Consider the following 144,179-nt stretch of genomic DNA (forward strand, 5'->3'; position numbering starts at 1 on the left):
GCTAAAAGTGAAAGTATCTGTCCTGGCTCCATAGTCTCAAAGCACAGGGAACAAATACTGCTCCTTCTGACATGAACAACTCAGAAACACCTTAGAAACAAGAAAAGAAAATGCACTCACCGTGTTCTTTAGAAACTCCAGACTACTTTTTACAGTAAGGAAGAAAATAATGGCTCCCAGGTGAACAGTCTTGACTTTAGGCTCTGTTGTGACATCTTGATAATTACTGACTCACAAAGGGCTTATGGCTTAGGGCTTTGCAGGCTTTTTTTGGAGTTAACCTAGGCTATTTGGTTTTACAAAAATACAATGATGTGAATCCCCCTTCCTGATTTTTTATTTGTCCCACTGATTCAGATCATCAAACAAATTTTATTACACAAAACGTTCAATCGTTCATGATTTATCAAGCAGGGACAATTATTTTTTGACATGGAGCCAGGTGTTTGGACACCTTTAATAAATCATCATTTTGTATTTACTCAGGTTATCTCTGGGTCATATTAAAATTTGTTTGATGATCTGAATAATTAAAGTGCGACACATATAAAAAAAATAAAGAGGCAAATACTTTTTCACAGCACTGTAGCTAAAGTTCATAATAAGGTGAGTTGCCATAGTAACTAATGCTATAGGCAAAGCCTTCAAGTAGCAATTTTTGTAAATGATGGATGCTGAAGAGACAAAAACAGCTGAGCCCAGAGTGATGTCCTTATAAAGCAGCAAGCACTTTGCAATTATTGTAAATAATAGCTTTTCACAGTAAATGTTTCCTATAGCTGGCATAAAAAAGAAAAACACTGACTCAGAGGTCATTCTCCATGTTAAATGTTTTAGGCTTATATATAATTTTTTTTTATGTTTAAATGTGTTTAAAACACATTTGCATTATCTGCAGTGGTGTTGTGTGATAATGTAGTAACAGGTTGAATTGAATTCATGTTTCATATAGGCTATTACTTTCCCATTTCATGTTGCTACACATTATCACCTGTAGAGTGTAAAACAGGTGTTTTTGCCAGCAGACTGAATTGTATCTCCTCACATTTGTACTCTGGATCTGTTGATGGCTGTGACTGTGAAAGTGACATGGGACAGCCTCTGATTCTGTGAAACTTGATGTGTTTATTTTAGTTTTGAGAGAATGATATCAAAGTGTTTTTCAGGCTCCCAAAGCCTTTCACCTGCTTATTGCTGCCAGGCAGGAGATTTACAGAGCATACTAATACAATTTTAAGTGACAGTAGACTTCTGGGGAAAAAAAATCATCACACGTTGATGGAATGGTGGAAGTGATGGTTATCTATTACCTGCTTACCTATGAGATGAATTCTTCTGATTGTATATATTCCTCGGTTTTATTGTAGCACCAAGACCAGTTACATTTTAGTCTGATGTCTACTTTAAGCCCCTGCACTTATTGCAGCTTTATAAATGAGTTGGCACTCCATATTCTGATGAACTGTATGCCATCAAGATCCATGTCACTTTAAATAAGGCTTCTGTTTATATGTTATACTACACGCACACATATTTTAAAATAAATATATTTTATTACTTTGCCAGGACAGTTCATGGTAAAGTTAAACAGTATATGAACATGAATCATGTTAATATACAAACAAAGACAATATTTAAAATGGAGAGCAGAAACAGATTGAAGCACTAACTCCAGAGCAGTTCCTGAAGTCCACTTCGCCCTACAGGCTGGCAGCAGGGGCTGATGGGATAAATCCACACCAGTCCCTGTCCCCTCCACCCTCATGCTCAGTAACATGTCTCATATTAACACAACTATACAACACTGCATGTGATTGGTGGTGAGGTTCTCTGATATCCATGGAAAAATGGTGACTATGGACAGTTTGTGAACACTTTCAGGAGAGATGCCAACAGAGCTATTGTTAATTGGTTCTGAGGTTCACAGTCATGTTTTCTGGCTTGTGGTCTATGTGTTCCATCGAGGTTTGGACCAACATGTGTGGCTGATATAGGTTCATTTGTATCCTGCTGCTGTTTTCCGGGGTTTTTATTAGCTGAATAGCCAGCTTGAAGTAACTCTGTGTCAATGTCATATTGGTTAGACCATAATTATGAGTATACATTGTTCACATCAGCCTTCTGCCTGTAAACTGAGTTAAATGGAGTTTCTGATGGTGTCAAATTAATCTGAATATATTTCCAGTGGAGGGCAGCTGTCTATTGTTCGACTCTGAGGATCAAATTTCTTTGGATTTATTATTGGCACATATTACCTACAGCTGATTAAATCTAAAACTCACTGTTGGTTCTCAAAGCCCTGTATCACTCAGTCATTACCTAGTTGACCTGTTAACCAAACAGTACTCAGTAGATTGGCTCTAACTGATTGATGACAGCTTATTGGCTAAATCGGGGTGGGGGTGCAGCTCTGTTGTTACATATGGAACAGGAACAGAACATATCAATGATGTCAGTGCTGAGGTGACTGGGTCATCCATTTCTCCCACTCATGGGCTTCTCTTTCTCGTTGTAACATGTGTGTGCTGTGTGAAGTACAACCAGCTAAGCCCACCAGCTTCCAGTTCCTCCTCCTTTTTCTTTACACTTGTGAGTCGATGTTTTCAAGGACAAATAACAGAGCGTCTTTTCTACTGAGCTGCCAATTAGAATGCAAAGCACACACCATTTATATAACATCTCTGCAGTGAGCTAGATAGTAGAGTATTACAGTTACGTCGGTACAACATTCAACAGAAACGAACAACAGTAATTCAGCATTGTGAAGTTGTTTCCTAAAGGAACAGGTAACAGTCCCTGTTGTGTCCAGGTGCTGGAGGGCTGGCTGGACGCTTCAGGGGTGGATTTGGACATTCTTCGGCTGTGAACGTTTTCCAGCTTAAAAAAAGGAAAAGAAAGAAAGAAAACCCCAAAGATGCCTCCCACCATCTCTCACCAGGAGAATAAGACAGGGAGAGAACCAAGGGAGAGCATATATGTTACACTGATAGAAATAAGTATTCCTTAACACTGCATATCATTCTTCTGACAGACTCCATGACATTATTCACATTCAAACACATGAAAACAAAAAACTGATACAGCTCTAGTTTCCCTTATGATATGTATTTCTAAGCAGGGATGGAAAGCAGATGTGCTGCTGAGACCCAGAACCCTTCACTGCCCTATATGTATGTATGTATATGGGAATGTATTTGTGCCAAAAACAGGTACCATTGTTTGAGTTAGATTTGAATCAGGTTTTGAATTTGTATTTGTATTTAAGGAACTCGATTTATCCTGCTGTTTCCAAGGTTAGGCATGAATGATATTCAGAGGGCAGTATTATTGAGAACATCGTTTACTCTCCAATAAAATGGTAAAAGTAAATGTAGTGCACTATGGGACTGATTTCAGACTCAGTTCACGGGTTAAAGACAATATGATACGGTGCAAAGGGCCAGAAATAAGGTGTAAATGGATCTTGAGTTGGGATACTGTTTTAGGATTAGAAATTGTGATTACACAACTTCTCAACTCCATTTCCACAGTAAAGTTATGAACAGGTTTTTCAACAGTTAGCCTAGTTTGGAAATCTGTAGTTCCATGACAACCAAGGAAAATAAAAGCTGCTGATGAAGACACTGTTTTGTCAAGGTTACGCCCAGACTGTTTCACACTCACTTCCAATTCAAATCTACAGAGCACGGACTGTTCACCAAACTCAAAATGTTGGCACAAACCAGTTGGCCAACTTCATTTTGGTGCCTGAACTTTGTGAACAATGCAGATTAATTTTCAAATTCAAAACTTGATACAGAGACTGAAACAACAAAAACAAATTCAAATTCACAAAATGGAATACCTGCTGGCAAACGTGAACTAGTGCTAAAAACCTGTCCAATTAGATCCATTAGATCCAGGCCTACTTACTGCATCATCTCTCAATAGAAGACATGTATTTTTTTTAAAGCTGAGTGAAAACATATCTATAGCTGATGAGCTGACTTTGTCATGAATAACTTACTGTATGTGCTTTGTTAGTTTAACGTTGAACTTTGGCTGCTGTGGTAGAGCAATTGCTGCTGCTAGGCTTCATACTGTTAAGTATCAGATAGGTACAGCCATGGTTCAACATGATAAGTGCTACAGTTAGGTGGTCCCCTATGCTGTAAGTGAAAAACCTTTGGCTATTAGAGTGGATGGAGCTATTATTCAGCCAGTAGGGACAGTAGGGTCCTGTAAGAGGATATAATGGAGTTAATTTCATGTTTTAATTTCAGTAGGACTACCTCATCCGCTGTAAGATGCACTGCATCCTTGCCCACCATTGAGATAAAGAGCTCAATTGGATCTACTATCCAAAGAAAAGCTTCAGTCCCCTGCACTTCTCAGGGCAGCAAAGGGTCGCTGGAATCTCTTTTTGCATCATTAAATGTAGCTTACACTGTCAAGTCTGAAGAGCAAGGCGAACGTTTGGAGTGGATTCACAGATCCCACCCCATGGTGTGCTTTCTACATTAGTGTACAATCATCCTGACCTACATGGCTCGGTCATCAGTGTGTTATAAGGATTGCATCGCCCCTGTGTTTCACCGGTTCAAACAAGACACTTTTGAAAAGACAGAGGAAAGCAGGTTGAGGACCTCTGCTCATAAGGCCATAACAGAGCCCATGTGTGTTTGTAGAGCCCGGTTGGTAGTACATGCTGTTAGTGGTAGATACACACTCAGTAGACTGACATTCAGGCTATTTTTGAAAAAATCTGCCATAGGCTGTGATCACAGTGGAGGTCTAAGCACAAAACCTATTACTGCTAGTTAGCCGAGGAACCAGGAATTTTGAGGCACAAGACAACAAAGGGCCAAAAGGAAAACTAGCATTTATTATGATTTGATTTGTATTTTTGTTGTTTTTGGATATGATTCTGATCATTTATCATGACATCAATGTAATCACTAAGGTAATTGCTGAGATTTTAGAAATCCACATCACTGAAAAGAGGTTCAATGTCGCAAGAAACTCAGGTAGTGATAAGTTGAGATGAATTCTCACTTTATTTGGGGGTAAAGTGAACACACCTCTAATGTGACTACGAGAGCCATGATGACACTCTGTAAACTGTGGTGGGTATTTGCAATGGACAGTCTAGGTAATAGTTTACACAACTAAGTCTGACTAACCTAGGGTTTTGTGTAAAACCTGTGTGATGAGCTGCTGTGCTTGTCCTCTCTGAATAAAGCAATGCTGCCTAACCCTAACCCTACTCTAAATAACAAGTCTGCACTACTGAAACAAAGCCTGACAGAGCAAGAACAAGCAGTCAGCTGATCATACAGATTTCAAACAAAAACTTAGGATAGCCAGACTTATTAACCTCCAAATGAAGTAGTTAGATAATTTGGCTTGTTTATAGCCTGGATGATCATCTGACTGCTTGTGGTTCTTACTCTGTCCTACTTCATCAAAGTGATTTTCTGTTTTCTCATCTCTCAACATTTACTCTGGTGAGCATGTTATGAAAACCAACATAAAGGATGGTCCAAACTACTGAGATAAGAACTAAATTGTAATAAAGTTATTAAGAAAGAATTATTCTTCTTATTTGTATTATAGGGGATTTTGTTGCTACAGTCTTACTTGTTCTTGTATGGCCTGTAGATAATAATGGCTAGTGCAAGCTAATATTAGATAACATTGCATGATTTTTGTGTTAAACAGAAATGACTGAGCTGATTAATTTGATGATAGCGAGTCAGAAACCAGACATCTTCATCAGAAAATGAGTGGACACTTTGGTTTGGTGCCAGTACAAATATTCGCGATAGCTTTTTTGAGGGACAAATTTTGGCACAACATAGGCCTGACAAATGTGTGAAACCTCTTAACTGACATATGATTTTAATAAGGTGTGGCACAGTTAGAGATGACTCACAGTCCAGCAGAAGTATTGGCTAACAGGGCATGGACACAACGTGATCACAGCCTGTTGCAGAAAGACCAATATGTTATGACACTGAGGTAAACTGATTTGCTGATGAGACACAGCAACCTAATGATCTGAAATCTAATCTGGTATGTTGAGTCTTGGTGGTTCATGCTGGAACTGAAAAGATGCAGTCAGTCTGATGAGTGTGTATCAAAGGCTTCTGCTGTTGTGCTTCCCTCCTTTGAGGAAATGGTTGAACAGACTCGGCTGTCGATATGGAGAGAAGCTTTGCATTCTGACGGTGTGGATGTACACTCATTCATGTAGAGACATGAACCAATAAGTGTTATAAAAGCCAAAATGGTTTTAAATATAGGAACCGATATAAAACATTAGACTTCCATAATGTCTATATGCAATAACATTCTAGATAACTTTTTAAAGGACTTAGAATCAGTCCCGCTTTAAACTGTGATGTATCGCGCAAAGAAAATGTTTAAGACAATGAAAAAAGCACCACAAACTTCATCATTGAAACAGAGATCTAACCATATAATGGTATGTACAATGTACATATGCCAACAATACAAGAGATGAAAAGAGATGAGGGGATTAAAACCACTTATCAAACTCCCATCATGCAGATTAGAAGTTACACAGGAGACCTGAGGAGTATCATCTCTGGTGGTGTGCAAGGGCCACGCCCTTCATGTTACAACTAGTAAGAGCTCAATTCAGAATTATACACAAAGCACTGATCCTTTGAGGCCTCCGTGTTGATGTTTTCTTTTTAAGGAGGGAATTTGAGAGAATGGGAGTAAAAGAGAAAAGTAATACCAAGCGTCATAGAGTGTAGAGGGATTATGGGGGGCCGGTGTATTGCCCGGCTATTCGTTTTTCTTTGTGCAAAGAAATGTCAGAATAAGTCTTGGAGGCACCCATGGGTACCCTTTTAGGGCTTGTCACTGTGCGGCGTGGCCGTAGCTTCCTCAGTATCCAAGGACTCCAGTGATTCTGGAGCATGGGTGTCCTCATTGGGGCTGCCCTTGCTGCTAGGGCTGGCCCCGCCCTCAGCTGAGGTGCTGCTGCCACTGCTGCTGCCGCTGCTTCCACTGCTGCCACTGCTGCCACTGTTGCCACTGCTGCCACTTGTCTGGACGTCTTGGCCCTCTGAGTTTTCCAGCATCTCCTGGATGAGCGGTGGCATGGAACCTGGGATCTCCATCTTCAAAGAGATGACTCGCTCTGCTCCTGTAGGACACCGATGAGGACAAAAAATAAAACTGGAACATGAGTTCTTTCTTGATCTTGGAAAAGTAGTTTAAAAAAAATCTTTTAAGTTTTCAATGACATCTCACAGGTTTCCATAATTAATAACATCTTAACACTATGGGATGATAACTGAACTGTCTTCATTCAAAAATGAAAACCATAAGATGTGAAAAAAAAAGTGGACATTAAGTGCTACGTGACGTCAACAAGATTTGTTGGACCAGACATCTTATGTAAAATAAGACTAAAAAAACCTCCAAATGCAGGAAGATTTACTGACAAGCCATACTAAGCTGTTTAAAGGACACCAAGCATGGAAGAGAAAAAAACCAATGACTAAAATCAAGAATGAATGATACTTAAAGATGAAAACATCACACTATGCAATGAAACACTGCAATGAGATAAACCTATGCAAAATTACAATTAAGTATAAGAGAAGGGCCTTAACAGTGAAAGCTACAACAGTGATGAAGTAAGGGGAATCCACATAACGTCTTCAGGCAGGTGATTTCAAAGTCATAGGGCTGAGGTCTGCAGGAAGTTCTAGAGAGACATTTGCAGATCTCAGAGTACAGTCAGGATTGAACTGGGTTAAATAGGGGTTAAATTACCCCGGTACCAGGCATGGGACCAAATTTGTATTTCCAGATGTATTACCAAAGATCCTCGGACATATTTGAATAAAGTCCGACAAACTATATATCATATGAAATGAGAAAGTCAAATTGTATAAATTCAAATGGTATAAAGCAATTTGGGACTGAATTATCACAGCGACTACAGTTTCTTAATGTTTAACAAGAGTACAAATATTGGAAAAACGCTAGTTCTTACCTTTGCTGTTGTGTTACTTCATACATATACTGAAACATTGTTTGTCAATGATGACTGACGTATTTTGTAGCCAATAAAAAGCCCTTTCCAGCAACGTATCACACTGTATGGCGGGTAAAGGGGATTTAAACGGCCCCCACCACTACAGTAAGTTGCCTTGACAACGGTGGGCACGCAGCGGACGAAGCTAGAGGGGGGAGGGGAGTCATATTTCATATTTTACAGCGTGAAATAATAAACTGGAAAGCTTTTCCTTCAAACGACACCAAGGTCATCAATATAACCCTTAAAATGTAAAGACAACAGCTAGTTTAATTTGGGTATGTGTTGTTCGGCCGTGTGCCGAGAAAGGGGGGGGGGGTAGCTCACAGGTTTAAAAGCTCAGCACTATGAGCCAGTCCAGAACGTGCTTTAAATGTTAATAACAGGCAGCAAGTATAAAGAAGGTAAAGTCAAGGTAACTGTTTTTGGACTGTAGTCCAACACAAATCTTAAGTTTAGCTTTTGGGAAGTGTTCTGCATTGGAGGCCACTGCAGCTAAACTGGACAGCTCTTGCTCTCTACATGCAAGCAGACCTAGATGTCTCTGTTTCAAAATCATCCTGGAATTTGTAACTGCGTTTAACCTAATGTAAGGTGATGATGAGTCATCCTTTTCACCTTTAGCGCTGATGCTGCGCAGGTCTGTGATCTTCATCAGCGTTTTGGGGAACATGTGAGGTTTACTGGGCCGACGCTTCCTCACATAAATCTTCAGAGCTTCTAGGAGAGGCTCCTGAAGCTGGTCCACCTTGGAAGGCTCCTCTAGGTCTTGACGGTCTGTGCACACACACACACACACACACATATGCAAATCAAGTCAATCGTGAGGCTCAGGAATGACAAATTCATGTCTTTATCTGATGTAGACAAGCTAGAGGCTAATACATGTATCACAGTGTAAAGCCTGGTTTGATTAAGCAGGAAAGTTTATCTCATTGTGTCAACTCATTTGCTGAGGAGAAGGGATTGCTATGATGGTTCTAATTAGATAACTTGAGCAGAAAACTCATTTGAATCCTTTATTTGACTAGTAGTGTTCAGCTCTGATAACTGTGAGATAAGTACTGGGATAAATACTAAACAGCAGGGAAGCAAAAACTGAGCACATTAAACTCAACCAGCAGACATGGCATTCCAAACCACGTCCAGAGTCTGACCTTGTTTCTGCACACAGTGATAATAAGGACGACTCAGTGGTGAAATACATCAGCACCCCTGCGTTCTGAATAGAGACACTGGCTCGAAATGTTTGGGGCTTTTTATGTGGCAGTTTCTTTTGTCTCCAGGTTTCTCCTTGATATTCATCATCATGTTAGTGGCATTTATTTGGCTTTATTGTAGTTCACCCACTGATACTGTGAAGAACTACCTTGATTTTATTTTCATCACATCATAATTTCTCTATTATTTGCATATTTGCATGTTGCATGCCCTAGCTAAGTATTTAAGGTGTAGGTGAAAGGACTGAACACACTGGTGATTCTCCCCTTTATATTTCTATATCAGGGCTTTTTAAGGACAACTATACTTTTTTGCAAACTAGGTTAGTGATAAAGGACAGCAGATCCTCGTTCTGTGTACAATATAGGCAGACATTCAACTGAGAGGGATATCTGGACCAACTTGCTTAGCCTGCTGCCATCATCACCTGACACCACAGGAAATGACTTCAGGAGTCTGACCAAAGGTACACTTTTCAGTGTCAAATTCCTTTGTTTTGTTATGTCCCCTCTCAGTTTCACACAGAACCATGGTCGGAAATTTGAACTACTTTAACTGGAACTTCAGAAGGTATCACCTGATTGATCAGATTCTGAAAAAATGTGGTTTGAACAGAATTTGTAATGACAGACTTAGTGGTCAATTGAACAAAGAATTGATCTATTATATAAGTCACTCATTTAGCAAATAGTTGCTTGTTCAACCATCTCAAATGTGAAGAATTGCTGCTTTTCTGTTTCATGTGATTGTAGCTGGGATGTTTTTGGCACTTGTCAAAATTTACACCTGCTAATTTCTCCTGCATCCTGCACACCGACTACAATACAATACAGTACAATTAACTACAATACAATACTACAGTACATTGTTCATTTACTCTGGACTATATCCCACAATGTGAGTTGACATGCATTATTACAAAATAACCAATATTTCATCAGCGTGTACTCCATAATCAGTTATATGAAAAATGAATCAGCAGATAATAAAACTAACTGTTAGCTACAACCCTACTTTAAACTAAATCAACCATGGTAAATGGGTTGCTGAGGTTTTACATGTGATAATCTGTAATAAAGCTTCATAGTAATGCGACACCAGAATGGTGTCTTTTGAAAAAGTCACATGTGACCCTCTGACCATTACATTTCACAAGCAGCAGGCCTTAGGGTGGCAGTGTGTGCACTGAAATCAGCAGTTGTTGAACCTGCAGTCAAGGTGTTTGATTAAAGATCCAATCAGAGGCATCTGGCACTTTTCATGGATTATGCAAGACCATGCAATATCTGCAGGCTCTGGGGATTGAGTACATAAATATATACTGCTGAATGAGGCCCCGGTAGCGATGAAGCCTGAGCACCGATGAAAATAAAGGGTAGATGAGACTGATAATTAGCCCTGAAGCTGTGTAACTTTCTGTGGACACACACTAAAACTTTGTGGAAGTGGGAACAGAGTGCTATCGTAAGTGTACCCTGACATGAAGTAGTTAGCCATGCTTTGGTTTCCTAGTGGAAAACAAGCAGGACAGGCACATTTCCTCTGGGAAGGTGCAGGGGCGTTGCTGTGGCATACATGTACACTCATCCTCGCTCCTCTGTCCTTCCCATGTTTGGCAGGAAAGTAGTGCTGCCTCACTCATGGCAACCTGTGCTTGACCTGGTGTCTGACTATTGTGGATGCTTGCTTACTTTCTTTCCTAACTGGACTGCAGCTACACTCAATATTTAACTCTGGGAATCAATATGGCCTGACTATGTTGAATGGAGACCAGTCAAGCATGGTTTAAATATGTAGTGGATCAGTTTATTCATTCCACTTGATGTACTCCTTTCCAAGACTACACTATCAACTCTGTTGATATCTTTATCAGAATCTGAATTTTATTACATATATGATGTAACCAATCTGCAAAAGGTTTTAATTTAATGTATTCTTCTTACAGAGTGAAGGAGCAATCCGATAAGTGACTTTCTGGAGTTTCTGGAGCTGAAACTTCAAGACCAAATAAACCAGAGGTTTTTTCAAATTAAAAGCTGGGAGCAGATTGGTCTAAGTCATTATGGAATGATTAACAAGATACTAAAGAGAGAAAAAATATTAGATCTGCTTGGAATAGTTGTTCATCTAGCAGCAGTAACTGAACAGAGGAGCAGCAGCAGCCGAGTGGACTCAGAACCAGTGAGTCCGGTATAAACACCAGTCAAGTTTTACAGCATAAGTAGCAGTCAGAAGACCCAGGAAAGCCAGTTAGAGTTTATATAGCAGGGTAGTGTTGCACAGCTCTGTGTTCTTCTCTGGTTTAATCAGAAATATAATATTTATCATAGTCAGAGTCTGTGTGATTAGAAAATCAGATGCCAGGAGTTTTATTACAGAACGATTCAAGAAACTATGTCTGGTGTTGCATTTACTGCTGCAGCTGTACTGTATAAACTGTACTTATACAAATTTTAAAACAAAAAGTAGAAAACAAAGATGCAAAGCAAACCGAACAGCTAAAAAAAATAGATGCTGCTATACTTATTAATAATCTGTTTTTGTCATTGTCTGTGTGTCTAACTATTTAAAGTGGAGCTACTTTGTTGTAGTAGTTGTGGAGTATAATATGTGAAGGTGTTTCTGATACAGTTTTTCTCCAGAAACTACATGAATAAAATATTCAAAGGATTAGACATTCACATGCGTTGTGCTGCGTCTCGGTTTGTGGAAGAAGCCACCAAACTTCACACTGCAGGCTCGATATCTCACTGGCCAGTGAACTATAATGTTACCACTCTAAAAACGTATGAGGTCATTTAGAAACATCGTCCCCATTGCATAGTTTTTTCCATCAGAGAGCACTGGCACTGGCCTCACTCCATTCTTATCTCAGCCACAGTTCTTTAATAACCAAATTGTAGTATTGTCCTTTTTCCCCGCTGTGCCCTCCCATCCCCTCACTAAATATTCGGCGCTCTGCCCTGGCTCTCCCACCTCCCGAGATGAGACAGATGGCGCTGAGAAGGCCTGTCTCTGTGTCGTCCATCTCGATGGGCAGCAGCTGGTTGGCAAAAGTGAACACCAAGTCAGTGAGTGGGCCGAAGCCAGCGTTGTGCATCTGCGTGCGGTTGAGGGTCAGCCCGTCTGAAAAGGTCATGGTGTCCTGGTCAGGCGTGTACCTTGTACAGATACGCAGAATCTGACAGGGAGGGAAGGAAGGCAGAGGGACACTGAGTCAGCAGAGATATCATGGACAGGAAACTCTGAGTGACTTTAAGTTAGAGGACTCATCTGTGGAGAGGAAGCTGCAGATAGTTTGATTTGAATTTAACCATTAAAACAGATCAAGGGCCAAACCTATGACTAATTCTCCAGTTTTCTTCCATTTTAGTGTTCATTTTATTGTTTTTGAGAGGTCACTGTTTCAGTCAAAAAATATTGTAAAGAGCTTTCAGGAGACAGACAAGCCCAAAATGGGGCAAAAAGGAGCTAATAGTGAATTTGTCATGTAACCACTGACATGACTCCAAATGAGAAAATGTCTGTTTTGTGTATATGTGGGCTCAAGCCTTTGATGAGAACACAATAATGATATAAAATATACACTGAAAATCAAACTGTCCTGCAGGTTTGCCCAGATTGAACCTGTTATCCATAACACAGGGTGTCATTTTTACTTGCAGACCTTTATTTACCTGATACATCAGACTGACCACACACATAAACTTCCACAGTGAGAGTACTATGTTTCAGAAGTCTAACAAGTTTCCAACCACAAGCACAACCAAATCAATGACCTTCCACACACTTAGAGAAAATAACCTTTGTGTCTCTCTGCTGCACTGCATGTGTGTGTTTGAGTGTGTACACCTAATGAAGCAACTGACAGTGGATGTGAAGCTTACAGTCGCCTTTGAAGCTATTTGAGTGGGCTGGCTCTGACAGTGAGTGGCAGGCGTGTCTGCAACATGAAACAGAATAAAACATGGCTACTGGTGGTGACTCACACCGGCTGGCCATGCCTGCGTGCACACACACATGCAGACACAGTGTTTGATCTTTCTTCTGACACTCCCTCACCCAGCCCCCTATGCACATTATCTACGCCCTTCACCACAGAAATGTGCTGGTGAGCGGATGTTGATGGCTGAACAAGAGCCAGAAAATCATCACAGCCGGCCCTCAACTTCTCACCTCTGTGTCCCTGGGAGTTCACTGTTGCTCCACTGCTTTGTCATATCTGACAAGTATGACCTAGTCAAACAGTCAATACAAACTCCAAAATCCATTTAATAATGTGACAGCCACAGACACTGAATAAGGTATATGGAACAGATCATCTACATTTGTTCATCCAGGATAAGCCTTAATGTTATTTAGCTGCTTTGCATTTACACCTCACATTGATATGCATCTTTGTGCATTAATTATAGATTTTGTATTTTAAAAAGACACGTGCATTTTTGGTCAAGTTCAATGAAACTTAAGTTTTGTTTTGTTGTTTTTTCTGTAATGTTTAGATCCACTTTATCCATGATAGTCTAAACATAAAACTGTTGAAGTTAGGGGTGCATTTAGATATATAATGTTGTCATAATAGCATCTTGAAAATAATATCTAATGATAAGGCCAGTTTGAATTTGACCTTTCATTTGGATACATGTAAATACAACACATTTTGATGTCACTATCAGTGTCATTTAGACATTTTTTTAGACAGATTTCGAGTAGGCATTAGCTGCTTTCCATCACTGAACCAAAACATGTAGTAATACTCTATATAATAATATATTGGTGAGTCACAACATTAGCTATCATCAGTCACAAATCACAACTATTAGAGATAAAATTCAGCAGATGCTTCCTATACCTGCAATAAATGATTCTTCTACTACAGTAGCTCTTGAATCATCTGTAGGACCTCAGTTATGTTTAGACTGCTTCTCTCCCATAGATCTCTCTGAATTTAAATCATTAGTTGCTTCATCGAAATCATCAACCTGTCTCTTAGACCCCATCCCGACTAGACTGCTTAAAGGCACCCTGCCATTAATGAACTCATCTTTATTGGACTTGGTAAAAGTATCAGCTAGTATCATGCTACGTACCACAGGCCTTTAAGACTGCAGTAATCAAACCTTTACTCAAAAATCCTAATCTTGATCCAGGAGTCTTGGCGAATTATAGACCAATATCCAACCTGCCATTTATTTCTAAAATCCTAGAAAAAGCTGTTGCTAAGCAGCTATCAGACCACTTACACAGGAATGAACTATTTGAAGATTTTCAATCAGGATTTAGAGCACATCATAGTACAGAAACAGCACTGTTGAAAGTTACCAACGATCTTCTCTTAGCCTCAGATAATGGACTTGTTTCAATACTTGTCCTCCTAGACCTTAGTGCAGCATTCGACACCATTGACCACAACATCTTATTACAGAGACTGGAGCATGTGACTGGTATCAGAGGAACAGCGTTAAAGTGGTTCCAATCCTATTTATCGGACAGATTCCAGTTTGTTCATGTCCATGATGAACCTTCCACACGAACAAAAGTTAGTTATGGAGTTCCACAGGGCTCTGTGCTAGGACCGATTCTGTTCACCCTGTACATGCTTCCTTTAGGATATGTCATTAGGAAGCACTCTATTAATTACCACTGCTATGCAGATGACACTCAGTTATATCTATCTATTAAACCTGTTAACACAAACCAGTTAACCAGACTCCAAGCCTGTCTAACTGACATAAAGGCCTGGATGACCAGTAACTTTTTACTTTTAAACTCGGAGAAAACAGAAGTCATTATATTTGGGCCAAAAAATCTCAGAAATGACTTTTCTCAAATTATAGCTACTCTAGATGGCATAACCCTGGCCTCTAGCACTACTGTAAAAAACCTTGGAGTTATTTTTGACCAGGACATGTCCTTTAACTCACACATAAAACAAATCTCTAGAACTGCATTCTTTCACCTGCGCAACATTTCCAAAATTAGGAACATCCTGTCTCAAAATGATGCAGAAAAACTAGTCCATGCATTTGTTACCTCAAGGCTAGATTACTGTAACTCATTACTATCTGGATGTCCCAATATCTCCATAAAAAGCCTCCAATTAATCCAGAATGCCGCAGCCAGAGTCCTGACAGGAACTAGCAAGAGAGATTATATTTCTCCTATATTGGCTTCTCTTCATTGGCTCCCTGTAAAATATAGAATAGAATTTAAAATCCTTCTTCTCACATACAAATCCCTTCATAATCAAGCTCCTTCATACCTTAAAGACCTCATAGTACCATATTATCCCAATAGACCACTTCGCTCTCAGAGTGCAGGTCTACTTGTGTTTCCCAGAGTTTCCAAAAGTAGAATGGGAGGCAGAGCCTTTAGTTATCAAGCTCCTCTCCTGTGGAACCAGCTCCCAGCCTGGGTTCAGGAGGCAGACACTCTCTGTACTTTTAAGGCTAGACTTAAAACCTTCCTCTTTGACAAAGCATATAGTTAGGGCTGGCTTCAGGCAACCCTGAACCATCCCTTAGTTATGCTGCTATAGGCCTAGACTGCCCGAGGACCATCGGTGCACTGAGCTCCCCTTCCGTTAAAGGGAGTTTTTCCTCTCCACTGTCGCCAAGTGCTTGCTCATAAGGGAATTGTTGGGTTTTTAGTTTTAGTTTTTGTAAAGTGCCTTGAGATGATTTGTATTGTGATTTGGCGCTATACAAATAAAATTGAATTGAATTGAATTGAAATCAGTGGGATGGAAAGTCTACAGCAGCTGCCACAGCTATGAATTTGAAGAGTTTAAATGCCTTGTAGGTGTATTTGCACGGACATTTCTGTCCAAATCTCTTTATTGAACGCAACATATTTGATTTTAAAGTTCAGGTATAATTTGCTGTTAATTTACTGTTAACATGCTTAACAGTAAATCAGATGCCAGCATTCTTTTATGGCAACAAATTACAACTTGTACAAATTACACACAATTAAAAGAATGTTTCTGTGAAGAATGTAAGTGAATGTGTTTGTTAGATGAACGTGAAGCTTGAAGATGCTTTATGACTTGGATATAAAAAACTAACAGTAACAAAGTCATTTCTCATAGTTACACCATGAAACACCCTACACTAATAACACTAAAATGACTCATACTCCTTCTTCTAAAAGCCTGCTAACATCACTAGTACTAGAATTATAGTCCAGGTCACAAAATATGACCATAGCAAGCCTGTCATCACTTTCTTCCCACTTTTTCTTCCTTCCGCACTCTTTAAGCAATGAGCGCTAATTAAATCACAGCCCCCATCCTCTATCCCCTGCAACCACAACAGTCAAGGATACACATGGGAGACAGCAGAGGAACAGTGAAGAGAGACAGCCATTTCCCTTTTCCATCCCATTACTGTGGCTGCATTAGTACAGTACACCGCTCCACTCAACAGCTCCTAAATAACAAACAAATATTAGGCTGTGGCCAGCAGACTCTGCAGACATTTCCGTCTCTGTACTCCATAAAAGATGCACAGCATCATTAACTAATGCAGAGTGAGTGACTGCCCAATATTAAAATAAAATAAATAAAAACAATTAGAGGCTGAGAAATGTGTGTAATCTGATCTCCACTACAGACAGCTATTTCACATGAAGAATTGAACTGACTGGTATAATCAATTAATCAGCTCTTGCTCACTCCCACTGGGCAGCTAAGGAGTAACGTCAGTAACGTCTGACGATTGGTCTAATGGGAGGAGGGCTTGAGGTTAAACCCACTGGTGCTCTGGAGATCTGAGGTTATTGACTCAGCACAGTCTGAAATAATAGATTCTTACTCACTTGTGGAAGAAAATAAATAAAGTGGTGTGTTTATTTAACTGTTTTATGTAACTGCTATGAACAATGGAGACAGTTTTATCCTGAATTTCTGAATAATTTAGGAGAGTTTAGACTCTAGTGAAGAAACATCTAAACTGTGCATCTTCCAGTGACTATAAAAGAGAAACTAGTCCATGGTATGGAGACTGATATGCACGAAAGGCAGGAACTTGAATAGGACTGGACTGTACTATGCTAACATGAAAATATCTTTTTATGCCACTGTATGAATTTATGGATTTAAAATGATTTTCGAAATGTGAAGCATCAGGCACCGTACTGTAAGTGGATACACAGTTTATTGCCATTGGGTTATATCAACATACAATAGTCACATTTATTATCAAATTCATGATTCATGAACTTCTAAAATGAAGCCATTTGGTTCTCTTTATTACTATGAAAATAGGCCAAATTAGCCAATCTTAGCTGACCCAGAGATAATGCATACTGCTTTTAATTGTTTGATGGGTGGAGAACATATGATCTTCCTAAAATTTAAGTTAATTTGGAAATTCAGTGGGCAGTAATTGATGTCATCAGGTCACAAGAAAAAATGCTGCGTCCATTTTCCATTTCAATGATTAAATACATTTCAAAATAAGATGCAGGTACCCAGCTAAACAATGAGCCAAGGAGAGCTGCAGAGTGAGATGACGATTTATTGTAGGTTCATCTCTACTTGACTGTCACATTGTTGTAAATCTGACAACTTCATACATTGTTATTAAAATGTATAATCTGTTTAAATAAACCCTACACAAGTCACAAAATTTTGCTGCATTGCTGGAAAAACATGTCCTTCAACTAATTAAGTAGTCAGTGTGTCTAATTGAAAATACTTAGTCCATTTTTATGTGCAGCTGTAATAATGCTATTAAACCAGGTTTCAGATAAGCTGCAGGGCCATTAGATTGTTAGATGCCAACTACCAAATATTTAGATTCCTTTTGTGTTCTAGTGTGTGTTTTTTTCCAGTTACAACCACAAAATGTTGCAAATGGCATTGTATATTGGTATATTGGTCTAATTCCTGTAGAGCACCTTTCTACACTTAAGTGCACTCAAAGCGCTTTTACACCATTTGCCCATTCACCCATTTGTACACACACTCATACGCTGGTGGAACAGCCACTGAGGGCATCTTTGTGTTCAGTGTCTTGCCCAAGGACACTTCAACTTGTGGACTACTGAAGCCAGGGACCGAATCACCAACGCTGTGGTTCATGGCCAACCTGCTGTACCACCTGAGCCACAGCCGCCCCTATGCCTTTAATGTAAGCTTCATCATGCAGCATTTCTTTTCCCATTCATATGCTTAAGAGAGAAAGGGTCTCTGTTTCAATACGAGCATGATCTTGTGATATCATGACTAGCTTGGAGCCGGACTTCACATTTTTATTTAGCTAAAGGATTTGATGTCTGCAGAATATCATCAAATATTATGCTGAGGTCAACACCCACCAAAATATCCAAGCAGGCAGCTTTCAGGAGTGTGATCTGGTCCGCGATGGTCAGCCCTGTGAAGCCAGGCACTCGTTTGGCAAACTCCACGATCTTGATAATGCACTTAGTGGCCAGCTCGCTGAACTTGTCCCATAGGCCCAGGTCCAGCCTCACACGGTGGTCTGCACTCGAGTTCTGTAACACACACATATGCAAACACACACACAAAGAGAACAAGGTGTCAAGGCAAAGAGGCAGGTACTTTCATCATTGCACAGGCTGTTGCTAATAATCTCCTCAATACACCCTCTTCATTCTACTCTATATGTGTCACACTTACATACAGTAAATAGGCTCCATAAGACCTGAGCTTTCAAAAACACTGGCAGGGTTGTTGTGAATACGCAGAGCTGAGCTGGATGGCCGGGCCCTGCGATAATGAGCGCAACAGTGTCAGTGGGATGATTTGGCAATGATGGGATGCAGAAACAGAGCTGTCACTGGTAGCACAGATTTGAAGCCAGAGGTTCCATTAATACTGCTATAGGGTCCAAAACCTACACAAACACTAGAGGAAAGTGGGGATGAATGGAACACAGGCATAAATACAATGCAATGTGCAGATAGAGGAAAGTGTGAGTAAAAGTATTGTAAGAAGCCAGACGGGAAAGAAAGAGAGGAAATGACAGATGAAAGGAAGGAAGTCAATTATGGAAGAAGAGTAAGGCGCTGTGGAAGGGAAGAGAAGTCACTGTATGAATCTTCTGAGTTAGGGAGGTGATGTGTCAGCTACGGTCAGGTCAGTTTGGTGATTTATGGCCTTTGATTAAAAATCGCAGCAGCTGTTGACTCCCACCTTTCACTACAACTTGGATCACGTTTTTCTTTTTTTTTAGTTTGGGCCATTGTTTCTATCAGTAGTGGTAACAACATACTCACAAGAAATCTGAAATCTGGTAACATGGTAACACTGCTCTAACAACATCTGACAAGGCAAGAAACACAAGCTGTCAGACAGATTGTAGACAGGTTACACAAACCACTTTATCTGTATGTTTAACAGAGTGAGAACACCTGAAATGCTGCTAATAACCCTTCACTCTGTACAGTAAATCCAATAAGCTGCGATGGGTATAGCATTGGGGCTGGGGTCAGGTGGTGTTCATGTATGTCATGTGTGCTGCAAGTCTAAATAACAAAATAAGTGATGGCTGAATTCCTTTTGGGTACTTCAATTCACAGTCCTGGTATTGTACATTAATTTCCATCCATTACTGAAATATTGTGGAAAACATGGGAACATATGATTTGCTTGTTTCCTGTATTAATGTGAGGAAGGTCTCCTCATTACTTGACATACATCTAATGTTTTTTTGTCTGTTGCCATTTTTCATCTCTTCTGGGGAGGCTTGAACAAGGCCTGTAATTCATGATTAACAATTTGCAGCTACAAAAAGAAACTCAAGTTGTCATAGATTGCAGTTATCTTTTAATTCTACTAAAAGAATCTGGACTTAGCAGCCCCTGAAAAAAGAAAGGGCCTTCAGAACAGGAGACAGTTTGAAGGAGAATGAGCAGCAGTTGGGGAATTGTTTGGGTGTAGCTGGGGGTGTTGGCTGATGGTGGGAATGGAGCATCTGATGATCATTTTGTTTTCTGATGGTTTACATGAAATAGCCCATCTGTTCTACATGAGCAAGGCTCCACGTGCAGCAAGGACACAGATCACACTCACAGTGAAGAAGGAGACACACGTTGGAGGGACTGTCTTCACAGAATCTCTAGCAGGTTTATTTAGTTACAATATAAGAATATATTGACTTATGTGTGTTTGTACAGGTACACACACATTATATTTTCTAGCTTCATGCGTCAGTGTTATGATGTAGATTCTGAGTTCCGGTTTTTGGACTTTTATTTTGGTTTGTTCCAGTTTCCTCATGTATTGTTCCTAGGTTGCTTTATGTTCATTAGGTCCGATTAGTTTCACCCGCTGGTCAGTAGTCTTGGTTTTGTCTTATACCCCCTGTGTTTCTTTGTTCTTTGTGGGAGCATTGTTTTGCATTATGGTCAAGGAAGAGAAGGTTTGTGTTGTTTTTACACCGAGTGGCGTTTTTGTTTTTTGTGCCTGAACCCTGGACGATCCAGGGAAAATAAAGCCTGCGTGTCCTGCATTTGGGTCCTACCTCTCCTCCTTCATTATTACATCACCAACACATTCTTAACAGAATGCTCCCACCCCTAATGGAGCTAGCGAACACCGCGGGGAGGACACCGGAGGAGAGATGGAGCGGGTGGCTCTGTTTGCTGGCCGCCTGCAATCCTCTGGGGATTACCAGGAAGTTATTGACTTGTGGTGTCGGTTGGAACACGAGTTTCGTCACCCTACTCGGTACATGACGAGGGATGGGGAAGCTATGATGGCTTCCCTCTTCTCCAACTTGCACGCCATACTGAGAACGTGCCTGACAGCCCGGCAGTGGTGCCTAGCCTCCCTCAATCCCTCAGCGCGAATGCCAGAACCCGAACCTCAGTGTGGCAGCGTCCCCGTCTCCAGCGTTCCAGCCCCTGGCGTCCCAGTGTGCCAGCGTCCCCGTCTCCAGCGTTCCAGCCCCTGGCGTCCTAGTTGCCAGCATTCCAGCCTCCAGGGTTCCAGTTTCCGGCATCCCAGTCACCAGCGTCCTCTTGTCCGGAGCCCCAGTTCTCTTCCCAGTCGCCAGTGTCCCAGTCCCCGGTGTCCCAGTCCGCGGCGTCCCAGTCCTCGGCGTCCCAGTCGCCGGTGTCCCAGCCTCCGGCGTTCCAGTCTCCGGTGTCCCAGTCACCAGCGTCCCTGCTGGCTTCCCAGCGCAGGAGACCAGAGTCCCACCTGGCTTCCTAGCCCAAAGAACCAGAGTCCCTCTCCGCTGCCCAGCCCAGAGAACCACAGTCCCTCTCCGCTGACCAGCCCAGAGTCCAGAACCTCAGTGCGCCGATAAAGCCATCCCCACTGAGGTTCCTTCCAGGATCCCTGGGGCGCCCACGCCGAAATCCCGTCTCCTGTTCCAGCCGCTCGGCGGCGAAGCGAGGTTCCCCCGTGCCGAATGGAATGAGGTCCAGCCTGTTCCTGTCTAGCCAGTCCCAGTCCCACGGCATCACGGCGAAGATGCGCTGCCAAACCAGAACCAGAGTCCAGCGCTGCAGAGCCCGAACCAGAGTCAGAGTCCAGTGCTGCGAAACCAGAGCCACAGCCTAGACCGAGCGCGGTCAGTGCCACAGAGCCCGAGTGGCGCCTATTCCTCTCTCGCCTGAGAGGCCGTCTCCCCAAACGGCCTCGGATCTACGCCTGCCTGAGAGGCTGTCCACCCGAACGGCCTCGGACCAACGCCTGCCTGAGGGGCCGTCCACCCAAACAACCGCGGACTTTTGCCTGCCTGAGGGGCCGTCCTATTGAACGGTTTCGGACTTTGTTGATACCCGGAAAAACCCTGGATTGATCTGTCAGAGCATTGTTGGGACATTGTGTTCTGCTTCCTCCCACCCACCCTGGATCTTGTTTTTTGGACTTTTCTTGTGGCCATCTGGAATCCGGCCTTAGGGGGGCGGGGTTGTGTTATGATGTAGATTTTGAGTTCCGGTTTTAGACTTTTATTTTGATTTGTTCCAGTTTCCTCGTGTATTGTTCCTAGGTCACTTTATGTTCATTAGGTCCGATTAGTTTCACCTGTTGGTCAGTAGTCTTAGTTTTGTCTTTATATACCCCCTGTGTTTCTTTGTTCTTTGTGGGAGCGTTCAAGGAAGAGAAGGTTTGTGTTGTTTTTACACTGAGTGGCGTTTTTGTTTCTCCCTGCCTGCCCGCCGAGTGGCAGAGATCTCCTGTGCCTGAACCCTGGACAATCCAGGGGAAATAAAGCCTGCATGTCCTGCATTTAGGTCCTACCTCTCCTCCTTCATTATTACACCACCAACACATTCTTAACATTCAGTAGATTTAGTTTGAAAAAATGCTACTGTCCATTAAAGTGCTAAGTCTCACGTTTGAGTAGCTTTGCATCAACAAAGAAAGACCTCTGAGTGTCTTTAACTCATATTATTAAATATGAATATTAAATATTTATGATGTGTATATAATTCCAGCCCCCAAATTAAGCAGATAGAAAAACAAATTATAGTTGGAATGTGTTTTTAAATGAATCAATGAAAAGGGTTAAAACTGGCTGCTGCAAGAGATAATGCAAACATTTGGTATTTGGTTTGTAGCTGCCTATATAATAGGATTAACCAACATAAAAAATAATTGTTTTATGAAAATGTTGTGCTAAGTAAAGGACATTTCTTGATGTAACCCTTACAAATTGGCAGTAATTTCATTAATTATTTTTATGGTATGATTAATATATACAGTGGGTACGGAAAGTATTCAGACCCCTTTAAATTTTTCACTCTTTGTGTCATTGCAGCCATTTGCCAAAATCAAAAAAGTTCATTTTATTTCTCATTAATGTACACTCAGCACCCCATCTTGACAGAAAAAAACAGAAATGTAGAAATTTTTGCAAATTTATTAAAAAAGAAAAACTGAAATATCACATGGTCATTAGTATTCAGACCCTTTGCAGTGACACTCATATTTAACTCACATGCTGTCCATTTCTTCTGATCCTCCTTGAGATGGTTCTGCTCCTTCATTGGAGTCCAGCTGTGTTTAATTAAACTGATTGGACTTGATTAGGAAAGGCACACACCTGTCTATATAAGACCTTACAGCTCACAGTGCATGTCAGAGCAAATGAGAATCATGAGGTCGAAGGAACTGCCCAAGGAGCTCAGAGACAGAATTGTGGCAAGGCACAGATCTGGCCAAGGTTACAAAAGAATTTCTGCAGCACTCAAGGTTCCTAAGAGCTCAGTGGCCTCCATAATCCTCAAATGGAAAAAGTTTGGGACGACCAGAACTCTTCCTAGACCTGGCCGTCCAGCCAAACTGAGCAATCGTGGGAGAAGAGCCTTGGTGAGAGAGGGTAAAGAAGAACCCAAAGATCACTGTGGCTGAGCTCCAGAGATGCAGTAGGGAGTTGGGAGAAAGTTCCACAAAGTCAACTATCACTGCAGCCCTCCACCAGTCGGGGCTGTATGGCAGAGTGGCCCGACGGAAGCCTCTCCTCAGTGCAAGACACATGAAAGCCTGCATAGAGTTGCCAAGAAACACATGAAGGACTCCCAGACTATGAGAAATAAGATTCTCTGGTCTGATGAGACCAAGATTGAACTTTTTGGCGTTAATTCTAAGCAGTATGTGTGGAGGAAAACCAGGCACTGCTCATCACCTGCCCAATACAATCCCTACAGTGAAACATGTTGGTGGGAGCATCATGTTGTGGGGGTGTTTTCAGCTGCAGGGACAGGACGACTGGTTGCAATTGAAGGAAAGATGAATGCGGCCAAGTACAGAGATATCCTGGAAGAAAACCTCTTCCAGAGTGCTCAGGACCTCAGACTGGGCCGAAGGTTCACCTTTCAACAGGGCAATGACCCTAAGCACACAGCTAAAATAACAAAGGAGTGGCTTCGGAACAACTCTGCGGACCGTTCTTGACTGGCCCAGCCAGAGCCCTGACCTAAACCCAATTGAGCATCTCTGGAGAGACCTGAAAATGGCTGTCCACCAACGTTCACCATCCAACCTGACAGAACTGGAGAGGATCTGCAAGGAAGAATGGCAGAGGATCCCCAAATCCAGGTGTGAAAAACTTGTGGCATCATTCCCAAGAAGACTCATGGCTGTACTAGCTCAAAAGGGTGCTTCTACTCAATACTGAGCACAGGGTCTGAATATTTATGACCATGTGATATTTCAGCTTTTCTTTTTTAATAAATTTGCAAAAATTTCTACATTTCTGTTTTTTCTGTCAAGATGGGGTGCTGAGTGTACATTAATGAGAAATAAATGAACTTTTTTGATTTTGTCCTTGGTATTTCTCAAGCTTCCCATGTTCCTTCTTTCTGATGTTGCTGTCACTTGGGATTGCTACATCTACCACTATGGCCTTCTTCTGCTGTTTGTCCACCACTACTATGTCCAGTTGGTTAGCCATCACCAGGTTGTCAGTCTGTATCTGGAAGTCCCACAGGATCTTAGCTCGGTCATTCTCCCTCACCTTTGGAGGTGTGTCCCATTTTGACCTTGGGATCTCCAGCCCATATTCAGCACAGATGTTCCTGTACACTATGCCGGCCACTTGGTTATGGCGTTCCATGTACGCTCTGCCTGCTAGCGTCTTACAAGCTGCTGTTATATGTCTCCATGGTGTATATCAGTATGCTGGTCTCAGTGATGGTCACAGTAGGGATTGTTCGTAATGCTGCATTCACATCTTCTAGTAGACTTTCAGAGGATACTTCATTTAGTTTTGGTAACCAGCTGCAGAGGTTCCAGGTGCCCAGCTTACTCAAGATCTTCAATCTCAGGTCAGCTGGTCTTGTGTTGAGTGTGTGGGGGCTTGTTATTGGGGCTTCGTACCCAATCTCAGGTGGGTATGACATTATTTCCCCCCTGACCTCTTGTCCTGGCTCCTCCTTGCCATAGCATTTGTGTTATAGCTCTTCAGTTTCTAGTTGTGATAGCATTTACCGTTTGCGGATGTTGGAACACTGAGCTACTAGTTGTTTTGGTGCTAGTCCAGATGGTGGGTTTTGAAGTTTCCATAGGTTCCACATACTCTTCATGCAACCGCTCTCCCTGGGGTTACTCATGTGGTAGCATTCCAACAATTCTCTATTCTCAGCCCTCGTCCATGAGTGTCGTGTTCCAGTAGCCCACTTCTCATCAGGCTGCCCTGGCTCCCTTATGCGGACCTTGTTGATTCCTCTGTTTCTAACACTCATTAGTAATGAGGTAAGCCAGTAGTCTTATGAACCTTTCCTTCTGTGCTCACTCTATATGATTTATTTACAGTGCAACAGCTTTATGGGCAAGAGTTTGACCATATAAACAATACTGTGCATATAAACTCATTTAATTTTAATGTACCTTAAATACATAAGTGAGTATTTTCAGATATAGAGAGGAAAAGAACTGTGGAGGTTAAAAATATTTGTCTGTAATCTAAGTGCACAACTGCTAGCTAATCTGTGGTGTATTTTTTGGATCTTCAGGTTGTTCATGGAGATGTTTTTTTTCCCAGAATTTTGATCTGCACTTGCACTTATGTCTGCATGCTGTTATAAAGCCCTTGGTAGGTGATGAGTACCCAGAGCGATTCAGCAGTCTCAGTAAAGATGGAAACAAAGTCTTTGTGGAGTTGTAATTGCATGTCATATAGTATTGTTATAATAGTATTGTTATTATGGTCAAAAAACAAAAATACTAATAGGGCGTGCAATCCAATCCACTTTATTTATAGAGCACATTTAAAACAAGTCGGTTGGCATAGTGCTAAACATAGTGCAGTTACATTTATACAATGAAGAAAAATAAAAAAACAATAAAATAAGCACAATAAAACCAATTGACAATAAATAAAAGCAATAAAAAGAAAGATAAGCTAAAACCCAAAAGCAGATGACTCTCAGTCTGAGTTAAAAGCCAAGGGATAAAAGTGGGTTTTGAGATGTTTTTTAAAAACAGCTAAGCTAGAGGCTTGTCTCACATGGAAAGAAAGTTTATTCCAAAGCATAGGCCCCATGACTGAGAACGCACGGTCTCCTCTGCTCTTGGGTCTGGTCTTTGGAATGCAGATTTCAGAAGAATACAGCAAAAAGACAGATCACAAGATTTCTGTTAAATCTAGCCATAGGTATATTTTTTTAATCAACCCATTCATGTCAAATTTCATATAATTAGTCTCTCCGTGTTTTACTCTTGTCAGGGTAAAGAAAAGCCTCTCAAACAGCAGTTCCCAGAAAAAGAAAATTCCATATACACCACGTACAATTTATATTTACATGTATATATACACTCATAACATAATGCACTCCATCTGCACCACAAAACTCTAGCATCCAAAAAAATCATATGAAAAAGTCAACAGTTCTATAAAACAGTCTGAACACAAACATTATCCTCTTGAACCGGATATACTGCAGGACTGCAGGATCAGACTAAGAGTTGAGTGTACATATTTTTAAAAAGGTCAATTTATATGCTAGGAATAAAGAGATGGTGCAGAAATACAACATTTTTTCAAAGTCAATTTCAAGTGAAAACTAAAAATATGTGGATGAGCCTGTAAAATACCAATTATGTATACGTTTTATATTGCAGAACACAGAAAAAGCTGTCTCCATTGTTAAATGTGGTTATAAAAAACCCTAATCATTGCAACAATATTACATAGGTTTCTGAACAGCAAACTGGTTTACAACCTGCACCGATAATTTGAACTGATGTTGAGGCAGGTTTTACAGACTGACTTCCTCAAAGCTGGAGAGAAGTAAGTGGAAAACCTGACAAAATAATATGATGTTGTTTACTCAAAATCCAATATGTACTCAATATATAGGACCTGTTTCAGCATGAGAGGTCTTGGACACTTCAGTGCCCTCCAGCCGCCCAACTAGCCCACACATGGGACTTTCAAGACAGCCAGAGCAGCTCTCCCCAGCACATCAATCCCCCTGAGGTTGTTACTGTGAGGCAGTTAGCACACTGGACACTGTCACGAGCAAACGATCTATTGTCTGGACACCCACGGGAGAAAGGGAGATAAAGAGAGCTAGAAAGCCTCAGAGAGAGAGGGAGAGAGAGAGAGAGATCATTAAATATGATCTGGGGTTAAGTGAGAGGCCCATTAGGGCTGTGCTTAAATCACAGACAACGAGCTGCAGTCAACACAACAGCACCACCGATGCACATTCCACTGATTGACGTCCAATTTGATGGGGATAGAGGAGGTAGAGGTGCCAAGATGTGCGCGTGTATGTGTGTGTGCATGTGTGCATGTGTTAGCGAGAGACAGAGAGAGTATGCACAATGCACATATGTTGGGGGGTGGAGGTGGCTTATATTAAAGCAACTTATCTTGCTCTTCCCTCTGGGTTGGGAGGGAAAGGGTAGGAAAAAGGGGAGATGGTGAGAGGGGGGTGACATAATTTCAGTCAATTACAGCGGTCCCATAATTCAATAGAGCAAAACAAGGAAGTTGCTGGGGAATTCTAATTTCATTTAAGATCATTTATCCAAACAAATTAGACAAGTTGCGACATTGGAAAAGAAGCTGGCAGAGTAGTAATGAGTGCTTTGCAGTTTGCCACCATGTACAGATGCAGAAAGACAAAAGGCAGTAAATGCAGCCACACCTATGATGGATAGCTATGGCGTACAAACTGTAATGGGGCTAATAGCTTCAGGCTGGGCTGTGTAGCGTAAGGCTGTAGCCACAGCCTGGAGCCGCTGGGTCCTGCTCAGCGCTAATGTTTATTTTGTCTTTGAAACTGCCAGCTCATTTTTCATCACCATCACTGTCAATGAAACGTTATTCATTGTCGAGCTAAGCCCTCTTACTCGCGCAGGCAGTCATCTCCACTAACCCAGAAATGAACTCCTAAATCACTGCAGACTAGGATTTGAATATTTCACCAGATAATTGGAGCTTTAACCCAATCTAGGGGTGTGGGAGCTCCTCTTCTGTTTCCGACAACGAGGACTCAAAAGGCACATCAGGATCTAATCGCTTGTAATAATGAGGAACTTCTCACAGCCTGTGAGCGAGCATAATTACCACTGATCCAGATTAAGGTTTTATCTGCCACTCCAGCAAACAGCAAACACTGGCTTTATATCATAACCGGGGAGCAATATTTTTGCTATTATGTCCTACTACTTTCAGATGTGGATTTTGCTTCAATACAGACTGTTTATTTTGTAAAATCAGGAAGTGTCTCGTGGGAGAAGGAATGGGATGAGGGTGGAGTAGAGAAGAGCTACAGCGATTAGCAGCTTTGTGTTTGGATTGAAAGTGGAAAAACAGAGTTATGGAGAGATGGAAGCTGACTGTATATTGAAACGACAGCAGTAGCAGTGTACAGCTGCTCACTGCGGAGAACTAATAGCAGCACTGTATGCCAGATTGTGTTTTGCCATCTCTCACACATCTCTGCTCTAAAGGTTATTGTCAGTGGCTGAATGACTTTCATCACTGCAACAAGAGAGCCATTACAGCACATTATAGCTGCTTAGTGGATTTGTTTATCTTAGTATAAACAGTATTTTATATGATTGACAGGTGTCATGAGATTTCCAAAGCTCTCTCCAACGTATCATTACCCATACACCTCCCTCCTCCTGCTCTCCAGCAGTCTCTACAGAACAGCGTCTGTCGAGCACCGACTGTAATCTATATGGAAGTCAGTTTAAAAACAAACACATTAAACAACTCCCTGCACAATTCTGCTATGCTTACTTGTCAATCAAGTGCCACTCTCTCTACTGGCTATCAACCTACCAACCGTCCCAACCATTTGTCTGTCAAAGCATCAACAAACTCAGCCAAACAGGGATTTGTGGCATCAAGTGCATGCTGTTACTCACTCTGGAGGTTTTCTCAACATTTGTATGACCTCTAACTTTTGCACTTAGTCATGATGAGGGCATAGCCATCCCTCAGGGGAAGGAGACACTGTCACTCAGACGTGTGGAAAGTGCACATGTCCAAAGAGGGTCGGTCAATTTGAGACTGGAGAGTGACGCCCTGATGTGTCCAAATGATGAGATTCTTCTTCAAGGCCTGGTGTTGATTAGCATTCCTTTGCTATGTGGTCTCTCACAGATTGTTAGTTTAGTGCTATATTTGAAGGGTCAGTGACAGCAGAACTCTCAACCTTGACGTCTGCTGGGAGATGACGGGTTGGGCTAAAGTCTGACAAACATTTGTGCCACCCAGCTTAGCTCCATGGCATAAATCTGAAGCTTGATTTATGGGAGCAGATAATGACACAAGATGGATTAGAAGCATTTATTCTATTTTTCAGACCAAAACTTAAGGATTATGTCAGTGTCTGCCTCTACCCTGTCTGATGGGTAGCTGCTTGGCTTTCAAGCATTTCCCTGATGAGGCTTTGCTGTTGGCAGCTGCAACATCTTTCATTTCTGACAACTCATTTTTAAATTTCTCTTTTTGCAACAAATAAAAACTGGGGTAAACAAATCCTGCTGGCTTCTTGGGTTTGTATCTTCAGAAGGCGCTGTCACACTCCGTCACACTTAATGTAATCAATAAGTACTGAGAGAAAAAGAAGAACTGTTGGTGAGGATTTGCCTGGACAATCAGTGGTGTACATCTGAGCTCAAGAGCTGCATTAGATAGGGATTTAGAGTACAGTACAAGAGATTGATTATCATTATGCAATCTGCACTCTGGGCTAATTTGCAAGACTAGATCAAAGAAGCAAACCATGCCACTGGGCAATACAGGGTGACAGGAGTCAAACAGTGTAGCTCTGTTATGTCTGTGGTTTGAAATCAGGCACAACCAAAGTTGCAGAAAGATGTTTTTCAGGCACCGCAGGACTGGACTCACCGTGGTGTATTTGCCAAGCTGGCAGAGGGAAGGGAAGGTTTCTTGATGGGCTTTACGGATCTTTTCAATGATGCCCTCCAGCTCGGCTGTCAGCTCGTAGTTCTCTGCCAGCTCTGGCTTTGGGCTTTCTTTCTTCTTCTTATTCCGGTCATTTCGAACAGCTGAAGGAGAACAAAGAATTAGGATTAGTGTCATCAGTGGTTGACTAGAAATAGATGACTTAATTACCCTTGATTAAATGTGGATGCTGATTGATGGAGATTAAAAAAGAAGCCAGAATAAAGCAGAACTTTGCAGGTCATAAGCAGTTTTTCTAGATATTATTTAAAGATGCAGCAAGATGTCACATTATAACTTTGAAATCTTATACAAGGACAAAAAATTTTGAACTGCAGACTGCTTTGTCAGGCCAACTAGTCTCTGTCAGCTTGGTGCCACAGGCAAAATCTCAAAAAAAAAGGAGAACACAAAAGTGGTTGCCAAAGTGCTTCATAAATGGATTTGTACAGCCATTTAAATTAATTTCCTTGATCAGTTTCCTGCTAGAGCTACTTTGGTGCTGTTTTTTTATATTTGTACAGTGGCTAATATGGCGTGAGTTGAGGTCAGAAGTAATATCAGATTGATTATATGTTTGCTTTTAGAAGTTGAAGGAAGAAAAATGACCTTTGGACTCTTACAGTGAAAATTACAGGTTTACAGTGAAAATTGTGCTTCCGCACCGAATAATAAAATGTACAAAACAAACCTTACAGATCCCTTCAGCTTTTTAACTCACTTACTCATAGGTAGTAGCATTTCTGTGTTTAGCAAATACCACTGTAATATTTCTATGGCAAATAGGAAACTAAGGAGACTAGGCCTGAACACAGACAAAATAGACAAGAAGACCAACAGATTAACATAAACAGATTAATTACATTAAAAGGAAAAAGTGCTGGTAAAAGCACATGATTCCAGGATGACTGAATAGTCCGAAGAAAAAAAAAAAACGAAGACAAAAGAACAATACGGAGGAAACAGCAAAGAGACAAAATCCAAAGTCTGAGCTGAAGCCAAACAGGTATGTAGAGATAAACTAGGAAACTAAGAACAGGATGGCTAAAACACCTAGCCTACAAAGAGCACACAAGATCATCTGGCAACACCACATGGGAAAACCAGGTAATATAAATACTGAAGCATTAATGCAGGAAAGTGACCAGGGACAAATGGCACATAGCCAGGGACATCTAAAGGTTATGAGGAAATGATCATCCATACAAATGGCCAGAACAATAACACACACAACGGCAAAGGGTTTTCCACAACTAATAGTTTACCAGTACATCACTGGAAAAGCTTGCACTATGCAATACTGTACTTTATATTATCCCTGTTTCTGTAAGGCTGCATTTACACAGTTCACTTTGCATGAACCTTTCTCATTTGTCTTAATGGAAGGCATGTGAGAACTGGCAACAATGAGGGCTCCATCAAAACAACAACAAAACAAGACATCATCTGGCAAGGTGCAGTGCTGGCCAAACGTGTACAAGCAGGCACTCCTGGTGGACGCTAACTGTAACGCCTAGTGAATTTCTGCTGTTTACCTTGAGACTGTCTGGACCACAGATAAAACAGCAGGTGCTATGACAACCTTACCATGCTTGTACCATGTATTCCATCCTGTTACAAAACCACTGTGCTGCATGACTTCTAATAAGCACAAAACTCACAAATCTGCTTTTGCAACCAGACTTCCTAACATAATTAACTGTTTCACAGGATGGCTGTGTGAAAATGAATTTATTGACGTTTTGCAACTGTCAACAAAAAGTAGTCTAACACCTCCCAAATGCTGTTTTTCCCCAAATGTTTTCAGGGAAAAAACTATGATAAAACCCATGTACACTACTCCAGCACCAAACAGTAGTTAGTTAGCAACTAGCTGGTGGGCATTTAACAGTGTTGGACTGTGTGTTCACAGGGTTCCATAATTCTTGTATAACACTTTAGTGTTTTTTATTTGTACATGTGTGTTGAAGGCAGAGTTGCACACAATGTTTATTTTGATTATTTATGAATTAATTGACCATTTTAACCATTTTTGTGTTGCTGAGAGCTGCAGTTACTGACTGGGGGGAAGCTGAGATGGGACTGGTCAAACTACCTGGGGAAAAAGGAGAGATTTTACAATTCAGATTTTGTGTTCTGTGTTGTGTGTTTAAGTTTACTCTTTTTTGCAGTTTCCATAGCTCATCTAAGAGACAGAAGAGACAGACACTTGGCTGGTTTCCTCAGCTGGAGGTTTGGGGATACAAGAGAGCTCTATGATAAAATAGGAAGCATGGTAGTGGAGTAGAGGTGATGCTGATTTGTGTAATAATTGTATTATTGAATTATTTATAGGATTTTTTTCCCCCACCCTTCATCCATTTTTTGCCACTTTATCCGGGGCCGGGTCACGGAGGCAGTAGCCTAAGCAGAGATGCTCACACTTCCTTCTCCCTAGACACTTCCTGCATTTCTTCCAAGGGAACACCAGGTTGTTCCAAGGCCAGCAGAGAGACATAGTCCCTCCAGCATGTCCTGGGTCTTCCCCAGGGCCTCCTCCCGGCGGTGCATACCTGGAGCTCCTCCCCAGGGAGGCGTCCAGGGGGCATCTGGAACAGATGTCTGAGCCACTTCAGCTGGTTCCTCTCAATGTGGAGGAGCATCAGCTCTACTCTGAGCTCCTCACCCTATCTCTAAGGGAGCGCCCATCCACCCTGTGGAGGAAGCTAATTTCGGCTGCCTGCACCAGTGATCTTGTCCTTTTGGTCATGACCGAGAGCTCATGACCATAGGTGAGGGTAGGAACTTAGATTGACTGGTAAATCGAGCTCCACCTTTCAACTCAGCTCCTTCTTCACCACAACAGATTGGTACATTGCATTTTTTCTAAATATTTATTTTGGGGATTCTATTTATCCTCCTCCAGTTAATTGTTTACAGCAGGAAAGTAGAAAAGGCAGTTAGTTGCTTTGAGTTGCATTTCTATGGACTATCTCTGTCACATGTGGAAACTGTGTAAATGGTTCTTTTTATTTTTTATCAGTCCCTGTAATAAACTTAAAACCATTTCTGATCAAAGTGACACTTTTTTAGAAATTCACAGAAATGGTTGGACGCCCCACCAAGCTCAAGCCTTATTATGCGCCTAATCCATCAGTCCAAATGGAGTGATTTTCTAGCTGTAATAGCTTCAGTCTCAAAGCAAAAATGTAGTTATGTGTTGCTCCTGATGTTCAGAAAATAACACCAACTATATTTTCCAGTTGAAAAGAAAATCATCTGACTGCCAGAAATTTGGAATATTCTGTTTAAAAAGGCTGTCAGCAGCTACGTGCTACGTGATAGTGGTGTGAGGATAAAACTAGGCAGTATATTAACCCACAGTATACATAAACACACAATACAAAAATCACTTTGTCCCATGCATAATGGGTGCGATGGTACAACATAATAGTATGGTAAGGGGAATGGTCTATAATCTGTTCACACATGTTTGTACTGTAGTTGTCACAGTGTGGAGACAAACTGTGACGGCCAAAAGTGTTGTGGTCCTTTTAGAAGCTTATGAACCACGAGATGTGATTTAGGAAGACAGCGACCTGGCAAGTGCAACCTCCATCCACCCAATCAGTTACCACTGCACTCCAAGCAAATTACTGCTATGATGAGCAGATATATCTAAATGATGCATCAGACAGGAGGCCATAAAAACATATCGCTTTTTAATCCCCACAAAAGCGGCAAAGGGAACGTATCCTGCACAGGGACTCTCATCATTATGTAGTGCCTGTGACCACTACTCCTGACTTCCAAATGAAAAGTATTGACACTTATATTTATTACCCTTTAAGGATCTGTCTCAAGCCCTGAATACTGTTTTTATGTAAACTTGGGTATTTTGTCATCAGAAAATACCACAGGGTAAAATACACAATGAATGTAATGTGATGTAATGCTATTACATCAATGACTGCAAATTTCTGGCCGACCTTCCGTTTTCTACACTGACTTTTTGCTAAAATTTCTCTTGTATGTTGGTGCTAAGCAAGTACTGTAGAACATTTAATAGAACTTTTTACTGAAAAGTTGCAAAACAGGTCGAAGTAGCTGCTCGTAAAAAAAAGTCTGTCAATCAAACCAAATACAGAATATTTAGAGATAAACATAAAATCTTTTCAGCTTTAGTTTCACTAGTGGAGACGACAGAGACTTTGGTGGTCCTTGAATTTTGTGTGTTTAACAACACCTCCAAACAATCTGATTTCAATCTAAAGCCCAAATGCTGAAAAATGTGTTATAAGCTTGTGCCTGTGTGTTTACTGCATGAAAAACATGCATTCAAGCTTTGAAGGAGTGAGTGTCAAGTGTTTCTGAAGTGCTCTCCAGAGTGTGACCAAGACCAAGGGATGAAGGGTCATTGAGTGAGAATCAGACACGTGATATGTACATGCTTCATACTGAGCTTTACTGTCACACTGCCCCCCCCATCCCAAACACCTTCTGTCTTTTCTCTTTCTCTTTACGTCTTTTATCATGACTGCCTCCAGCCCTCTCATACAGCCTTGCACTTTTTCTCTGCTTTTCTATTTTGCATTAGCTTTAGCAGGATGTTGTGTGTCTTGGCGGCAGCAGCAGATGTGGAAGATTGCCGTTGTTGAGAAGCCGTCGGCTAGCCATCTGCATGCTGCCAAGCACCGTAGTTTCTCTGCAAGCAAACAGATGCAGTAGTAAATAAACGCTATCTATCTAGAGCCCACGTGGTGAAGCTTGGGCCACTTGCCACAACACTTAACATGGCAGCTCACTAACACAAACTAGCTGGGTGTTGAGGAATGATGATAATTCCTTGCTGCTGCCAGCTGTAATTGCCTTGATTGGGTGGGGAAGGGAGGGAAGAAGGAATTGTCATGTGGAAAACCTACATTTTGAAAATATGACCTTAGAACAGGAGGGGGCTTAAGAAACTAGTATCTCAAGTTTGTGCATGTAGTCACATTCACAGACTAGAAGTAATTAGATTTCCACACTGACAATACTAACAAAGATAAGATGAGAACAATAGCTTTTGAAAAATATTCTCATTTGGCATCAAACCCAAACAAAAAGTTAAATATTAGCCTCACGTATGGGGGATCCAAATAGCTAAATTTAAACTAAATGAGATTAAAAGGCTAACTGCTCTCTGAGGCTGTATGTAAGCACAACAATGCTTTGAGTGAAATGCAAGTTTTAGCATGCTAACATAGTCACAGTGGCAATTTCACCAGCTAATGCTAAGCAGGAAATGATTAGCATTAGCTGGTGAAATTGCCATTTACCATCTTTAGCTATGATGATGATTGAAGGATCCAAGACAACTTCTGCACAACCACTGGATTCTCGTGAGAACTCCTGAGAATCCACTGGAATGTAATTCCACTGACCAACCACCATCAAACTGTTGTTTTGTGCTTGCTAATGTGCCTTTTATGAGCAAATTTACCCTACAAAACTTACACGTCATAAACTCACATGTTCACTGATAATGGTAGATACCAACAGTAGCTTGTTAGTGTCCACAGCTCACAGTTACATCATGTGACTCGCTGCTCTGATTGTTTGGAATTACATAGCGTTTGCTAGTGACTGACAGATTGCTTACCCAATCACCTACCAAGAAATAGTTTGAAAGTGTCTGCCCTTTCCAAACAGTGTCTTAGAGTTCCCCCCAAAATGGTTCTCTGTAACAACCCATGTGGTGTGTCAGGCTACCTTCTGTACCAACTTTTATGGAAAACCATCCAATAGTTTAGGGGCGGTTGCGGTTCAGGATGTTGCCACTGGTGAATGGGCAAATAGTGTAAAATCAATTTGACTAGGCACGAGTGTAGAAAAGCACTATACAAGCATATGACCGTTTACCATAGTTTTGATATTTCCATCCAATAATGTGAGCTTCACAGTGGAGCTACAAAGATAGTCAAAGGATCACCAAAGTCAGATGAGTTAATTTTCTGAGCTTTGTAAAATATTTCATGGAAATCCATCCAGAAGTTGAGCTACAGTATGTCACAGAAGTGAGTACACCCCTCACATTTTTGTAAATAATTTATCATATCTTTTCATGTGACAACACTGAAGAAATGACACTTTGCTACAATGTAAAGTAGTGAGTGTACAGCTTGTATAACAGTATAAATTTGCTGTCTACTCAAAATAACTCAACACACAGCCATTAATGTCTAAACCGCTGCCAACAAAAGTGAGTACACCCTTAAGTGAAAATGTCCAAATTGGGCCCAATTAGCCATTTTCCCTCCCCGGTGTCATGTGACTCGTTAGTGTTACAAGGTCTCAGGTGTGAATGGGGAGCAGGTGTGTTAAATTTGGTGTTATTGCTCTCAGTCTCTCATACTGGTCACTGGAAGTTCAACATGGCACCTCATGGCAGAGAACTCTCAGAGGATCTGAAAAAATGAACTGTTACTCTGCATAAAGAGGCCTAGGTTATAAGAAGATTGCCAAGACCCAGAAACTGAGCTGCAGCACGGTGGCCAAGACCATACAGCGGTTTAACAGGACAGGTTCCACTCAGAACAGGCCTCACCATGGTCGACCAAAGAAGTTGAGTGCACATGCTCAGTGTCATATGCAGAGGTTGTCTTTGGGAAATAGACGTATGAGTGCTGCCAGCATTGCTGCAGAGGTTCAAGGGGTGGGGGGTCAGTCTGTCAGTGCTCAGACCATACGCCGCACACTGCATCAAATTGGTCTGCATGGCTGTCGTCCCAGACGGAAGCCTCTTCTAAAGATGATGCGCAAGAAAGCCCGCAAACAGTTTGCTGAAGACAAGCAGACTAAGGACATGGATTACTGGAACCGTGTCCTGTGGTCTGATGAGACCAAGATAAACTTATTTGGTTCAGATGGTGTCAAGCGTGTCTGGCGGCAACCAGGTGAGGAGTAAAAAGAAAAGTGTGTCTTTCCCACAGTCAAGCATGGTGGTGGAAGTGTCATTGTCATGAGTCCCCGTTTGGGACTTCCTGCCGGGGAACCTTTATTTTGTAAGGACTTCCTTTTCCCTCGCACTGGTCCCCGGCAGCTTCACTAGTTATTTCTGGTCTTTGATTCCACCTGTGTTTAATCACCTTTTGTGTTCTCCCTATTTATACCTCCCTCTTTCCTTTGTTCCCCGCCGAAGCATTGGTTGTAATTAGTTGTTGTTAGTTTGTGAGCAGTTTCTTGATGACCGTCCCATCCGGTCTATCTCCGTTACCGTTCCATCTGGTTCCCTAGAGTTTTGTATTTGGTTTGTTTTCTGCCCTGGAGTCCCCAGGAGTAATAAAGCCTTTTTGTTGTCCAGCATTTGGGTCTTACCACCACCTTACCACCTCTCTCCCGCACCTTCACACCGACACCAGCACCTGACAGTCATGGTCTGGGGCTGCATGAGTGCTGCCGGCGCTGCGGAGCTACAGTTCATTGAGGGAACCAAGATGTACTGTGACATACTGAAGCAGAGCATGATCCCCTCCCTTGTTGCTACAAGCAGGTTGTCACCACCAGTGTTTAGTTAGCTAAAAAGCGTCCAAAAACGGTAAGGTTGAATATGAAGCTGTCAACAAACATAAGGACCCTGCAATAAATCAATCCTGTTTTTTCCAAAACATATTAGGATTGTGATGTGCATGGAATAATGTAATTATAGAAAAAGTGAGTTTAAAATGACAAATCTTGTATTTTTTTTTTATAATTATTGTCTGATGGCCGAAAAGAAATTTAACCCAGTATAGCAGTAGCCTATACTGGCCTTCCCTGAGCAACATCAGGGAAGGCCAAGTGCAATATCTGCCAGAAGTTGCTGAGCATGGGAGCAGAAAAAGCAAGGACAAAAAATACTACAAACATAGCAATAATACACTTTTTATCCCTGGGTACTTTTATACCTTGTGAGATGAAGGGGGAAAATTGGCCAAACAAATCGCCCAAAAAAATCAGCATCATATATCGGCTATCAGCTGCCCTGATTTCTAAATATCGGCATCGGTATTGGTTAGATAAAATCCATATCGGTCGACCACTACTCCACACCATTACTTTCTGCTTCACTACAGGAATGACAGAATACTTCCTGCACTGGCACCAAATGTTAGCACTGAAAAATGCCACTAACAATATAATGATGGACTCCCATCTATAAGGATACAGAGCCAGCCCAAGATCACTGGAAGATGTTGGTAAACTGTGTACTATAAAGACACCTTCTCTTGAGAGCTGTGCCCCCCACCAAAAGAAAACTCTTGTGGGTTGTCTTAAGTTAGACTTACATCTGTCCCTTGGCCATGTCTGTCAGCACCTGGACAGTTCATGAAAATATTTCAGTGAACTTCAGTGAACTCTCCTCTGGCTTGCCCTTGCTTGGTTTACACAAGGTATAAGCTAAGTTTGCATTCAAGCTCAATAGCTCATGAGGATATAAATGTCAGTTGGTCTGCCCAATATTTTGGTCCAGTATTGTTCTTCTAACCCAGTAACTATGTATTTGGACATTCATTTTATCAGTTCTTCAGGTGCTCTCCGTAACAGTATCAGCCCTGGTTACAAAAAGATGTGTGATAAAATGATCCCTATGTTCTATTGGTGAACACAACATCTAGCCAGTATTGACCTTCTGGGGTAGGCGTTCAGATCAGGAAGCTGAGGACATCACCCTATGACCTTCATCCATGAAAATTGTATAAGCAAGGGAACAGTCCCCTTTGTCATCAGTGGCTCTGTGGGAGATTTTAGCCTGAGGATATCAAGACATCGACTTTTTCACAACTCCTCTGCTGAGGTGTGAACAGCATAAGATAAAGGCATGCACCCCACCAGAAGCTAATGGAGCATGAAGTGGACCTGAGCTATAAATGCTGATGCAATCAAAGGATGCCAATAACCTGTGAAATGCAAACTGTTCCTACTGAAGTAGTAAAGGGAAGATGAAGGCCACAGCAGCAAGTGTCTGGGTTTTCCTAAATTCAGAGTGTCTGAAAACTCTGCTAATAAATTAGGGTAACTGGAAGTAACATATTTCTATTCAAGCCTCAGATTGTTTTTCATCTGGGCATTTCTTCTCATAAACCACAGACACACACACACATATAAGGAAAAGCTGAATGAAGGTCTGAATATATGGAATAAAACTGTCATCAAACCCACCAAACCCGCCATCTTCTGTTTTCATTGTGTATTGTTCATTTGCTTGGTCACAATGAGTCAGTCAGCAAGAAATTTAGTGGCAGCGATCTTGAGCAACGACGAAATAATGAACACAATGGCCAATGCATGCACCACCCAAAGTAATAGCATGAACCTCACTCAATATCGTACTATTGATGAAGAAATATTTTCACTGTCCAAATATAGCAAGTCTTACTAGCCACCCTGTTCTTAGCCATCAAGCTAGCATTAGTAAGGTTATAGAGGGAAACATAGCTCCCACTGCCTCTCATGAGCCATCTACATGAGCTCCTGTCCACAATCTGTGTCCGTTCACTCATCATGGACCCAGAAAAAAGAGGAAAGTATCTGAAAAAATACTGATCACAATCAGGTCAGCTAAGCAAAACGTTAATTATAATAATTACATAATTAACATTATATATATAAATACGGTGTGTAGATACAGATACATATTAGGGCTGTCAATCAATTAAAATATTTAATCGCGATTAATCGCATGATTGTCATGAGTTAAATCGTGATTAATTCCAACTTAATCGCACATTTTTATCTCTTCTAAATGTACCTTAAGTTAATACTTTTCAAGTTTTTAATACTCTAATCAACATGAGCATGGACAAACATGGATGTTTTATGCATTGTTCAGAAGGCAGGGGAGCTCATACAACAACATGCCACGACAGTGAAAACAATCTTTCACAAGGTATAGATGTGCCAGGTGTTGATAAGTATCTGCAGACATCATTTTGTGAATGAATTTACCGTTAAGAAGACCATTTTCTTTCTCCATTTCTGTTTGCTGCTGCACTCTTTAATGTCTAGGGCTGCATTTTCAATTTCTCCTGCTACAGGCTAGGTCACAGGTCAAACAGGAAAAACGTGTTGCGTTAATCACGCATTAATAATAGGATTTACCTGTAAATGAAAGAGAGGGACGAATGTGCTAGACCTTGTTTACACCAACATTTCTGGTGCGTACTGGGCGGAACCCCTACTCAGACCACATCTCTGCCATGCTAATCCCAGCATACAGACCGCACATCATATGCTCCAAACCGGTTCTGAAGCAGGTGAAAACCTGGCCAGGAGAACCCATCTCTGCTCTTCAGAACTGTTTTGAACACACTGACTGGCACATGTTCAGGGAAGCAGCAACTGACGACGACTTCACTGACTTGGAGGAATACACGACATCAGTGACCAGCTATATCAGCAAGTGCATTGATGACGTCACCGTCTTCAGGATCATCATCACACGCTCCAACCAGGAGGCGTGGATGACTGCAGAGGTGCCTGTGCTACTGAGGACCAGAGACTCCACCTTCAGAGCAGACGACAAGGCGGCCCTAAGAACAGTGAGGGTCAAACTGTCATCATCAACATCAGAGAAGCAAATTGCACACATGCTCAGAGAATCCACAGACTCTACACAGGGTCAACCCGAGGAAGGCTGCTGGATCGGACAACATTCCTGGCAGGGTGCTCAGAGGATGCACAGACCAGCTGGCAGATGTTTTCACGGACATTTTCAAAACCTACCTGAGCAGCACCATTGTTCTGACATGCTTCAAGGCTACCACCATCGTCATCGTACCAAAGAAGTCTCCAGTGTCCTGCCTCAGTGACTACCGCCCCGTTGCACTTGCACCCATCATCATGAAGTGCTTCGGGAGGCTCGTCATGAGCACATCAAGAGCCTGCTGCCCCCCTCACTGGACCCCCTGCAATTCGCTTACCGCCCCAACCGCTCAACAGATGATGCCATCACCACCACCCTCCATCTGGCCCTCACCCACCTGAACAAAAAATGGCGCATATGTTCGAATGCTGTTCATAGACTTCAGTTCAGCATTCAACACAATCATTCCTCAGCACCTGATTGGGAAGCTGAACCTGCTGGGCCTGAACACCTGTAATTGGATCCTGGACTTTCTGACTGGGAGACCTCAGTCAGTCTGGATCGGAAACAGCATCTCCAACACCACCACACTGAGCACTGGAGTCCCACAGGGATGTGTGCTCAGTCCATTGCTGTTCACTCTGCTGACTCACGACTGTGTAGCAATGCACAGCTCGAATCACATCATCAAGTTGCTCATCAGCTAGAACGACAAGTCATACAGAGGAGAGGTGCAGCGGCTAATGGACTGGTGCCAACAACCTGTCTCTTAACGTGGACAAAACAAAAGACATGGTTGTGGACTTCAGAAAAGCACAAAACGACCACTCTCCACTGAACGTCACCAGCTCCTCTGTGGAGATCGTCAAGAGCACCAAGTTTCTCCACCTGGTGGAGAACCTCACCTGGTCGCTCAACACCAGTTCCATAACAAAGAAAGCCCAGCAGCACCTGTACTTTCTGTGAAGGCTGAGGAAAGCACATCTCCTACCCCCCATCCTCATCATGTTCTACAGAGGGACTATCAAGAGCATCCTGAGCAGCTGCATCACTTTTGGGAATTGCACTGTCTCGGATCGCAAGACCCCTCCATCCTCAATACTCACAAACTGGACTGAAGGAACACATACACACATACATATATACACACACAACAGAGCACCCTCCATCCTCTGCAATTTGTTTTTGCAAGTTTTGCACGTTTATGCTGTTCATTATATAATATTGTACATTACACGTATGTTTACACTATCTCGATACTTGCATTGTACTTTTGTACACTTTGCACTACAGTCACTAGGTTCACTTTTAAGCAGAACTGTGTACTGGTCAGCGCTGCACTGAGACTCACTGTGCCCATTGTCTGTCCCAGTAGTCTTTGTACTGTCTTGTGCTGTCTGCTTGTTTGCACTTGTGCACTTTATGTAAAATGTATGTTGTTTTGTGTTCTCTGTGTCGTCTTATGTAGCGCCTTGGTTCTGGAGAAGCGTTGTTTCCTTTCATTGTGTACTTGTATATGGCTGAAATGACAATAAACTCCACTTGACTTGACTTGAAATGTGTTGAAATAAAGAAATATAATTTGCCAGAGGAGTAAAAAAAGTACAAATTATAGTCTGGAAAATATGCTAGATGATATAGCAATCAGCAAGATGCATTTATTGCTGTTGTGCTGACCTCACATTTAAGTGAGGATTTACAAAACATTTATTATTATACAGTTGTTCTTTTTATTACATGTATATAACATGAATTTTTATTACACACACATCTTTTTCTGCAGGCCCAGTGCCTTCTGCTGGACAACCTGTACAGCCTTTAAACATGTATGTTCCTACCAGCGCGGTTATTTCAACTCACACTGTGCTACCTCAAGTACAGCACAGCAGACATCACTTGAGTGACAGAGCATGACAATGACACACAAAACATACACATAATTCAGAAGGGGTGAGTTGAGTTTACAAGAGGACAAAGCTAGAGCCATCAGGTTGCAGTCCCTGAGGATTACTGTGAGCCCTGGTTTCCTAAAAGTGTATTATATCAACTCAAATCCTCTTGAGATGTAGCTGAGTGTGCCTGACAGGAAGTGTCTTTCAAAATACAAATGCAGCAACACAGAAAAAATAAGCCTCACAATATTGCAGAATGACTGCAGGGATATTCCATTCATTGCAACTTGTAAATTGTGGTTATGTGTTATGTGACGTTAAGGTGGGCATATCTAAAAAATAAACTAAAATTTATTATTTTAATTTAGTTTCACAGGGCTTACACAAATTTGGGGAAGGGATGTTTTTAAAAAATGTTAATCTTTTTTGAACATTAAATATTGGACATCAATTAGATTCAGAGGAAAACTGGATTAAATAGGAGAATACTAGAGAAGAATACATACATTTTTAGAGTTACATTCTCTTAGTCCATCTCTTAGTTACAGAGATCGATGGATTAACATTAGTTAGTGACAACTGATATGGCTCTTATTTTTTAATGGTGGAAACAACAGTTAGTCCTGGCCAACCTAAGTATTGTGTATGCTGAAAATAGTGACGGTGTTAGGATTTAGCTAGAAAGCTAACTGGCTGAGGTTGTCATAATTCTGCAGATCACATGGAAAAAGATATTGTTTAAGTATATAAGCCTAGAAATATTGAAATTAATTTTGAGTACAGTGTAACTAGTGTTGTTATTTAATTGGTCAAAATAAAAATGGTCCTTTTTAAATAAAAAAGCCACGACATCACTATTGTCTTTTCAAACCCATGACAATATTGAAATAAAGTCCATATAAGCTCACTGGTCTGAAACTCACACTCTTTGGACATTCCCACTGTGAAGCACTTCTGCAGGCGGCAGTACTGACAGCGGTTCCTTGTCACCTTGTTGATAATGCAGTTCTTGTCCCGGTGACACGTATACACCATGTTCTTCTGGATGCTTCGGCGAAAAAAACCCTGAGGAGACAGACACAGACACAAGACTCATGTGACATTAACCTCATTGTTCCTCTAATCTTTTGTAGCCACCTATCCTCACAGCTCTGTTTAAATTCTCTGGCCACTGGATATAATAATGTCATGACAGCCAGTAGAACAATGTGCTAGATGTTTTGTTGTTTCATTGCCATTAAAGCTGAAAGAAAAGACCGGCTGTATGTCCCTGTTGGGAGTTCTGTGGAGCTTCAGATGTTGGATTTAGGCTCTGAAACAGACCTATATTGGGGACAGAGAGCAAAGTACCTCATGGGAACCACAGAGTGTGGCTGCTGGTGCAGTTTGGAAGCATAACTGAAGACTTTGGTTCAGCTGTGGGTAGAGAGCGCCAGATCCGAACTTCATAAGGTGACATTGAGCTTCTGTGGAAGACCAAAGCCACTTTTCTTTCAAAAGAATGCTTTGATTGTAATTCACACAGAAATCAGTGAAGTAATGGCTTATAATCTAGCTCATTCAGTGTTTTGTGTTAAAAGAAATGAGTACCAAAGTACCAAAACACGCAGCTCCATGAAATACAGACAGACAGTGAAAGAGCGTTGTCTTAAAAGACAGGGTCATTATTGTGTTCAGACTTAGCTGTAGTCTTAATTCCTAAATCAATAAAATGAAAGGAAAATTAAAATAAGCAACAACTTTGTTCATTTAGTTCATTGTTTCAATCTGATGGAAAGGAAAGTCAGTGGCAGTTTATCAGACTAGATTAGTGACCCTAGCACAGCACCCAGGGTGAGCAACAGAATAAGAAAACCCTCATGTCCTGCCTCCTTCTTTTGATACCGAGCACAAAAACCCTTAGTAAGCATTACCACACCATTTGCGCTCACAACCCCCCATTCGAAGTCCAATCACCTTAGCAGTCTCCAACTCTGATTGAACTAAAATGGGAGGAATTCAAATAACACATATACTCAAATGGTCTGGACCCCCTTCCAACTACACCACGATAAACACGAACAATGTGTGTGTGTGTGGTATGTCTTTGTTTTAGTTATACCTATATTTACCTGTTTTAAAACCAAGAATTAGGCCAATGAGCTACAGAACTGAAAAGCTTCTTGTGATATGAAAGTACAAAATGAACAGAATAATGAAAAATAAATCATTTTAATTAGGAGACTATATCTTAAACTTTCAAAGGTTAAGATCAACCTGGAATAGTCTTCCTGATGATGTTAGACAGGCCTCATCTCTGACAATGTTTAAGTCCAAGCTAAAAACTTTTCTCTTTTTAGCGTGGCATATGAGTGTTTTGTCCAAAGTGATTTATCTGCAGTCAGTTTCCTTTAATATTAATTTCACTATTTGCTGTTTCTTATTTTGATTCTTGCTTATGTATTTTTCAACTTGTCTTTTCTTTAAAGCACTTTGAATTACTCTGTGTATGAATTCTGCTATATAAATTAACTTGCCTTGCCTTGAAATCTCTTTTAATGAAAATGCTTTAAAATAAACAAGGATGTCATCTGATATGTGTTAGCATATTGGTCATATTTCCACTCATGTACCGAACAGCTGCCTTGCAACACCGACACACCATCATCGTCCTATCTGCGATTCGCTCTCCTTTACTGCCGTACCTCACAGGAAACCTGAAGCACTCCCACACTATGGATTTAAAACAAGCAGGCGGGTCTTTGAGCTCTTGTGTACTGCCTGAACTTGCCATTCTTGTTTTGGATTCGTGTGTAGCAGATCTCTTCTTCTGCTTTTTCCTGTTGTGACAGTTAGCGTTGCATTATCACGTGTGCCACCTTCTGGGCGCCTGTGACTGACTATTTGTCGTCGGAGTACATGAACCGGACGCCTGTACCATGACGGTTCGGGACAAATACATGTACCGTTCCACCCCTAATACAAACAACTAGTAGCTCAGTGTTTCAACATCTGCAAATGGCAACTGCTATCACAACTAGAGATTGAAGCGATACAACACAAATGCTATGGCAAGGGGGAGCCAGGATGCAAGTCAGGGGGGAAACAATACCATCCCCACCTGAGATTGGGTACCAAACCCCAATAACAAGCCCCCACATGCTCAACACAAGAGCAGCTGACCTGAGATTAAAGATAATGAGTAAACTGGGCACCTGGAATCTCTGCAGCCAGTTACCAAGACTAAGTGAAGTACCCTCTGAAAGTCTACTAGAAGATGTGAATGCAGCATTACGAACAATCTCTACTGACCAACAGGCTGATATACACCACGGAAACAGTGATCCTTGAGATGCTTGGTCATAAGACAAACATATCCATAGACTCTTTCTGGGGAAAACCCAGTCTGCTAGCGAGGGACGGCATCCATCCCACTTTGGATGGTGTGGCTCTCATCTCTAAAAATCTGGCCAAGTTTATTAGCCAACCTACAAGTTTGACAATCCAGAGTGGGGACCGGGACACAGAGACTCAGTCTAAAACACCTCTCTGCAGTTTCCTTAGAGCCATCACCCCCCTCAAACCCCACAGAGACTGTGTCTGCCCCTCAAACAAATAAATCAAATAAATCAGAAGTGGAGGAGTAGCTGCAATCTTCCACTCAAACTTATTATTAAACTTTCATCCTCAGAACAGTTATAACTCATTTGAGAGCCTCACTCTTAGTCTCTCACATCCAAACTGGAAAACACAAAAGCCAGTTCTACTTGTCACTGTGTACCGTCCACCTGTCCCTTACTCAGAGTTTTTAACTGAATTCCCTGACTTCCTGTCTGATTTAGTGGTTAGATCAGATAAAGTCATTATAGTGGGAGATTTTAACATTCATGTAGATGTTGAAAATAATAGTCTCAGCATTGCATTTCAGTATTAGATTCAATTGGTTTCACTCAAAATGTTAATAAACCCACCCACTGTTTCAATCACACCCTTGAACTTGTTCTGACCTATGGTGTCGAAATTTAATAGTTTTTCCCCAAAATCCTATTCTGTCAGATGTTCATTCAGATGAAAATTCCACTACAGCAGATGTTTATTTGACAACGCTGTTAATAAATTTAAGAAAATGAATCCATCTTTATTTACATCTATGCCATGTGCCAACACAGTGGAGGGCAGCTGCCTTAATCCTACTCCCTACCAAATTGATCATATTGTTGACAGTGCCTCACTGTGTGAAACTCTTGATACTGTGGCCCCTCTGAAAAAGAAGTTAGTGAATCAGAGGAGATTAGCCCCATGGTATAATTTACATATTTGTACCTTAAAGCAGGCATCACGAAGGCTGGAAAGGAAATGGCATTCCGCAAATTTAGAGGAATTTTATCTAGCCTGGAAAAACTCTTAACATATAAAAAACCTCTCCGTAAAGCCAGAACTGCATACTATTCATCACTAATAAAGGAATAAGAACAATCCCAGATTTCTTTTCAGCACTGTAGCCAGGCTGACAAAAGGTCACAGCTCTGTTGAGCCCAATGTTCCCTTAGCTCTCAGCAGTGATGACCTTATGAGTGTCTTTACAAATAAAATCACAACTATTAGAGATAAAATTCATCAGATGCTTCCTATACCTGCAATAAATGAATCTTCTACTACAGTAGCTCTTGAATCATCTGTAAGACCTCAGTTACGTTTAGACTGCTTCTCTCCTATAGATCTCTCTGAAATTACGTCAGTAGTTGTTTCATCTAAATCATCAACGTGTCTCTTAGACCCCATCCCGACTAGACTGCTTAAAGACACCCTGCCATTAATTAACTCATCTTTATTAGACTTTGTAAATTTATCTCTAGTATCAGGCTACGTACCACAGGTTTTTAAGACTGCAGTAATCAAACCTTTACTCAAAAAGCCTAGTCTTGATCCAGGAGTCTTGGCTAATTATAGACCAATATCCAACCTACCATTTATTTCTAAAATCCTTGAAAAATCTGTAGCTAAGCAGCTATCAGACCACTTACACAGAAATGAACTATTTGAAGATTTTCAATCTGCATTTGTGCTGCATTTGACACTATTGACCACAACATCTTATTACAGAGACTGGAGCATGTGACTGGTATCAGAAGAACAGCAGTAAAATGGTTCCAATCTCATTTATCGGACAGATTTCAGTTTGTTTATGCCCATGATGAACCTCCACATGCACAAAAGTTAGTTATGGAGTTCCACAAGGTTCTGTGCTAGGACCGATTCTGTTCACCCTGTACATGCTTCCTTTAGGCAATGTTATTAGGAAGGACTCTATTAATTACCACTGCTATGCAGATGACGCTCAGCTTTATCTATCTATGAAACCTGATAACACAAACCAGTTAACCAGACTGCACGTGTGTCTAACTGACATAAAGGCCTGGATGACCAGTAACTTTCTACTTTTAAATTCAGAGAAAACAGAAGTTATTGTACTTGGGCCTAAAAACATCAGAAATAGATTATCTAAAATTATAGCTACTTTAGATGGCATAACCCTGGCCTCCAGAACTGCTGTGAAAAACCTTGGAGTTATTTTTGACCAGGACATGTCCTTTAACTCACACATAAAACAAATCTCTAGACCTGCCTTCTTTCACCTTGCCAACATTGCCAAAATTAGGAACATCCTGTCTCAAAATGATGCAGAAAAACTAGTCCATGCATTTGTTACCTCAAGGCTAGATTACTGTAACTCATTACTATCTGGATGTCCCAGTATCTCCATAAAAAGCCTCCAGTTAATCCAGAATGCCGCAGCCAGAGTCCTGACAGGAACTAGCAAGAGAGATCATATTTCTCCTATATTAGCTTCTCTTCATTGGCTCCCTGTAAAATACAGAATAGAATTTAAAATCCTTCTCCTCACATACAAATCCCTTCATAATCAAGCTCCTTCATACCTTAAAGACCTCATAGTACCATATTATCCCAATAGACCACTTCGCTCTCAGAGTGCAGGTCTACTTGTGGTTCCCAGAGTTTCCAAAAGCAGAATGGGAGGCAGGGCCTTTCGCTATCAAGCTCCTCTCCTGTGGAACCAGCTCCCAGTCTGGGTTCAGGAGGCAGACACTCTCTGTACTTTTAAGGCTAGACTTAAAACCTTCCTGTATATATATATATATATATATATTTTCACAGCCCATATATATATATATATATATATATATATATATATATGGGCTGTGAAAATTATAACACATTAATAACACATTAATGCAAATCCATTATAATGGCACAAATTTTATTAATGTCCATTTCTCCTACTACAGGCCTAGCAGCCATAGACAGTAAAGAGTGCAGCAGCAAACAGAAATGGAGAAAGAAAAAAGTCTTCTGAACGGTAAATTCATTTACAAAACGATGTCTGATGGCTCTGTCGACAAGACAAAAGTTGTCTGTGCTTATTGTCGATGTGAATTAAGTTGGTTTGTCTGTTTGAACAACTGGCTCAGTGTAAAGAAAGAGAAATAATGGGAACATTTTTTCTATGTTCTTTTTTTCCATGTGTTTAATAGACATGAACAAGTTCTTTGAAAAACATATCTACCATATTTGCAACATGTCTATGTTCTTTATGCTTTATGTTTAGGGTGGTTTCACTAATAATAAACATATATTTGCATAAAGCATCCATGTTTGTCCATGCCCATGTTGATTAGAGTATTAAAAACTTGAAAAGTATTAATTTAAGGTACATTTAGAACAGATAAAAATGTGCAGTTAAGTTGGGATTAATCAGTTAACTCATGATAATCATGTGATTAATCGCAATTAAATATTTGAATCGATTGACAGCCCTAACATATATGTATATATATATGTATTATAGCATATTTAGCAATATAATATTTTGTATCATGTTTCTTGTTTCAGTTTAAAATTGCTAAATTTACAGTTACTGTTATGTGATTGTTATAAGAATATGTTCAGTAAAAACAGCAACACCTCCAGAAGTGGACCACATGTGGACACAGACTGACCACGCTATAGGGCTCTACATTTCTTGTGGTTGGACACAATGCATTTTCTGTGCAGTCAAACCAAAACTCTACAAAATTCTCCCACATCAAAGACGAAGAGAGGAAGCTCTAGTGCCTTGAACCCAATCCACCTCAACACTCCAGCCCACGGATTTTGCACCTTACAGCTTAACATATTGACATTCTGACAGCCCATCAGTTCAACTCAAATTTATCCAGGCTTTGTTTATTTGGACCAAAGTCTGCAACATAAGGAGAAAATATTCCATGATACACACAAATATATCCACAAACCCTGCATCAACTTACTTCAACCCTGGTGCTTTCATAATTGATAACTTCAGTAAGCTGTTCACTTACCAATGCCTTGTATTTATTCCCAGTTTTTCTCTTGTACAGTATGTTAGCTGTAATGTTTAGTGTTTGTTACTGTAGTATTAATAATAGTAATAATAATAATAATAATGATAATAAAGCTATCAGCTTCTCATAAAAGATCTGCACCGAGAAACAATAATTCTGATTATTAAAGAGACTTTGTTTCATATAATTATTATTAAGACTAGTTGTGATCATTATTTTAATTGTCCTATCTTTGGTCAGCAAGAAGGACCATACCCCTGTCATCTTGACCCAGCAATGTGAGTTTAGAAGATGTGGTGCCAAAGACTGCCATATCCACTAAGCTGCCTTCCATGTCACTGGGCTTTAAAGATAAGTCCTGCAAACTTCATCTTGTCAAAATGTAGTTTTAATACCTTTAAAGGTTTTAAAAAATGGTGCTCACATGGTGCCTTTTCCCAATTAAAATAGAGCATCAAATTATCACCAAAAAAATGACATACAATAAACCTTTAGCAGGGTAGTATTCTGGGAATACTGGTGGTTTTCTGGGGCAATATGGTTTGAAGAATCAGAGGCCCAAAGCTCATTTTTCCATGGGAAGAACCAGAGCATCAGCCCAGGCCTAATGGTTTTCATAGGTCTGCAAGGTTGGCATACTGAAAAGGAGCTTCTCCTGACTGTTTAAAATGGGAAAATCTGGATTTCAAAAATATAACTTGAAACACTAACACTACTTATTCTAAGCATTTATGATTCAAATAAATACTGTGAAGGACTGACAAACAGTTAGCAACTTATTTGCAGATTCTTATTCTTTCCCTTGGGTGTGTATTAGTGTGTAGAACATATGTGTATTGTTGCATATATTGCACTGTGTGAGGCAACAGGACCTGTAACATGGGATGAAGGTTTGTTGTTTTTTTAAGCAGACAACAACAAATTTTTCAGGAAAAATTCTAAATATCTCTGACCATAATAGCTAAACCTACACCATTCTAGGACTCTTTCAACCTATTTTATTTATTTTTCCAACCAATTTAACATGAGGACTTTTATTTAGAAACAAAGGGCCAATAAAGTATGCATACATTTTTAGATTTCTATTTGAAGCTGGTATGTGTGATGCCAGAAATGACACTTCAAGTGCTCTTGGGTGCCTGCTGAGTGATAATGAAGACAATGTGACTCTTCCTTGAAAGTCTTGGTACACAGAAACAGAGGCTGAACTTGGCTGTTGTGCTGCGACAAAACGACAAAGCAGAAGAGCATCTGTATAGGAAGCAGGGGGCTTCACAGATTATTTTTTTTCCTTCCTGATATTAATACCCCATAGCTCTGGGGATTTTTGCAATGATCGTCCATCATCCAGGCCCGTTTTGCAGGTTTTCAGGCGTTTGAGCCTGAGGAGCGTCATTCAGTATAAGGGGGGTTAAAATTCCATTTACCATAGCTGCTTGCAACGGATGAGACCTTGCCTTTTCATTAGTGAAGCAGGATGTATGATGGGTAACAGATTAGATCACAGGAGTGAAACGGCTGACTCTGTAGCCCATCTCGTCTCGGCCTCGAGCATCTGTCAAGTTGTGGACTGCCCTCTCGGTAGCACAGACACTAACCAAAAGAAGCCAATCGTATCTCAGCCTAAATGACACGTGACCACTCTGAGGTCACCTCTCCTCCATTGGTATTATTCATTTTCTTAATAGAGGCCTTTATCCTGTCTGATCTAAGCCAAGTGAGTTGGTAGACATTACCTGTGAGGCCTGATGGATGACCATAGAAAAAGCCTGCATCACCATCAGCTGCCATATAACTGTGTTCAAGTTGGATGCAAAACCCAAGGCTATTCAGATACTTATGTCATTCAAAGCTGAGAGCATGCAGGTCACTTATCCTTCGAAACCTATGTGTATGTGTGTGTTTTTCAAGCGCTGTATTGTGTGCTCAGGGTTATACTGGGAGCTGATGCAGCTGCAGTTTGTGTGTTGTGCACTTACTGCAAACTGTTTCCCAAGACAGATTTGCCTTTTTGTGAGCTTTATCTTTTTCTGTCCACATTAAATAAATATTATATTAAATATAGAAACTGATGGGAAAAGGACAAAACAGTTTTTGGAGTGAGACATGCTGCTAGATCTCTGATTATACAAGACTAACAGAAAGACAACATCTGCAAGGAGACACTATTAGTTTTTTCAAATTCAGTGCTTTACGTCATCAAAATGGAAGCATAAATCTAAAAGATTGCGAAATCTGCTGTCCTGGAGGTAAGTGACATAAATATTAATAGTTAATTCACGGTATTAATTCAAAGGCAACTTTAAAACTGCACTAGACAATCTTTTTATATTAATACTGAAACACACATCTATGTGTTAGGTGAAAGATGTGACCTGTAGTGAGAATTATCGCCTGACTTAAGGCATTTTGATGTCTTTCAGCTCACTGTTTGTTTTATGCTCTCTCTATTTTAGTTCACCCTCACTTGGCAATGTGGCTGATTATAGATAACTGTCTTACAAGCTCTCTTATGAAACTACTGACCCACTGCATTCTAACCAGCACCAAAAATCCCAATGTGAAAGTTAGCTACTAACTGGTGAATATTTTATTTATTAGCTTGAGCCAGACTTTTTACTGAAAGTCTTTGCTGAACTCTGGTTAACCCCAGGCTCAACCCCAGAAACCTCAGTGCTGTGAAGTGAAAGTGTCAGCTATTGAATAGCCATGTCACCCCCGAGACTACTTTTTACCTTGTCTAATCCATCTATATTTATTTACCTGATTGAACTCCTCAAACTACTGTATATCAAAAATAATAAAAGGCATTATTTTGCCAATGTTGTATGTAAAAAGTGCATAGGGAGTATACATTTTTTTCTGTTTCTTTCATGAGATGCTGAATGCATGTTTTAGGGAGTAAGGTAATTGCCTGGTAGACTTCCTGATGGTAGTTTTATCTCACTGTTATTATGTATACATTCGGGTGCAATGACGGAGAAAGCTGTTTTAAATGGCTTACTGCCCACAGTGACATGAGGCAGAGCACCTGGGTTGCAGGTTTAGTGGAAAGCAGTTTTTTTAATATATTAGTTGGGCATTCACTTCTGTGCTATTCACAAACCAGGTCATTTAAAAGCAACACCAAAACATAAGAATGATAAAGCCACTCAGAGCGCATACGACCTGATATGTGTTCTGAAAACAGTCAAGACTAGTGGTCCCAAGAGAAGATATATAATGACAAGGATATTGCATGCAGTTACCTTAACTGTTTATCTTAACCAGTGAAAAAAGCCGGGGATTGTACAACTGTCCATCCATGCTTGACCACAAAACCATGTTACAATTACTATGAGTGACAGTGATTAGTGCTTACTGTGCTGAATGAGGAGCTACAACATGAAATCCATACCTGTGGTTTACTATTTATATTTGATGAGAACCCGGCATTCCTCGCAGCAGTATTTGAAATTTAAATTCAATTCAATTCAATTCAATTTTATTTGTATAGCGCCAAATCACAATACAAATCATCTCAAGGCACTTTACAAAAACTAAAACTAAAAACCCAACAATTCCCTTATGAGCAAGCACTTGGCGACAGTGGAGAGGAAAAAACTCCCTTTAACGGAAGAAAAAAACCTCCAGCAGAACCGGGCTCAGTTTGGGCGGCCATCTGCCTCGACCGGTTGGGGTGAGTGAATCTTTGTGTTTTTAAAATAATTTGTGTGGCAATGAGTAATTGTTGGTGCAGATGAAGCAGATTTCTCCCTTAGGCCACAAAAAACACCATCCCATACCATGCCAAATTACTCCTTTTTGTGTTTGTAATATTTAACATTTGTAAGACATAACAATGGGGCTTGTGCTGCATGTACTGGTCAGCAAAGTATTTACCCTCCAAAACTCTTGGGTGCATTGTATGACCATAATCTAAAGTCTCAAACAGTACTTTCACAGTGTTGGTAGCTGCATCAGTATGCATCAGTATATTTTACTATATTCTTCCAGTCTTTGTGTGCTCAGGATAAAAGGATAATTAATATGTGATCATAGAATGTGAGAACTTTGAAACCAAAAGTAGGCTAAAGGCAGGCTAATTAGTTCTTTATCTATTGATGCAGCAGTCAACAATGATTGACTGCACCCACAAAGGTCAATTTAACTTGGCTCAAAGTTCAGCAGCTCTGTTGTTATACCCAATTGGCGCTTTGCAGTGTGGGCCAAGATTACCTGGCTGCAGACACGATGGTGGAGTGCTGACCTTGGCAGAAAGTTGGCAACAGTAGCTGGAAGATGTTACCCATGTCAGGTTTATGGTTTGGTTTACAGTTGCAGTAGGGTTAAGGTTAGGGTTTAGGGTTAACAATAACACCTGTCATAACCGTACTTGCACAAATCTTGGTCACAATTTGCCATCTTGGCTGCAGCCAGGTCCCTCTCCTGCAGACATCCATGGTGCTCATCCGTCCTCATCTGTCCCTGCTGCTGTTCTGCATAGGCCTGAACCCCCTCAGCCAGATCATCACTGGCTTACCAACAAACTACGAAATGGAGCAACCATCCTCTTGTACATGGATAAAAACAAGCTGTATGCCTGGAGTGAGCGAGACATCGACTCACTGATCCACACCACTAGGATATACAGCAATGACAGTGGAATGTAATTCAGACTGTATAAGTGTGGTCGAATGATAACACAGAGAGGCAAAGTTGTCAGGACTGAAGGAATTAAACTGCCAGAAGGCAGTATAGCAAATGTTAAGACAGCTACAAGTAACTTGGAATCCCACAGGCAAATGGGAACCAAGAAGAAGCTGCAAGGAAAGCCGCCACAGCCAAATACCTACAGAGAGTAAGGCAAGTCCTAAGAAGTCAGCTAAATGGGAAGAACAAGGTCCAAGCCATCAACACCTACGCCCTGCCAGTCATCAGAAACCAACCTGGCATAATAAGCTGGCCAAAAGAGGACATAGAAGCCACTGATGTCAAGACAAGGAAGCTCCTCACAATGCATGGAGGACTTCAACCCAAATCAACCATCGTGAGACTGTACACTAAGAGGAAGGAAGGAGGCCGGGGACTGGTGAGTGTCAGAGCCACCATCCAAGATGAAGCGGCCAAGATCCATGAGTACATCAGGAAGATGGCCCCAAGCGATGGAATACTTAGTGAATATCTCAGGCAACAGAAGCCCAATGCGGAGGAAGAGGAGCAAGAACCATCATGGCAGGACAAACCCCTGCACGGTATGTACCACCGACAGATACAAGAAGTGCCTGATATCAAAAAGTCCTACCAGTGGCTGGAAAAAGCTGGACTGAAAGACAGCACAGAGGCATTAATTGTAGCAGCACAAGAACAGGCCCTGAGCACAAGATCGATAGAGGCCGGGGTCTACCACACCAGGCAGGACCCCAGGTGCAGGCTGTGCAAAGATGCCCCTGAGACAATCCAGCACATAACAGCAGGTTGTAAGATGCTAGCAGGCAGAGCGTACATGGAACGCCATAACCAAGTGGCCGGCATAGTGTACAGGAACATCTGTGCCGAGTATGGGCTGGAGATCCCAAGGTCAAAATGGGACACACCTCCAAAGGTGAGGGAGAATGACCGAGCTAAGATCCTGTGGGACTTCCAGATACAGACCGACAAACAGGTGATGGCTAACCAACCGGACATAGTAGTGGTGGACAAACAGCAGAAGAAAGCCGTAGTGGTAGATGTAACAATCCCAAGTGACAGCAACATCAGGAAGAAGGAACATGAGAAGCTTGATAAATACCAAGGGCTGAAAGAAGAGCTAGAAAAAATGTGGATGGTAAAAGCAACAGTGGTCCCCGTGGTAATCGGCACCCTCGGGGCTGTGACCCCCAAACTGGGAGAGTGGCTCCAACAGATCCCAGGAACAACATCAGAGCTCTCAGTCCAGAAGAGCGCAGTGCTAGGAACAGCTAAGATACTGATAAGAACCCTCAAACTCCCAGGCCTCTGGTAGATTGAGGAAGACACACACACCACCCATAGGGGTGATATATATATATATATATATATATATATATATATATATATATATATATATATATATATATATATATATATATATATATATATATATATAAAACATTGATGGTCATAGTGTAATTCAGTCTCTTTCCTTTCCGTGGTGTTTTTTTCTGACAGATGTACTGCCTCCAAAATTGGCTCTGATCTGACCATCAGCTTACTGTATATGCTCCTATCAGTTATAGGCTATGTCATTGTTTCTGTTATTGTTGTAAAGAGACCCCCCTGCCAAAAAGGTCACAGCATACTTTAAACACTGTGCTGTTTGTGTAACATTGTGTATCTCTATGGTTTCTGAGCAGCAGTGGTGAACAGATGCCACAACTCAGAGCACTTCATCTGTACAAGCCTCCAGGGAAACACCATTAGTAAGATGACACTGAATCACACACAATCATCACAGAGACTTACACAAGCATCACATCTGCTCTTTTAACTGGAACTTCTTTTCTCTTTTCCACAATCTTTCTTGGGCTTATCAGTATTTCTTTTGTCTCTTCTGCCTTTTCATTCCTCTATGCCAAGTGTTGACCTCAGACTGTAGACTGCTCTGATATATGCCAGCATTTGCCCTATGGGGTTTACATATTTGAAACTTATAAATGTGCAACTAAAGGACACCCTTGAGCTGAGTGTTGTACAAAGGTGTTTACTTGGATAGAGTGCAGCAGTGCAGGTGGGGGGAGGCTGCTCACTGCTGGGCTAAATAAATGATGACATGCTGAGAATAAATCACATACACCAGAATTCATAGGAGGGAGCTGCTAAACTCACTTCATCCTCCTGCAGCATCAGTTCTACTACTAGCCAGGACAGAGCTTCTTTTGATTTGATTAAAGATTTAAATCTAGTATTCCTCAATCTTCCTTTGTTTGCATGACAAAATAAAGTAAGACCATATGTCACTAAAGTTCAGAACAGCAACCAAGGAAAATAAAAAATATAATAATGACGATGCAAAATAAAATTTAAAAGCACTAAAAAACAGTGCCTATATATAGGTAGTGTTTTACTAAGCAATTTTTATGAAGCATTACTTAAAACCCACACACACACACATAGCTCAATGCACACAATTCACATAGTTCCTACACAGAGATCATCTTATGACAAGCAACAGAAAGCATAAACCTGACCAAGATGAGATATGCGAGATTATAAATTTGGTCAATAAGATGGCATATACCCTGAGAATACAGATGTTTTTTTTTTTACTGTTTATACTGTAGTGTTTCTCAAATGTGTTTGTAGAAAATGTACTATATCGCAAAGTTTAGACTTAATAAATCAGCCAAACTCTTAAAACATTCCACACTTTTTGGAGCTATTAAAAATTCAAAACTAAATAAAATTCACACAATAAATGAATAGGAATTGATGAGCAGGTGTAATCAGTGCTGTCTGGAAAATAAATTGCTTTCATGCTGACAACTAGGATCCTAGTCACCCTTCATACCATACTCTTTTTTTATTCTATTCTGTAGATGTTGCGGTGTAATGCTGGGCCATCAGGGGGACACAGGCACAGACAAGACCACTTCCCCTTAATCGAGATCATTATCCAACATCTTGTTATCTTAATGGGCAGGGGATAGGGTGTCAGTGTGACAGCCCTGCCATCTCAGGCCTTCTCATTTACAGATTAAAAAACGAAAGTGCTGCCCATTAATTATTTAGCTACAATCCAGCCCTTGTCCACCTAGCCTCCTCTGTCTCTGTCTCTCTACCTCTCTCTCTCTCTCTCTCTCTCTCTGTGTTCCTGCAGTCCACTGGCTGTCCGGTTCTTTGGACGTGTTTTGTGTTGCCTGAGCATTTAGCCGAGGGGAGAGATGCAGAGCAGTGGATTCGTTTTCGCTCTTGATAGTGTCGACATCTTATCACTGCCGTGGAAAGTGGAGAGGACACTAGAGACCTTAGGGGGTTCCAGAAAATTGAGGAGGAGAAGTAGATAGAGTAGGAAGAGGAGGGGTGGAGGGTGATATTTATCCAGTTTATCCAGTACAGGCTATAGCTTACACCTGCAGTTCACTGGACTGATAAAACAAAGTTCAGGGAGGGGTCTGGGCTGGCAGAGAAAAGGACAACCTGTAACCCAAGAACATTTCACTGACTGCTTCATATGAAAACTCCAAACTCCAGATGTCTTCTTTCCATAGCACAGAACAGGTTTTTAAAATGCTGACAAGGTTGACTAATCCAAACAAAAAAACCTGTGACCATTAATATGCAGCATACTAACATGTATCCAAGTTGAGGCCAGTTTCTGCACTGTTCTTCTGCCTTTTTGTTTCAATGGTTTTTCAAACATTTTTGACATAGCTCAAGCTGTTCTGAATGCTGTGTTACAAAACATATTTATTGTTTCCAAAGCTGACTGTATGAACTATAAGATGCATCTGATGTCAGGTTTTAAAATTCACCAATTTAGGTAAAGTTTTTCCACCAACAACAGAAGCCTTTCTTTCTTCAGTAAACACATGGGGGGTTGAGTTTGTATGCAAAGTGTTTTTTGTAGAAGCTAAAAGTTAACATTGTGCAAATCCAAAATGGGGGCAGCGGTACTTGCAGTAGCAACTGAAAAAACAGGACAACAGGGCAAGAAAGGAGACCGGACTGCACAAAGGCCTGCATTGTCACTGTGGCAAATGTGAAACCTCAGCAGATAAGGCACAAACAGCTACAACATGGAAAACAAGACACAGTTCTTTCAGACCCCCGCACTTCTCTTTCTACTCCTCTCTGCAGTACCCCCAATCATGCTTGTCTGTTCATCCGAGCACCTGAAGTGCACAGATCAACCAGGAGATAGAGTAGAGCCTGAAAGGCGACTAAAGGGAATGTAGAGCAAAAATAGAGGAAGAGAACAAGAGGAGAAAAGAGGAAGGATTTCCAGTGAGAGGCCTGAACAGAAGAGCTGTGTGATTCTGCTCTGAATAGACCAAGAACTAGAGGCCAAGTGAGAAGCATAAAAAGACAATGGATGAGAGAATGAGGAGGTTTCAGATCACGCAGTCCTCCACAGACACCCCACTGTGGACCTATTCTTCAGTTTGCTGCTCGCCATTCAGTACTTGTCTTTCTGTCCTGGACCTGGCGGGCCCTCCAAAGCGATCAGAAGCCATATTTAAGCTCTCTTGCTCTCTGGTGGGAGGCCTCCATCCTGCTCACTTACACATTAACAAACACTACACAGAGTCAGATCTGTTGCTAACCTCTCAGATCCAGTCTAGGGCTGTGCTCACACAAATAGTTGTCACAATAGCATGAAAGTGAAAACATTTTGCACAGTCTCACATCTGCAGTTTGGACTTGGGTGGAGTTAAGGTTTAAAATTCATCTATCCATCCATCCATCCATTTTCTACACCTGCTTATTCCTTAACCAGGGTCCCAGGGATCAGCTGGAGCCTATCCCAGCTCTCTTTGGGTGAAAGGCAGGGGTCCACCCTGGACAGGTCACCAGTCCATCACAGGGCCACATAGAGACAAACAACCTCACACACTCACACTCACTCCTATGGGCAATTTAGAGTCACCAATCAACCTGACATACATGTTTTTGGACTGTGGGAGGAAACCAGAGTACCTGGAGAAAACCCACACAAGCACAGGGAGAACATGCAAACTCCACACATGTTCACATGTGAGGTAACAGTGCTAACCACTCAGCCACCATGCTGTCCGGTTTAAAATTTCTGTCAAGATTTCAATGCTCATTACTCAGCTGCACCAGTATAAGCTACATTTAAACTTGCATCAGCATCAAACACATACTTTAGTTAGCTGACTGCTTTGTCCAGATCAGGTTTCTCCAGAACCACTGAGATTTGCATTAGTGCCAGATACATCAGCACCTAAACAAGCAAGAGGCTTGAAAGAAAATCGGAAGGCTCTCAGCTGTGACAGTTCGAGGCCAACTGCTGGATTCAGACCATTCAGCTAAGAAGGTGATCAGATGGGCTTGCTTAGCTCATTGGATGGATCTGGGATGCAGGTAATTCCAAGTTCCAGTCATTGTCATATCCTCAAAATTGATGTCAACAAAGAGAAAAGCAGCATTACTTTTAATGCCATGTTGTTGTGCTGATGTCTTTGTACAGTGAAGTAACTGCAGGTGGAACTGTGGGAAACCTGACTGGACCTGCTTACGCTGCAGCCGACCAAAGTTTCTGACAGGCCACAAATTCATAAATTCCTCGGGGAGTCAGCTCACACTGCCCGATTCTAAAATTATTCAGGGGCGAATGATTCAGGCTAAATCCATACAGTGTCTGCCCAGCTTAAGACAGAAACCAGAAAGATCAAATCAACAGAATCATTCAGACCATAGAGGTCGAAGCAGCCTGCTCGCAGATATATGTTTGGCTGTTCTTGTCAGTGGATACCAGTACAGACAGAAAAATAACCAACCTACTATAGCCTGGGAAAACCACTGTCTACATGACTCCAACATACCAGCAGCTGAAAAACAGGAAACAAGCTTGGCAACACTGTCCACTCCAACAATAATTATAATACCATCAGCTGCCAAATACTTGGATTGTACTGCAAAACTGCACTACAAAATGTCACAGTCTTTTTATCACTGTTTTCTAATTAACAATCTAATCAAGTTGAGTTGTCAGTGGTCACATGAAGCTGATGACTGATGACAAGAATTTTGATCAGGTTTGGGTTTGAAGTAAATTTTCAAATAATAGAGAATAAACTCCACTGTTGATTAAAGCATAAACCAATTTATGCTGTAACCATACTCTCCCCATGAACGATGGAATACTGTGTTGAGATGCATCTTATCTACATTTTTGTAAACAAATGCATTTGACGACCGTCCTTCACAGACAGGACTCCTGTCTGAGCAGTGGAGCGCTAATCCCTCTGACAAACAGTACGGAAGATGTCCTCAAACAGCAAGTCACCATCAACAGCATTATGTGAGAGAACCTTTCCCATACTGTTACTTCACATTCTCAACAACCTGAGTTCTGTCCAAACACACAGCTGCACTTCAGGCAATACATACACTGCACACAAAAATCCAGTTTTGGTGTTTAACTGACCATCTAGTGATCAGTGAAAAAGACAAGAGGTGGTTTCACCAGTTGAGCAGCAGATTGCACTGCAGGGATAGCATGGATGTTGTGCCATAACAATCATATCTATTCCCTGTCACACCTCTGTGGCGCTGACCCACTCCTTATATTTTTTCTCCCTCTATCAGCACTCAGATTTCTTTTATGTCGTACGTTGACAAATCACATTATGGGATGTGAGTTAGCAGCACGCGGAGCTGTATAGATAATGATGACAGGCAGAACGCAGACAGAGAAAGGCCCCAGCAGATCCATTTGTTCTCTATCTCTCCAGTCAGTTCCACTGGGTTCTTCATCATCTGGGTCCTGTAACAGCTGTAGGAAGTAAATAAAAATATGAAAAGCACATGAGGCTTATGAGTGGTGAGGACAGTGCTGCTGGGACGAACGAGCACTACTGTAATGTAGGCAGGAGTGTAGTAAGAAATATATAGGAAGACTAAATATAGCAATTAACCACTTATAAGAAAAATAACATGGGTTTTCTGAATGTACATTTTTCTACTGTTTGAATCTGTACTGTCTGTAGTAATACCAGGTTCAGATATATAACACTCACATGTGTGATCACAGCTCCCAAAATCTCTGCATCCACAGGAGCAAAAAAATGCAGACACAGTCTTGTTACCAGATTTATAAACTCCTGCATAATTCATTGTTATGCCAAGGAGGTTATATTTTTAGTCCTTTTGTCTGTAAATCAATGGGATGTCTCAAACAAGTATAAGACAACTTCTGACAATAGGGGGCTTCCATGCTGTGTGTATTCCTTTCACAATGGAGAACTATATTAACGACACATGATTATGCATTCTGTACTCAGCAAATGAATAAAAAATATTATTATAAAACAAAGTTCAGGTGGAAGTTAAAAGTTTTAAACAAAGAGAGAGGATTTTTTTTTTAACTTTAGGTTGTAAGTTCCCCACAGGTCCAGTTTTGCAAGCATCAGAACCACAATTTACCCTGAATGAATACAGATCCAGTAAATCAAAGTTTACAGTAAATAAATATAAAAAAGTAATAATTAGCTTCATTTCTGAGACCTTCTCCACATCTGGTTTTCACAGTTTCACGTAGTGCTAAGTGTTAATAAGATCCAGTCCTAATGTTAGAAGATGTTTTATTCACTTTGGTCTTTTTGGCTGCTGCTGTATAAACATTAACAAAATGCCACCTAGTATCACATGAGCTCTTACAGTCAGCTGATAATCAATACTGTAGACTGGTTAACCAAATTTCTAAATATATGTACTTGTAAAGTGCAGCAGATGGGCTGTAGCATTTTTCTCCAGTGTCTAGTGAACCCTTTTAAAATGATGAAATGCAAAGGAATAGCTGAAACTACCTTTGGCATTTTCTTTCCCTTTGCCACATTAGGGTTAGATTAGTATTAGCACTCACCTTTAATACAAGTTTACATATTTGCAAGTTGTTGCAACTTGTGTGGAAAGTACATGCATCACAACATACATTATTTATTTTAAACCCCAGTAGGTCCTGTGAATTGTGAAAAAGATCTAAAATCTCTAAATGCTGCTTTGAGAAAACAGGTCAGCTTAAACTTCTATTCAGTGCCTGCAAGCAGGTTTGATGAGGTAAAGAGAGAATGCAGAGAGGGCTGGGGGTTCAGAAAGAAGAGCTTTTCTCTTCCAATGTGAACGTTCTGAATTGTGTTTTATTCACAGAGGTTATGGTCTCCCGCTTGTCAAATGAGTTCCATCAAACTAATCCCACTGTGTCAACGCCTCAGGTCCCAGCTAGTAAAAAAGAGAGAGGGGGAGGGATGTTCACAGCTCACATCTCAAGTTTTGTCTTCACCCCCAAAGGCCTATCTGCACTGACGACATGCATGCAGATTCAAGCCGTCTCTCTTTGTGGACATTTCAGAGCTTATGCAGAATGTTTTCCACCCATTCTGTAAAGGAAACTAAACTAAGTTAAATAGATTTTTTCACTTCAGTTGTATTTAATCATATAGATACACCACTTAGAGTTTCACTTGTGTAAGTTTTGAGATATTTGTCTCTGAGATTTGTGTCTCTGCCTTAGTACAGCGGAGGTGACTGGAATTTCCCATGTTAGACATGGAATAATACTACTTGCTTCATCTCTATGTAAAAATGATGGCTGAAGAATGTTCATGATGGAGGCTGGTCCCTACTTTCACAGCTGATATCCCTGATAGCTTTTCTCATCACTTGCATCTTTATTTAGAGAATTCTGCTGTGTATTTCATAATATCACTACTGACTCTAACTTTTGTTATTCATTCATTCATTCACATAGTTTGCATGAATTAAAACTGAAAACATTTTGGGGGAGTCAGATTTTTAAGAGTGGTGAAACGGGATCGCTAGAATATGTTGTACTTCCCCAGCACTAGTCAGATTCAGTTTTCCCACAGACAGTGTGGATCACAGTTCTTCTGCAGCTTGGACTAGCAAGAAACGTTCCCAGTTGAATCTTCAACAGAAACGATTAATGGCATCAGGACTAGCATTAGGTTCTTCAGTCAAACGTATATGCCTATGTACATCCAGCTCTCTGGGTTTGTCCAATCACTCATTTCTGTCACCTGCACAGTCATCAGTGGGCAAAAGCTAAACATTCAACTTTGAGACAACAAAATCTGCAACTTCAATGAATTCACTTTGAATATCTGGCTCAGTTCTGGTTGAATGCACCAGCTATGATGCTGTGCTTTGTTCATAACTGCAATCACAAAGTCTGATCTGTGCCACTCACAGGCGTACAATATTTCATCAAACAAAATGAGCAAAACACAGTTAATTAGCTAATTAACTCAAACTGATAGCTATAACATAAACCTGTATGATGAGTACATCACACGTGAGAGTCTTGTGTTTCTAATCCTCTCAACAACCTACAGTACTAACGACGGTAAAACTGTGACTTTTAAAGGCTGAGACTTATTTTCCCTCTCTATTTATTCTTACTCTAATGGTCAAGATCTCCATATCATTTAGCGTGTCATTATTTAATGCAGTTGTTGAGCACATTATTTCTAATTCTATGGGTTATTCTTTGTATTTCTAAAATTTATATGCTTCAAGCTTCTAAATAATGGTGCAGACTTTGACCATATTTATTATTTGTTCTATAGCCCAGAGGATCCAGTACTAGTCTGAGCACAGTTTAGCTGGAATTGCCTCGAAAGTATTGTTTTTATTTAATATTTGTGAATATGTTCATGTGACTGCATTGAGTCCAGTTGCTGAACTTTATGTTTTTTGTAATTTGCCTGAGCCACTCGACCACTTGTCACTAGAATGTTGAATCAGTGACAGCACATGGGCCCGACACCAGGCTCAAATAAAGTTACAAGAAGTTCTATCAGATTTCCTTTGGTATTGTTAAAGTGGTGACACGGTGTGAAGTTTTCATCTGTTTTCAGAGGGACGCTGTTGGAGAGATGCAGCCTTGACTTTGGGGGATTTCTTGACTTTGGGTCAAGGCAGATGAAAACTGTCATGTGTTGCATATGCATGTACTTCTGCTGGGCCATATGCCTGCACAGTTTTTTAACAATTCAAATCAGCTCTGTCCACACAGCAATTCTGCTACACAGATAGTTATGCTAGAATCAAAAACCAATAAAAGCTCAAGTGACACCGATTAATTCTGCTTTCTATTGTTTTCATGGGTTTTGAAAGAGGACAGATAAAGTAATTAAATAGGTAACAACTGTCTACATTTTTAACCATTTATCATTTAAAATGACAAACATTCCTTGTTTCCCCCTTCTTAAATGTGAGTTTTGCTGCTTGTCTCTGCTTTACCAACAGACTAAAGATGACTGAGGTATCAGAAAATAAAAGATATTAAATAATCACTTGGTCTTTAAAAGCTTTATAAAGCCAGACATATACCACTAAAGGAATAGAAGTACTATAAATTGTCTGAATAATATATGTTAACTGTTTTTTGCACACATATCGAATCTGCATTAAATGATGGTGCAGCAGCCACTAAACCTCAGGTGCTGCTCTTTTTCGAATTGTTACTGAAATATTTCCACTCATTTGGCAGGTGAGGTGATGTGTGTCATGAGTATTTGTCACCTCAAGATAATGTCGGAGGGTGCAAGGCTCTCCTACATTTCCTCGGTCCTCACATCTCACTCTTGCATCCTCACTGGGAAGAGCTAATGCCATGTTCACATTCATATAATTTAAAGAGTAATTATGAGTAATTTCTTCATGTCAGCTTCCACCTTGAAATTGCAGTATTTTCTCACACCACTATCTCTACACCACTATCTGAAAAGAACCCCAAATATGTCAACAAACTGCGGGTAAAAGGCTGCCGGTGTACCACAGCTGGCAGCTAAATGAAGTCCAGTTATGTTATTGCATCGGAGTTATATGTTTGCATCAATATTCACTTTACAATTTAACTGATCCAATTATACAGAATAACAGAAGTTGCAATTGAAGGCTGTTTATCTGGTGCAACTACAAGGTTAGCACTAGGGCTAACCACCTGAGAATAATGTATGAACAAAATGCAACACTGTGTGTGGATGCATAAGACATGAAGAAGAGATGTGAGTGAGAGTGGCGATGTGCCACACTAGCTGAAATGAAAGAATCCCCTACATGTACTCTACAGTGTACTGTATTTTCTGATGTGATTTCCAATGAGTAGAGGAATTTAAATTAAACTTTTGCTTGTAAAACTGATTTTCTAACTATCATGTTTGTTGGTACTGACCTACATTACTGCCATTACTGCCATTACTGCCTGGGAAAACCTCTGCATTAAGCTCAACTTCAATCATGTTTATATACAGACAGGGAAAAATGTTTGCAGACTCAGTAAAACCAAGTCTTTACGGATCTGGGACTGGCCTGTGCAGCCTGAATTTATTAAAGTGCTGCATATGTACATGCATGTGAATGTTATTGTGCAGAGAAGTCTTCTGTGACAAGTGTTTCACACAGCCATCCACTCAATCCAGAAAAGCACACACACTCTAACTCCCTGTCTGTCTTTCAGTCTATTTATGGCTCTAATTGGCACATTCACTGGGCAGTAAAAGGCTCTTCTTGCTGGCTAAAAGCCTACAGCTGTACTGTACGCTTGGTTGCATCTTTCCAATAGAAGGGGCTTTGCCCTCACACCACAGACAGCAATACTTTAGCCATAGAGACAGAAAGACAACACAGGCAAAAATTTATAATCCGCAGCTTAATTCTTGAGTCAGGATGTCACAAAATTCAAGGCCATGAATTAAACTATTTTGACACCGGTGCCATACAGAGTGAGGTATGGAATGAAGCTCATTGTTCTTAGAAGCATCCTGACAGTGGGTTTATTTCACAGCACAGTCTGCACTAAGACGCACACCCACAACCATGTGATCCAGTGCTGATGATTCTTCATTTCAGTGTGTCTCAGCCCACACTGAGCTGCCATGTTCATCTGTCTGTTTTACGGTTTTGAACAGTACAGATAAACTTCATTTTTATTTTTTTTATAGTGAGTTTCCCTTAAACGCAAGTGAGAGCAGCTAGGTCAGAGGTCATGACAGCCTTTATGATGAGGCTTATATTGGCACATAAACAACAAAGATCTTGCTTTGACCCGGAGTCCAGTTGGTGAGCTGATCACCACTTTCCTCTGGGCCAAAAACCCCAGAGAATTCCTGGCATACCACAGGTTCAATTACAAACAGAGTCTGGTTGCATGAGAGAAAACTAGGCCAAATTATACAAGCTATCTGCAAGTCATACATGTGGGATTCTTACAAAAACGTCCTGTAATCCATCTCTGTTACCACTAACTAATTGATGTAAGTCTTTACTGATTAATCCTCAGCCATTTTACATTCTAAATGGTGAAAACCGAAAGTTTCAGTAATGCTTGGCAGTCTGTTCATTTACTTGCCCTGCAGAGCATGTTATACTGTTGTGTGTCTACGTACACGTGGGCGTGAGTGGTTGCCTAGCAACAGCTGCTGTAAGTGGAAGAAGACAGAAAGACAGAAAAAGTGCTGTCGAGGCAAATGCTGGAAGAAATTTCTAAAAGTAGATCATTTGAGAATGTCAAACTGAGACAGAAGAGACACTGTCATGTCTTAAGAAACAGATACAGGTCCTCTGTAGCATCTATAATTCAGCTGAGGTAAATGGATTTTAGTTGGTGCTGCCCAAGGCAGTGAAAAGCCTGTCCAAATATAACCTGTAATAAAAATTTGTATTACTAATTAGCCCTAGGAGTAAGGCAGAAAATAAGTTTTTTGTTAATTAAATAAAGTAACCATTCATTACAGCAACAGTAACTCAAATAAATGTAAAGTTTGTATATTTGTGTAATTAAAAGCATTACTTATGTCTGTTCTATAACAATTATTATTATTATTAATTACAATGCTCTGAAATTTAAAGCAGGGGATGGGCTACAGCTGCTATATAGATTTTCATTGTTGACCATGTAAAAAACTGCAACATTTACATTAAGTTTTTAAAGTAATAAATATAGAGAAAGCAATGTCTTTAATATTACCATATCAAAGTATAATATGCAGTAATTACATGAAATGTCTTAGCCCTGAGCACAGCATGAAGCGACTGAATCTTTTCAAATTTTTCTCTGCAATCAGCGAAGACACTGTCCGACTACCAGCTTCACACACACATTTTGGCTGCTTAATGAAGACAAATTGAGTGCATTTGCTGCTGGACATAAAACTTCCTGTCACTGAAGTTCAACCTGCAGGTTGTGTGCTCCCTCCACATTTGTCCTTGCATACATTAAATATGAGAACATTATAATTTTGAAGAAAAATTAAAGAATCATTTAATATTTTTATGAATTTAACTGTTTTAGCAAAGTATCTCTAAATCTGCAGAACATCTTGGTTTTAAGTAATTGATGGAGTATAATTTTTAGACATATAATATAATATAATATAATATAATATAATATAATATAATATAATTGGAAACCACTGATGTTGACTGTTTGATACTGTATAATATATGCCAATTCCAAAATCAATATTTTAGATTCATATCTTAAGAAACACTATTATTAGGAATCCCACACATTTATATATTTAAGAATTCTTACCACTCTACAATTAAAAGAAAAATTTGAAGACAACATCTGCGGAGTGATTACTAGCTTTTCTTCAGCTGAAGTTGTCAGTAAATGTTGTGAGGCCTTCTACTCCACATCAGTAATTCATTGTTGACCTTGGAAAAAGTGGCTTGACAAAATGATTCATGGTTTACTTACATGCTTTTTCTTTAACTACAGTATATCATAGAGTATCAACTCCATGAGCTTGCCTGATGAAATCTCATAACACACAAGGAAGTGGGCTTCATGTTAGGAGACTTTGTTTTGAGAAATATGCTATTTCCAGGGTTAACAATGAAATTTCATGCTTGACTCAAACATATCTTTCTCTCTCTGTACTGCAATTTTCTACACAGCACCCGAAGGAAACAGAAAATAGGCCCTCTAAAATGTTACTGCTACTAGGTTCTGGGCCCCCATGACAGGCCAGATTTAAAAAGACAGGGTCACAAAGAGGGGCAACTATGCCTTTTGAATGCACCTCCTGGTAAACCTCTGACATGAAGTGAACTAGTAGAAATAAGTGATGTAGTATTGCTGCATTTATAGATTAAAAATGTAAAAAAAAAAAAAAACATATTCAAGAAAGTGAAAAGAAAAGGCTATTTTATTTCAATTTCCTCCAGTGTTTGGGGATATATTTTAGGAAAGGCTTCCCAGAGAAAAAATCAAAATGACTAGAATTCCAGTGTTGAATCTTAATGCAGATCATTAACATAAAACAGTAGGAGATATTGAATAAAGGCAGTAGTGTGAAAACCTCTTTAGCACACATGAACCATCCTGAATGAACACAGGGAAAATGCCCCTTGTCTCAGTATCACAGAGAAAACACTTCCTCATTTAGTCTGACAAGATATGGAAGTCCTACCTTGCAACCCTCACAAGCGCTGACACCATAGTGGTATCCAGAGGACTTGTCCTGGCAGACGAAGCAGGGCTTGTAGACTCTGGGAGGGGGTGGAGGGGATGGCGGGCTGGGGACGAGCTCCTCAGAACTGGTGCTCTGTGTTTCAATGGCTATTGGAAATACAAAGAAGAAGAAGAAGATGGAGACGCTTTGCTTACAAATGACTGAAGGATTCATTTGGACATCTGGAAGTAGAAAAGGACATTTACACTTAAGATGAAGAAGCAAGACATTCTCCCAAATTCGCCCTGCCACAAAAATTGAATTATTTTCTCAGCATAGTCCCACTAATACATACAAATTCCTGGATGGCCTAACTTATCTTCAGGGTGACTCCACAAACTCAGTTTGTTCCCCAGGGTTAGTTTACACTATTAAATGTTGCTGGTTGACTGGGTTGTGTTTGCATTCAGCTAAATGGAAAAGTTAGTTTGCCTAACATTTAAAGTAACTAATATTATCTAGGACTTGGCTGTGCATTGCAGCCACACAAAGTCACTATTGTTTCTCTCTGGTTAAGTTTACATTTAGTGTTACTCAGCAAATGTGTCTAACAAAAGGATTAAATGCATATTTTTCTGGCAAAACTGATTTTCAAATAGTTCTTGCATTGTTCACATCCCATCAACCACTGTACATTACTAGCACCTATCAGTCCATGAAGTCCAAATCCGTGGCTGGACTGCATGCAGATGTGTCTTTGCTTGATAACACTACTAGTGATGACAATCTCCACAGGGTACTTTTAAGTTAGTTGCCTGACTGAACCAAACCATGATGAAGTTTTGTGATTTCATCCCTATGAATGAAACAGCTGATTTGAGGGTGATTCACTGTATGCTAAATATGTCAGTAATGCTTTAAGGACTGACCTTGGATCTGCCATTAAGGATCCAATTGTATCACTGCCATAGAAGCTAGTAATCATAGCAGACTTTGAACCTAAGCTGAGGCCCAACCGCTGCCCAGACGAACACAACCCATCTGCATAGAAAATAGAGAACAATCTCTGCAGCATCTCGACTAATTAGATTACACTCTTCCGTATTTGATCAGAGTAAACTCAATTACTGATGGTAAGGGACAAGCTCTTATAATTACTGGACCTTCGTACTTTCATGGAATTCCCTGGTGATTTATTCTAATCTTCCACTACATTCATCCAATGTGTTTTTGCACATTTCGAACATTTATCAACTTCAGTGACTCAAGGGAAGACTAAACAAATCTGCAGCAAACACAGTACTGTATGAGGATAAATGTTAAATGAGAAACTAAAACGGCCAGTAAAGTTAATTAGAGATAAATCTATTGATACTTACTCTTATTTGACTTTGAGGAGCAGTTTGAAGGCACAAGATGTTTCTATTACTTTTTATGAAACAGTAACAGCCTTAACTGATTAAAAGTTCTGCATACTTCCATAAAGCTGACATAATGATGCTGCATTAGGATTTTGAAAAGTTCTACGGTCTGTATTTCAAATGGAATTTGGCTATGAGTGAAAAACTGCAGCATAAGTGCAACCATGTTGTTTCTTTGGCAAAGCCAGTGTCCTGGTTTCATTGAGGACAGACACACAGAAATATATTTGTTTTCATTGAAGTCAGGTCATCTCTTAGCACCAAATGCACCAAACGCACCAAATGCTTTGCTGTGTCACAGGCATCGAACAGTCCGAAGCACACTAGAGATAAGTCAGATCCACTGGACAGGAGAGGAAGGGGGGATTTCAACACTTTCTGTATTTCAGGCATCTATACACACATGTAACTATACTGCTAACTGTAACTATAAAGCTCATGCTAAGCACTGCCTATTGTAAATAATCTCCTACATTTAGTTAAAATGCCACATTATGCTTTTAGATCAAACAGAAATGTGAATTCTCTGTAGAATGAGACCTACTGTGTAAATTTAACAAAACAAGATATAATAAAACTGTTTTACGACATGTTTGTGGAAACAGCTTTTACTGGCGCCTTTGAGTGAACTATACTGATGTGCTCTTGATGTACACTGCTGCCCACAAAGGATTATGGCACACAAAGGAAATGGAGAAGCTAGCAGCAGCAATGATGTAAAACATATGGATAATAGTTAAAATAGTTCCACAAGGATTACATTCTTAAATCTGTGGAAATGAGTTTGCTTTTTTGTTAAGTATATTTGCCAGTGACCTGCCAAAGCTGCATGTTGACATCCAGTAAGTGCAAGTCTAACAAACTGCATACAATCAGAAATTTGTAAATATTATATACAATAATAGTGTTATAGACAAAAATAGAATTTTATTTGCTTGTTTTCATTGTTATATAGTCTGTCGAGTTTTTTCTTTCTTTCGTAAACAGATTGGTGGTTTAGTGTGTCAGCTATAATAAAACAATACTTAATTTATCCTAATACCCTATGTGATATTAAAAATAATGCAATAATTTGGTTGATCAAATCAAGAGACAAAAGACAGATACGATTTAAAACAAATTTAGAATAATCAGAAATTCCTAAATCTGAGAAGCTTCAACAAACAAAGTGGCTCATTCTCACCACAAGCTCATTCCATCCCAGTTTTTCAGTCTCCACAAAGAAAAAAAAAACACTATAATATCACAGAGCTTCCCATATCAAAAATGTCATCAGTGACAAGTGTGCACATCAGGTGATGGTGAGGATGTATGACTACTGGAGCACAAAAACAATGTATATTAGCCATCCCCAGATGGTGCAGCACACTTTAACATGCATCTAGAGGAAAAATACTTTTGCTACTGATATGCCTTCAGAGCATTTGTGATGGCTGGGTAGTCCCACACTGAGGAGAGGCTGCGCCAACAATTCAGCCCCGCTATTTGAAACTCATGGCTGTGTCTGGGAGACAGTGTGACCACCTGCAGACAGATGGGATGCATAAACGTAGTTGCATTTCACCCCTCAGTTTGAGTGTGTATGTGTGCAGAGGCCCTATCAGGTGCAGGCAAGCCTTTTTCCATTTTCTGCGTGATTAAACTTTGAGTCGACTTCCCTGCATGTTAACATACATAGAAAGCTCCATTAGATGAATAAAGGCTGGCGACAGACAAGCGCGCACGGTGAGTCTGGCTTAGGAGCAGGCAGAGAAAAATGTGTGGCTGCCGCTGCTGCTGCTGAACCCTTAGCCTCTGGCTGAACCTGCCAGTGGGGTCAAATAGGAAAGCACACACTCCCTGCTGGAGGCTGCAGGCTGAATGAGGCGAAAGACTGGAGAAAACAGTTCTTCTGATTGGTCTGTCCACTGGGACAGGGCCCACCAACACCAGGAGAGCACTGATACACAGATCTTCTCACACTGGCTTTTGTTAAATATCAGTCAGAATAAGGGATAGGTCAGAAAAAACACACAACTGAAGCACATGTGAATGGGCAAACTTAAATCACTGATTTGCTTTGGCTGATCATATAATGAAAATGTATGATGATAATCTTATCATGTCTTAATTTGATACAAAGACACTGGTGTAACTTTATCAGACCAAGTCAATCATTTGGTGTTACTAACACCATGTTTCATGCTGTACATAGCAGAACAACTTCAGTGAATTATATCTCCAGCCTTAGAATTGAACTTTTCTTCATTTAAATGTACATTACAGCTTTGCCAGATTCTTATAAAACCCTTCATATTCTCAAAGTTAACAAACCCTAAAATTTTGGCAATAATGCTTCATTGGACAGGAAAAATGCATGAGCAGTGAGTTCAGTAGCTCTATGCTGAACCTAAAGGTCACACTTTTTGTAAACTCTAAAGTTAATAATATGTATAATAAAATATATATAATACAAATATAATAGAATAAAAATGAATACATGGAAAAAAACTGTAGCTACACATACCTTCTACTATAGAAATAATTCCTATGAAAACTGCCCACTGTGGACAGTGGATTATTCTGAAGACAATCAGTTTAAAAAACCTCCAACCTTAATACAGGTTCAGCCCAAAATGAGCAGCTTGAGGAAGGTTATGCATAGGTAATGTAGAAATAAACTGCAGTGCTCCAGCATCATCTATCCGCTCTGTGTCCTCTACGTCCTTATATCCAGTTCCCCCACTCTGAAAACCAGTGACATGTAAAACTCTGCCCACACGGTCCACACAACCAACAGATGGCAAAGAACCTGAAGCAAAGTCTGTCGCAGCACACAGACAATTTAACACAATGATGCCGCATTTGAAATTAGGGCAGAGCTGTGTTTCTCCTGCAAATAGCAAGAGGAAAAGGTGGACTGAAAATCTGAGGCTTAATTTTAACTTCAAAGTCAGCTGACCACTAAAGCCAGTAACTGAAATAAACACAACAAATTATAGAAGATCACCATAAAGAGGAAACAGGGGAAAAGGACAAAACTAGGGATTGGCAGAGGAGAAAAAGAAGCATTTCCTGAAGCTCCCAAGGGTATTTGTATATTCGGTTTATGTTGAGTAGAGAGCTGCGGTGATTTGGGTGTGGAGCAGTGGTGTCTGGGAGGATTAGACAAATATCACTCTCAGTCAGTGGCTCCAAACCCTCTCCTCCACTCAGCTGACACGCCAACTGGTCTAAAAGTATTTTTCCTCCAGGTTTACTCTGCAGGCGTGCCAAGAACAGAGCTCACATACAGCAGGCCCAGTCACAGGAAGTGGTTAAAGTTCACCCAAAGTACACCAAATAAGAAGCACTTTGCACTGCTCTCACTGCATTTTTAGAAGAGCTCTAAACAGTCAAGGAAAAGCGAACAACAATGAAAAACAGTAATTTGACTTCATGTCTGGTGAGGAAGTGAAAGAGGAGAATGGTGGGAACAGCAGAGGATCTGTTTTTCATCAGGACATCAAAATCTAGTTTACATTTGACAGAATAAACCTCCCAAATCTGACTTTCTATCTAGATATCATATCCTGACAAACATTATTATGTGTCTGGTGTTTGGGTTGAGAGTCCCAGGCAGTCGTGACGAAACCCAGCCCCAACCCCTCCTTGTGACCCCCTCTAAGACTCAACAGCAACCCCAGGGTGTCTGCAGTGTTGAGGTGAAACTACATATTGAAGGGAACCTCTCCGACACTGCGTGGAAAACACAACAGGTGCAAGTCACTTCAAGGCTTTCAAAAATCAAGCCAAAAGGCTAAGACAGCCATAAAAGCAGATGACAGATGAGATAGCTTAGGGAAGGAATTTGGAGAAAGAGATAAAGCTGCTGAAATGCAAGAGTTTTTTTTTTCTCTCAGGAATCTGTAACAGCACCGACCTGGGAACATTTTATTCTCCTCATGCCAGCACTATTACTATTGCTGTAACTGGGAGTGGCAAACAAGGATAAAAAATCCAGTTCAAAAATTAGGTTAAAATTTCCTGTGTTCCAGGGGATACTTATAAAAAAATAAAACTGCAGGATGAATCATTTTTCAGGTCAAGAAAGTGAGACAATCATTCTCTGTTTAAGCTGCTAAAATTTTATAACCTAGATTTGCTTTCTTTCAAAAACCTTTTTATGTATTTTCAGCAAAGAGGCATTTTGCTTTGTAAATGTTGTCAATGTTGCCCACTCATGTTCTTCAGTATAAATAAAGAAAAAATCTTCCACTACCACCCACTATCCAACCCGGTCACAAATAAAACAAGTCCTTCATCTATATAAACTAAGTTTATGAAAGAAAATGTGGTTCGATATGATCATAGATTAATTCAGTTTAACATATTCTGAAGAGAATTTGTCTAAAATGTTCTCCTGAATCAAACTCAACGATCCATTTGCATGATACTGTACCGGTTGTATCAGACAGCTGCAGCTGGCTCAGAGTAATACTATAAAGTGGATTTCACTGGGGCTGTTTGAAGATTTACACTGTCTTCTGTGCATATTTTAAACTGTTACCGTTTCTAAAGCAATGAATGGTTTAGGGCCAAATCAGATTTTTGGTCTGTTCTGTTTGCCTTTAATTCTATGGCAACATTTCATAGTATTATTATTAAAACATTTTACTTTAATAATCATTTAAAAGTAAGTCTATTTGCTTATAATATATCTGACATTATATTGCGTATTACCTAATAAATTAAATCTAATACTACTTATTTAAATCTTGTAATTCAGTGTCATTTTTATTTTCATTATTGTTTTATTCCATTACTGTATTTGTTCTCTAGTATCTATTTTATTATTTTTTATTTTAATTTATTTCTAACTATTAATGTGTGTGTGTGCTTTTTATATTGCTATTTTTTATATGTTATGTAAAGCACTGTGCCTTTCCTTGTTGTTAGGTTTAATTTAAATGTTTTATGCAAAGCTTCCAAAATAATTCAATCATCATGAGGATGTTAAATTCTCCAGTGAAATCAGAGAAAGAAAATATTTTAGGTTTTCTAAAGGCTATGACACAGGATTCTGTGGTCTAAGAGTAGTCTGAGGCAGCATACATTAGGCTGCTGTAAGCTGGTATAGCATTTTGATATTTATTAAAAGGCCACTATCACTGCCAATGCACAGTATCAGTGTAACCCTGCTGGGATCTTGTGCTGTTCTAATCATGTTGATTAAACATGCCTGGCATCAGACAGCTCTCCTTTCATTTTACTGTTGTACACAGCTTTTTATTTCCCCCCATCCACCTTTCATTTCACACGCCCACTAAATTAGCTTGGTGTGCAAGCTGTGCTAATGGCCTTTCATGTCCATATCAGAAGCGCTTAAGCCTTGAAGACAAAAAGGCCCCAATTATCCCATAACACACATCAGCTGTACAATACATACCCTGTTAGAACATCACACTGTCTTTTTAAGGCATTGTGGCAACAGTGTTTACAGACCATCACCTTTCCACTTGTTTCATTGATAGTTTTTGGATTGTTTTGATAAAATGACTTGAAGCTTTTAATGTGAAATTCATTTGTTTCTTTCACAGCGTGGGCATTATGTGAGGCGATTCCTCAACCACAAAGCTCATTTTATCTGTGGAAAGAAGGTCCTTGATCATTCTTAATTAACATCTAAACTGGAAAAGGAAGTGCATTAATGGTCGGCTCGTTGTCAATGCAGCTAATTAACACCCATGAGGTTTCCATTATTCTGAATAAATAAATTAATAAAACAATATTGCAGTGACCCTGGGACAGGCTTTCTCAAATCAAAGTCTAATTTAAACAATGTCTTATTATCCACCAGAAAAAGGGCGAGAGGGTCTTGTCTGACTGCAGTAAAGGCAAACATGCAGCTTTGCAGGCCAAGGACAAGTTCACTGTGAGACAAAGAAACTCAGCACTACCTTCTGTCCCAGTTAGAGCCCGGTCTTAAAGGGGCTTTGTGTTAAAGGGTGCTGCTTGTCTAACTGCATGTGCAGATGCTGTAATCCAATGGGCTGGACTGGTTAATCAATTTAGCCCACAAGTTCAGTTCCATGAAAGACAATATTGTTTATTTAGCTTAAAATTGAAAGATGCATTTCATTTACATTTCGTAAACTCTGTGTACGTGACATAAATGAAAACTGTTCAATTCACTGCTGCATTTTTTTATCAGTGGTCTGTCAAGCAGTAGATCATCAGAAAATAAATTTACAATTCTGACCATCAGTGAACTGTATAATTGATTTTCCATCCAATCATGTCATAACTTTGCTTGTTCAAACTTAATTATCTGATTTTCTTTATCACATGCAAAAGTAAACTGAATATATTTAGGCTTTGCACTGTTGCTTAAAAAATAATAATAATTTAAAGCTTTCACCTTTCACTCTGGAAACATTTGAGAAACAAAACCATCATTGAGAAACCGCAGCAGAGCAGACTGTGAGGAAACTCAGGTTAGGCTGCACTTCCCCCCCACTGATAAGACGGAGTGCCCTTAAGCAAACACTTCCTGAGGAATGGCAGCTGGATTCTGGTCATTTTTGGATCAGGATAAATCCCAGAGACGCAGGGTGCCAGTGAAAAACAAACACAGACAGGTGCCTCATCAGCACATGCTTAGCAGATCAAAATCCATAATAAATGTAGCGATAACTAATGTGTTAGTACTGAGTTCAGGTATATTAAATATAGTTTTATAACGGAATTTTTATTTGGCATCATGTCAATAACCAACCACCCTGTACTTTTCTGCTGATATTAAAATAACTGTGATTTCATTGAATACCTATTTTAAAGTGTCTCCCTAATGTCACTTTTATTTTCACATTTCTCTTGGTTTTTACAACAGGAGAAATCAGTAGTAAATACTGGAGCTGCTTTACACTCAATCTTCTGGGCTAAAACTAACAGCAGTCCATCGATCAGCCTTGGCCAGTTGAAAACGCAGGAGGCTGACATGTTCCGATAGGAGCCCGCTAATCTAGTCGAGAAGTCATTTATCTAAATCAGTGTCAGCGGGCGCAGGTCGGCCGCCCCTCCTGTCATGTGCGGCCGTGAAGGAGTTGTTGAAACGCCGCCTGTGTTTACTTTCTGCATTCCTCCAGCCTGCTGCTCTCTGAACCGAACTGTTCCGAGACACGCAATACATCAGCATGTCGGGGATGTTTCCGCCGCTGTGGATGGATCTGAGCGCACAATAAGAGTGAAATCAGACGTTTGGAAGAAGGTTCACAACTGCATCTACTTTTGTTTTCACTCATGCAAGTTCCAGAAATATTTCAACGAGTTGTTTTATAAACTGCAATTAGGACTCCAAAGTCCTAATTAATCATTGTTACATTACTCCTAATATAGGTAGATATAGAATATAATAAAGCGCCTGTGAAACCTTAATGCGCCCTGCTGACAGCAATTTCCCTAAACTTTTAAATCCCGTGGCTAATGTGAAATGATCAAATTACTGTTTGACTTTTCATTAGGTTCCCCTGTTTCACAATATCAGTCAGACCCACGGGCCTTTTATAGCAAATTGTGAATCATGTGGATGTCGGACTCAGCTTGCACTGTCCCACCACCGTTTAGAGCTCGTCCTCCTGGCTCTAAGTGAGGCAATACCAACAGTAACAATAATAGCAGATGATGAGAAGTTGGACCTACAGTGTGCGCTCCGGCGGTGCTGCCACTCTCTGTGCGCCAGTCCGCTGATGCAGGCTTTCAGAGCCTTCTCCTGCAGCATGCAGGAGGACGGGCTGGACGTGTAGAAATCCAGCATCTGTCCGGGACTCACGGCCAGCACGTCCATGCAGTCAAACATGATAACGGCGTGTCGACCAACTTAGTCTTGTGCGTTATGGATAAAAATCACTGGCATAAGCGCAAACAACTCCATCAAACTCCGTTACTCCCCCTCCCCCTCCTCTCCTTCTGCTTCTTCTTGGCACGGCAGATTTCGTTCCTCTTCCTTTCCTTCGTCCCGCACCGGAATCATGAACTATTTCGGACCAAAATGCTCCACAGCTTCATCTAAACGCTCATATGCGATTCTTTCGCACCGTGTGCACGCAGCGCGCTGCCACGGGCGTGTAAGCAGGACTCTTCCATAATGATGATAATAATATCCCGGCGTTATTTTCACGGTATCGTCCTGTCCCAGTTACCGACGCCAGAGCGCAGCGTAAAGCCGGACGATCTTTCTTTTCTTAAATCAAAAACAACACGGGCGGCGTTTAAAAGAACACGTTCTACTCTCCGATGACGAATGAGCTATCCATCCCTCCGTGCAGCTCATTTCCAACTAGTTTTGCTACAGAGAATGAAAGATTGAATTGTCTAATATATGCAAGTGAACTTTGTATGAACCCTTCCGAGGCTGCTGACCTTCAAATGACCCAGGTAGGCTGACATCACTGCAGCTCCGCAGCGCGGAACAAGGCGGAGAAAAGAAACGCAGGGGGAAAAATAATGAAGATCTTTTTTTCTCGCTCTTTGGAAGGACAAAGTACACCCCAAAATTTGAAAACAGCTTTTTTATTATTATTTTAAACTGGAGAAGTACAGCTCTGTGTGTGCGCTGATGGGTGCTGCTTTTCACGGACATTGGCAGGAAAATGCCCCATTCCTGAGGAGATTAATGGCCATAAAAACAACAATAGCCCGATTTACATAGTTATAACATAAAAATATTTCACCTACAGTAAAGAAAGAAAAGTCTGTATCTTATCTCCCTGTACTGCCGCCACTCTCATCAATCCTGACGTCAAAATAACATCACATTGTTTCTGAATGTGCATTTATGGAGGTTCATATTTCATTTGTTCTTCAAAAAACACCAATTATTGCTAAATACGTCAATATCAAGATTTCCATGCATTTGATAAGATTCAAACTGAATTGAATTTTGGTGTCCATTATAATAATCCAAACTCAGTTTTGGATCAGCCTGTTACACACACCAAACAACCTATAAACATAAGAGGAACGTGACTGCAGTAACTGGCATGGCTGGTGACTTTATAATCATAAGAAAACAAGCTGACTGACCTGCATTTTCTGTTCACAGGAAGAATGTGAAACCATGCCTCACAAAATAAAGGCATCAGAAAACCTATGAACAACTGATTTGCATAAAGATGGAAAGTAATCTCAAAAAGTTTAGATACTGATCAGTGACAGTTAACCTGTCTAGCACTGTGGGCACTGTGCTGTGAATGGATATTCAGGTAAAACCTGGAGCTGGGGAGGTGGTGGCTCTGTTCATGACTTTGCCATACACAAATCATGCTGCATGTGCCTGTGGCAGGACACCACAGAAGAAGTGTGCAATAGAAAATACTGACATTTGAATGGGAGGTACAGTCTTCCTTTAAACTCTGACCCCTGACTCCACATTAATGACCACTTGCATTTATTTTTAAAACTGGCAATGGAGACATCATTGAAGTCTGTATGGTAATTGTTGTTAATTGGTGCTGGAAATGCATTTTCAATCAGTATTGTAATAAAACTTACTTTTAATTCAGCATTGCACTTTTGTAAAGTTTGGGGTTAAAGACATGGTCATTTGTGGAACAGTCTACAGAGATGTTGGTATAACATTGCTTTTAGCCAAAATCCAAAAATACTAAAACCTAAAATTCCCTTTTTACAAACAAATGCCATCTTTATATTAAACTGGATGTTTGTGTAAGATGTGTACAATGAAGATTCTTTTCAATAACTCTTATAAACACAAACTTCATTTGGTATTGCAGTTATACTATAGTTTCCATAGTAATATAATCAGTTTAACTTCTGTTCTATGATGCAGCTTTAACATCTAAGGTGTAAAACCTTAGATGAAATAATTTGTTGGCAAACTTCTTGACAGAGTATTTGTTCATACTACACACTGATGTGCAACAGGGTTAGGTTTATTGACTCATTATTTAGGACTGCTTTTCATCATTTGCTCTTTTTGGCAAAGGAGCAGCTGACACACAGTGCCACATGACTCACATTGTGATGCATTACAACCACATATGCCCATTAGTAGCAAAGATGAGTTTCAGTGAATGTAGTAATCATAAAATATACATTTACTATACAAATTACAGCATGATGTCGTTAAGTGTCCAGCTGCTCCATTAAACATTCAACCACCTACATACTGCACACACTATGTTTATTTATTCTCTCATATTCTGTGAATACTAATTATCATGATAATTCCATATAATGACTTATGAAGACCGGTACAGGTTAAATGTCATCATTCATTTTAGTTCAGATTTTTACTGATTGCTTTATAGTTTATAAGTAAAGATGCATTTATCTAGCAACAACCTTTAAAAATACACTGTCTGTCTGTGCATGTCCCTGTTTTTGATTAACACATCTTTTTGTCTTCAGTGTATACAAAACAAATGTCAGGGAATTTGAAACATATTTATTGTTTAGTCTGTGCAACAGCCAACCACACTGGAAGAGATTTAGTTCCAGCTCCTTTAAACATCATTTGAATCTGGAAATGATGATAGAGTGAATTCACCACTGTCAAGGCCATATCCAAGGTCAGATTAATCCACCTTAGGGCCCTGGGGCAGCAAAGAAATACAGACCCTTCCTAACGTCCCCATCCAAACATCTTACTTAACTACAATCTAGAGAATTTAAAATTTAAAAAACACTTTTCTAAAAAAAAAATTATACACATGTTTTTCTAGTCTACCAACCCACCACTCCCTGTAGTCAGATATTAAGAAACTGTGCTGCACTTCTTCACAGAGTAACCATATCTGCTCGCCTGGGACACATTTGAACACCAAAATAATATCAAACCAGTTTTAAAAGTTTTTAAAACTACGTTGTGCAGAATATTCCAAGAGTCTCCATGTGTGCCAACTGTACTGTGTGTACCTGATATATATGTTTGTTAATTATTATTACAAAAATAATAAACATCAAGGTATTTATTCCTTTTAATTTAAGCATTGGTGGTATGTGGTATATTTTTATTAAATGAGTTACATAGTAAATGTACTTTTATGCTGAACATAGGATTTTATTACTTGGAAATTCAGATTATACTAGCAGTTTCATACTTTAAATTGAAATTTAAATCGAGTATGATTCTTCCCAGTGTTCTGTACTACAGTACCGGTGTGCCAGTACAATACATACTCATACATACTGTACATGCAGATATATGGGAACAATATGTGAAGTCAAGAAACGGGAGTAGACATCTTAGAACAAATTTACACTGTACATAGGTTTCGGTTACAGTATGAAAAAATATGTTTGGGAGGAATTGATATGTGTTTCTAATGTTGCATCACTCTGACTTAGAGGATTACATGTACAAGAGACAAAAATGACACTTTAAACTGGTAAGAATCAAGATACATGTGTGTCATATTATTATAATCTATTTCACACACATTTTAGAGAATGTAGTGTGTCTCAAGTTAAATTAACCTAAGCTCTATGAAAAAAATGGCACCGCTTTCCCTTGGGGGTTCAGACCCCATTTGGTAAACACAGGTTTAGACAGACTAGCTAAACCGAGGAGTCAGTCAAATCCTGTTTAACTGCTCATGTGGTTGCTGCACGCTTGACACAAGATGATTTTATTGGCTCTTTCCTGCACTTTCAGCTTTTAGTTTAAAGAGAATGTCCTTTGGTTTAAACTTCAGTGTAAGTCATCATGCATGTTACTGAGGAAGCAGGTGTAAAAACGTTTCTGTGGTTCTAGAGAAATACAGACAAGTCTCAAGAAAAAAGATCTACTGTAACCAGCATCATAATGATGTTATCAGGATTATCTTGGTTTAGGTTTGAAGACATGATTTTTAACAGAACAGTATAGTATTAATAGTGTTTGACAGACAAGGGTGTTTACCAGGGAAGGAACATCTGAGATGACATGGAGTTGCTTGTATGGCCATTTTGAGAATAAAACATACACTCATTTGTCAGTTTATTAGGTACACCAAGCTTAAACTAAGTTTTTCTCTAAGTTATTGAAGGTCACAATGTTCAGTTTGTGTCCAGACTATTTCTGAGATCTGCTGATTAAGATGTCTGATCATTTTGGAGGCTGGAGTTTGTATTCTGTTGAACTGTACTGCATCATAAAAAGAAGTGTTGCTGCCAACTGAATCTAGCAGCCAGAGTTCTCAGTGTGCTTAAACCAGATTCACAGTGAGGCTTGTGCTAGTGTTTGATGAAGTAAAGAAGGTGGTTTGAGAGGCAGAGCTGGCCTGAGTGCTGCACAGCACACTGATCCCCACAGAGCTCATGAATATTGCAGAGAGCCTACAGCAGAGCTGAAACAGGAACCTCTGGACCCCCCCACCCTCTCAGACACACACCAGCTGACCCCCTGCAGTTCAGCTGGTGTAACAGTAACCCCTGGATACACACACACATACAACCCCAGTCAGTACAGGTAATGAATATACCTGAAAATCCACCTGTAATTAGAAGGTGATAATGAACCCATCCATCAAGATAAGCCACTTTTTGGCATCAGTGCTCCGCAGCGCGTGGCCACTGCTGCCAAAACTCACCAGGCTGTGACAATACACAGCGTAGTTGATCATTTAATAAGGCCGGGTAAAGCCTGACAGCTTTGAGGACACACATGCAGCGGCTGCTATTTTCACTCAGTACTGAGTTTCAACACATCCAGTAAGTGGATAATTTAACTACCTAATCTGCAGCTTCAGGTACTTGTTTAATTCCCATTTCTTCTCTACGAGAAACTCTTATTCCATAGCATATGCATGAGCACAGCTAAATTTGGTGCTCACAGTTCACTGGTGGGTCGAACCCCGCTCAGAGAGTTATATTTAGTTACACTTGCACTTAGTCTATTGGTAATTTAATTGAATTTGCGTGGCAGAAGCAAATGTATTTTCCACTCGGGTAGTGTATCACGTCAAACCATGCACCAGAATTCTGTCTTTGTGTGGCAACATGATACACAGAGTGAAATTGCAGATTAGGATTAATTTGGGCCATTAGCATAAATTCTTTATATTTAGACAGCATGGAAGGATTTGTAGATTACTATTCTGTTATGGACTATGTTTTCATCATATTAAAAAATTTCACACATTTAAAATGTATAGAACATATGCAGAGGTGTGAGCAGGCAGAGGACCAACAGTTTGTTCCTTTCAGGATGTATTTCAAGTGTTGATTTATATTATCCTTGTAGTACAGTTAAACCTTAACCACCCATCAGTGAATAATTTGAAGAACATCCTTATTATACCAACAATAACTGCCCTTATCAAAAAAAATGTTAGCGCACTTGCATCAATTGAACATATTATATTAACCCCCTACAACTGTCAAGAAAAACACAGAAGGAAAGGCATTATATAAAGTACCATATTATTCTGGTCTGGTTCCCTCATTGAAAGAGCTTTTGCTCCTCTGTCGACACACTGAGCAAAGCTGTGAGCCACAACACAGCAGAGAAGTCTGAAGCAAAGCAGAAAACATAGGGATGCTTTATTCTGAAAATCACACACCCAGCAAACCCAAAAAGCTGAGAAAAATATTTATCATCCCTTCACTACATATTATTTTTTCAAAAATATACTATATTTGTTGCAGGAGGACTACATATTCCTACTCCACAAACAACAGCCTTCCAAAAGTTTGTGAAATGAGTATATATATATTTCTTCTTTAAAATTTCGCTGACTGCAGAAAAATGTTGAGATACTGAGGAAAGTGAGAATGTGGAGGTCAAGTGTAGTGTGTGTGTGTGTGTGTGTGTGTGTAAGGACTTATCTTCAACTCTGACAAACTCCAAAATTCAGCTTCCAAAAGACACGGTTTTACTCGGTAAAACTTTTCTCTTCTTAAAAAGAGAAAATGGAACGGAGCTGAGTAAATTGTCTTCATTTAACTTTGATTCACAGTTTTCAGCACCTACTCACTTCCAGAGTTAATGGGTAACAAATGCAAGATCATCGAAAAGGCACATATATATCACACTGTTGAGTCATATCTCAGAAGCTGTTTGATCATTTGACAGATGAATTTGTACTTTAATACATCCCACTAAAGTTTGTGCCAGAGTTTTTCACAATAGAACCAGGTAGGTTTAATTGTCAGGGGTCGCTGTCAGGAACAGTAAAAGTTGTTACTTTTGTCCCTCTACATTACCAATGAGTGTTTCTTTTGTCCTGTGAACAAGTATATTGTGTGATAAACAAGGATAATATATCCAATTCATGTTTATACCGCCCCTGCCTTCCACCCGAGAGAGAGCTGGGATAGGCTCCAGCAGATCCCCGTGACCCTGAGCCAGGAAAAAGCGGGTATAGAAGATGGATGGATGGATGTTTATACCGTTCTTACTTTTAACATGTAAATTATGTTACACTCACAAATCCGAAATAGGCTTATATCTGCCCTCCATCATCAAACATCTGAGAGGACTATTATCATCCTACTGTACATGTAAGGCCTTTCATCTTTTGGCTTAACTTATGTACGTGTTCATCTGAATTGTACTTTCCTAAAGACAGAAATTTAAGTCTTAGTTGTCTTATTTGCCATGGTAGCACAGCTTGTTGTCAACTTCTGGTTCAGACTGATAAGTACAATATTTGTGTGGGTAGGTAGTATTATTTCATCTACATTTCAGCAAACTAACAGGCTGATTTAAACACACTAGTGTGTCGGTGGACTACTTTAGTTATCCTTTGGTTAGCACTGTTTGTATATACTCACAGGTCTACAAATGATGGATTTTACCAAATGTTAAATTTGTATTACAGTCCTGATAAATTCTACAAACTTGGAAAGAGGAATTTCATTGATGTACTTAAAACACAAGAACAGTGATGCATTCTGCTACACAATATTAGTAAAATTATCTGTCCAATGAAGACAGTTATAATGCTGTCTTATACACACACACACACATCCACACAGGAGAAAGACATGGGATGGAAAAACCAAGGGACAAACTTAGGTGAAAGTAATCAAGGATAATGAGAACATAAAGCTAAAGGAAACTAACTACAGGGAACAGGAAATACTACCAAAACAAAAGTCCTAAACAAGAAACATGGAGTCGAGCCTGAAACCTTTCCCCTGTTGCTGTCCTTGATACTCCATCTTCATCATGGCTAAAGTCGTTTAGGTCAAGTTAGTTGTTTTGGATTTTGAGATTGATGTAAATATGATATAAATTGATATATAAAATTCTTTCTGAGGGATATTCTCCCTTTTTTACTAGTTGTGTTAGTTACATGAAAAACACTATAGATCTGAGCTCTTTTGCTGATGTGCAGTACTTCTGCTTGGCATTATTCCATGCTCCAACTTCACAGTACCAGTACATAATCACCTATTTAGGACAGATACCAGTACTCAACCTTGGTCAGATTTAGTGTTGAACTCATATTTGAACTTGTGTTCCTAGTTCTCCCATGTTATCCGTGTTTCTGTGTCTTGGTTTTGTTAAAAAAAATTTTTAAATACAGTTTCTCCTTTTAGATCATATGTCGCTTAATGGAATTTGGTCCATCATCTGTTTCAAGCCTTCTTTCAGCAAGAACCATTACATATATGATGACAGTTTATATAATGCCATAAAGTGACACAACCCTATTCATGATGAGGAATGTCATTTTGTCATGGTTTGTATTTACATCACATAACGTGTTCAATTTCAATGGGTGTCAGGAGACTGTACTGTCAGCTCTTTCCACTGATTGTGTCTGTGTTTGGTGTAGTCACAGTCTGATAACAACACAGGAAGTCAGTTCTACCAGCTTCCTTTTCACTCAGCAAAGGACTCAGACAATATAACATTTTAACAGTAACAAAAAACACAGACTCATTGGTTTCAGCTGATCTCTTATGGACAGCTATTTACCACAAACTGCAGTATTGTAGTGAATAGTCTGAACTGTGATTGAACGAAGCACACAAGTTATTTACAATAAAAGGCAACCTAAGACAACCAAAGACAAATCTATATCATATCATATAAAGTCAATAATAATAATAATAATAATGATAATTAGCAAGAGTAATAATTTACACAGTCACAAGAGGATTACAGCTATAATTTTGGATTGTAACCAAACATTTTAACACCAACACCTTTGAAACTACTTTATTTTAATCTACATGACATTGAATAGTACGACTAAGGTTAGATCAGGACCATGAGCATGGTTATGTCAAATGTTTGGTTAGGATTAGGCATTTCTACTGAAACTGTAACTGTAACTTTATTTATATAGCACTTTAAACAACCAAGGTTGACCAAAGTGCTGTACAAAACAAGTTCTAACTCAATAATGATTAATAAGATGAATTTATTTTCTGGAGCACATTCATGCTCTTCACAGGAGCAACCCATTGTGAATTCATCGTTCTTCTAGTGCCACCTCATTGCAAAACATAAATGTTATACACATCATTCCACAAGCTACTCATTAGTTTGAGAACATTCATGCCTACACGGAGATAATAAACCCTTCTTTTAATGAATCCATGAGGATTTCTGTAGTGCCACAATCAGGAGAAATATTTACACATGACTACAAATAGCATCATTGCCAGTGTTCATTCCACATCTTGCTCTGCTAGGTTTACTCAACACTGTAGCTGCTTTGCGCTTTTAATATCTTTCCCCCAAGCATAATATTCCTGCAGCATTATTCGAGTTGTCAGACTGGATTCAGCCCAGATCTTCTCAGCAAGAATTTCAAATTGTCAAACCTCCTGCACATACTGGACAGGTGTATTAAAAGTGACATTAAATTAACTGCAAATTTATCTTATTACCTGATAACTGACATTCTTGATCATTCAGTAAGAACATTACTATTTTCTTTAAAAAGGATTATATTGTACCATATGCAGAAAAATAGCCCTGAACGTAATGTAATATGTGATGCTCATGAAAAAGAGAGCAGCTGCTATGGCATACATTATACAGCATAACAATTTCAGGTTGATGAAATATTTGAAGTATGAGAAGAAGAATAAAAATGTTGAGACAAAGCAGGAATAACATAATTCAATGTAGAGGTTATTGTCATAAATGAATAGAACCTCCATTCATTCCACCAAAAGCTGTTTGTAGGAATGAACAACAATGCACAGCAGTAAAAGATGCAGGTCAAGAATCACTCATTCATGTTTATGATTGTGCTTGTTTAATAATCTTCTGCTGTTGCTGCACCTTTTTCAGTCGCTCTCCATCAGCTGTTTTGTGAGGGTCAAACTGCTGCATGCTTTGAGGAAACGCAAATGCAAACATTTCCATTTACAAGCACAAGAGACATGACGCTGGATCTGGGACAAGAAAGACTTTGAGGTTAGTTTCAAAGAGCAAAGAAAGAAGTAGGATGTTTATACTAAACCACACTTTTCTGTGGAAATATATAAAGTATAAACATTTTTCAAACTGTGTTTATGAACAGGGAAATCAAAAGATGAAATAGATTGTAAACTAGGTCAGTTGAGTATAGAAAATTAATACCAATCTCATGTATGTGTGTGAAGTACAGAGCTGCCATAATGTATTTAACCTAGCATTAGGGAATACAAGCAAGGAGGAACAGCTAGCTAGCTTTTCATCATCGAAAGATGTTTTCCTACTTTGGACATAGGCTGTTTCTAAATCTAAATATACTTGAACTAATTAAACTATACTTTAACAATTGTATTTCAAACTTGCAGTCTAATCTAATATCATAAGATATGCCACTAGCTTACTTGTCAACCCCTCCCCTGTAGTCTGTAAAAGCTTTTTAAACATTTTTATGCAAATTAATTTAGAAATTAGACTCAACATTAGTCTTCTGGCATGGATTCTACCACACTACTTCACCAATAGGCCTATCAGAGATCCACAACTCTTTTTACATTCTTCAGTGATATTACTGCTGCCTCTTTCCTTTAGTTATGGTTCTATTCAAATTTTTTAAAGAAGTTTTGATTATTGTTAATCATGTTATTCTCCGTATTCTTATCTGCTCCTTCTCTTCATGAGCTGTACCATCTTGTTTTAAAAATGTTCTAATCCAACCTTTATTGTAATAAAAACAGTATTAGTGAGGTTCCTCAGGTATTGGTGCCTGGACCTACTTTTGGTCATCTTTCAAGAGCACATAACTTACTTTTCTTAGTATATAGCAGAACAGGAAATAACTCTTAGCCGACAGTTAATTAATGAATAATCATGGTCATCATCAAAGTGCTACATATAATGCCTTCCATCAATGTGTCTTTTTTGTTACTTTTAACAACTCATAGTATATGCAAAAACTGTCTGCAGTTACAATCCAGCTATATGGCCAGCAAATCTTTAAACAAAACCCAAAGCACATCCATGAATATATTAATTTTGCTGCTGTGTGGGAGACATGGATGTAATAAACAATCTCTACCCCTCAGCTGCACAGCCAGACACTGAAATGTGCTAACTTAAAGTTATAAGCACAAGCTTCCTGTGGTCATGACAGGGTATTTCAAGTCAAGTGCACATTATCGTCTGATCTGTACAAGACAATAGCTAATAAACATGGACTGTAAGGGCTAATTGTGATTGGTTAAAGACGTGTACCGCTGGCCAGAGGTATGGCAGAGAGACCCATTACAAACTGGAAGGCAATAAAGTGAGCTCATTTACTCCTAACAGCCTAAGTACCTTCAGCAATGGGTCCCCTGCTGGAAATTTGGGTAGACAGAAAAGCAGTAATTACACTTCTGTCTAAGTGTCTTAATGTGACTGCCTCCATTGTTTACTTTTCTGTCTGCTGAAAACACTGGCTGATGGATCATTTTCATTTCCAATCAAATCTGTTAGTGTATGTGTGTATTTGTGTGTTGCAGCATGCATGTGCATAAGTGTATGGTGTATATTTTCCATATTGTATGATGCAATGTAATATTACCTTCAGTTTATTATAATTAGTTTGCTCACACTCTGGCAAAGGCTTTCTTAATGTGTAATGTGTTAATGTGGTCATTTGTTTTTACTTTTATATGTATTTTGTCTCACGACTTTTTACTCATTAGATTCTCTGCAGAGAGAACACCTGCCAAACTAACACTATGTAAAATTCAACTTTATTGAAGTTCAACAAATAAATTTGTGCAGATAATGTACAATTGCGGGCTATTAAAGGGAAATGCAGGGTCAAAAAAGTAGTAAAATATCATGTCAGCACAAGTAGCCCAGATGTCACTTTTTTCCAACTTCCAGGTATTTCTAGAGGATCCATAGATATTTTCAGGACAGATATGATATGTAAGGCCGCCAACCTGGATTTGCCCCAGGGACATGTTGGGCATGCCCAGAAAGCCTCTAAAGGGAGGCATCCCTTTAAGATGTTGTCAAAAATAAGCAGCGGTTCCACTATGATTCTACTCAGCATTTATCAGCAGTTGTAATTTGTAGACAAATGACAGCTGAGCAAACTCAGAACATTTTGGATGCTGCTGGTGTAGGTGGAAGCTCTTACTGAGGACCAAGAGTATATTTTTCAACCCGAAATGGTCCTGCTTTTGACAATATTTGTAACTTTCTGAAGTGTTAATTGTGTTAGCTATTTTAATATTCTCTCATTCTTTCAATTCAGTTCAATTTTTTGTATAGCACCAAATCACAATACAAATCATCTCAAGGCATTTTACAAAAAAAAAAACAAAACAACAAATCCCTTATGAACAAGCACTTGGTGAGGAAGTGGAGAGGAAAAGTTTCATAGCTTCAATCATAGTTTCAGTCACATGTAGTCAACCTTATTCTGTTTATGTCTGAACAACTTTTTGTTGACTGAAAGTAAAATATTTGGATGTTGGATGTTAAAGAGTGCAGCTTTTCAGACGGTGTTATTATTTTACACATGACATGAAGACATGAAATAGGATAAAGCAATGTCTGGAAAGAGCAGCTTTACAAAAATCAATGCCATGTAACTGTTGCAATATGTCTCAATCATTGTTATGACTTTAAGGTTCTGTAATGCAAACCTTGAGTGAGTCTCTACACAACTGGAAAGAACTCTGTACATTGCTGTGGCAGAAACCTTACCTTTAAAATGTGTATCTTTTCGAGGATTGTGCCAGGAAGGACTAGATCATATTTTTGCAATACTGTAGGCCTTAGTGGTAGTGTTGTGCTAGTGAGCAGTAGGTGTTTAGATTCATAGGAGATATGAGGATGTTTTGAAAAGAATACAATAAAAATATATGAATCATTGCTTTTCTGGTTTCTGCCAAAAAGTGATCATTCAGGTGCGAGGGAATAGAGGTTTTATTTGTATGCCGAGTGGCGGTATGTTTTGTTGCCAGCACATAGCTGTGAAGTCTGGACGCCGAGTGGCAAAGTTGCCTTGATGGGTTATTTTAGTGTATGTCTAGAGAGTGTTCTTATTTGTGCCCGAGCCTGGTGGATCCAAGAATAATAAAAGAACTATAATCCTGCATTTGGGTCCTGCACCTCTTCTCCTTCACCATCACCACCACCTCATAACAATAACTGAAGTAAACTGTAGAAAAGTTAACACAGGCCCCCAACCTGTCCTTTTCTTTCTAAATGAGTTCAACAATATGAATGCTTGAAAGAAGGCTGTGTGCACTATAATGTCCACCAGAACAATTACTAGGTTTTTCACTCTGCCATTGACAATAGCGATGATTCAAGTGTACTTTGGCCTTAAGACATTTTATCAAACAAAAAGGTAATATTGTATTTTTTTAGTTAGGACAGTTTTAAATATGGGTTGGATCACTATTGTGTTACACTTGACAGAAAAGAGACATGTATGTAGAATAATAGGAATAGAAACTGTAAGTAGCAGAACAAGTCTTTATTTGAATGAAGATAGCAGTACAATGTGGAAAACAAAGGTAACGCCACTATAATGACAATGGTTATTTGACAGCAAAATCATTTCTTTCTCCTCTGCTCTCCCCACTAAACCAACACCTCAGCCCTCACCTCCTTAACCTGCCTGTACTCTCCCCAGTTCTGGCCATGATTAACTGTTATAGAGGCAGAAGCCTGGTGTTTGCAGAGAGGGGACCTGCCCATCAGTCAGATGGGCTTCTCAGTGGATCGGGGCGAGGATTACTGGGCATTCAGGAGGCTTCACATGGTGAGCCACAGCCCGTCTGATCAGAGAAGCTGACGCCTATCTCCCCACCTCACCCCTGGGGCCCATGATTTCACAGGGATTAGCACACAAAGTCCCCTAATCTCTCCCTCCACTCTTTTTCCATTGATGACCATCTCAAACATGAACACACATACAGTGGCACAGACACAAACCCAGCACTTAGAAAGTGCAAGACAATAAATTTCCTTTACAAAGAAATCGAAAACTAACTGAATAGTTTTGTAAGGCAGCTATCCAGTTAAGGATGCCAATAAATCAAGATGAATCCAGCTTTCTGCAGCCAGTTCCATGAAGCATATTAAGGAAATAGTTGAGCATTTTGGGAAGTAGGCTTATTAACTTTTAGGAGCATGAGATAAGAAGATTAATATCAATTTCTTGTCAGTCGTTTCAGAAAAGAGCTGGAATCAGAGGAAAGTAGCTAAACCGGCTCTGTCCAAAACAGAAAAACACACCTAACAACACCGCTTAAGAGTGCTGGAATCACATTTTTTACCTTTGTATGCAGAAATAAATGGAAAGGAAAAAAAATCAATTTTGGCAATAGAAATTGTTTCATGGCTAACAACAGCTGGGAAACATGATTGTCTGCAGGTTCTTGGAGTCTTGTTGTCTTAGAGAGGTTGCCAGGTTTGACAATTGTGCCAAAGACATATGTAAAACATCCAAAAAGTCATGTTAGTGGGTTACTTGTCTCTTCCCTCTGAGCCTCTATCTCCTGAAACAGTGCCCCTATAGTGGCAGGCATGCTGATCAGTTGCTGTCATGGTTACAATAATCAACATGTAGTTAAGTTATGTTAAGTCATGGTTTGGATGTAGGCACAAAAACCAATTCGAGGTTAGAATAAAGGAAGGATCATAGTTTGGGTTTCTAATTAGTTCTTTGTTAAACGTTAGAGAACCACCATTGGTTTGAAACATGTCAAAGTCCCCATGTGCAGTGTGTTGCCTGACTCCTTCTTTGCCCCTGTCATAATTACTACAGTCTAGCATTAAAACATAACTATAGGTTGTACCAAGCTACATGCACAGACAACCTATTGGATACCTTTTTTAGAGGATGACACTCTCCCAGCAGCTCACACAATAGCTCGGGTCACTACACAAAAGTATTGGATGGATAGACCAGATTATACTGTATATACTACATAATAACACCTGTATATAGACATGCATATAACCCAAAAATCTCAGGCCAATATAAAATTTGCAGATGTACTTTGTGCATAGGAAGTGCAGCACATTGGGTACGCACAACAACATTACATCAGCTATAAGAACACTGGTAGAGTCCTAATTTATTTATTTATGAACAGCAGCATTGTTATTGTTTTCAAATCCCTTATCTGAAAACGGTAAATAACTTCTGCCTCCAAATAAGTGTTAGGAAAAATGCAGGCTGGTACCAAATGGCAGAACACAGACGCCTAATTCAATCAGAAAGCCCTAGGGCAGCCAAGCAAGCCTAACTTCATCATGGTTAAGCATCTTGATTTTGTCAGAATTATATAAAATGACAAGTGAACTCGACATGAACCAGAGAGTCAGGGAGGAATCCTTGTATTGGCATTTTCTTAATGTAAGAAGGGCGGTGCCAGAAAATCAATACTTTTCAGCCTTGTTTCTGCTGTGTGCTCCCTGTGAGTTTTAGGAAGAGGACTCCCAGACTTCACAGTACAGTAATACAATATCAAATACTCAGAAGAGTCATAAGGCACAAGACAGTAATTGGGAGAACCATTTTGTTTCCTCATTTTTAAAATCTGGGTTCACTGTAGTGTATGTGAACATAATTTCAGCTTTCATCATGAATGCCTTTTACACAACTATGTCAACTTTCATACTGTCAGTCGGCAGTTTTTTAGGTACACCGAGCTTCATAAAGGTGAAAATGCACTGTGAAAACACACCACTCTGGTGGAACAGACAGTACAGCATCTGCTACTGTTATTTACTGTGCTGTTTATTTTTTGTTTTATTGCACCCCACAAAATTGAAGTGTTAAGGTCTGTTCAGACAGAATGTAAAACACATTTTTGATCCAGCAGGACTGTGTGAAGTCAATAAGACAAGTGATAAAAGCAAATTTATAGTAGCTAGGCAAAGATGAGTATTTGGATATGCTGGATATTATTGGTAACCAAAAGATTGTGTCTTAGAACACAGGATTTCATGATAATCTGTCTGTTAGACTTTGGTATCTTAGTGTCCTCTCTAACAACTTTCTTCATCAATCTGAAACATTTTTACTATCCTTCATTATTTACATTTCAGGGTTTATGAGTGAGAAGATGGTTTTGCATTGCATTGCATGCAATAGTTTCCCATTCCTGATACAAACAGAGGGCAATGGAGAGAAACCAAACACAAAGTGAAAAAAACAAGGTGCTGACAGGGTCTGATTACTCCAATAACTCTTGCAGCCCTACAGGAGGGGTCACCCAGAGGACAAGAATGCAGAAGGCCCTTCCTGAGGGCCAACAGTGACCCAGACTAGAGCCCCGCTAAAGGATGGCTAACATTCCCTAACCCCACCTCAACAATGAACCTTTCCATCCGCTGCACTCATTCATTGCTTGCTGTCGTCCAAATCCCTGCTTTCCTGTATCTTTCCCTTTTCTTCCCCTTTCCCTTTTTCACATTGTTCTATTTTTGGCTCATTGTTTAGCTTCCTCTGGTTTTATACATAGATACTGCTGACTGTTGACCTTGACTTAAGATTATCAAATGATTTATTTTCTTAAAATATTTGAAATTAAATCTGAGAAGGAATAACTTTTTAAAAATTCCTTTTAACTGCTCACAGCTCATATTTCCATTGGTACCATAGTCCTGTTAGGGTTTACAAGCCAAAAAGACTGAGAAATATTGTGTTAGAGTATATTTCTCCCTTGGATGCAGTTGGATAATTTTTATGCATATATGTTTAACTGTGTACTGTAACACCAACAATAATGACCCAGGTTATTCATCCAGCATATATTATACCTCATTGTCTCTCACTCTCACTAACTTTAATCCTAATCCTAATCACCTGCACTCTTTACAATCTATCTTGACTGGCCAAGAAATGTTATATGCCCTAACATATGAATATTGAAGGTATTGTAAACCATGCAGAACAAGCTTCAATCAATACCCCAAAAATATATAATTCCTTATTATTCCACTTATATGTTGTTACACAACAGCACATTTAATGTCACAACAGCTGAATGTCACAGCTGTTAGTGCCAGTGAAACTGTCAATCTGTCACTGAGCTGTTTGTTCTCTGTCAGTCTTTTGTCTCTCTGTTTTCTGCCTTAGCTACTTACATCCAGTGGTTGTTAGTCAGTCGCTGCAGTGCACAAGTGTTGCTGCCACAGTTTTGCAGACCCCAGGAGTATGCAGTTTAACGCCTTTCATAGCCTTGCTGCTTGCATTAGTACAAACAGACATAGCTAACCCAGTTCCCTCTATGAGACAACAGTCTCCACACATAAACAACCTTTTGTTCACGGTCCTTACCACAAAAATAAATAAATAAATAAAGGCTCCACAGTCTGCTGGCATTCCCCCAAGACAAACTCACTTGATTAGAGGGATCTGTTCATGGGATGGTAGAGGCCAAGAACTTGAAGCCAAGTAGCAAAAGGGAAAACCAAAGAAAGCAGCTTCTGTGTGATGGCCCTCCATTCCTGATAGTTATATCACTTCAGCTTACTGTTATAACAACAAGTATTTCTCCAGTAGTAAAATTCTCAGAGAACACTCTCAGCCTAAAATAATTATTGAGCTAGGAGCTAAGTTGTGATCAGAGGCTAAATATAGCTCTGTGGCTATACAAAGGGCTCGACAGAGACTGACACTGCAAGCACAACTGCTTAGTGTGTATGCCTTAGTGTGACGGATCACAGCAGAGACAGCAGGGCTCAGAGCGTCTGTGGGAACTGGCTCTCCTCATACTTCCAAATGTGACCTGGCCATATGATGTCTATATTTACTTGTTTACATGTTTGTCATGAATAAATATTATCATAATTTCAGCTTATTCAGCCCACAATTCATATTGCAAAGACAGAAGGAGAAATCCAGCAAAACACAAAGAAAGAGTGTGGAGGTTGTGATGGTTGATTTGTGACCATGAGACCATAGTTGCTGCCCCATCACAATGTAGTGCAATGGTAATGAGAGTGATGGTGAAGAACATGAAAATATGATGAAAGCTGTGATAAACTTGAATGAACCTGTCAGTATATTCACTTGCACTCATGGTCCAGAATGTCAGCTGGTACTGCCTGCAAATTAAAAATAAGTATATAACTGTGTGTGTGTTTGCTTTTTCACTGACATTCCCATTTTGTCTATCAGTGTGTGTACATTCAGAGTCAGGCTGCATGCCGAAGAGTATCCGTAGCCCATTTATCAGAGTAAAGCGCATTGGCTCTCTATGAATGAGAGGGAACATCCTTCCAACTTATCTCTGAGTGCAGACTTGTGCTCCCGTGCTCATAATTGCAGGTTCATACACACAACTCGCAGACACACATTAAATAGCTCCTTTGTGGGAAGCTTAAAAATACCTCTCATTTCCCAACTCCCTTTTTTTCATTTCAGAGTTCAGATCAAATGAAGGGAAGCACATCGTGAAAACTGGACTTTGCTCCTCGTTTTGCAGTGACTACAAGGGTCTGTTTGCATTGCTACTTAAGACTCTTCTGAAAAGCACACTGCAGCAGCAGGGTACTCATCAGTGTGTGTACCTTCTGCAGGTTGCAAACCTGGCTGCAGTAAAGCCTGCTAGAAATGTGAACCAAATTTAACACTGGAAAGTTGATCTGGCCTGTGTTTGACTCCTGGATCTCCAACCTGCTCTCCCTGCCCCCACACCCCTTCCTGTGATGAAATCTACTCCTCGTGGTTAGTTTTAGAGCCCATCCTCCTCCTCCTTTACCACCCACTACCACCAAAAAAGAAGCGATCTTTGAAGAGACCCGCATCCATGCTGGCCCTGTCGAACAATGAGATGCTCTCCGGCTGCTTTGTGATGCAGGCCTCTCAATACAAACAGAGCTCTGAGAACTGCTTTTTCATTGTCTCATCTTCAAGAGGTAATAAATAACAGCCTGGACAGCTAGACAAGCTGCTACAGGGCGAGAATAAGAATGCCACTGTTAAAAAGGCCAGCTTTCAATCAAAGTCCATTCAAAGAATAGTTGGGGTTTTCTATAGATGCATGTTGTGCCTATTAATGAACATACAAAAGGACCCATTTGTTTGATTTATGGGTGGCTACCATGGAGAATGCACTGTGACCACAGGCAGGGGAGGTCATACGTTAAGATGTGCATTAGAATACTTGCCCCCGACAAAACTCCAGCATTGATTTAAGAATTATGCCATTTTGTTTGTTGACTAAGTCAATTTATTTTCCACAAGAGAAATCTAAAATGAGCTTGGATTTAGTACTAACTACAATTTCTTCCCTGTTATCTGGCAGATTCTCATGGCTCAGAGACACAAACAGAGCAGTAAAGCCTTCAGTCTGCTCACAGGTCCAAGGCACAGAAATCATATCAATAAACTACAGTAAGCTCTGTAATTAACACAGCTCAGATCACAGGTTGCTTATTGCTTTGGGGAGTAAATACCATAAGATGCATTTTCAAAATGAAGCCTTCCCCAATTAGTTTTGCTTAGTTTTTAAATTTTCCCCTTACAGACTGTTACCATTCATGTATTGACATCGTTTGGCTTTTGCCAAAGAGGAGATGAGGGTTGAAGTCTCCTGACAACTCGAGAACGAAGCAGATTGATGCTAGGCTTGGAGTAAAGAGTCAGAGCAGACTGAGCCTCTCATTAAACAACTCCAGATGTGTGCCAGATGTCAGGGGGTCTCTCCCAAAAAAAAAAAAAAACATGCTTTATATGTTCACAGTGGGTAACCAGTGTTTCTTTCAGCAATTTGGGCACATTTCCAAACCTCGAGCAAACTGTGGATCATGTCAGAAACATCACTTTAGTGTATCTGTGGAATGTGTGGCTGTGTGTGCACCATGCTACATGGGTAAGAGGGGGGTGCAGAGTCTAGCAGTGTGAACTATAGTTGAACTGTAGGAGGGAGTGCACTGAAAGGTTGGAAACAGTGGGGGCAAAAACAACTCCTAGTCCCTTCTTCAATCAGTCATACGGTCCCAGCATATGGTCTCGTTTTCATACACTCTCTTATGCAGTCAATGTCCAATAATCTTTTTCTTTCTTTTTTTTTTTACTCCACACGCCAGACTCTCATCACATTTAGCCCTCAGTGAATGAAGTCACATCTTGCAGACAGTAGATGAAAAGCATATTGTATTTGGCAAAAGCTGTTAAAATAGAAATGCTGTTAAACCTTTAGGGTACAGTATGAGATGTAGTCCTCAGTCTGCTTTGGTTCTCTTGGTGGAGAAGGTGGTGAGTTAGCGTCATTCATTTTCCAGCCATTTGAGTGCACACTGATTTTCAATCCAGAGACTTAGCACATGGTGTAATGAGAGATATTTGCATTATTCATACTTTGTCAGGGCTAGAAATCATATATGACCTAAATACTATGCGATTGATTCTAAAATAACAACAGGGAAACACTGAGAGACAGCCAGGCAGACAGTGATTTCAAACAAGTAAGGCAGACAAAGGAAGGGGTAGAGAAGAGGAAGGAATAAATCTAGGGGAAAATGATGAATGTGACGATGTATAAATGTGTATTTGCCAAGTTTGGAAGCAAACTGATACCTACAGTGGGTACGGAAAGTATTCAGACCCCTTTAAATTTTTCACTCTTTGTGTCATTGCAGCCATTTGCCAAAATCAAAAAAGTTCATTTTATTTCTCATTAATGTACACTCAGCACCCCATCTTGACAGAAAAAAACAGAAATGTAGACATTTTTGCAAATTTATTAAAAAAGAAAAACTGAAATATCACATGGTCATAAGTATTCAGACCCTTTGCAGTGACACTCATATTTAACTCACATGCTGTCCATTTCTTCTGATCCTCCTTTTGATGGTTCTGCTCCTTCATTGGAGTCCAGCTGTGTTTAATTAAACTGATTGGACTTGATTAGGAAAGGCACACACCTGTCTATATAAGACCTTACAGCTCACAGTGCATGTCAGAGCAAATGAGAATCATGAGGTCGAAGGAACTGCCCAAGGAGCTCAGAGACAGAATTGTGGCAAGGCACAGATATGGCCAAGGTTACAAAAGAATTTCTGCAGCACTCAAGGTTCCTTAGAGCACAGTGGCCTCCATAATCCTCAAATGGAAAAAGTTTGGGACGACCAGAACTCTTCCTAGACCTGGCCGTCCAGCCAAACTGAGCAATCGTGGGAGAAGAGCCTTGGTGAGAGAGGTAAAGAAGAACCCAAAGATCACTGTGGCTGAGCTCCAGAGATGCACTAGGGAGATGGGAGAAAGTTCCACAAAGTAAACTATCACTGCAGCCCTCCACCAGTCGGGGCTTTATAGCAGAGTGGCCCGATGGAAGCTTCTCCTCAGTGCAAGACACATGAAAACCCTCATAGAGTTTGCCAAAAAACACATGAAGGACTCCCAGACCATGAGAAATAAGATTCTCTGGTCTGATGAGACCAAGATTGAACTTTTTGGCGTTAATTCTAAGCGACATGTGTGGAGAAAACCAGGCACTGCTCATCACCTGCCCAATACAATCCCTACAGTGAAACATGGTGGTGGGAGCATCATGTTGTGGGGGTGTTTTTCAGCTGCAGGGACAGGACGACTGGTTGCAATTGAAGGAAAGATGAATGCGGCCAAGTACAGAGGTATCCTGGAAGAAAACCTCTTCCAGAGTGCTCAGGACCTCAGACTGGGCTGAAGGTTCACCTTTCAACAGGACATTGACCCTAAGCACACAGCTAAAATAACAAAGGAGTGGCTTCGGAACAACTCTGTGACCGTTCTTGACTGGCCCAGCCAGAGCCCTGACCGAAACCCAATTGAGCATCTCTGGAGAGACCTAAAAATGACTGTCCACCAACGTTCACCATCCACCCTGACAGAACTGGAGAGGATCTGCAAGGAAGAATGGCAGAGGATCCCCAAATCCAGGTGTGAAAAACTTGTTGCATCATTCCCAAGAAGACTCATGGCTGTACTAGCTCAAAAGGGTGCTTCTACTCAATACTGAGCACAGGGTCTGAATACTTATGACCATGTGATATTTCAGTTTTTCTTTTTTAATAAATTTTGCAAAAATTTCTACATTTCTGTTTTTTTCTGTCAAGATGGGGTGCTGAGTGTACATTAATGAGAAATAAAATGAACTTTTTTGATTTTGGCAAATGGCTGCAATGACACAAAGAGTGAAAAATTTAAAGGGGTCTGAATACTTTCCGTACCCACTGTAAGTCTAAAATTAGGTGCTGTACAAACATGTTGTATCAGTCCGTTATGAAAGCAGCACACACACATCATTGTAGCAATCAATGTGTGCAATGTATGTCCATGTATCCATATACTGCAGCGTGTGCCAGGCCTTTGTGACTGCCGCGGCCTCTCTCTCTGCAATAGAATTATTAATTCTGTCTGACACTGCTTCCCCATCTCATGTATCATACTCTCAAGTGCTTCTCATCCTTTAAAGGGGACATGGAGCAAAACTTAACTTCCTATGTTAGATGTGGTGGGAGATAAGAAGGTGACCTCCAGTCAGTTATCAAGGAAGCAATTGTGTGAAAACGATAGATGGAAAGTATGAGATGTTTTCCCCAGTGTATTTCCTCTAGTGGTATAGCAGATATGATGATATATCAGCAGGGAATATGGAGTTTGATTATATGTATTGTGTTATTCAATGACCTGGCCATCATATTAGCAGAATTTAAGGTAGTCAGACCACTGATGAATGTAAGATGAGCCTATACTTTAGGTTTTGCAGTATACTTAAACTAGTATGGTTTAGCCTAACTTTAGTTCTTGGAGTGAGGTAAACTGTCTGTGCTACAGCTGATTACATGATAAATCAGCATAATATATATTGCCAATCTTTCATATTAAAGGTCTACAAAAAACACTTGCTCTGAGTTTCTCTTTTATAGAAATATTAAATACTTCATCATTAATTATATCAATATGGTTTATGTTAGGGTTCTTTTTTGTTTGTTTGTTTGTTTGTTTTTTTTATTTTGATGCTAAGTTACCTTCGATTAAAGTCCTTCACATATTTTTTTTTTACATGAAATGATCCAGCTGCCCAAGTATGCTTTATCATAGCATATCTTTTGGGTAGTTATATCTTGTGGTTTTATTTGTCTAGACTCAAATTATGTCTCTGCCCCTACCCTAATGAAATGAAGCTAAGTAAAAATTCACTTTTGATGCTCAGAGCACTGAAAAGTTGCATTTGAAAATAACATTTTAAGTAGGCTGAATGCAAGCGGCCCATACTGTGGTCTGTGCATTAACCAGAGTAACACTGTGTACTGTTTGTGCAGGGCTAGACACTACTAGTGGGTACTGTAGTTTTTAAATTTTATAACGCTGATGAACGGTGACACTTTAAATTTCCACGCAGCTTCCACGGGTACAACACATCTTACCATATGGCTTAGGCTTAGCTATGCTGCAAATTTACTAGAAAAAAAATGAACACTTTATCCTGAAGTAGGTGCCTGCTTATCACAACAGGCAGGACACTCCAATCAACGCCCAATGCTGGCATGTAGCTTTCACAGGGGAGAGAGAAATCAACATTTCCTGGGCAATGGGGCAGGAATATTTCCCTAAGCATCTAAGTACCTCTGTTGATGCTCACTTGTCAGATGAAGGCTTCGATAATCTGCTGTGGTTGTGAGCAGGTGGCACACTGACAGGGTTAAAATACAGGAAGCCCTTCCACCATCCCACTCATGGCCAGATGTATGGAGCGCATAAGGAGAGGGTTTAACAGATGGGGAGAGGATGAAAGTATATGAACAACAGGAACTATTTACCAGCTTGCTGACATGCTGCATGTGTGATGCTTCTCTGCATTGTTTTAGAAACTGGTGATAAGGTTGGACTCTTTTTTGCTGAATGTGCTTTAAACTGTTTTTTTCTGACTTTTGAGCAATTCAGCTGGTAACTTGAACTTCTTCCTTTCTACTCTTTTCTTGTTAAAGGATTTCTATGGCACAAGGTGTAAATATATAAGATGAGTCACTAGCTTAATGTGTTCCTGTGAGTTAGCATTCACCTAATGCTAATGATTAAAGGATGAATTAGATGCAGATTGTATTTGCTGTAGGTTTTTATTGATATTACGCGCTAAAAATGTTAGCCCATTCTAATGAGAGAGAGCCCTGATTAAAGTGAGAGTTGTGGGGTTTATTATTTGTGATGGTACAAACTGAATTTTCAACAGATAAATGATGTAGAAATGCAGCTCTGTATGTTGAAATAGAAAGGACTGCTGCTTTGCTAACTTTCCAAAGTTGTTCTAAACCTCTGTTTAACCTTCAAACTCCAGGACCTGTTTCTCACACTGGACTTATTTTTATTGTCTTACCTCAAACCTGAAGCAACACACCCCCAGCAACACAGCCTCAAATGTTTTTTTTTTAATAAAGAGCCATACTCAATCTTAACGCCCACTAGCACATTTGTTTGCCTTCTACACCTGATTGGTATTTTATTTATAAGTGGCTAAGAATGTTATGTGTGTAAGTGAACTGTGTAAATTTATTCAAGATATATCTATCACTGGAAAGTGTTCTGTGTGTTTTGATTCAAGTTGTATATGTATGGGTTGTGGGTTTTGAGCTTGTTTAAAGGGTTAAATCTATAATAATGGCACATTGACATGTCACCTTGAGGTTGATTATATCACTTGATGTAAATCTAATGTAGTCCACTTTAATAAACACAAGTTGTTGCAGCATACAGTAGCTATTTACAGTATACAGTAGCTATTTTCTTTGCAGCATGGGAAATTGTTTTGAACTTTGAAGGTACTTAAGGACTGTAGCACAGATTTAGATTTATGATTTGCTTTTTTTCTAGGCTTTGGTTTCCATTCATTTTTGAATGGCTATAAATCAATATGTTTTAATAATCTTGCTTCACCTTTGTAATCAATCACAGTACATTATCACAAGTATAAATCAAATATGTCTGCATTGCATTACATCATAATAGAATGGGAGTAAATGGATGCCTGTGATACAACAGATATATTTAACTTCGAACAGCATGGTTTGTAGAATGACACTGTATATAAGTGGGGGGAAATGATTTGCACCATAGATTAAAACATGGAAAGCCTCCAGTAAGGATTCTTAACAGGACATTTTAAGAGTTTTAAGAGGTAAATACAAATTATTTGTCCAGTTTCTGTTTATATGAGAACTTGCTAAAACACATTGTACAGAAACACAATTGGAAAATATCAGTCTAAGACAGACTAACATTATCGTCAGCCTTTGAACAATAATATTGGTTAAAATCCCTTTGTAGATACAGGAAATAGTCAGTGTGTGTAAAAATCCAGAACCATATTAATGTGTGCATTTGATATAATAATTCCTTTGTCTTTATTGTCTCTGTAGAATAATATATTTATATAATTTTCATATATGATATATTCTCTCTCTGAGTGTGACAATGACTGGGCCACAGGATTTCCCAGGACGTGTGTGATGTTTGCAGTAAAGATCAATTTGCCTTGTGAATCCCCCAGTGGAGATAGAAGGCATCAGGAAAGAGGACTGCTGACCCAGCAAGCATTTGAGACATTTGCATTATTTGTGTTAATGCACTTAACAGCAGTGCTCATTACCTTACTACTTCATCTGTTTCTTTTCTTGAAAGTTCAGACATGTTCAGACATACATATCCGTACTAGACAGGCTTGCATTTATTCTCTTGCTACTAATGTTGGAAACTGCTTCAATGACATCCTTTCAGTCTCTGTTAAGCTGCTGTGAAACTCCACACTTCCTGCAGGTTTTTCACATTAAGCTCCACCTTGAAAACTGGAGCCTGATCAAATCCCTTAAAAACCAACTACTTAATAAAACAGACGTATACAAAGTACAGACCTATTTTGATCTGCTTAAAATAAACTTTAAAACATTCAATTTTTTTTAATTTGCTCTCAGGTCAGTTTTCTTCTGTTTTTGCCTGCAGTTGCACAGGTCCAGCCAATCACAACTATATACATATACATATACATGGCCCAAGGCAGATAGTACGTGATACTTGAAAAATATGTTTTTTACCTTCTGGGGGTCTAAGGGTGTTTTGGGGCCCTGGACAAGTTTTGACATGCCCTGACATTTGTGCTTTTTTCAGTTACTTTTAAACATATTAATGGCTAAAGTCTGATAACACTGTAATCAGCACAAACTGGGCTACAATAATATGTGAGCAGCATGTTTATACATTGTATTTTTGAGAAAACAATGTTTTTACATGGTTAGTGAAAAACTACAATTTTTAAGTAACTGAAATAAGACCATAAAAGACATACAGAACATCAGTTCACAAGACTTTTGAGAACTGGATCTTGTAGCCTAGAGTGTTTGCTTCAAAATGATGTGAAAATCATCTTGTTCACTCATTCACAGAAAACAATACACTGATTAGACTTTTCTAAGGTCCTTTTTTGTAGAAAGGGCAAGAAGGCATGCATGATCATGAGTAATCGTGATTCACCTGAGACTGAGGTGGAGACTCGCATAATAGCTGCATAATCAGTCTTTCAGTCAGGAATGTGGCTGAGAGGAAATTATTCATCAGGAATTATATCCTCTGCTGGCTCCTCTGCTTGCTCTTCAAAATGCAAACGTTTGTCATCTGAGTCACGTAAACTCTTCGTCACTGTCCAGAACCACCATGACAGACAGAAGACAGAGAACGCACCCTGTCTGCTTTCTTTATTTTTTCAAAAGCACAGCATTTTGTTTTGTATGAATGTATACAAATAAAACTAGACCCTTTACAGATTGGAATGATATATTGCTCTTATCTGTACAATCAAAACTGACGGAGTAACTTAAGTTCATTCATTCCGGCACATTCATCGACCCCAGAGGGTTAAGATCCACCAGGCCAGGATGAAGTGTTTGGAGAAGGATAGACAGGAGCAGCGCACAGAACCAGTTCTCGGTGAGACACAGGAGGGGCAGAGCCAGGATCCACCCCACAGAGCCCAGCACCTCCAGGCAACTGCTCCCCAGACTCCAGGCAGAGTGACTCGACAGCCGATAAATTGGTTTCGAGCAACCTGCAGGCCATGTTCTATGGCAGGACCTTGACAACGTGTGCCAAGTCGTAGAAACAACAGCAAAGTGATATAGATACACAGCTGCAAGTAATGATGACAATCATTGTCAGCTATGTGGCTGAAAGATTTGGCTTCATTGAGGACCTCTGACTGGCATCCGCCTCCCTCCTACATGGATGATTTGACTGTTACTACATCTTCAGTCCCTGGCAGCAGTTGGAGTCTTCAAGGACTCGAGAAGATTGTCACCTAGACCAAAATGAGCTTCAAACCATCAAAGTCAAGGTCCCTGGTGTTGTAGAGAGGAAAGGTAGAGGACGAATTCCACTTCACCATTTCTGATACCACCATTCCAACACTGTCAGACAAGCCATTCAAGAGCCTGGGGAAACTGTTCAACTGCAGTCTGAAGGCTCTGCTGCCATCCACAAAACTTGCAATGACCTGGAAGATTGGCTGACCAAGACTGTCAGGATTGTCAGGCTGCTTCAAAGCCTGGAGAAAGATCAGCAGCTACCTGCTGAGGTGGCTCGGTCTACCGAGGAGCTTGAGCAGCACAGACCTAAATGGGTCCTTCAAAGCTATACAACTCCCCTTCAGCAGCATCTCGGAAGAGTTTGTCATGTCAAGGACTAGAGAGGTAATATCAAGGCTCTAGAGACCCCAAAATAGCCGTAATTGGCCTGGAGGTGCACATAGGCAGGAAATGAAGTGCTGCCAGGGAGTTGCAAGTGGCAGAAAAAAGGCTGAGACAAAAGGCTAGATTACTGTAACTCATTGCTATCTGGATGTCCCAGTATCTCCATAAATATCCATCACAGCATCCAATATCCATCCAGAATGCTGCAGCCAGAGTCCTGACTGGAACTATCAAGATAGATCATATTCCACCTATATTAGCTTCTCTTCATTGGCTCCCTGTAAAAGCTAGAATAGAATGTGCCTGTCTCTGGCTGAGTGGCTGCCTCGAGCGGTGTGTGCCACTCCACATCATCCTGTGTTTTGTTTCTCCGAGTGGAGTTTACCTACTGGATCCAGTGATTTTTCGTTGTGTTTTTTGTGGAATAAATCTCTATTTTTGCCTAAACCTGGACTTGGGTCCTTTCCCTTCATCATCTTTACAGAACAAACTGGCCCACATGGACCCAGTGGATTCAACCCAACCCATCTCTGTGCAAGAGGCTCTAACCTGGCAGGGAGCCCTGCTGGGGGAGCATGAGCATATGTTACGAGGACTGGTTCAGACCTGTGAGGAGCTGACCATGCAACTCAGCCAAGTTACGGAGTCCCTCCGAGCACAGAACCTTCAGCCACCGGTGGTGTCCATGTCTGGAGAGGGGTCTCCAGCTCCAGAGCCACCCTCTTCTTTGTCGGAACTGACGGACTCTCCCATAGCGGATCCGGAGCTGCCAGGCATGGAGTTGTTCTCTAGTCGCTGTAGCCTGTCGCACCCAGAGCAAGAAGCTATGGAGAAATATATCCGCGAGTCACTGGTGTCGGGAATCATTCGCCCCTCCTCATCCCCGGTGGGGTGTGGTATCCTCTTCGTAGCAAAGAAGTGCCAGACCCTATGACCCTGCATCGATTACTGGGGAATAAATGCAATCACGGTGTGCAATCGTTACCCCTTGCTCCTCCTCACTGCAGCTTTCGAGCAACTCCAAGGGGCTACAATCTTTTCTAAACTGGGTCTGCGAAAAGCAGGTTTTCATGTCAGAGCAGAGTATTAGGTGGTGGCAAGAAGGCAAGAAGGAGGAAAGAACTGAAGGTTGAAAACAATAGAGCTCAGGCCTAGGCAACACATACCAGAGTATGTCAATGGATTGCTACATCTGTGGAGAATACCAGAGGCTACCAGAAGCAATAATCCAGGAGCCATGCAACTTTCTGGATTACTCATTGTTACCATTAACATATGTTAAAAAGGAAGCTCCTTAGTTATTTCATTTTGTAGTTAGGATAGCCATCCACATCTAATGTGATTTTCAACACTTTTCAACGATTTACCTTTTCATAAAGAGCTATTCAGGGTAGAGACTTGTGATGTATGAAAAAGACTATTGTATTTACATTTTCCAAACAAAAATGTATCTTATCATACTATTTTATGCTATATAATAGGTACTTCAGGAATTTGGGAAATTCACTTTACACTCACAAGAGTATGAAAAATGATCAAAACTAGAGCAGCAGAAGCTGGGATATTTAAATATATGCTTTTATTCCTTAGTATGTGTCAAGCTTTAATAATAATGACACATATTTCCCATAATTCTTCCTTGCTATAAAGGTCACACTAATTCCTGCAGTGGCACTAAACATTCATTGGGTGTAATGCTCATTGTTTACAGCAACTGGATTTGTTCTTCCTTTCCAGCTGATCTGATGATGTGACCCTTTGATTGATTGCCGCACTGAGCCCAGATTCCCAGAGGGTGGTGCTCAGTAACCTTGTAAGATGTACCAGCAGTACTTTTCTTTTCTAGGTTTAGGCCACTAAAATTACTTAGAAAAGATTTTTCAGAAACCATTACTGGCTGACATGAATTGGGAAACTAAAAAGTAACCTCACTAACCACCTGTTGCCCCTATGAATGACCATACACGAGTTGCCTGTTTACATGCTACAGATTCCATAAATCTACTCTGTAGACAGGTATGCACAACCAGTACCAACAGAGCTGAAGCAGCAGTACTCACCGACAGGTGAAGGTGTGCTGCCACTGCTTGATGGCTGCTGAATCTGCAGCCTCTGAGGTGATGGTGGTGGCAGCTGTGGCAGGGAGCTGATGACCGACGGGAACAGGAAAGGATACACCCCAGGTGTGTAGCGCCTCATTTGGACCAGTGGAGGACTGCTGCGAGGCTGGGCACGGCTGGCGGTCTTCATCACAGCAATGGGTGACGGGTGCACTGAGCACTAAGTGAGCTACGGTGTGGGGAAGCTGGGAGGCCATCAGGTGACCTCCTGGCTGCAGTTAGTGTGTCTGGAGCAGGTGCGGTACCACCTCAGCACTCCAGAGATGCATGGCGGTGAAGTTTGGTGTCACACAGGTAAACTGGGAGGCTTGTTCCACTAACACTGCAACAAAGGCACACATTAACTATGAGTTAGTTACATCTCTGATGCCCTTCCTGGGCATATACATGAAAACGAATACATTCCTATTCACAATCACATGAAACCTACAGGAATTAACTTTGTGTCAGTTTGTTCTTGTGTGTTTTTGTGCTCTGGTCCTGCCTTAATTTATTCCTCAATTTCTTCTAAAGTTACACTCAAGGGATTCCTCAGGCGTCCATTACACATAAACCTCATATTGTAGTATTTTTGGAAAAGTTGCATATCCACCTACAGGACTTGTATCCCAGTTTATAGCTTTAAATAGAGATAATGATTATAAGGAAGAACTTGTGGTAATAGCTCGTTCTGTTTTAATAAAATAAAGTTCCACTGATGTAAAGTACATATAGGGCTCTTGTTCTTATGCTTTTATCTTCTAGTAACTGACATTAGCCATAATATGATAGCACTTTGGATATTTGCTCTATATTTACAGCTTACATTCATGAAGTCATGTCACAACATGTCCTGCTTTTAAAGATGAATTCTTAAGGTAGCTAAGCGAGGAAATAAATAGCTTGCCTGGGTGGTGGTAAACAAGTAATTACAGTATGTGACTTTGTTGCAAAGAGTAAAAACCTTTTCCATTATGTAAAATGACAACATTACATGCTTGAAGCTGAATTTCTCAGGTTATTCCCTGAGGAGAATTTATTCTCATAAATTAGCTGTAGCTCTTTTTACCTCAGGCATCCACCCCAAGCTTCCTCATCCAAGGTGGATCCCAACGAATATCACGTTTACATGGACAGCAATAATCCCACTATTGACCTTATTCCGAATAAGGTCAATATTCTGATTAAGGTGTTTACGTGAGTTGCGTTTAAAATATTCCTTTTAGAGCATTATAGACCGATTAATGACACATGTCTGTCGGCCTACACCGTCTGACTTTCTTCCATTTATAATTTCACACTGGCATTGGTTATCATCATATAGTTTGTTATGGTGCCAGAACATTCATATTGCAATGTTTACCAGCATTTCATAATGTGACTAAAAAATAGGAATGCTCCACATGTCTCAGGGCTGCCACCTTGCACGCATTTGATTGACTTTATACACTCTCATGCCACACCCCCGTTTTATCATGCTGCAGTGTCTGTCAACTGTGATCTACCTGTTCTTTAATATTCACTCCATGGTTGACTCTGAGGTCTGACATTACCTTCCCTGATTTGTTGTGCTTTTTATCACATGATTAAAGCCATGCGCCCTCAGTCCGGAAGAAAACAACAAATCAGCTCTGACCAACCATCACTCAATATTTGCCAGTGGTACGCAAGTTTCAGAGCAGCTTAGATGTCCTGGTATGTATATTTTGAGTATTTATGCTCTTAAAATTTGATGCATATTATCAGCAGCATGCCAGAGCATTTCTGATAGCTTCATTTGTTGTATCTGTGACAGGAAGAAAGCTCAATATTGGCTTCACCACCAGGACACAGCTCAACAGGCTCCTGGACGATGGAGAAATCACACCACAGCAGATGGAGAAATTTCATGAAGCTGTCTTGGCATTTCTGATCAACACTGTGGATTACGCTTTGAAGAAGCTGCCCCTACAAGAACGTTGCTCATGCATGCAAAGTTTGTAGATGTTTGGCAGAGGTTGGAATGTGGTGTAGAAGGCCTTTACTTTGTTGAGAGGCTAGTACTTTTTCAGAAATTTGTGCTTGTTATCTGAGATTAAATACAATGAATTCTATACTAAGTCACATTAACACCAGAATGTTGCCTCTAAGCACATGAGCCATCTCTAAGTGAATTAATTTTTAATACTTTAATGCACCATATATCAAAAACAAATATTAAAGCTGTAACTATGCTTTCTTACATCAGGTTTTCCCACCTGCTCTCTTACTATGGGCCAAAGAAGCATGACCGACCGAGTGACAAGTTCCTGGAGTACCAGACCATGCCTAAGCCTACCCTGCACAACCCAGAGGAGACACATGCTAAGACATACATATTCTAAGAATTATTCTTGAACACCAGTAAGAGAATGGAAAATCTTGTCCAAGTCCGGATAAATGCAGAGGGTTGTGACAGGAAGGGCATCTAGTGTAAAGTGTATGCCAAATCAAACATGCGAATCATTAACATGACTTTCATACTTCCATGACTTCTTAACTTATTTACTACTCTTAACTTATTAACTACTTTATGCCATGCATACTGACTGTCCATGTATATTTTTATACATTACATAAAGTTATGTAAGGTATAGTTCTATACTTGCACTTTACATATTTCAAAGTTTAATTTTCTATGTTGTTTTACATCCATCCATCTTCTATACCCGCTTTTCCTGGTTCAGGGTCACGGGGATCTGCTGGAGCCTATCCCAGCTCTCTCTCGGGTGGAAGGCAGGGGTACACCCTGGACAGGTCACCAGTCTGTCGCAGGGCCACATAGAGACACACAAAGACAGACAACCTCACACACTCACACTCACTCCTACGGGCAATTTTAGAGTCACCAATCAACCTGACATACATGTTTTTGGACTGTGGGAGGAAACCGGAGTACCTGGAGAAAACCCACGGAAGCACAGGGAGATATGTTGTTTTACATTCTGTAATTTTTCATATTACAGATGTACAGTCAGTTTTTGCTCTTATAACTTGCTCTGCATTAAATGTTGGTGTCTGGGGTGATGGGTTGACTATGACTGTTGACTATTAGCTACAAAGGATAAATAAAGTTCTATTCTTCTTCTTCACAGATGATAGCGTTAAGCTTCTTTGAAAGGCTCGCCACCGCTGCGATGCCTGTCCTGCTGCTACCCCACTCAAATATGGATGCAGAAAGAGTGTTTTCTCTGGTGGGCCTGAAGAAGACCAAGACTGGGAACATCTTGGCCCTAGATGGAAGCCTGTCGCCCATAATGACTGCAAATGGCAGGAGTGGACCCCTGCTTTAAGTATGAGCCTTCCCCAGAGATCATCAAGGCCTCAAGGAAGGCCTAATAGGGTTGTGAGGTGGGGCACAGTTTGTTGTTTGGACTGTATGAGTGTCCAGTAATGGTTATTTCTGTTTATTTTGTTTGGTAAGGATTAGAATTTAACTGGTTCTCAGCCTTTAGAATCTCAGTGCTTATAGATCAGATCCCATTGGTACACCCATGTTAATACCGGTTGTTTGATTAAGTTTGTACACACTCAGAGTTACAAACATGTAGTAAGTCAAGGACCCTGGACCTTACATTGAGAAAGTGATGTACAGCAAATAAATAAAAATGTTTTTGCTGTATGGTATTAAGGTGAATCGGCAAAACAAAAAAATCATTGTGTATGTGGGAAACTTTTAGTTGGCCCCACCAAATCTCACTTAATTAAGGTAATCAAAAATGGCTGTTTACATGGTAGTTTCTTAATCAGACTATTATCTTAATCTGATTAATATCGGGGTTTTGTTGTAGTGCAGCTGAAGACAAGCAAGGTGAAGCTGAGGTGTGACAAGTCCCCTCTGTTGAGTACTGCTTAACAGAGTTACAATCACAAATGGTTACATTATAATCATGCTCATAATGTTCTAATCTGCAGCCAGGGATCATTAAAATGATCTGTGACAACAGTGTAATTAACGAGCACCAGAAAGCATCTTCATGTTGTATGCTACTCAGGATGGCAGAGGTCAGGTGAGAGAAAACAGAAAGACAAGGATATGGCACTGCTAGCAGAACCAATGAAGTCATGGTAAGAGGAAATTTTATTATCATGATTAGAAAATAATATCATTGCAGATGGAAACAACATCACAGTGACTGGGACTGTTATCAGTGCAGCTGTTGTAGAAATATTAACACCTGAGGCAGGTGAATCACCTGCAAGCATGTAAACATGTAGAAATACATGCTATTGCTGTGCATGTAGACTATAATGTCTCTACAGTTCTTGAACAAAGGGACACTTTGTGTGTGTGCAAATATATACATATATATATTAGGGCTGTCAAAATTAACCCATTAATAACACGTTAACGCAATTTCATTTTAACGGCACTAATTTTATTAACGCAGTGCGCATTTCCGGTTTGACCCATGGCCTAGCCCGTAGTAGGAGAAATGGAAAATGCAGCCATAGACAGTAAAGAGTGCAGCAGCAAACAAATTGAGAAAGAAAAAAGTCTTCTGAACGGTAAATTCATTTACAAAACGATGTCTGATGGCTCTGTCGACAAGACAAAAGTTGTCTGCGTTTGTCGATGTGAATTAAGTTGGTTTGTCTGTTTGAACAACTGGCTCAGTGTAAAGAAAGAAATAATGGGAACATTTTTTTCTATGTTCTTTTTTTCCATGTGTTTAATAGACATGAACAAGTTCTTTGCAAAACATATCATAAGTTGGGATTAATCAGTTAACTCATGACAATCACGCGATTAATTGCTTTTAAATATTTTAATCGATATGTAGCCCTAATATATACATATATATAGCATTCTAGGATTTCCTGTTTGGTAGGTGGAGCTCAGGGTTTGAATCACCAAATTGTGATTAACAATAAAAACAAAAGCAGATAATGTGTATATGACTCATTTAGCAGCTTTTAAAAGGTGTATACTGATGTTTTGATGTTTTCTATTCAATATTTAGATGATGAGCTGCCACCTTGATATCTGTTGGTAAACATGGAGCTACCACTAGGATAGGTTATCTAAGCCTCAGACAATTATCTTCCTAAATGTAACAAAATCCACTTAACAAAAGCTCACAGGCTCATTTGTAAAAACAATGTAATTAGGGTGAATTGTTTATACTTATGTGGAGCTATTCCTTAAAGGGAACAGCGACTTTCTGGAGTCTTGCTAAGTAGAAAATGGAAAGCAGTTTTTAACGTTTTGAAGGACCCTAATATGTTCCTGTGTTTTCTATAAAACAAGCTTGTACTTGTTCTTGAATAAAACCCTTATGATGAACATATTAGAGCTTGATTATATTGAAAATATAATTATTTAAAGAGATAATGCACTGCACATGCTAAGAAGTCTTTTTTGTTGCCATATAGGCCCTAAGAGTCATATTGTAGTTGGTAATATGAATTTTATTTCACTGCTTCCTGTGGGAAAGGAGTAATCCAGGGTTGTGGGTGGAGAGCTGTCTAGTGTGTCTGTAACAGGTTGAAGAAGTGGGAGATAAGAGATGCTGCAGCTTCCAGTGGGAGGAGAGCTGCTGCTTGTTTTGCTCCTGCAGGCTCATCTCCCTCAGGGTTCCCCACTGTCATACACATATTACTGTAACAGTTTAATTAGGAAGGACAGAGGACACACATTCAGCAAGTTCTACTCACACTTACAGAGACTGCTTAAAACCCAGTCTTGAAACTTTTGCTTTTAAACAAACAGAAAGGCATCCAGACAGAATGGTTTAAATGAGTTTCAAGGCTTATTAGACAACACAACACTGCACATCACTTTAAAATATAATGTATGAGGCAGAATAAACTCTGGAAAACATTATTACGGCAGCAACCATTTCATCCTCCATCTCAACAACCGCCCATATTTATTGCCCAGGCCATTTTAGTCCCAAATGTTTCTGCATTGCTTTGCAGCACTTAAGCCAAGTTAAACTTTTTTTGCAGTGTTGTTTACAGTGCTCTTCTTATTTGTTGAGACCACTGTGTACTAACATGAAGTACTATTGCATTCCCTAGACAGTGTTTCCCTTCTCCTTATAACAGTTTTTGCCACCATTACAAAAATAGTAGTTTTATTAATACTTGCAAATGTCAAGTGCGGTGATGATGATGCATATTTGTTTTTGTTTCACAAGATATAAATCCAGTATATGACAACTTGAATCATATTTATTTATATATTTAATTTGTTCTTTTGTCAGTTATTTTAGTTATGACAGTTGTAATGACAATGTAACTGCTGAGATTTGGGACTCCTGTGACAGCACAATAAATTCATCATGCACAGCTATTCATTTTTTTCAGTGTATTTTCTGGGAGGCCTGATCCTTCACTGCACTGTCCCAAACTACAGAAGGGCAAATCTACCAATAGAAACAATGATGACTATGAAAATATAATCCGAAATTTAGTAGTGGATGGACCAAAATCCTTTTAAAGACACCTTTTCTGTAAAGATACAATTATAGCTTATAGCAAATAATCAGTTTATAAGTTCTTTATTCTTATGTGTATATACAAAACCTTTAAAATATAACCACTAATGGTTTGAGCTTTATGATTTATATTTATATTTAAAGTGTTAACACTCATTAGACAAACTAAGCTTATTTAATCAGAGTTGAGGGAAGGTAAATGGACAGATAAATTGAAAGCAGTGTATGTTGTTCTGAATCAAAGCATTGATATAGAGAGCAGAAAAGAAAAAGCAAAGAACAGAGGGAAGTTTGTAATGTTCTTCTTATGTATTTGTATTGTAGTCATGGCAATGCTTTGCAGCTCTCAATAAATAAACAGCCTCTCCAGTCTAAGAACACACAGTACCATTGTTGCAAAATTATTCCTAATTGCTACAGAAAGTACTGAGGGCTTTTTGCAGAGATGTGCCACTTACACACAGGTCATCTTTGCCTGGCTTGTTTATCAGTCTGGTGTATTACTGTACCATTGGAATAAATTATGTCCTTAAAATGAACTAAATTGTACAATTAACAGCCAGGAAGCAGTATTATCAAAGTCTTGCTAATGCCTTTGCATAACAGCCCAGATACCTGACCCCAGATACAGACGTAAGGTACTGGTACTTCATAATAGAACATGAACATTGAAGGGTTAACACTTGCTCAAATGATGTGATTTTAAAACAAATGGAGGTGGAAAAAGTAATTGAGATAGCTCCATGCAGAGGAGAAAGAGGAATTCTTTTGGAAATACTGCACAAGATGTGTATCTGGCAGTATAATACTCTGTGGCCTGGTGTTATTTGCACAGTACTGCTTCTCCTCCAGATGCATCTTTGATTTTACAACTTCTGAACAGGCTCCTTTAAAAACCTTCTCCCTTCATTGTAGCAAGAAATGAGGTAATGCAATGCAAGAATAATTCATGAGGCTTAATTTAGAAATGCAGTTTGTGTCTGTTGATGAAGGCACAAGCTGAAAAAAATAGAAGATATCAAAAACAACAGGTAGAAATGACTCATATGTATAACTAGTGTACAAACCGCAAAAGTACTTAGTAATTTGTGTTAAGTATTTTACGCCAGTATTAATTTGGATTGGACTAACTGTAACTAACTGTAGATCGGGGATGGTGTGACATACACTACTCACTAAAAGTTAGGGACATTCGTCTTTCAGGTGAAATGTAAGTTTGAGCTGCAGATATAGGTCCCACGTGGGTTTGTCCAAGGTTGCCATGATGACGCCACCTATATTTGCCCATATGGGATCAAGTGGGTTATGACTGGAGTATGAGTATGTCACTCACAAGTCCAGCACTTGTGGGGTTAGGGTGCAGCACAAACTTAACCCTTATGGGGCCCACATGGACATGCTGGCTGGGAATTTTCACTGTGAAATGCATATCAGCCTTCAAAAATTCTCTGCTGCGTGTAGTACATTTCATCTTTATTTCAGTTTTTCTGCTCCTTTCTTGTCTGTGTATCTCTTTTCCCACTTGGTTAAGCAGCTCGGCTCCAACATCCCGACCCCTGACATCAGGAGCACAGCATTAATGACTGGGGCAAGTGGTGCTAACATGCCTCAGAGAAAGGTCAATATACCTGAATGGCAATACAGGTATCGACAGTGTCATCCATCAGAGGCTGGTGGGGCCTGACAGTGGCATGACAACAATTGATTGTACATCCGTCACACTGGGATCAATTACAAAATCATTTCTGCATCAAGAGCAGGAAATCAAAGAAAGCAGCCTCCACACCCTTAAGGGGCAAGATATATAACAGGCTCACACCTAATCAGACAAACTGCACAAACACATTACCTTCATTATTCATACAGGAGCTATGACGGGTTGTTTTTTTGTCTTTTTTTTCATGATGTGCATTATTCATTATAATACATGAAGGGAAGCTCTTCAGTGTGGCAGATGCGGGGGTGCTGGTTGTTTCATGTTGAGCATAGAGCAGCTCCAGTGGGGAGTCTTGGGACCCATTGTGAGTGTCAGTTGTTATGAAGACACTAGAGTGCAACCTACTTTTTAAATTCACATACAGAGAGAGTTCACACACTCTTTTCTGCACTGCTAAAAATTTTAGGAATTTATATTCATTACATTGGCTGTATATAAACATGGACATAGCGAGGTGTGTCATTGTCCATTGGTTAAGCCTTGGAGCCTGTATGAGGTCTGGATTAACATCTGACAGTCAGCACCTGGAGTTTCCAGATGGTGAGTTCCAAGTATTGCCTTTCATATACTGTAAACATGCCCTGCTACCTCAGACAGAAGCAAAGACTAGCTTACAGAAAACACTAGTCAACAGTCCATCCACTAGCTGCCTAACCACAGTTAACTACATCTGCTACACATGTCAACAAGAACTTGCAGCAGGTAACATCTCTGTTTACTCAAACTAAACAAAGCACCTCCAGAGCCACAGAGGACATGCAGCTCTTTTCACAGGCTGAGTAGTAAAGTCCATTATTAGTAACTAACTATTATTTGTAAATTCATTGGGGAAGGGAAATAAGCATGATACATTCAGCATACTCTATTTGCATTTGATGGGGGAGCACATTTAAATAATATCCTTCTCAGTACCATACAGAATATAGTTTTGTTTCAACAAAATCCCAAAGCCCTGAGCAGGAAGAGCAGTTTAGTAAATGTCTCTTCAGAAAAGCCAACTTGAGCCATCACACAATTCCTAAAAGTTTTTTTTTGTTTTAGTCACAAAAAATTGAGATGCACAATCCTACATTTTCTTTAAAAGGGCACAGCAGTAATTATGGGATGTCTATGACATAATTGTCAGTTTCATTACCTATATTGTTACAGTAAAAAATTCCAAAGACCAAACCAAATCCATAATTACTTGATTTTAGGCATATGACAAGCAATTCTCTGCAGAAATGTACCTCTGTTTGTAACTGCATGATGTTGATGCTAGGAAGTGGACAGAGGCCATGAAATAGGTGTGAAATGTTTATGGTTTTGTCACCAGTTCCACCTCAACCTGTCACAAATCCCTTAAAGTAAAAGAATCTGTCTCCAATTTGCTCAACTCACAGCTCACACAGCCATCTGTGGCTGTGGCTACAGTTAGAGCTCAGCTCTACTGAAAGTGGCAAAGTGGCACATTGATATTATATCCCAGTTAAATAACTGGTGCTACAAGCTTGGTGACATTGTGGCCATTCACAAGTCAAGGTTCATGTACTGCTGTATCTGCCATGTTAACTGCTAATATGCTGATGTGCCATCCTAACTTACTATAAAACATGCCTTGCATGTTCACCAAGAATGGACATGATAGGAAAAATCATACAGATTTACAGTGTCCACAAACCTATTCAGTGTTGTAATTGCATAGCAATTCATGAATTTCACTGTTCACTGTGATGTGTGATAAATTATCTGAACCTAAGGCATTAGGATAAGGTAATGGTATGAGTTGGAAAACAGTCAACAGCCAACAACATTTCTAGTCTGGCTCTTTAAGTGCTGAACAAGGATATGTTTTGCAGTGAACTCAACTCCACAAATACAGATACCTGCATATGCCTGACAGGCTCAGAGCGGTGTCCAAACTGAGCTTGTTCCTCTGGGTGTTATTATCTCCACACAGAGGCACACTGGGAAAATGTCTGAAAGCTGCTTTTAATCGTACTAAGTGTGACTAACCAACCCTAACCACTCCTCAGGACACACACATATGGATGTGTGGCTCTCGATCATTTCTGAAGGATGTACATTTTACTCCTCTGCCACTGGTGTGATGTGGCCAAGCAGGTTCAGTATGTATCCTGTATACTACACACAATACCAAGTCATGAACACTGGACAGACTCTGTATATTCAGGATACATATGACCTTAGTATAGTTTCCATAACCAAAAAATTCTCCCTGCGACACTCTGCAGGTATTATAGTATATGAATCATACACAGGACTGGTATGCAAATTTGTAGAGTGGACTATTTTCAGTCTTTTCACTATTTGTGTTAAATAGCAACATATATACTTACTACTGAGTATCTGTTGTTATCCAAAATCCTACATTTTGATTTTATATGCTAACTTCTAAAATTCAGTTTAGAGTCAGTCTCAACACAACAAAAGGACTTTAAGCAAACCAGAGGATATCCAACCATGACTGTGAACCAAACATTGTTGATAGTGCATTGAAGAGCTTCACTATCGCTTATGGACACCAACATGTCCCAAACTGTACAAAACGAATGGTTCAAAACCACATACCTTTCATGCTTTAAGTTACACGAGCATATGTCAGGTCTATTTTGTCATCGACACATTACATACACTACATTATAGAAGAACTTATCATAAAGTGCAGTCCACCAAATGTGGATTACAGCGGCACCCAGCCTGTCAGCCTTATCACTGCCTGGCTTTGTCACAAAATGGAAGCTGTATTCAGGAAGATACACTGCTAATCATGCCTTGATATTTTCCAATTCTAGCTCAAAAGAAAACATGCTTAATCTAATATGTAATTTTATCATCAGTGTCAACATGAGTAGAAAAATATGCTGTCCTTCTTCAGTGACAATTAGCAGACAGGCAGACAGTGCTTCTATCTGCTCTTTGACATTATAATTCTCGTTTTTCATCAAGGCCAAATGGCAGGGCCATTATAAAATGGTGTAATTAGTGTTTGGTATAAAAACAGGCTCAGGAAAGCACCGTGCCTGATATGATGCCAGTAAAGCAAGAAGGCACAGCACTTACGTACTGTAAACCTCCATTCAGATTTGGAGTGAAACACTTAAAGACAACCCATCACAGTTACAGTATATCCTCCGGTGTTTTTATAAACTCGTAGCCACCCCGAGCTGTCCGTCCCTTTGCTAAGCCTGGAGTCAAGCCAGGCACAATATTGTTTTGTTTCTCAGAGACTCCAGAGAAAACAGGCCTTTCTCCTCCTGCCTCACACTCACAGATCTACAAACTCTGCTCTTTATTTCAGCTTGATGCACATACAAGCAGACCTTACAGCAAAAAATGTTTTTTAGGTCCATGTTGGGTTTTCCATTGCCTGCTTTGTGTTATCACTGAGTATGAGCTCTGAAGTTGGGACAGCTCTGTTCACACTCAGATAGTCAACCAGCCCGGCTCGTCACCTTGTTTGTTTGAGCAGTACTGGCAGCAGAATCTGTCTTTTGCTTCCCGTTCCCTCTCAGCAGTTAGCTTTGCATGGAATAGCCTTGTCCTAAATAGCGTTATTGTTGTGACAAAGCTGTATCCATTCAATTAGCTCTGCATGCTCATGAGCTTGGCCAAAACTTTCTCAAATCTGAGAAACTGTTTCTGTTACACTTTGAGAAGCATGGTGATGCGTTCCCAGTCAGATTATAGATACAGTGGAATGGAGGTGGTTGAGATGGTTGGCAGCCATACAATACAGGCCTATACTGCAGTTCCCATTCATACTCTGATGTGTGGCATGTAAAATAAAAGCAACCAAAAGATGTGGAAGCAGTAAAGAGTGAGTGGAAGGTCTCCCACGTGTTTGGCTCTTTATTGCATTAAAATTCTCAGGCCTGTGCCCTTTCAGGAGCTACCAGACATTTTATACGTCTTTGTTGTCTCACAAAGCATTTTTTTGCTTTTCCTTTTTTGAGTATATTTTATATTAAATGCTAATTTGTTCATTCTTTATAAACCTAGATACTCATTGTAAACATATATGGAAACATTTTATAAATAAATAATATATTCTACTTCATAATGTATGTGTGCAAAAAGAGATAGTGTTTATACGACATGTTCAGTCAGATAGCTCAAAAGGGGCCAACTTGTCTTGTCCTTTTGCAAGTTTAAACTAACCAAAAAAGTGATTGACAGTCACAGTTGAACCATTGGGGTCTGTATAAAGGAATATAGTACATTTTAATTTTCCAGCACTTCTTAAACATACGGTTGAAAGGTGTTTTACACAACAAAAATCGAATAAATGAATCCCATTTTAAAATCCATAACACTTGTAACACTGTTGCTTAAGCCATTTATTTCTCAATCCAGTTGGAGCTGCAATTAAAGTGGGTTCAGCAAGGATGGAGTTGTGGGTCCACCCACAATAGGACCACATCTTTTGAAAATCAAATTTTTGTGCTCATCACTTGTAGTGTTCCAGTTTGATCATCTTACTAAGATATCTCTCAAGCTGCCAAAGTTCAGATAAGAGAAAACTAGATAAAAATTCTGATATGCTCATTTCTGTCACATTCAATTACTACTGCATTGGAAGCAGATACAGAAGTGGGTTCCATATCTATTTTTTTCCCTGAGTTTCACCTGTCACGCTACTTGCAGTCTTCTCCACCTTGGCTGATGAAAATAAGTAATTATCGAAATGAATAACAAAATCATAATATTGACAAATGTAGTGACATTTTTAGTTCATTTTTGTCTCCCATAAGCAGTCATGAGATGCTATTTTCTCCTCTTGTTAATCTCCTGCAAGATCTACACATAAATAAACAAGCATCCTTGTTTATTCCATGTCTGTGTTTGCTTTTGTTACGGATTATTCTTGTGGATTATTTCGGTCTGTGTGTGACTCAGACACTCCTTGTAGCCGGTTGACAGGAGTCAGTATTTTAATGCAAATTATGATAAATGGAGTAAGAAAAGTAAGAAAAGCTCAATGAAAACTGCAAATTAAAATTTAGGAAAAGTGTCCAAGTTTTTGCAGTCTCTTGGGGCTAAACACATTTATAATGCTAGATTGCTATGGAAAGACATTTGTCAAATATAATGACACATGTGGCAGATTCAATGTGATGAATACTTTAACAGCTGTTTACTACAGTGGAAAAGTGGCTTTGGACAGAATACGCAATGTTTGTTTTCATGAGTTGATTTTTTCTCTCTGTCTCTCTTTCTTTCTCTCTCTGGACTGTGAAATCCAGCTGTAAAAACACTAACATTTAGTTCTTGACATGAATATGTTTTTGACAGCGAGGGAGCTAGTTTAGGTTCTTTAACTGTCACATAATTTGTGTGACATAAAGATGCTCATTATGGAACTTAGAAACTCCCACGTCAGGCGATAGGAAAATTAGGGAAGATGCCAAGCAAACTATGCTGCTGTCAAACTCAGTCAAACTCATGGTCAGAGAGTGGCTGTGAAACAAGCACAGTATTTAGTGATAAGCTGCATGCAGTTTGGTATTAAATTGCCTCAGTCAGGATTAGAGGCTGGAATCTGTGGGGTGGTAAATCTGTACTTCACTAACTGAGCTAAACTCTAAATGAGGCAGCAGTCAGGCTCAAAGGACCTTCACAGCTGGATCTCACAGCTGCACATGTGATGTGCACTACAAGTAATTATTTATGGGACCAACCAGCAGACTGACTGAGAGAGTAGCTTATACATGATCCTTATCACAGCTCAAGTTTTTTTTATAACACTCAAACTCTCATTTAATATAGAGTATTTTACACCACTGTAAATAGATCACAATAGGGGTAGCCAAAAGCCCATTTTTATGAACCCAAACATAATTCCTCTTGCCCCAAACCAGCCATTGTCCTTTGTCAAAGGTTTTTCATAGTTTGAGTTAGAACAATACAGTATCACAACCAAACTAGTATAAAATGAACGTTATAACCTGTAAATGCAGTGAACAATGATTCAATAATGTTTTTAGTTACACAAAGAAACTATGCTGAAGGTTTGTCCTGCTTATGGCTTGCAGCTAGAGAGGTGACTCAGGAAAGCATGGAGTGCATTCCCACTGGACCTGTGTTTGGTCAAACAGTGCAATGTCTGACATGTTTTTGACCTAGATTTTATACAGCTGTAGTGTACTGACCCTGTAAAAAATGAAACAGTTGTAGGTTGCCTGGATGAGCATCATGTTTTCAGCCCTGGAAATCAACTGACTCTCCTGACAGAGGGTTAAGGCTGCTCCTATAAGAGAGGGTGCTGTCCTTTTCTAGTCTTCTCCTATGATGTTAGAGCATGGGTGGTGGGGATGCTGGTGAAGAGGGTCACATCAAAGGATACCACTGTTTCATCTATATCCAGTTTTAGATCTTTGACCTTTGAGGCAAATTCCTCTGAGTTCTGGATGTGGTGATCTGTGTGACCTACCAGTGGTGCTAAGATGGTGGCAAGATGTTTAGTGACTAAAGGGGGACATCATCGTCTCTGCCCAGAGCAGTCTCAACCCAGACCCAGACCCAGACCTTCGTACGTGGTTTGAACACCACACACTTCTCATACAGAGGTTTAATTTTACAGACAGAAACATGGATGTGCCATTGGCTCCCCTGTGTCACCCATTGTTGCCAATCTGTACATGGAAGAAGTGGAAAAGAAAGCTCTCAGCTCCGTCACAGGGATGGCACCAACCCATTGGTTCAGATATGTGGATGACACCTGGGTGAAAATCAAGACCCAGGAAATTCAAGCCTTCACAGATCACATCAATGCAGTAGACGCAAACATCAGATTCACCAGAGAGGACACCAAAGAGAACAGGCTAGCCTTTTTGGACTGTGAGGTCGTCATCGGCTCTGATGGTAACCTAGAGATAGAGGTCTACAGGAAACCCACACACACAGTCCAATACCTTCTTTTTGACTCCCATCACCCATTGCAACACAAACTAGGAATCATCAGGACTTTGTGCCACAGATCAAACAACATCCCTACCTCAATGGAGGCCAAGAGAAAGGAGGTCACACACTTGAAGACAGCCCTCAAAACCTGTGGCTACCCTAAGTGGGCTTTCAACTAGGCAACATCCACATCAGCATCACACACACGTCACATTACAACATGTAGTGTATGTTGTTCAGTGTAAGGAAGACTGCTAAGAACTCTACACTGGAGAAACCAAACAACCACATAACAGGAGGATGGCCCAGTACAGGAGGAGCAGCTCCTCAGGACCACAGTCAGCTGTGCACCTCCATTTAAAGGAAACAGGACACTCATTTGAAGATAGTGATGTACATATTTTGGACAGAGGAGATAAGTGGTTTGAGAGAGGGGTCAGTGAAGCTATATATGTTCAAGTGGAAAAACCCTCCCTTAACAGGAGTGGAGGGCTCAGACATAACTTATCTTCAATCTACCAGGCTGCCCTTTCATCTGTTCCCAGGAAATTAAGGAATATATCAAATGTCTTCCAGGGAGGACACACTCTGCAGCCAGCTGGTGAATCAGAGGGGTCACATTAGCCTACCATTAGATCCTAACCACCCTCACCTGATCCTAACAACCCTCACCTGCACTCACTTCTTTTGTTCACTTAGCAAGCCTATTCAGGCAACGTGTGAAGTAAAACCAACTCAGTGTGGGTCTAACGACTCTTGCTCCATTTACATAGCTCACCTAACAAGCCTAGACTTTGCTTTTAAATGTTTTTGTTCTTTCATTTCTGATCTGTACTGTCAGGCCTATACATTCATTTTCAGGTCAAGAAAAAAAAAAATTAACAATAATAACTAACTGTTTCAGATGTTCAAATCACTTAGAGGTCAAGGTCAATACTCACACAAAGTCTGAGAGATACAGTTTTCCATACTGTACTTAAAGGTCTCATGCAGACTGAGATTTGCGATAAAACAGCTTAGATTGTAGACTCAGTTACTGTAGAGCTGCTTACGTAATGAAATCAAATTGACTTTGTTGCAAAGTCACTTTGCAATTTATGGTTAAATTTACATCAAAGATTTTCAAATAACAGTTCATCAAAGTCATCCAGTGATGACATCAGCTGCTGGGTTTGCTGTCTTGTGCCATAATAACCGTGTACAGTACATGTGTTAAGTCAAATGAAAACCTTCTAAACAATCTGTATAAGACTATGCCCCATTCATATTTACACAGATTTCTCACATGTAATGTAAATCCAGTGTCAGGAGTGCTCATAAGAATATTGCTGTCATTTTTATGATCATTCGTAATTTTTTTAAACCCTAGTTTATTGATTCATTTTCATGCTGCATTTATGATTTGTAAACAGTCAACAAACCTTTTGTAAATGCCTTCATTCTGTCAGCGAGTGAGTCACACTGACTCAACAGCACACTTCATTTGGTGATCATCTTAGTCCTCATTATAGGCCAAACAAACAAACACCACAGTGTAATGGATTTAGATATACACAATAACTGGGTCAAGCCAGACAGGCGGAGTTTGGGAAGACATTAAAAACAAATCCGTTTGAAGGTATCAGTGTATTGACAAATTACAAATGAAGACAACTCCCTATTCTATTAAATAAAAGGTAAATAACTCAGATAAGTGATGCAGATTAATATAGTGCACAATGGAGTAATAACCATGATCAAAGATAGAGAGATGGGGCATTTGGAAACATCACAACTTAATTGTGGCTCCTGCAATAAGCTGGGGTCATGCAGCTGTCAAGACTCTCTCTCCCTGTCTCCCCACCACTGCCTCTCCCCTTCTTTTATGCCTTTTTTCCTGCCTGATCCTCTGATGCCAGAAGCACACAATAGATGCTTAAGCCCTAAGGAACAGAGCATCAGTTCAGTGCCAAACCAAAAAAACAAAAAGGAAAAAAAAAGGAACAACAACGAGACAGTGGGAAGGAGATTAACATATAACACAACAGAGAGAAAAGGGCTCCATTCATCAAACATACAGAGACTGATGAAGCACACAACCACACTGTGCAAAGAGTAGACACTACATATAATATAAACAGCAAAATGCTTAACATTTGCTGTGAATACCATAGAACACATAGGGTAGTACTTATTTTCTATAAAAGCAGGAATTTGATATAAGGAGCTTGGTTCTTAGTGCTGTCTTAGCTTTTTTTTATTTTGTCCATCTTCCAGAAAATTCCTTAAACCTTGTTTCAGGCTTAAAGAAGAAGTTTGGTGCTGCAATGGTGAGTCTTTGCAAAAGGTCTGCTAAATAATGCTGTTTGCCTTTTCTATAGTATCAGAAGACAGTGACTTAAAGAATTTACACTTTTAAATCTGGTTGAATAGGAGCAGTTTTCCAAAACTATCAATAAACAAAGATTTTTAATAAAAAATTTGACTTCACTTGTCTTTGCTCACTTACCTCCATGAGACATATATCACCTGAACTAATTCAATCACAATGATGCTGCTGGTTCTTGACTCGATGATTCCCCTGTAGAAATGTACCAGCAGCTCCTGGAGTAGGTTGAAGTTCCTGAGCTGACGCAGAAAGAACATTCTCTGCTGGGCCTTCTTGATGATGGTGCTGATGTTGGGAGAGGTCCTGTGTGCAGAGTCGGGGGGGGTTCTCTTGAAGCCTACTGTCATCTCCACTGTCTTTAGAATATTGAGCAGGTTGTCCAGGTTGTTGCGACCACACCACAGGGCCAGCTGTTTAACCTCCTGCCTGTACAGAGGCATCCCCTGAGGTTGTTTTAGAGGGAAAATAACAGGGTGGAGAGCACACATCCCTGGGGTGCTCCTGTGCTGATGACAGGGTGCTGGATGTGGTTCTTCCAAGCCTCACCTGCTGCCTCCTGTCAGTCAGAAAGCTGGTTATCCACTGACAGGTGGGGGCTGGCACAGTATGCTGGGTCAGATTGGACTAGAGGATGTTGAATGATGGTGTTGAATGCCAAGCTGAAGATCCCAAACAGACCCCATGTGCTATTCCCTGGGTACTCAAGGTGTTGCAGGATGTAATGCATTGCCATATTGACTGCATGCTCCGCTGTCCAGTAGGCAAACTGCAGGAGGTCCTGCAGTGGGCCTGTGATGTCTTTCAGGTGGGTCAACACGAACCTCTCAAAGGGAGTCATGACCACATATGTCAGGACAATCTGTATAGGTCTATAGTCATTCAGTTCACTGATGGAGAGTTTCTTAGGAACTGGGAACTTCACACAGTTCCAGAGATGTGATAAGGATTCTTGTGAGGAAGGTTGACCAGCTGGACCTGGTGCTTTCCTAAGCTTTTGTTTCTAATAGACATCTTGCACATCCACGTCATAGGTCTTCAGAGGTTGGGGCCCAGGGGTTATGGTGGTGAGACAAGGGAGAGCAACTGCTGTTGGTATGTCGGATGTGGGGTGGGTGAGGGGTGAAGTGTTCTTTCTGTCTCATTGGTACGCAGCCCTCTGTACTATCACTATGGGTCCTATCCTATCCACTGAAAAGTGTCTATGCCCACCTGGTACTGCAGTTAGTAATCTTCCATTACAGCAGCTCTTGAATTGTCTGTAAGACCTCAGTTATGTTTAGACTTCTTCCTTCCCATAGATCTCTATGAACTAACTTCAACAGTTGTTTTATCTTAATCATCAACATGTCTCTTAGACCCCATCCCAGCAAGACAGCTCAAGACGTCCTGCCATTAATCGATGCATCTTTATTAGACCTGGTCAGTTTATCTCTGGTAACAGGCTACGTACCTCAGGCTTTTAAGATGGCAGTAACCAAATCATTAGTCAGGGAACCTAGTCTTGATCACTCCTGGATCAAGACTAGGTAATTATAGACCAATATCCAACCTACCTTTTATTTCTAAAATCCTTGAAAAAGCTGTTAGTAAGCAGCTACATGACCACACATACAGGAATGAACTATTTGAAGATGTTCAGTCTGGATTTAGAGCACAGATCTTAGTGCTGCATTTGACACCATTGACAACAGACACTGGAAGATGTGATCGGGATTAAAGGAACACCAAGAACATTTGATTTAAATCTTAATTTTCAGAAAAATTCCAATTTGTTCATGTTCATGATGAACCTTCCATGTGCACAGAAGTTAGTTATGGAGTTCCACAAGGTTTTGTACTAGGACTGATTCTCTTTACCTTATACATGCTTCCTTTATGCAGTGTTATTAGAAAGCACTCTATTAATTACCATTGTTATGCTGATGTATCTATCTATGAAACCTCATGAAACAGTCAGTTATCCAGTCTTCAGGCGTATCTAAAGAATAACAGCCTGGATGACCAATAACCTTCTACTTTTAAATTCAGAGGAAACAGAAGTTATTGTATTTGGGCCTAAAAACCTTAGAAATAGCTTATCCAAAAATATAGCTATACTACATGCTATGGAGCAGCTTTGGCCCCCAGGACTGACTGTGAGAAAGTTTGGAGTTTTTTTTTGACCAGGATATGTCCTTTTATTCACACATAAAACAAATCTCTTGAACTGCCTTCTTTCACCTGTGCAATATTGCCCACATTAGGAACATCCTGTCTCAAAATTATGCTAAAAAATGAGTCCATGCATTTGTTACTTCAAACCTAGATTACTGTAATACCTTACTATTAATGTCAACGCCAATGTCCCCATAACTCTCTAAAAAGCCTCCAGTTAATCCAGAGCCAGATTTTGTCAGGAACTAGCAAGATAAATCATCCTTATCCTATTTTAGCTTCTCTCCATTGCATTGTGATAAAATTCAGAATAGAATTTAAAATCCTTCTTCTCACATACAAATCCCGTCAAGCTCCTTCATACCTTAAAGACCTCATAGTACCATATTATCCCAATAGAGCACTTCACTCTCAGACTGCAGGTCTACTTGTGGTTCCCAGAGTTTCCAAAAGCAGAATGGGAGGCAGAGCCTTTAGCTATCAAGCTCCTCTCCTGTGGAACCAGCTCCCAGTCTGGGTTCAGGAGGCAGACACTCTCTGTACTTTTAAGGCTAGACTTAAAACCTTCCTTTTTGACTAAGCTTACAGATAGAGCTGGCTCAGGTGACCCTGAAACATCCCTTAGTTATGCTGCTATAGGCCTAGACTGCCTGAGAAAAATCCCATGATGCACCTAGCTACTTTCCTCTCCCCTCACATGTATATGCCAGCATTGAATGTCAGTAACTTTTTGCGCTCTCTCTCTCTCTCTCTGTGATGTGCATTTACTGGCCCCTTTCTTGTTGATTAGTGTTGCTGTTCTTTTCTCTCTCTCTATCTATCTATCTATCTGAGTCTATCCACTCACCCCAACTGGCCAAGGCAGATGGCCACCCAAACTGAGCCTGGATCTGGTGGAGGTTTAATCAGTTTTTTCTACAGTCATGTGTTCTACAGTCAAGTGTTTTCCCATTAGGGATTTGTTGTGTTTTATGTAAAGTTGAATTGATTTTTATTGTGAATTGGTGCTATACATACATCCATTGTTTATACCTGCTTATTCCTATTTAGGGTCAGAGAGATCTGCTGGAGCCTATCCCAGCTCTCTTTGGGTGAAAGGCAGGGGTACACCCTGGACAGGTCACCAGTCCATCACAGGGCCACACAGAGACAAACAACTACACACACTCACACTCACTCCTACGGGCAATTTAGAATCATACATACATGTTTTTGGACTGTGGGAGGAAACCTCCAGCAGTGATGCTAACTCTCTCATCACCTGCGCTGCCTCTTGATCAGTTTGTCCAGTCATCATAGAAAATGGCTGATGCCACCACTATGTCAAACAAGGTCTTGAGGAGAGTCCCCTGTACTCTGAATGACTTCAGTCTCCTCGGCAGTTATAGTCTGCCTTTGCTTTTCTTAAAGAGAGCCTCTGTGTTACTTGACAAGACAAGTTTGTTGTGAACACATAGACACCCAGAGTCCATGCTCTCAATGTCTATTCCCTGGATGTTCACTGGTGTTGGAGTGTCTGCGCCTGTGAAAGTCCACCACCAGCTCCTCTCTTCACGATGATCTGGAGGATTTTGCACTGGCCCACAAAGTCTTGGATCAGTTCTCTGTACTCCCTGTTATCTTTGTCTGAGATGAGTCCAGCCAGAGTCATCAGAGAACTGCAATTTACCATGTCAGACACACACTCCCGTGCCCTCACATACTGTGGTTGGTTGGGAAGGTAATCCAGAATCTAGTCTGATAGATGGAAGTCCATCCCCATGTGCTCCAGCTTGTCCCTCCGGAGCCTCAGTTGTATGGTGTTGAAGGCACTGGAGAAATTGAAGAACACGATCCTCACAGTGCTCTCAGCCTTCTCCAGAAAGAATTCTGTGTAAAAGATAGATTCCAGGCTGGTAGTCCATAGATGAGCTCACCCATGAGTGGAGATGGGCTAGGACCAAATACTGCCAGCCCTCCTCCTTTCCTCTTACCACTCGTGTCCTGTCCACTCTTATGAGATGAAAGCCATCTTACTCTGTGTCCAGAGTAAGTAGTAGTTATCCATGTTTCTCTGAACAGCAGCATGCTACCTTCACATTACTCTCTTTGATGCCTGGTCTGTGCTGTTAGCTCATCCATCTTATTAGGGAGAGATCTTATGTTCCCCATAGTGATGGAGGGGAGAACAGGTCTGTACCATGTCCTTCTGGCCCGACATTGAGCACTGGCACAACACCCCTATACCCTTCAGCACGCAGGTGATGTTGGGTTTTTCCTCAGGTTGCACCACTTTGTTACAGAGCAGTAACAGCTGATGCCTATTGTAAACAATAGGGATCTGCACTCAATCTCCTGATATAGTTGTAAACAGCAAAAAAGTAACCCAAAGACCAGCGCAAACTCCACAAGTTTGATGTCCATAGTGCAGAACGAACAATGAAACAAAGTCATTTAAAAGGAGAAAAGAAAAAAAGAGAGTAAACAAAGAAAAAAGAGAAAAAAGCTCAGTGATGAGCCAGAGCTGCTCAGCAGTGCCAGGGACTTTGAGTTCAAATGCCCTAAATGCTCAGATTCCCTGCACTCCGATATCACAATGCTTTGGATCTTTTAGCTTTCCTCTCTCTGTCTCATTAACACAAAGCAGGTTACAAAAAGGTAACAGCTTTTCTTAGGGAGCACTGATTGTTGCTGGTGAGCGAAGAAGCCCTACTGTGTAAGACTGCTGGCAGTAATCATGGCATGTCTCTTCTAGTAAAACTGAGAAAACATAACACATCAGGTTAAGAAGTCCTGTAATCCATATCAGTAACTCAAATGGATGGATGTTATATTGTATGGAGAATCTTTGACAAATTATACATTTTCCCCAAATCCTCTATGTATGTAAACCATTTTAAGATCTCTCGTATGACTAAAATAGTGTTTTTTTTGTTACTTTGTAGCAGGTTAGTAGATGCTCTGTGTTCCTCACATTTACAGTCATTTGTAAGGGTCAACACTCATCCAAATGCTAAAAACTCAATTTTCATCCTAGACACCGAGGAACGCACCCAAGACTAAGTCCAGTAAATGTGTTGTCATAGATTAAAAGGTCTAAACATGACTACTTTTGTTTGCAATTGATTGGTTGATTTAGACCAAGGTTATGACTATAATCAAATGGATTGAAGAACAGTAACCTTTTTATTTTGAGTACAGTATTTTGGGGCTTGCGTAATACAATTTTCCTGCATGTATATAGAACTGTTATCGGAAGTGTGTGTAGATGGAGGTAGTGCCTAAAAACCTCTTAAGCAAGAGAGAGGGCATACAAAGATGGATGTCAAAGGGCTTTTTATGACCAGGAGCACATTCTTTACATAACCTTAGCCAAGTCGTTTTGTCACCTAAATGTAGCAAACCTTAGCTAGGACTAAAAAATAATGACTGAGAACATACTGACCTAATTAGAGGGATGTTTGGAGGGCACCAACAATAATACTGTTCTCGTTTGAGTATGAGAATTTGTTTGTGACCACAGACAGCATGTAGATGATTTGCTCTCTGTTGCAGCATTTCAAACAACTTGAGATCAATGCATACTATAGCAACATCAGCAAAAAATTTGAATTTGAAGATTGCCAGCTCAATTTGAGCACTGGTCAATTTAAAATGAATACCACTTTAAAGATTCATTTGAGAGTGTAAAATGACTTAAAGGACTAGATGCCCAAACAAGTCCTCTAATGTCCGATAAATGGACATGATAATGCAGGTGAAGCGTGCAGATGTTGGTGAAAATAGTGCAGCACTGGCACAGGATGAATAAACAGCATAATGGATCATCATTCTCATTTTCGTCCAAGAAGCAGACGCGTGCAGCTCTTGAGCCCAGTGACTCATAAACCATGTCGTCTTTCATTTAGCGGGAAGAGCAGTTGGCGTATTACGATATGGAAATAAGAGGAGCTGATCAAAGCTCTCCTCCCCTGGATGGGCTCCTCATCTGTCTCTCCAAGGGCTCCCAGCCTGCCAAGAGCTGCAGCTCCTAATACAGACATTTCAGCACTCATGCCCAACCAGCCGCCATCATTAAAATTTCATACTGACACGCAGCATACAGATTCCTGCGAGCCCTACAGGCTCTACTGTATCCACCTGACTGACTACAACACTATCTCCCTCTCCTGTCCTCGCTCCAGCCGGCTGATTGGACAGGTCTGAGGTCTGAGAAGAGATGCATATCAGTGGATGACTGATTTATTAGGGCAGCATTGAGAAGCAGAGTGACAGTGGGGAATTTAGATATTTATCAAGTGAATTCAGCATAGCTCAGGCTGCGCAGAGATTCTGATATTTCCTCAGTGACTAAACAAACAGAAAACTAAACTTACTGTAACATGCTAGATGCACTGATATGCACTTAACACTGATAAACACTGACTTATCATCAGCCTGTTACACTTCAGACTTATTATGGACAAACCAATGACATTTACCACTCAATATCTGACTTATACTAATCAATCAGTATCTGATTTATAGTTTTGGCTAATCAGCAATATGATATGCATTGATCCAGAATAAACTGGCTGTTATGAGATTTTTTTATTTACACTGATGTTTATGTTTTGCACATTCCAGACACAAACCAGGCATATTTATGGTACTGCATTTTTTTTTTTTTTAAATGTATAAAGGAACTTACATTTTGCCTCAAGGGGCTATGGTGGCTATGCGAATTGTGGCTGTCCTCTCTCATCAGAAGTGGTGGGAAGCAGTGTGACATTATTACAACACCAAAAATCATACTATATGGAGGAGGTCAAGGTGGATGGTTGATGGGCAAAGACTGTGCATCCATTTTTCCTTCATTTACCAAGATTCTTTTGTTACAGTTGCATTAATAATAATTTAAGAATAATTTGGCAACTTAGACCACAAACAGCAAACAACACAGTACATTTTTTTACTCTTGTGATGAAAAGCATTGAACATGACATTTAACACTGTAATATCCGATGTGTGCCAAGATTAGCTAACATCAACCATCATAAGCTAGTGGTCAGACCAGGACAGACAAGGCTCCTGATTTTACTGAATTAACTTGGGTGAGTTTTATTGCTTGTCAACTGAACCTTTAATTTGTAATAGACAGAATGCACTAATTCTTCTTTCAGATGTTATGTAGTCTCACTTTAATAATCAGTCAGATAACAGGTAACACAGTCCTGCCTTTCAATAAGAACATACCTTTTTGTAACAAAGAGAAAAGAAGAAATGTTTGTTCTTTCATAAAGCAAACTGTCATCAAAGCCAAGTGCTGTCAGCCTATGCCCTCTCATGCAGTGTGATGTCACTGAAGCATTTAAAACCCTCACCATCCTCTCCTAGCCTCTCACAAATACTGTTCTGCAGCTAAAATCCATGGCAATCTTTCCAAATGTTGTGCAATTGATGTTTTGAGAAAAAAAGAGGGGATGCCTGCTTTGATCAACATTATCTCCATGCAAATTCCAACCCCAGGGGGAAGAGGCACATGGCACCTCACTGCTCTGCACCCTTGCTGATTGTATTTGGGGGACATGGAAATGACAGTGCATCAAGACGCCTGGTGAGGCTTTCCATCTTCCTCTCTGTCATTATTCAGGGATAGCAGGAATGAGTGCCGAGACGCCTCCAGTGCTATTGTCATTCAGATGCAGTGTCAGGACAGAAGGGAAAGGAAATGATGCAGGCACACCAAGACTAAATTTGCATCATCTACCAAAGCTCTTTTCTACTCAATACGCCCTGTTTAACCAACTTGACTGGAAACAATTGATTTTTCCCATTTTCACAGAAAGCAGCAGGAAGTTGTAAACAATAATGAGACATGAGAAAAGGAAAGTTAGATGAATAAAGGTTTGTTTCATCTTTTTTTCTCTCCTCATGCTTGACACTTCACACTGTAGATCCGATGTGGCTCACTTCTGCACAGGAGATACATAAGAAATCAACCTGACTTGTAAGAAGACATCTGTGTCAGCTGTGAGTGGGGAAGATGGCAAATTCAGTGAAGGATGGATGCCAGAATAGCTGCAGGATGATAACTCCCCACCAACACCTTAGAAACCTCTAATGGTAAAATAGTTACCGTGCTATGGTAAATCATGGTAAATATGGATAAAAACGTTTAAAAGAGAGTTGCCGAAGATTGCTAAATTAAATTTTATATATAATGCATAGTTCACTGTACAGGTACTGTATGTACACTACTGTATATCTTTTCCAAAAAATTCATGTTATAGGCATATGTGATTTTCAAATATATTACGTGAAATGTCAGACATCATGTGTCAACATCTGTCAAGTTCCATTTGACCTGGGGCCTTTCTGTGTGGATGTGCACATGACTGTGAGTGTGACTGGTCTGTCTTGCGTGTCAGCCCTGTGATCTGTCCAAGGCATACCCTGCCTATGTTGGGACTGGCTCTAGCCCACCATGACCCTGGATAGCAGGATAAGCAGTACATGATGGATGTATGCACAGACATGCACAATATATAGACCTCTATAATGGTAGTACGCCACAAAATGACAGGAAATATCTCACACTTGCCATATGTATGTTTGGCATTGCTTAGTACATATTAGGTTAAAAATGTGCTGACAATATGCTGCAATATATACTTATATATTATATATATTTATTATGTCCCCCGTAATATGTTAAAATACCCAAGTAGAAAAGAAATTTACTCTACTACAAAAGGCAGCCACTTATCACCTCTGAATTAATCACTAGCAAATGTCATCATAACTAAACTGAAAAAATAGCCATACAATTAATATTATCACTGGTTCTATTACTGTGGTGTAATGCAGTTCTGTGTGCATGTGTGTGTTGGGATGATTTGGTCCTAACCCCCAGTGTTGATTCTATGGCTACGGCCTGAAGCTACACTGATGCAAAGTATCATAAACAGATGTGTTGGCAGCTATCTGCAGTGGATAGCAGTACAGAAACACACACGCCTCTTCCTTACACTTCAAATGTGCTGACTGCTTTTACTGGACCATAAAATGCCAAGAAAGAAAACTCATGAAAAACCAGTGAGACATCATCAATAGCATAGTATAGCAGCACCATTTAACATAATGTGGATCAGGCTGGGCACTGATACTCATTATGAGCTGTGTCAAGGCTTGGGGAGAAATCAATACAGGCATAAATTGGATGAAGAGGAGAAATGCTGAACATAACCTGTGAAAAAATACAATGTTAAAGCTACTGTACAGAATAGCAGACTGTCAGGTTGGAATATTGTTGATGCCCCCATGCACAGTACTCTGCATAATCAGCAGTAGACATGCTTTAGCTGCCCAGTGTAATTTAGACTTGCTATTTAAAAATAAGGACACACATTGATGGTACTCTATTGTGCAATTCTTCATTAAAAGGCAATAACAAGAGTAATCTGTTAATGATTTCCCCTCCTGTTAATGGATGTTTCTTTGTCTACCAAGGTCCTCCTGGAATAACTTCCAAACAATGCCAAGCATTGTCCTGCAGGGTGGAGGCAGATGATTGTGTATGTAGCGTTGATGTTTTTAAAGAGCTTCTGAGAGCACATGACTGATTTGTGGGGTTGGAATGGAAAGGCAAATAAAAAACAAAGATGTGAACTTCCTCTACCAAAACCACAAGCTGCTACAATCATGGGATCCTGTTGCCTTGAACAGTAAGTGTCTGTTTTCAGGTCAGCCTTGTCAAGTCCAAGCTGCCCTAAACCTTTTAAATACTGTTTAATGCTTTTAGTGTGCTGAGGAGATAAAAAAAAGAGACATTAACACCAATTCTGGTGTTTCCATTCATTTATCCATCTCTGTTTTTTATCTATATTATGACTATAATTATATTTATGTGTCAATTTAATTTTGGTATTTTTTTTATATTTGACTAGAGAGCAGAAGCCATATAACAATACAGTAAGACCCTGCTTTTGCACTCTTATAGCTACATGAAGCAAATGTGTAAGCTGAGCTGTCTGAATGGCTTCAGTTCAACTTTGGTGAACTTCAACATGTGAATTAGAGTCACTGACCAGTATCTAACTTCACAGCGCTGACCGTTGAAGGAACCTGAGAGCGCAAAACACAAGAGGTTTCAGCGTCTGTTTGGTGAATCTCTGCCTTTAAGAGTTGCTTTGACTCACAGAATTAAATGATCAGATCTTATTTTTAATGTTTTTATTCTGTAGCCACCAGAATAAATGCAGCTGATTTTTGATTACTTTGACTTTTGCTTGTTTGTGCTGTATGTTTCAAATTTGTTCTACAACAACGTTTGCACTAGAAACATGTGCTGAATAAACTTATTGTCTATTAAAAAAACAGTACAGTGGTACACTCTATTGTTATTATATTTTCCTTCTCAGGTTTACAGTATGTTTTTTGTCATTTATTTCTTTGCCACAATGTTATAACATGTAGATCACTATACTGAATACTTTGTATGCATTCTTTTCATTTATTTTACCTGGTTGTTGATGTATTTGGGGGCTGCTGCTTTGGATTGTTTTTGGAGTCGGGCACTCTACCGAATATTTCAGCAATTGCTTGAGTAATCGGATAAAATAGACTTTTGCACTTTAAAACAATAATACTATTGTGTAATGCATGACAGAATTTGCTTCAAGCATTTTTTGTAATTCATGTATTCGATTTCCTCGAAGATTGCAACATTCTACAGTGCAGTGAAGAACCAATAATTAGATCTACTTCACTACTTTTTAGGAGACACTATAATAATTAGATCTTTCTTTCGTAAAAAAAATGATCCTTGACAGAAATCATATATGCGTGACAAAAAGGTTATATCTGCACTTTTAAATGGTTGGAAGATCTACTAGATATGGTTCTGTGCCGACTCGGTTTTATTTGACCTTGAGTGACCTTGATATCAAAGCCTTTCCTGCTCATATTTTATGCTCATAGCATTTAACTGTTTTATTGTACTTGCTTTATTTATTTATTTTATGTAAAGTAACTTTGAGTGTTCTGAAAGGCACTTATAAATAAAATATATTATTATTATTATTATTAGTAGTAGTAGTAGTATAATAGTATTATAAATTGATCAATCAGAAAAACAAGATAAAAGTAGTAACAAATGTTATTATGTGCCCTGACAATGTTGGTTTGGTGCTTGGTAGTATACTCTGCAGAGTACTAGGGTGAAGTCAGGAGAAGACCCAGCTCCTGATGATGGGATAATCAGCCCCCAATCCCTCTCCTCTTTGATAGAACCCTGCAGCCCTAGGGCCTTGATCCAGTCCGAGAGCACTCATTAAAACCTCAGCAGAGAGTCCAGACAGGCCCTGGTACATCATGTCCTTCTGAAGCTCCAGCCATAATACACATAGACAGCCCATGGTGGGAAACTAGCAGAGATTAGGACTTCTCAGCATAGCTTTGTGATGTTGAATGCTCTATCCATCTGTTGGTGCCTTGTGGATTGGTTTTTGACCCTTTTTTAACCCTCAGTACTTCTTTAGATGCTTTTAAAGAGGTAACATCTCAAATAACCTGTGAAAAGGCATTTGAGTTAAATACTGAGCAGTATTTAACAGTGAGCAAACTGTCATTTTGTCTGAAAGTCTATTTTGAACAAATTTGAACAAATACATAATTATATAGCAACACATAATCAGCCAGAATGACCTGCTATAGAGAACATTTCTTGTGTTTTTACTGTATTTTGGCATGGCTGCAGAAAACTAATGAAAAGCCAAAAGAGCTATATGGAATGTCTGTGACTGGGCATGTACTGCATCTTATGAATCTAAATGATTTTTTTTTAGCCAAGCAGTGGATTTCTATCAGCCCCAACCATGGAAGACATCTCTGTTTCCAAGCACTCCTTCAATGCAGCAGCTCCAGAGCTTAGATCCCACTAGAATATTATGAAACTGACCTAATTTCCAGAGCTTGCTGCAGGCAGTGATATGACTCCTTTATACTTTTCATTTTAGCCTAAATAATTGACTCAAACCTCCTTTGCCTGTAATCTTTCCCATAAAATACCAGTCAGTGATAGACTCATGTGCCATTACAAATTAAAAATGGATAAATATGTAACAGCTGTTGTCTCAATCCAGTGGTAAAGTCATGAAACATGCAGCTCAGATAAGCCACTTTTTGGTCATATTTAAGCAGCGCCTCCTCCTATCTTGAAATGGATAAAGCACACTGCAAGTTAAGTTGCTATTTTTATTTTCTGCAAGATTTAAGGAGAATGAGACTCCAAATTGAACTGCAACATGATCCATAAAGACGACTTTTTCTAACACAGACCCAGATGTGCACATGTACCAGGAGGACACACGTGGCTCATTGTAAACAATGCAACTGTGCAACTGGAAGCTTGCCATCCCAGAACACGCTCACCCAAAAAAAAAAAAAAAGCCTCCAATACAAACATTTTTCAGTGCTGATATACACAATGCCTCAGGACTTTTCCACATTCTGTTTGACACCTCTAGTCAAATGCTCCCTGGTAGCCCAGGGTCTGATAAAACATTCAGAGAAGGATCCTGGTGTCTAGTGCTTCTGTGGCAGCCCCATGTGATAAGGGCCCTCCTTCTCTAATTAAAGCCATGTAAGCCCATGCTGAAGCTGCCTGCAGTGAGGAACGCAGAGAAACTGCTAGGAATGGCTGTTTGACGAAGCCTCTGAAATATTAAGACACCGCTAACAAACAATGGCTCAGGTGAGCATTCTGCTGTCAGCCTCTCGGCATCACTTCCATCACGGCTCATTGAGACAGCTTACCAGTGGAGAGAGGCTGCAGTGTATGCCAGAACATTGCACCATATATATAAAATTATATTATCAGGAATATGTTATAAAGCTGGTGAAATTTTTCTTACTGTCAATAAATATGACATGAAAAGACCAACACCAGCAATGAACAGGTATTGTTTGTGCATCCAAGGCCTAGTACTGTCCATTACTGTGCAAAATGTTCTGTTCCAAACATGGCAGTTTCGATAATGTATAACCTGAAAACATTAAACGCAAGAGAACATGATGTTTCTTTAGCCCAATGCAGGATTAAAACCACTGCCACAGCACTGCAAACATACAGCGGTAAAAAAGTGTGACATTTTGAATCGCTTCAACTGTATTTAGACTTAGAAAGGTTACATGGAATGAATTTTTATGTATGCTTACCCATTAATTATTGTTCACAAATGCTCTGAGTATAGATAATAAACCCTGGGGCCATGTTTCACTTTTTAAAAAAAGGGACTGCATTGAGTTGTAAAAGCTAGTGGAACAATGCCTACAGCCAGGAAGTGACATTTGGACTTCAGGCCTCTGTTCCTTCATTTCTTTGAACACTCCTTGGCACTGTAAGTGAATCCTCCAGTGTGTGCTTCCTAGTGCACCACTTGTTTATTGATCCACAACTGAAAATAGACCCCAACAAATGTACCATTAGGGACAAACTTTCTAAAAACTACTGTAACCAACTTTTCTTGTCATTAAAACCTTTATATAAAAAAGTTACATCTTTATCAGCCATTTTTTAAAAATTGCCTCTTCTGTAGGCATCATTGTCAAAGACAGAATACGAAAGTGAAGTACAGGGCCACCAACAAACACATTGTTGGTTCTGATGTGTGTATGGGATTTCCTGTCAATAAGGCAAACACATACTGTAACAATACAACCATGGTCCTAAGTGTTTTTTATTGTTGCGATAGAAAACTTACACCATGGAACTTCTAGAACAAAAATAATAAACACACGCACTATATAGTTTCAGCACTGTGCTTAGAGGCACAGCACAGCTTTGTACCTGGCATCCAACAAACAGCCCTTCAACTGCAAGGTCTTAATAAAAAAGCTATGAATAAAAGTCAATATTCGGTTTCACCCTGTGGGCAAAACATTGTGCTGAGACGTTTAAAGCAAAATCCATCTTTGACAAAAGGGGAGAAAAAACACTTGTTAACAATGATAACCGATCTGAGAGGCTCACAAAGATATAATAATTGGGTTTCATATTCTGTAATGAGATTACTCATTCGATCACAGCTAAACAAATGGACTGTGCAAGTATTGACATATAATAAATAACCTTTCATTTCATGATGGGAGGGAAAGCAAAGGAACCATAATGCCAGGACCATTTTCCACAGTTATTCTATTTTCAGAGTAATCATGCCATTAACAATTCATTACCTTTTTATGAAATCAGAACAACAGCGCTGAGGGCAGCTAGTATTTCTCACAGTGCATATTTATACACAAAATGTACACCTTATTCGAGGTATGACTGCATGGCTTAATTTATAGCACACATGACTGAAATCATTAACCAGGCTGCTGATTATGGCATTGGTCATTAGTCAGATTTAAGGTGTCATAGAGTCAACACATTAACAGAGTGGTGTAGTGAGCGTGGACACAGAGATGGGACCAGTCAACATGATGTGCTGGGCCTGTGAGTCGGTGTGGGGGTTAGTGGCAAATTGCAAAAACAACTAAAAAATAACTCATTAAATACTACATGTTGTACACCCCATGTACTCTTCTCCCTAAATTAAGCTTCTTATTTACTTGTTTTTCACCAGCGCCCATTCATAGACTGTGGTTGCGACACCAGAGCCATTTTTCATATACTGTACTTGCTTGCATAATTTGTGGTTATCTAAAAAATAAAAAGTACATTCACTTGGGGGAAGACAGAAAGTGCAAGATCTTCTATTCAACCTTTCTTTTGTGCAACATAAACTCTAACTAGCTATTTACAATTATGCTGTCAAACTACTATTCCCAAGGTCCCTCACCAGCCAAACAGAAAGAGCAGAAAAGAGCATGGAGGCTTAGTAGCATAGTGCACAACCCATATTATCAGAAGTGGTTCAGGTTTAACCATGGACCTTTGTTGCATGTCCTTCCGTGGATAGCAGGCAAACTCAGTAGCGTGTCTGCACACTTGGCTGTGTTGTGTCACCAAAAGAGTCAGCTATTGTCCAAAACCTGTTTTGGCTATGTTGGGGGGAGGGGGTTAAAGCATCAGTTCCAGCTGGGATACTTTGGGCCGGTTTTGGAGCACAGGATCTACCCAAGCACTCTGGTGCCTCAATCAGAACCAGTCTGCCAACCAGACATGCCGGATTAAGGCCAATGTGGGCCCGAGCAATTTCAGCTAACAGGTACTCAGCATAAAAACCAGAAAAATAGACTAGTTTTGTGAGGTTTTTGTATTGATTAGATGTTTTTGACTCTAGGCTTGAGAAATACTGTATATTTACAGCACCATCAATTGGCTAAGCCTCATAAGAATTATTTCTAATGACGAGTTATTTACCTTATCAAAACTTAGCAGTCCTGCTGCTTCAGGGTGTTTGCTGAGGTTACTGCCTTTTTAGCATGCTGTTACTCCAATTTCAAGCAACACATTTCTAACATAATAAAATGGAAAGTCTAGAGTGAATATTTGCACAGAGCTGGGTGAGACTTCTAAATCACAAACTGTTTTATAAATCTCTTTGTTTATAGTGTTGTTTTTGTATTGTCTCAGCTGTTTTTTCTTTTTTAAACCGCCGTGTCCTCGATGTGTCAAGTGAGAAAATGTGCCCGGGTGAGGACGCTCATAAATACAGTGAATACATTTCTAAGAACATCTCAGAGGGATTGGAGAAAATAAATCCCAGTTGTGGAACAGCAGGATCCCTCTATGAACTTCTGTTTACCTTGTGTTGAACTTCATCTCACTTATTTACTTATTTATTTTCCCTCATATATCTAACACAAGAGCCCATTCATCTAAGCAGAAAGCTGGAAGTTCAGTTTTTCCTGTTTAGTATGGTATTTACAGTAGTTCCCATTTTGACACAGTGATATTAATGCAACCATAAAAAGTGCAACACTTTATCTACGTCACACACGTACAAGCACAAGCACACAATCTCCTCTCACCTTTACCTGCTTCTATTAATGTTTCTGTTTCACACTCTGTATCTTTTGCTGATTCGCCTCCTCCCTTGACCAGTGTTTCACTCCTGTGGAAGTTAACAGCCACCAAATCTACACAGTCTTTGAAACTCTATTCGTCATGTCCTGCTATTTAAATGGCTTCTACAAACACTGTAGTCTAACTGGAATGTCAGAGATTGCTTCCATATGTGCTGAATGCAGATCAAAGATTTCTCAGAGTTCTTTGTGACCTACATGAATTGAAAGTGAAGTGTTCTGTTGGTTGAAACCAACCTTTATATTAAGTTAGTTCTCAATGGTGACTCAGTTGAGTTGAGTTATTTTAGTTATAATGTTCATCTTCTGACTTTAGCATGTTAACAGTAAGTTTGTTAGGATATCGGTGGTGTCGGTGTGATGAAGGAAGAGGTGAGGACCCACATGCAGGACAACACAGCTTTATTTACCTGGATCTCCAGGCTCAGGCACAGAACATAAATTGTTCTCCGCTGGTTGGCGGGCAGGCAGACAGGACAGGAACAGGAAACAAAGGTTGTGGTACACATCACATACACACAATGCTCTGACAAGGAACCAAGGAAAACAGGGGACATATATACACAGAACTGAAGACTAATTAACACAGGTGAACGGAATCTGACTAATGAACAAACGAAGCACAAAGCTACCTGGGATTAATAAACAGAACCGGAACACAGGAAACTGACCAAAATAAAAGACAAACAGGAAACAGAAACCTCGGGGCCTAACAAAGTTTAGCCAAGGCTAAATCTGAAATAGTTCTGCAGGTATTCAAACATAAACGTTGAGCAATTTGACCAAATGGTAGCACATGGTCAAAGGTCAAGGAATCATCATAGTTATTATATAAAGCTTCATCTGAGCTCAGTTACATTATGTTACTTTCTGGATTTGTTTGATATTTAGTGCTTTGGTTTGTATATATTTTTTCTCAACGGGCTGCATGATTCTTTTGCAAGGTTGGACAATTTTATTCAAGCCAGGCCTGCTGTCTTAGAATTATGTTGCACAACAGTCAATAATGTCAATAATGTGCGATAGGGAAGGGTTTAGTTAGAATAGGTTTGAACATATAGATATCTGTGCACATTTTTTTAAAATTAGATCATAATTTTTTTGTTTACATACAATTTTCTGAGTGAGGTTAAAAAATCATTTTATGAAGTGCACATAGTTGCACAAATTGTCAAGCTAGCACAGCTGCAGGCTCTATACTGCAAGTGCATTCTAGAACGTCAGGGCCACTTACTGAAATGCTCCTTGCACACAAGAGAACAGAAATAAAAACAAAGTCAAGTGTCAGATGTACATTTTTACATCTTTACTTAGCTAAACATTTAATTAAGATTTCAGTAGGGTTATGGTTCTTGACATTTTTCTATTCTATTTGCATACTGCTGTCTGCCTACTTTACTAGAAGCCCCCACTAAAAGCAATTATCTCTCACTTTATAATCTTAGAAAAGCAAAGATTCCCACAATAAAATAAAGTAAAATTTTTAAAGAGTGAGATGTTCTAATTTATTTATCCTTTAAATGCCAAGTGAAAGATTGACCATAGCGTTAAATTAAATCTATGCCTCACATTTGGAATGAAAAATAGGAAATTTATTAATTAAAGAACAATAAGTGCCTGGTGAGAACAATCACTCCTTTCCCTATAGATTTAGTTTGACAGGTTCCCTCAAACTGACAAATCCAGGCAGGCAGCTCTGTGCTCCAGCCACCTCCAGGGTGTCATCCATCTCCCAGTGCCAGTCTCTGAGCAAACCACACACCTTAATACTCATTTAAATAGAACACAAATCATCATTCAAGACAAATGGCCTATTCAGACATAGTGTAGCATCAGCAGCACCAGCATGGAAACAGAGCACTAACATGCATCTATATGTAAACTGACATATATATAATAGATATAATACATTTATCCATATTGTGTGATTTCCAGTAAACTGGGCACACTAGAAGAATGTATTTGTCTTATTTAATCTCATTCTATTCATGTAGAAGCAAGTTTATAGATATGCATACCTACCTATGCATACTGTAGACCAACAATACATTTGTTGATCTACAGTATAGTAAATAGAAGACATTAAGATCTCAAAACGCTACAGTGGAGCTCTACAACTCCACCTAACTAAGGTGCTAAATACCATCACTACACAACTGAGCTACTTTGTCAATTAACCAAGCTGTGTACACATCCACTCCAGAGGCCATAAAAGGCAACTACTGTACCTCTTGCCTCTTGCCGGAGAATGTACTCCGGCTGTTGCATTGGAACTATCTTTTTTTATGAACACACTTTGATATTGCTTCATTTTGATCATCGCTGCGATAAAAAAGAATGAGTGACTGAAATAATCCATAGTTTGTTCCTAAAGCTGGCTACAGCAGCTGTTGTAAGGGTCAATAACTCAGACTAGATAAGACTTACAATTGGTATGAAGCCACCAAATGACATATAAAGTCTTACCCTAAGGACACATCACCACAACTGCTGCCATTGCTTTAAACAGTAAACAGAGCTTGGTACATCGAATGCAGTGCTCTCCTGATGATTTGGGTATTGCATTGCTCTTTCATCAGACATTACAAAAGCACAGAGGAGTAATCATTTCACTGGTTACTCACAGTTTTGATGACCTGTGTAGGGGAAATGCTAAAGGTATGTTAGCAGATATGGACTCTGTCCTAAAGCAAGCCCTTGAAATCTTGAAGTGACAGTTCATTGGGTTGACTGGCAGATGGGACCTGTCCATTTTTCTAAGCTCAAGGTGGCAACTGTGTGCTTTCATTTAGCATATGTAATGAGTTTAACCAGGCACTGTTTGCCACATCAATCAGTTAATCTTCATGTTACGTCTGGTCTCTTGTAAAACTTAAAATTCCAGGTTAAAAACACATCAGATAAAGTATAACACATTTGGGTTGCTTGTGCAAGTCTAGTGCCA

General features: G+C 40.0%; 1 protein-coding gene across 1 annotated transcript; it reads right to left on the reverse strand.

Moving 5' to 3' along the window:
• Positions 1-5,894: 5,894 nt before the first annotated feature.
• On the reverse strand, positions 5,895-78,862 carry LOC113126777 (retinoic acid receptor beta). The gene is made up of 8 exons (XM_026300910.1): positions 78,154-78,862; positions 69,092-69,240; positions 43,530-43,671; positions 30,076-30,236; positions 18,602-18,778; positions 12,257-12,461; positions 8,678-8,836; positions 5,895-7,159 (listed from the first exon to the last, which is right to left on the reverse strand). Exons 1-8 carry the CDS (start codon positions 78,308-78,310, stop codon positions 6,861-6,863), a joined length of 1,449 nt encoding a protein of 482 aa, XP_026156695.1. The 5' UTR covers positions 78,311-78,862; the 3' UTR covers positions 5,895-6,860.
• Positions 78,863-144,179: the final 65,317 nt, after the last annotated feature.

The sequence above is a fragment of the Mastacembelus armatus genome, chromosome 11 (genome assembly GCF_900324485.2).
Source record: "Mastacembelus armatus chromosome 11, fMasArm1.2, whole genome shotgun sequence".
NCBI lineage: Eukaryota > Metazoa > Chordata > Actinopteri > Synbranchiformes > Mastacembelidae > Mastacembelus > Mastacembelus armatus.

Excerpts from the sequence above, each read along its gene's own strand:
- LOC113126777 (XM_026300910.1), bottom strand. The coding sequence starts at position 78,310 with ATGTTTGACTGCATGGACGTGCTGGCCGTGAGTCCCGGACAGATGCTG. Across the intron at positions 18,779-30,075 it reads AGCTTGGCAAATACACCACG|AACTCGAGTGCAGACCACCG; the intron begins GTGAGTCCAGTC and ends TGTGTGTTACAG. Across the intron at positions 8,837-12,256 it reads CATCTGTCTCATCTCGGGAG|ACCGTCAAGACCTAGAGGAG; the intron begins GTGGGAGAGCCA and ends GTGTGTGCACAG.